The 122,978-nt window shown below is 41.0% G+C and overlaps 1 protein-coding gene and 2 pseudogenes across 1 annotated transcript; 2 read left to right on the top strand and 1 right to left on the bottom strand.

The window, feature by feature from the left end:
* Window positions 1–40,478: 40,478 nt before the first annotated feature.
* Window positions 40,479–40,896, bottom strand: LOC110556202 (large ribosomal subunit protein eL18-like; annotated as a pseudogene).
* Window positions 40,897–49,057: 8,161 nt separating this feature from the next.
* Lgsn (lengsin, lens protein with glutamine synthetase domain) lies at window positions 49,058–73,004 on the top strand. The gene is made up of 5 exons (XM_021649836.2): window positions 49,058–49,282; window positions 60,874–61,006; window positions 61,681–61,842; window positions 67,341–67,507; window positions 71,596–73,004. The coding sequence occupies exons 1-5, from the start codon at window positions 49,253–49,255 to the stop codon at window positions 72,793–72,795; spliced, it is 1,692 nt and encodes a 563-aa protein (XP_021505511.1). The 5' UTR covers window positions 49,058–49,252; the 3' UTR covers window positions 72,796–73,004.
* Window positions 72,915–119,813, top strand: LOC110556201 (serine/arginine-rich splicing factor 3-like; annotated as a pseudogene).
* The last annotated feature ends 3,165 nt before the right edge of the window (window positions 119,814–122,978 follow it).

A 122,978-nucleotide genomic window follows, 5' to 3' on the forward strand; every position in this document is an offset into this window, starting at 1 on the left:
TTGTGGCTCACAACCGCTGTACATCCAGGGAATCCAATGCCTTCTCTGGCCTCCTTAGGCGATGCGTGAATTGATTGATACACATGCGGGCAAAACGCTCATACATATGAAAATAAATTTTTGAACAAACAAAATAGAAGGTCTGAGGAAACAGCAGCTGACCCAGTCTCACTCTGGCACAATTCCAATTTCTTACCAGAGAGAGAGAACACATCGTTCCTAGTTATTTTGGAGTTTAGTGACATACTTAATTACTTCGCAGATGTTCTCTTTAAACATTATTATTAAACATTATATGATGAAATCATGTCATTTGTTCACTGTCCATCCTGCCAGTATTGCTATTATTTGTCATTAAACCCAGGTGACCTATGCAATTTTAATTTGGTTCCCTCTGCCACTGCCTAGTTCTCATTCTGAATAGGTTCCTCCTTTGTTTTCTTCTACCACATCCTCCTCTCCTGATGTGACAACATCTGACAGGTACAGCCTGCTTTAGGCTCCACCTCGTCCAGCGCTGCATATGTCCATTGTATGTGGCTCTATGTTACACATGGACATTTAAGCACAACTATATATTACCAGTAGAGTGTATTCCTCTCAGTATCTCCTCTGATCACTCCTCTTTACCCCAGACAGTTTCACTTCTACTTTCGTGTTAAATATGCTTTCTTGATTTTACATAAGGATATAAAATCTAGAGCAACATTAGAGAAAAAAAACCTATCTGTCTTCTGAAACTTAATTCACTGAATACGATTATCTACAGATGCACCCACCGTCATGCGAGGGTCATAACTTTGTTCTCCTTAAAGGCTGAAAAACTCCATCGTCTATGGGTGCTCTGTTTTCGTTACACATTCCTCCGTGGTTTGTCTCTTAGGTTGATGTCATAGCCTAGTGATTGAGACTAGTGCTGCAGTAAACACTCAGGTGCCTGTGTCTCTGTGAGATGTTGACTTGGCATCCCTCGGGTAGATACCCAGAAATGAGACACTGGGGCATATGACAGAACTATCGTTAGTCTTTTGAGGAACTTGGTTTCTGATTTTCATAGTGGCTAGACTAGTTTACATTCCCACCAGCAGTGCAGAGTGGGTCCCTTCAGCCCACATCCCAATCAACACTAGTTTCCTTGATGACTGCTGTCCCAACCAGCGTGAGATGCAATGCCGGTGTAGTCTTAACTTATATTTATCTGAGATGTCACATAATTTTTATAGTCTTATTTTACACATCAATGGGTCTGGAGATACCATGCGGCAATTAAGAGTATATACTGCCCTTCCCGAGGACCTGGGTTTGGTTCCCAGCACTGTTACTGGGAAGCTTACAACCACCTGGATCTGTAACTTCAGGGGACACAGGGTCCTCTTTGGGCTTCCACTGACACTTCTACCCACATGCACATACTTTCTCTCCTTGTCTTAGGTTATTATTGCTACGATGAAACATCATGACCAAAGAAGCTGGAAGTGTGTGTACGGGCTAATTGGCTTATGTTTACACATTACAGTTCATAATCAAAGGAAGCCAGGGCAGGAACTCAAGCAAGGCAGCGACCTAGAGGCAGGAACTGATGCAAAAGCTATGGGGGAGTGTTGCTGACTGGCTAGCTTGCTCAGCCTGCTTTCTTATAAAATCCAGAACCACCAGCCCAGGGATGGTACTACTCAAAAGGGGCTGGTCCCTTCCCCATAAATAACTAATTCAGAAAATGCTCTACAGGTCTACCTGCAGCCAGATTTTATGAAGATAGTTTCTCAATTGAGGTTTGCTCCTCTCTGATGACTCTAGCTTGTATCAAGTTGACATGAAACTAGCCAGTACACCCCGTGCATACATTAACAAAAATAAAATGGATTTTTACAAAGGTGTGGACTCCATATTTCTCAGTTTTGTTCTTAGTATCTTTTTCTAAGTCCCCATGACCATTGCTGCTCTACAGAGAGCAGACACCATCTCTACTCTACAGATGCTGAATGCTTTCAGTACAAAGACACATGTCAATGTTGTCAGAGATGGTCTGTCTTAGCATTGACACCAGTGATAATGGATCACACTGTCTTTCAGTAATGTTTTTTTCAGGGAAGAGGTGTGTGCAGCCAAGGCTGAGTTAGATACTCTGCTAGCCTTTTTTTTTTTTCCCATCAAATTACATTTTTTTGTACGTAGGAGGGGAAGATGAAATTTGAGATGAGATGAAAGTATGTACTTTTAAAAACAATCTCTCTTTTCTTTTTAATGGTTTGGAAAATGAAAGAGGAGAAGAATGTCTTCTTTCAGATGCTTTATTTATCAGATCAAACGGATGGCATCATCCCAATGCCTGCATTTCCCATATGTTTAATGAGTTCAGATGAAAGAACAACAAATGCACCTGTGACTTTAAAAGTTCACATAACACAGCCTATATGATATCCATGTGAGCATGAAATAAAACGTGTAGAGTAAAATTCATGAGTGACTTGGAACTTTGCGCAGTTGTGGGGCTCTTGAATGCTGGAAACACACCTTTTGCCTTCAGCAACATGAAGTCACTTAAACTCTTCCAGGAAATGGTGGAATATTTAATTTTAACTAGAATTTATTTATGTATTAAAAACTGCTTTATTGAGTATAATAAATATACAAAGAACAGAATTCTTTCATAGGCATAAGTTTATGATTTGTGGGTGTACAAACACTCCTGATAACCCCACTGCAATCACAACATTGCTAAATGTTTCTTGGTTCTATTGAAGAACACTTGGCATCTACATTCCTAAAAGTTTTGAACTACACAATATGATACTATTAAGTTGTGTAGCTCTCTGTGGAATTTTTTGTTACGTAGAATTTCCTCTGAGAAAGAACCGGGACTTTGGAAGGAAGCCTGTTAAAACATAGGATGTTCTAAAGGGAGGTGAATCTTTCCATCCTGTGGAGAAGCTTCATAATTAAGTTCAGGAAGTAAGCAGCTCAAAAGCTTCAGCAAGTCCCTGAAACTGACCAGTTTCACTAGCCCCCTCTCCCCCAAGTGGTAAGGACTGCTGAGGGACACTCTCAGACAAGAGACTCCAAAGAGAAGCTCAGATGAGCCAAGCTGCCTGGAAAAGACAGACGCTACCAGAGCTGCCTGGAAGAGATGGGGACCAGCAGACTTATCTGGATGAGGCTTAGCCCTCCTGAACTGCTTGAAGAGATGCTCTATAATGGGTGGAGCTGCCTGCATGTTGGGCAGTGTGCTCTAAGTTTTCAGCAGCTATCTTTGCTGGGGTAGGCTTTGGGGGATGTGGCTGTATCCTGGAAGTAATCCATCATGCATATTACTATAAGTAACCCCAATAAAACACATTAATTCACTAAATTTGACTTTAATGATGTTCTTACTTTGGTCCCTGGCTGGTTTGCTGTCTAGCAGTAAATAGATGTTTGTACTTATCTTCTTAGGAGTACTGCCACAAAACTCTTTAATGTAATTGAAAATTTATACCCATTTGAACAAAAAGATCCTCAAGGAAAAGGAGGGAGTTATTTGAAAAGAATGTACATAGTAAGCAAAAGGTAAAGCATATTGAAGGATTTCTACGACAAAATACATGAGGCAGGTTATGTTTATAAAAAAAAGAGATGTGTTAGCTCACACATCTGAGCATAATGCTTCCATAGCTTGCCTATGGGTTGGATTGCATGGGCTGGTATGATGACTGTGGAAACCCATATGGGAAGAATAGATCAAGCAACGAGGTGGGAGGCTAGGGAGAGATTCAGGGGTCTGTAGTCCCAGGCTTGCTGAGAACTTTCTGTGTAAGTAGACTAGTCTTGAACTTCTGGCTTCCCTGCCTTGGGTCCCCGCATGCAGGGATTATAGATGTTTATTACCACAATTGAATAAGGCTTAGAATTTTAGGATCAGTTTCCTAAAGGCCTCCAACTGGGCTCTTCCCTCTTAGATATCCCACAGTCTCTCACATCACAACCGTAAGAACCAAATTTGCTCCACTACCATGTTGATATCTTCATGAGCTGAGGCTGACACACCAAGCTTGGCATAGTCATGAAATGTAGAGGCCACAGAGAGAGCACAAGCAGTGTTCAGAAACCCAGTGTCCATACCTTCCAGTAATTACAAGACTTTAAATACAGACACTCTAAGATTAAGATAAACATGGTAATTTTTTTAAAGTATGTACATACACAATAGCAACTATGTATTTTAACTTAAACTTTTAAAAGAATAGTCAAAAGCACATTCTTTCATCTTACTGTTTTGCTCTTTTAAGTCTAAATCATTGCAGATAATTAAATGTAGCATTCACACAGAAATACTTTCGGTGTGACTTTAGCTCTGTGACTTTATTTGGAATGACCTTTATTCATGTGAAGGAGGAAAGTTATAGCACAGCCCATGTGTCTTGGATTCAGTAGGTGGAAACTGGCATTTTCGCTTGATTAGAATGATCTGAGATTTCTGCTGGAGAGGTTGCCTAAGGTCAGAGAACAACTCAGCAGCAGAACTGCCACACAAGAATCTCTGTTTCTAGCCCAGTGATCCACTTAGTTAAAATGAGGTGTGTGTGTGTGTTTCGTAAACCACTGCCATCAGGAAGAAATGAGGCTAAGTAAGATTGGAGCAAACACTAGATATGAGGAAAAAACATAAAATAAATGCCAACTTCTCTTCCTTTTCCAACTTTGTAATATCACCTGCCTTAGTGATATTACAAAATATCACTTACTTTCTCATTGCTGTGATAAGACACCATGGCCAAGGCAACTTACGAAAGGGTTTATTTAGGGTTTGCAGTGTCAGAGGGGAAGTGCATGACAATCATGATGGAAAGTATGGCTGCAGGCAGGCATTAATAGATGAGAGCTTAGGTCTTGATCCATAAGTACAAGGCAAAGAGATAAAATACGAGTGTGTGGGCTTTTGATACCTCAAAATCACATCTCCTCCAACAAGGTCACACCTCTTGGTCCTTTCCAAAGAGTTCCACCAACTGGGGTCCAAGTATTCAAATATATGAGCCTATGGGGGCCGTTTTCAACCCCACATCACTCACCCATTATTTCTTAGGAAGTTTATAGATTTTGATAGGGAATACATTTATTTTTGATTTTCAGTGTCCTGGTAGAGATCTAGAAACTACACACAGGGCTCATTCTTTAAAGGTCTAAGGATGGTTAATATCAGATGAGAGTAAAACTATCACTTGCCTTATAAATCTCTGCCTTAATGTATAAATCATTGGGGTAGACAGTGGCGTTTTAAATTTTATTAATCGGTGGGTTCACTAGTACTTCAGTGCAAAGAATTCACTTAATTTTTCAGGATTTTAAAAATGATTTATAAAGAGTATAAGGTCCTTAAATTTTCTCAGTCTGCTGATTTATACAAGCAAATAGTTTTCAAACCAGTCTCTCCTTCTAACTTGCCTTCATCTACATATGTAAAAGTAAGCCTGAATATCGTTGCTCTTAGAATTTATCTGTCTTTGCATCTTTGGTTTTAGGATATACCAAAACTTACTTTTTTCCTCTTTAATTTTTTGCTTGCCTTACTTGTGATACTTTAAGGATTTTAAATGTTGAAATGATCACTGGATACTTCATTCACATTTGATAACACCCAAGTGTTTTAGCATGATAGTGGGCAATTCTTACAGACTAAGGAGAAATTTCTTTCATGATTATTAAAGCAGTGACCTCGGTGAGGCATACAATCAAAGAGGCTCATGTCTCTGTTTGCAGGAGCAAATCTTGAGATTCATAATGTGGAAGATAATGGCCTTTAAGATGGAGTGATGTCTAAGTCAAGGCTTTACTGTCACGTTTCTGATTTCTGATGCCACATATCTGATTCTGATCCTCATCTGCTATCCTTTTGATTTGAACTAACTGGAAATTAAAAAATGAAAAATAATTGGAGGAGTATGTGTATAAATGTTAGTTTACACCATAACAACTGGTGCCTGGGTAGAGTGGTTTGAATCAAAATGTTCTTTGTAGGTGCAGATATTTGAATTCTTGGTCCCCAGTTGATGGCATTGTTTGTGGAGCATATATTCAGGCATCTCTAGAAGAATAGAAGTGATAGAATGAATATATATGTGATCTATTGGACTGATTTATAGGGTAGTTCAACAATGGCTGTCTCACACAGAAAGTCTGCAAATCTTGTAGCTATGGAATCCCTGAGGCTGGATGTGCCGAGTCTTACTGTAACTTGTTATGGCATGTTTGGGTGATATCCCCAGGAAACCTGTCCTTTTCTGAGAGAAATGGAGGAAGACTGGCTGTGGAGAAAAGGGGAGGTAGGAGGAAGGGACTGGTAGTAGTGGAGGGAGCAGAAACTGAGGTCAGGATGTAATTAACATATGAGAGAATAAGAAAGGCAAATGGGATTGACATCAGAAGAAGGTGAAAATAAAGAACAAGATAGGAGCTTACCACAGAGAGCCTCTGAAAGAATCTACCCACCAGGGTATTAAAGCAGATGCTGAGACTCATAGCCAAACTTTGGGCAGAGTGCAGGGAATCTTATAAAAGGAGGGGGAGATAGAAAGACCTGGAAGGGTCTGGAGCCCCACAAGGAGAACAACAGAACCAAAAAAATCTGGGCCCAGGGGTCTTTTCTGAGACTGATATGCCAACTAAGGACCATGCATGGAGATAACCTGGACCCCCTGCACAAAGGTAGCCCATGGCAGCTCAGTCTCCAAGTGGGTACCCTAGTAAGGGGAACAGAGACTATCTTTGACATGAACTCCATGGCTGGCTCTTTGATCACCTCCCCAGGCCACAGAGGAAGACTATGAAAGACAGTCCTGATAGGCTAAGGTCAGATGGAAAGGGAGGAGGTCCTCCACTATCAGTGGACTGGGGAAGGGGCATGGGAGGAGATAGGGAGGGAGGGACGACAGGATTGGGAAGGGATAAGGATGGGGCTACAGCAGGGATACAAAGTGAATAAGTTGTAATAAATAAAAAGTTATATTAAAAAGAAGGCAGAAAACAATAAACCTGTAATTACATTACAAAAAAATTTAAAATGTACGTATCAATGGGTACAATGGGTTTTGATATATGTATATAATGTATGCTGTTCAAATCAGGTAAAACATATTTTCAGGCGTTGATTATTAATTCATGATAGAACTCTCAAAGTCCATTTCTTTAATAGTTTTTGGAGATTTTCAAATGGCTCCAATGAACATAAGAGTACATTTGTCTTCCACACAAATGTGGAATTTATATAACAAAGCTTATGTTATATAACTAGTAGGAAGATAGCTGGATCATATATGGGAGTTCCATTTTTTAACTTTTTGGTCATTTTTTTCCCCCTGGTGTGAATTAAGATCTCAGAAGACCTTAATCCTTGAAGAAATGAGCCATTAAAAATGGTTGCATCATTGGGATCTCCTGATTTAACATTGAAGTCATAAACCTTTTCCCAATGTGCAACTCTAGAACAGGGTTGTATACCCAGGACAAACTGGACCACTATTCAAGGATGATGTGGTTGCCAACCATACTTACGGCCCTAAGTTTTATCCTCAGCACTGAGAAAATTGCCAACTTTAATTCTTTGAGGCATATCCATAAAGTCTTCCACAGTCTCCCTACCTAATTTAGATTCTCACAAATTGTATACAAGAGACTTCTTTTTCTGACATGTGAAGATCTCACCTCAAAATATTTATTTCATAGCCTATCAATCGTAATATGTATCATTTAATTTTAAATGCTTTTGTCCCTGATTTATGTCCTATCTCTATTCCCAACACTTCCTTGTTTTTAAAATATAAAAAATTTTCTGTTCTTAACCTAGTCTAATTTTAAAAACTATATGGAACAAATATGTACACACATACACGTTAACATTTCATCAAAAATGAACATCCTTGTGTGACCAGCTTTTTTTTTTTTTTCTTAAAAACAAAAAAAGGAAACAAAGAAAAGGAAAGGACTCACAGGTGTGTCCAGGAGCCTATGTTTTTAGTTGACCACAGATGTAGTCAAATGACAACCAAGATTAGCCATGACAGTGAGGTTTAGGAAGAATGGCTTTGAAGAAGGAAAAAATCAGCGGGGGAAGCTTTTGAGTGTTTACCATCGACTTCCATCTACTCCTTTCTCCGTGTGTTTCATGCTTGCTATTAAGGATGTAGGCTCTTCTCCTGTTCCTGCTCCTGCCACCATGCTTGCTGTTCGCTGCTGTGCTGCTTCGCCACGATGGATTCCCCTCTCTGGAAATATTAAGTCCAAGTAAACCTTCTACAAACCTTGGTCTTGATGTTTATCTCAGCAATAGAAACGTCACTAATACACTTGAGAAATTCCAAACCGCTCTCACATACTTATATCAGGGAATCTCTGTGGGTTTTTGGGATAGTCAGCATTAGTCTTTAAAGAACTCAAAGAATTTCATGTCAGTTTTTGGAAGAGGGTCCTGAAGTGATTCTGGAGCCTTCAGACCATTACAGAAATGAGGAGTTTGTCTCCTGAGAATAACTCTAGGCACAGTATACAAGTAATGCTTGCTACCAATTCAATACATGGTCCCATCTGGGCTTCTGTGTGCCCCCAGGCCATGGGCTGGATGGAGATTTCTGGCTTAGAATTTATTCCAGACACCACTGCCTAGGACTTTAAAGGGAATTTGTTCTGCCCCAGGAAAGAGACATGTCGGGAGCCTGTAGCAGCAGCTGCTAAACACATGCAGACATGCAGACATGCAGACATGCAGACATGCAGACATGCAGACATGCAGACATGCAGACATGCAGACATGCAGACATGCAGGCATGCAGGCATGCAGGCATGCAGACATGCAGACATGCAGACATGCAGACATGCAGACATGCAGGGCTCCTGAATCTCCTTAGATTGCTCTGCGCAGCCCACTTTGATCTTCACTGCATACCCAAGTGCCCTGTGCTGGGCTAGTTATCTGCTTCAAACGTCCATCACAAAGCCCTTCTCCTTGTGCGGCTTCTTATTGCCAAATGACCAAGTTTTCAATGGTTCCCTACATTTGATTTACCCTAAAGTGAAGCCTCGGAGGCACCACAGGGGTTAGTATAATTTTATAGAAACGCTCAGTATGAAATCACTACCTTAGCCTTCTGAGATTACAGTTCGGCTAAAGCACTTTTGTTTGCCTTCTATACCTGATACATATTTATGCATAGGCCTTCTGAGTCAGATTTTATTTGCAAATAAAAAGGAGGAGTTACTGCTAAATAAAGGTTGAGAAATGGTCCCAGACACGTCTTGTTTCAGTCTTATTAAATATTCATAAAAGCATCAGATTAAGATTCCACTCCAATTTTTTAGTAATAGAAAGCATGGCTTTTGATTGGGTTACTGTCGACTAAAAAATTGAAACATTTTGACAAGTGGTTATTTTTACCGTGTTCACAGAATGGCTCAATTACAGGGAATTGGAAGAAAAGAATTATAGCCACCAGCACTGTGAGGATGTGTGGAATTTGTGCCAGTCTGGGTGGAAACTCTAGGGCTAATATATATTGATTGGCAGGTACTGCATCATTGCAGGTAATTTATGGCATTTTATCTTCATAACCACATTTTAAGGTAGGTACTGCTTTACTGATGAGGTAATGGTGAAAACCAGAAACACCAGAAATTTAACACACTTCAGTTCATTCAGCATGGAGGTGGCAGTGGAGACACAAAGGTATGTGTCCCATTTCTGGGGCTGTTGGCAATCACTATCTCCATTTTGAAATGAGGAAACAGCTGTAAAAGTATTACAGTTTCTGTGTTAGACCACGCAGATGTTAGCCGTCAAAGCAGGAATTTTATCTGACCTAAATCCTGGTGGCTAAGAACTACCACAATGGTTGGAAATAGTCAAAACTTGATAAAAGTCAGGTTAGTTAGTATTTTTTGGCAATTATGTGAATGAATTCTTAAGAAGGTTGGACACATGTCAAACAGTGTTAAGGAGCCTGAGAAAATTATCAGATAACAACTGAAGGCCAAATGCGTACCTCAAGAAAGATTATAGAATCTTAAGAGACATTTGGTGCCTTTTATCCAATATGTCATGAAATGTTTAATATTTTGGTGATATTATAAAAGATATTTTAAAATGTCAACTCCTCATTATTCATTGCTAGCAGCCATAAATACAGTTAATTGATAATAGCTTATGTGACTTAGAGGTTGGAATGCTAACACTTCAGTGTGGTGCTGTTGGTGGAGCCTCATGAATGGTATTATACCTTCTTAGAGGAGACCTGAAGGGTCTGTCTGCTGAAGACCCCTGTTGTGTCAAGTCACAATGAGAAGATACATGTCACATATGTGGGAGATGTGAATTTTTATAATTTATATTTTTCCAAAGAATTTTTTTTTAATCTAAGTTGTCAAATGTATGTGCCTGATGTTATTTGTAATTGCAATACATGGTCTTACACTATGTATTATAATTGTCAAAAGGTTGGAGACTTTGACACATATTTTTTTTTATCTGTTTGAGGATCAGGAGTCAGCTGAGGGTCTTGGGAGGAACAGAACTGATAATATGATACATACTGAAAAGGCCGTTATCACTGTGCAACATGATAGCAGTTGTGCAGTACAGAAGGGCAGTCCTCACCTTGGGGATGCTCAAGACTTCGTGGCTTCTCAGGCTATGAAGCTGGGAGCCGGAGAAGTCTCAGTGTACCGCGGGCCTGTAGGAATCTCAGAGGACAGGAGGTCTTCCGTTCACATTGCAATGCTGAAGAAGCCGAGTTCTAATATCAGCAAAGTTTAGGAGCAGCAGCCGCAGCAAAGTAGATTCACTCATCAGCAAGCAGTGAAGGTGAACAGGCAAGAAGTAGCATAACTTTTCTCTGAGATCCCTTTATATCCATGCCACTACCTTGAGGTGTTGGGTTCCTTCTGAGGGAACATCTTCTCCCCTCAGAAATATCCCCCAGACCAGCTCAGAGATGCTCAGGTGTGTGTGTCCAGGCCCTGACCGGAAAGGATATTCTAAGTGATACTTGGTTGTGTCAAGATATGTTCCTTGAGTTGTAAACTTGCTTCTTTTAAAGGGTTGCAGTGGAGAGCATGAGTCCCTAACAGGACAACCAGATAACTGTCACATAATCCCATGCACTTTAACATGGACAGTCTATAACCACATCTTCTTCAAGTGTGCTCCTTTCCATTTGAAAAAAGACACAAGGGAGCAAACTAATGAGACTGTAAATCCACGTTCCGCATCCTCAAGGAGTTCTGAATTACTTGCACAGGCATAGGTGTTAGTGAAACCTCTAAGTGTCCATTCTCATGGATGTGTTAAAATTTCACATACATGCTCACTTTGTGACTTTTGCAGTAGGTTCTCATTTTCTATTATTTTCAGAAAACTGGAGCATATGTAGAGAGTCCTAGTTGATGTGAACCCACACTTAGCAGTAATGCCACTTCTGAGAATTGTTCATCACTGGGCGTTAATGCTGATCCTTGCTGGTCACCTCATTCCTTCTAATAGTCCACTATTACTCTCATTAAACTTTTTACAGGTAAATTATTTTTTTTTTTTACAAGTAGACAGACTATGGCAACTGTCTACTTGTGGGAACTCGATGGATAAAATCTTAGATCAGTTTCGTGTTTTAAGTTTTAAGGTCTTGCTATGTAGCTCAGGCTACCCTTGAACTTCCAATTCTGCTGCCTCAGCCCACTGATTCTGGGATCACAGGTATCTTGCATAACTGGAGCTTAAAGCACAGATAAAAGACTTGGGCTTTCATTGCCGAAGGCTGATACTGACATTTATTCCTTCTGAAACTTCCCACCCAGGTTTAGGCAACAGGTAAACCGGCTTTGGCTATTACAAGTTGCATTCCTCCAAAGTAGTCTGCATTTATATGTTCTATTCAAAAAATGGTCTGCCCTACTTAGCAGCTGGAGAACACAAGCAGCCATTCATCACTGAGCATGATCGGCACATTTATTTAGTTACTTATGGCAGGTTGGTATAAACACCCAAATATAGTTACCTATTTATACATCACTATGTATTTTAATGATGTTTTTTTTAAATAGCTATTAATACTGAATGTATGCCTTAATTTACAATGTTACTTTTTGGAGTGTTACAGTTTAATGCATTCTCCATATGGAGGGCCCCAGAACAGGATACATCCCCTGAAGGGTTACCAGGAGTATATCTGCATTTCCATCATAACAGTTGGAAAATTCCATAGAAAAACAGTCATGACTATGTCCAAGTTGGGTCGTTGGCAGAATCTCGTCTTGCACTAGACTAGAAGAGTATCTGTGACCTGCTCACCGACACCCACTCTGTTCACTCTTGGGTGAGCTGAACTACATTCATTCTCTCTGTCCTTCACATATTCTTGGAGTCTTGAACAAGTTTGTAGCGTGTAAGGAAACGCTTTCCCTTAGCAGTGCATGTGGCTGGTAGAGCGGAAGCCCAAGGGCTGTGCTCCTGCCAAACACGCTTTGTCCTTTCCTGGGCTTGAGGCCGGCGCTCTTCTTAGTAAAAACCGAATGTCGCTGTCATTTAATTGTTTGGCTGACTTGAGTCACTGGAACTCTATTTAGCACCTTCTACTTGTCAGATACTCTTTGCAATGCTGGGTAGTAAAAGGTAAATGTGACTAGACTGTCAGGTCCTTTGGGCACATGACAAAGGAGTGGTCTAGCTGGATACCGCGGTAGATCTACTTACCGACTTAATAATTCTCCACGCTGATTTTTCCAGGGCTGTATCAGTTTGCAGTCCATCAACAATGAAGGAGGATTCTCTCTTTCCAAGGTCTTCCCTTCCATTGTAGCCAGATTTGTTTTGTTTGCTTGCTTGCTTGCTTTTGTTTTATTTTGATTTTAGCCATTTTGAAAGGGGTAAAATAAAATCCTAAAGTAGTTTTAATTTGCATTTCCTAACTGCCCAAGAATATTGAACACCCATTTACATATTTCTTATCTATTTTTGTTTCTGACTGTGGAAGATCTAGAGAGATGGGCCCCTGGCCGAGCTTCTAGAAATGACTGAGAAATGCTAAGCTGGCTGCTTCCTAGGCCACCATCCACTTGAAAGCTGCTGCCAAGATTGTCAGCTCCCAGACCAGGTGAATTTAGCTAAGATTCCACCAGGGAAGTGGTGAGGCCTTTAAGCCAGGGGGAGGTGTTGTTACCTCTTCAGCTGCTGATGTAGAAGATCCAGCAGCAGCTGGGAGGTGCGAGGGTGTAGGGTGGTGGTGTTCAAATCCAGAAGTGCAACTGGCTCATTTCCATTTCCCACATCTGAGTAGGAGGCCAACATTGCTGGGCTCCTGGCTATGCTTGAAAAGTTTCCTTCGTAGGCTTCCTTCCTTGCTTGTTTGCTTGCTTGCTTTTATTTTTTTCTTTCTGAGACAGGGCTTCTCTGTGAAGCCGTAGCTGTCCTAGAACTCTCTCTGTAGACCATTGGCCGTGAACTCGGAGTCACAGGCTGAGCCTCCTGACTTTGCCTCTGGATTGCCTGGATTAAAGGTGTGTGCTACCGTCTTCCAGCTCTCAGTAGGCTTTCTTGTTTTCAGTTCGCCACTCCAAAGTGCAGGACAACTGGGAAACTGGAATGACACTGAAACCTGTTACATGGCCCACAGCTGGTTTCAATCTCACCTTATAGAAACTGAGTAGTTTTTTAAAAACATGGGCCATACATCATACATATTTTATCTTTGTGACTGGAAAAGTGGCACTTTATCTTAGGTAGTTTTCAATGTTTTTATACATCTTTTCGTTGCCATTTGTTTAGGTCTCTTCTGCAAAGGCATTTGCTCTACTTTGTTTCTCAAATCCTCTAAAGTATTTCTGTGTTTCCATAAAGTTTACAAAAATATTCAATCCTAGACAGGCATGATGGCACATGCCAGTAATCTCAGCACTTAAGAACCTGAGGCAGGAGAATCATGAGTTTGTAGTCGGGGCTGCCTAGTGAGATACTATCTCAAAATAACAACAGTACAAACTCAACTAAACCAAGCCAAACATGAAAAACCACTTGTATAAAACGAAGAACAAAAACCATAGGTGTAAATGGAAGATTTAATTTATGTGGGGTAAGGAAAAGAGACAAATGTGTTTAGAGAACAGAAAGAGAAAAAAGAAAGATATTTTCATCTTGATGCCAAATGATTTAAAAAAAAAAAAAGCTATATACCTCATCAAGCACCTGGTGACATGATGAACACATTCCCTTTGATAACGTGGAAAAACATGCTCTTAGAAGTGACTCTTATGGAGCCAATCACACAAGAATCTACCTGTTAAGTTGTGGATATAACACGATGATCCTCATGAGCTGTCTTCCTAAGAACAGCTTGATAAAAATAGGTGTGTGCTCTGGGCAGGAATGTTGCTTTCTCCTTGAGATCTGTCTGCAGAATCCTCATCTAGAATGCCCACGCAGTTTGCTTTCCACCCAGTCTGTGTTTTCCAGACATCTGCCCTGCCTGGACATCATGGCATAGAAATTCTGCAGCCTTTTGGAAGGAGATGTGTTGAGACAGACTGATTTAAAGGGCAACAGTGAACCACCAGGAACCAAAAGCTGTTAAAGATCTTGAGCGAGAAAATAATTTTATGGCAGGTTCCCCACACATTAAATAGAGCAACGTTTTCCAAGCCTGACAAAATGATTGTTAAAAAAAAAAAAAAAAAAAAAGAAAGGACAGCTGGGCACGGTGGCACACACCTGTGATCCCAGCACTCGGGGAGTGGGAGGATATCTATGAGTTTGAGGTCAGCCTGGTCTACAAAGTGAGCCCAGGACAGCCAAGGCTACATAGAGAACCAACCAACCAACCAACCAACCAAACAGCGTCATAGGTCATCCTCCAGTGCTTGTGTGTGTGAGTGGAGTACATGTCACCTGATCATTTTATAAACCCCCTTGAGGTACTTCCGAGAACCACTGAGTTACTGACCACTGGATCACAGTGAGGGAAAGGTGACCTGCTGTAATCTTCTTTGACCTGTGCAGCACACAGTGACCCCTCTTGTGTGTTTTCAGACAGCGCATGTAGCTCCAGCTGGCCTGGTACACTTTGTGTATACCAAGCCAGACTTGAACTTGAAGTAAGCCAGCCATTGCAGTCTCCTAAGTTCTAGAGATACTGGTGTGTGCCAACATGTCCAACTTCCAAATGTCTCTTAGCCTTGGCCGCTGAAAAAGATTAACAAGGAAGTTGTATTGGCCTGGCATAAAGAAAGACATAGCCTGGGTTGTGCATCTCTCTTTGTCCTAGGTTTCTCTTAGGTGAGGTCCACAGTCATGGTGACTCTGGATATCATGTCAAGCTTTGGGTGGCAATGCCTTCCACCGAGCTTATGTGGGGAGGAGCTGAAACGGCATACTTTGAAGCACAGGGCCTGTTCATGGTCAGAGCTCAGGACTGATGATGCCCAGTGTTTCTTGGTTCTGTTTATTAAACTCGTCTATGGTTGATTGAATTACCTTCCCTAAAGTTGCTATATTATAACAAGGATACTAATATTTTTAACAGGTAGAGTCTATGCAGCCCATGCTGGCCTCTAGCTCATCATCTTCTCGATCCTCCCACTAAGTGCTGGGATTATAAGCATCACCAAACCTGCCTTTTGACTTTTGCTATTTACTCTCCGAGGCACTCTTGGAGGCACGTTTCAGTTTAATTCTGTGACTTAAGTTTCCTGTTCTCTCCTTATTTTCGTGGTTTGTATTTTAAAAGACTCCCTTTTTGATTAGAGGTAAAGGGAGAACATAAAATGATTATTGCTAAAAATAGATTAAGATAATCTGGCCCTTTAATAGCTCAAAATCCATCATTGGCAACCCGTGACCACTGGGAAAGAGCAGATTCCTTAAATATGGCTTTCAGGGCTATCAGTGACATGCCTAAAACAGGAAGAGTGTATACACTCCACACCCCATCAGCCTGCCTGTACCTTCTAGGTCGTTGGGGTTAGTGCTGTCCTGGGAGGAAGCACACAGCACGGCCTTGCCAGTGCTCCCTTGCCGTCCTATAGCGACAGAGTAAACAAGATGTCCCTGCTTCTGAAATGGGAGAGGAGCTCCGCGCAGTTACTTTAGTGTGCACCCATCACTGAGAAGAGCCTAGAAAGGTCAGACTGGCCTGCACAGCTCAGCTGTCACCCTCCTGTCATCTGCTGCTGCTGACCTCCCTACACCTAGTGCTTCAGAAAGGCTGAACCTCCAGTTCCTCGAACACGGCCACTGATCCTTTGTACATGCTATTTATTTTAGAAGGCTTTTTCCATCTCAAACAACCTTGTCTCCCTTCCTGCCTTCAGGATACACTTTTCACACCTAGCCGATCTTGACTTTCTGTATTATTATTAGATGGCCTTTTCATAAGAGCTTGAATAGATTTCACACTTACCACCCCATGAAGTAACTAATGCCAGGACATCTAACATTATGCCCCTTTGGAATGTACTCAAGGGTAGATAGTTACAGAGTTGGCCACTAATATATTCCTATTACAGACAGTAACAGGCCAGGTCAAGATAAGTTCTCAGAAAATACTCCAGATCCAAGGAACCTGGGGTCAGTGGTTAAGAGCCTTAGCTTCTCTTCCAGAGAACCTGGGTTCGAATCCCAGCATCCACATGGCAGCTCACAACTGTTTGTAACTCCAGTTCCAGGGGATCTGGTATCCTCTTTTGGCTTTCTTGCCACCAGACACTAGCATAGTATTAGACACGCAGGCAAACAGAACACATAAACACACAAAATAAATAAAATTAAAAAAAAAAATCACATGAGCAATTTTCTCAAAGCTAAGTTAGGAGAGTTGGGGAGATGATGACATGGATGAAGGCAGGCAGGTACTGGGGCTTGATGAAGCTTCTCCTTCCCAGCATGTACATGCTACCTGTCAGTCTTTATCCTGCTGCCCGGTTGGTTGCTGGGCCTCTTATGCCCCTCCCACACTATTCTCTCTGCCTGCTGACAAGCCGTAGTTTCTACTAGGTTTGCTAGCATCTATTACCGAAGACTTCTTTTTAGTTTACTGGCTTCTACATTGAGAGTTGCAAGTGTTTATTATAGTATTTTGCCTCTAAGTTAGAGGAAAATCAGTGTAAACTTCATTTCAGATGTGCACTGTAACTGGTATGCATCGGTTTCTTTTTTGAAGTATCATTTGCACTCAAAGTCGTGTTTTGTTTTGTTTTGTTTTTTAATGTGAGAGCAGTGTGTTCTAGATTAGAAAGGAAGAGAGTACTCCACGGAGTGTATTTTTCCTTTGTTCTGCTTCGTGCTGGCTTCAACAATTCAGCAACACTACTATCTCTTGCTGAGTGATGTTTAGATAAAAATAGGGACCATCTGTGAAGGTATGTCACTGCTGACCTGGACTCCGTGTTCCCTGGTGGAAGTCACTCAGTGTAGTCTTGTTCCAGCTGGTGATCTGATTCAAAAGCTCAAGATAGACAAAGTCTAAAACCTCAAATAAGTTAGCAAGTTCCTACTTCTCTCTTCTATGTGAGGCCTCTTCTCTAATGGCTACTTTCTTACACCTGAAATTCTGCTGTGCTCAAATAAAAGGAAGTCGCATAATTGTAAACAGAATTAAAGTCATGCAGTAGATGACAGCTGTCTAGCTGCTGCTGTTCGCTTCAGTGTGGAGGAGGCGGGGTGAGGAATAATGAACCAGGGCACTGTGGTTTCTGGATGTCAGCATCGGCAGCCAGAGGCTTTGCACTTCAAAGTAATCTTCCACCTTCACAGGCTTGACACCAAGTAAATAGAATTATTGATTAGGAAAACTGACAGTGGGGAGTAATTTCGATTTTCCTTAGTTTTCAGATGTATTTTTGGATGTTTGCCTGCATTGCTGTCTGCTGAGAGCCTGAGGAGGTGTCTCTTCAGAAATGCTCTGGGGTCTGCCCCCAACAGTAGGCTCCCCGAGCAGGTTAATAAACAAGAAAGAAAAGAAGAGGAAGGGCCAGGAAGAAGAGATCCTTCTCTCTGTGTTTGAGGAACGTCCTATGCTCAAAGAGGCACATCCCTGCCAGTTCAAGCACAGGCAGAAAGCTGCTGGGTGGCAGGAACATGGAGGACATATCGCTTAAAACAGGATGTGGAAGAAGTGTGAACAATTGTAGAGAGACCACAGTGCCTTGTGTCAGAGTCTGGGGCCTGCAATTTCACCATTGTTTGTATTTTATTTGCACTTAGTGAGTGACAACAGCAAATTTACTTATTTGCAAGGGAAGTGGGGACAATACAATACTCACTTCATTTGGTCCTTTGGATTAAATCACGCACAGAAAATTATTATCATGACCCCTAAACCACAGTATGTATGTGCTCAAAAATGTTGCTGCTAACACTTGCCACATAAGCCCGACTGCTCGATTGAGTTCCAATCCCTATGACGCCGATGTTGTCATTCACACCTGCCATCCACGCACTGCTACCGACACACATGTGGACAGAGGAACATCACACAACAGCCTGTGGGCCAGCTAGAGGTCTTTGTGGTGAAGCTTCAGAAACAAAAAGAGAGACCCTTCCTCAACCAAGGTGGACACCGAGAACCAAATCCCGACAGTTACCATGTGAACGTCAGACTTGCACACACATGGATTTAGAAGAAGATGCTCAGAGTTGATTAATAATGATACTAAAATAATGCACCAGTACAGTGTGCACGGCCGTGACTGCCTTACCCACTCATCTGAACTCTGTAGACAGCGTAAGCTGGGGATATGTACCCCCACGTGAGTGCCTGTATGTTTGTTTCATGTTCAGCATCAGGAGTCTGAAGAACAACCTTTCCATGTATGTCTCAGATTCTTGCAATTTCAGTGTAAACTAGTGCTATATCTGTTAGTGACAATCTTACTGATTTCTGTGTTGTTGGACACTTAAGAACCGACACTTATATAGTTGCTTCCACTTACTCTTTTAATGTAGGTGTGCATTTATTTATGGAGTACATATTGGTAATGAGGATTGCTCACAATGCTCTTTCTTAAGTTGACACTTGGCATAACTACCACAACTGAAAAATCTGGAACTCCATAGATACAAGCATTTGCACCCATTGACCATTTTGTTGCATGAAGACAAAAACCTTAATTATAGTTTCTTTCTTTCTTTCTTTCTTTCTTTCTTTCTTTCTTTCTTTCTTTCTTTCTTTCTTTCTTTCTTTCTTTCTGAGTTTATCTGCTGGATATATTCTCCATTTTATTTGCTGTATAGCAACATGTTCTTGGTAGTATCTATCTATCTATCTATCTATCTATCTATCTATCTATCTATCTATTAATTACACTTTATTCACTGTGTATCCCCCCTATGGTTCCCTCCCTCCTCCTGCCCTAATCCCTCCCTTCCTCCCATTTCTGCACACATGCCCCTCCCCAGGTCCACTGATAGGGGAGGTCTTTTTTTTTTTAAATAATTTTATTTTTTTCTTATCAATTACATTTTATTAACTCTGTATCCCAGCTGTATCCCGCTCGCTCATTCCCTCCCACTCCCACCCTCCCTCCCTTATCTGCTCCCTGCCCCTTTCCAAGTCCACTGGTAGGGGGGGACTTCCTCCTCATTCATCTGATCCTGTTTTATCAGGTATCTTCCGGACTGGCTGCAAAGTCCTCCTCTGTGGCCTAACAGGACTGCTCCTCCCTTGGGGGTGGGGAGGTCAAAGAGCCAGCCATTGAGTTCCTGTTAGAAATAGTCCTTGTTCCCCTTACTATGGGAAACCAATTGGTTACTGAGCTACCACGGGCTACATCTGAGCAGAGGTTCTAGGTTATATCCATACATGGTCCTTGGTTGAATACCAGTCTCAGAAAAGACCCTGTGCCCAGATATATTTGGTCCTTGTGGAGATCCTATCCTTTAGGGGAGGTCTTCTTTTCCTTCATTCTAATCCTAGTCAATTAGGTCTCATCAGGAGTAACTGCATTGTCTTCTTCTGTGGCCTGGTAATGCTGCTTCCCCCTCAGGGGGAGGTAATTAAAGAGCAGGCCAATCAGTTCATGTCAGAGGCAGTCCCTGTTCCTGTTACAATGGAACTCACTTGGAAACTGAACTGCCATGGGCTACATCTGTGCAGGGGTCTTAGGTTATCTCCATGCATAGTCCTTGGTTGGAGTATCAGTCTCAGGAAAGATCCCTGTGCTCAGATTTTTTGGTTTTGTTGCTCTCCTTGTGGAGTTCCTGTTCTCTCCTGATCTTACTGTTTCCCACTTCTTTCCTAAGATTCTCTGCACTGTTCCCAAAGGTTGCCCATAAGTCTCAGCATCTGCATTGATAGTCTGCAGGGCAGAGCCTTTCAGAGGTCCTCTGTGTCAGGCTCCTGACTTGTTCCCTCTTTTATCCTTCTTCTGGTGTCCATCCTCTTTGCCTTTTGGAGTGGGGATTGAGCATTTTAGCAAGAGTCCTCCCTCTTGATTAGTTTCTTTAGGTGTACAGATTTTAGTAGGTTTATCCTATATTATATGTCTATATGAGAGAGTATATACCGTGTGTCTTTCTGCTTCTGGGATAGCTCACTCAGGATGATCTTTTCCAGATCCCACCATTTAACTGCAAATTTCATGATTTCCTTGTTTTTCATTGCTGAGTAATATTCCATTGTGTAGATGTACCACAATTTCTGCATCCATTCCTTCACTGAGGGGCATCTGGGCTGTTTCCAGCTTCTGGCTATTACAAATAAGGCTGCTACAAATATGGTTGGGCAAATATCCTTGTTGTGTACTTGAGCCTCTTTTGGATATATGCCTAGGAGTGGTATAGCTGGATCTTGAGGAAGCGCTATTCCTAGTTGTCTGAGGAAGCGCCAGATTGATTTCCAGAGTGGTTGTACAAGTTTACATTCCCACCAGCAGTGGAGGAGGGTTCCCCTTTCTCCACAACCTCTCCAGCATGTGTTGTCACTTGAGTTTTTGATCTTAGCTATTCTGATGGGTGTGGGATTTGCAAATCAAAACGACCCTAAGATTTCACCTTACACCCATCAGAATGGCTATAGTTTCTTGGTAACATATGTTCATGCTGTCTCTGAAACCACCTATGGCATCAAGAACAATAAAAGGATCTATTATTCAGTCCCAGCTCCCAGTGTAATTCAGGAACACATGAAGAGAATGAGCTCTTATTTAGCAGAGTGCTTACCTCACATGTCCAAAGCCTGATATCCAGCCTCCCAGAAACTGGCTCTAGGAGCACACCCCTGAGATTTGTGTACTCAGGAGAGTGGAGGCAAGAAGATGACAAGTTCAAAGGCATCTTCAGCTATGTAATGAGTTCAAGGCTAGCTGGGGTTATAAGACACTGTCTCAACAAACAAATCAAAACAAAACCCATGTCATTTGAATATTTTAAAATTGGCAGCTTTAAAAATTTTCATTGCTATTCACAATTTCCTTTTCTTAATGATAAGATTAAAAAAATAATAATCTCAATCAGGCGGTGCTGGGACACACCTTTAACCCCATCGCTAGGGAGGCAGAGCAGGCAGATCACACCCTGTCTAGAAAAACAAACATACAAACAGAACATAAACAAAACAAAACCCCCAAAACAAACAAGAATCTCAGATTGTGCACAATATTTCCTTAAGGGAGAGCTTGGTAAGCCACAGAGACATACATGTAATGTCTAAGCTATAGGAAGGAGGACACATGTGTTATGTGACAGACTTTTCCAGGGAAGATGAAACATGCACACATTTACTCACCCCAGAAACTGAGGCAACAAAAGGCCAAAGTAATGACGTCCAAACTGATGAATCGATGATTGGCTTTTTATTGAGGTTACTAACAGAAGCACGGGAGAGGGATTATTCACAAGGATCAGGTGTGACTCAAATGCAGCTCAGCTATATAATCAGAATGTTGCCGTCTCCTGGAAACTGCAAGCCTAGAGCAGTCTGCACAGCTTTGGCCAGTTTAAGCATCCTTTCTGCACAGTTCGGCTGATGAGCCTCCCCACCTAGCAATCTTACTCCCTTTAATATCATTGGTAAAGGCCAACTTCTATTTTTTGGCAGATACGTGACCTTTTGGTTGCCTCCTGAAGCTTCTGCCTCCTTCCTGATACAAATATTTGCATTTGAAGGAAATGTTTCAATTCAGAGCAACACTCCATGCAACAACATGGCACACACATTAATAAGAAAGTGTGTGTATGTGTGTGTGTGTAGGGGGGCCACAAGCCAAGGCATGCAGACAGATTCTAAAAGTTGGGAAAAAAAGGAAAAGGATTTTGTTTTTTTGCAGTGTTCTTGTAGCTCTCATATGTACTTCTAATGTCCAGAGCTCTAAGATAATAGATTTGTGTTATCTAATAAACTAGTACATTTATGCCAGTTTGTTTAAATACTAAATTAGGTACTAAATAGTGGAGTCATCATTTGTTTGAATCCTTTCTCTAAATTTGCATATTTTTAGTAAAATATGGCCATGATTTCAGCATATGTATTTTCTCCAGCACAATATAGAGGCTAGAATGCACCTTAGAATCTCTGACATCATTTTAACATCTTACTGGTCAGGTGGCAAAGGTGTTGCTTGGTGATGCCCACTCCTTTGAGAACTCCAGACACAGAACTGAGTGTCACCTACTTGGAAGAATGTGTCACAGATCTTGATATGATGGCACATACCTGTAATCCTGGCAGTCTTGGCTCAGAAACAGGAGGATGGTCGTGAATTTGGGGCTAGCCTAGTCTCCTTAGTGAGTTCCAGGCAAGTGCTACCTAACAAGGCTCTGTCAAAAAATAATTCACATTGAAGATTTGCTTCATTTTCATAATAGTTAAAATTTTATACTATTGGCTCAGGCTCATCACCTCCCCCTTGTGTGTGTGTGTGTGTTTGTGTGTGCAGAAGCCCAAATAGAGACACCCATCTCTGCTGTCTAAAGACCATATGTCCTGTACACTTGCCTCAGGCAGTGACTCATACTCCCTGTCACTAAAGTCTGAGTCTTGTCCACCTCCCCCAGGTACCACTGTAACTCCAGACTCCACCAAAGTAACACCTGTGGAGACCTGCGAGCCTTTCACAGAATTCTGTGGACCTGCAACAAGAACCCTCAAACTCTGCAGAAGGTTTTCTCCTGTTCTCAGAAGCTGTGCCTAGCCCTTGCTTAGCTAGGAAAATTTCTGATACTCCACTCCCACATCAATACTGGTTTCCCCCAGACTGAACCCATAAACATTATTTGGCTGATGCATAACTTGACATCTTGGTGTTATAGCAAACAAAGACCCAAATGCCCTGTCAACTAAAGCTTGATAGATACACATACAAGAAACAATACTAACAGCCTAACTCCAGATGCTTGGGTCCCACTGCCAAAACCCAAACAACATGAGTGACCGATAGAATAGGTCACCATCATTCTGGCTAGTTTATGTCAACTTGACACAACTCAACACAACTCAGGTAGCTGAGAGGAGGGGACATCAATTGAGAAAATACCTTTATAAGGTCTGGCTATAAAGCATTTCTGTAGTTAGTGACTGGTGGGGGAAAGCCCAGCCCATTGTGGATAGAGCCATCTCTGGGCTACAGGTCTTGGGGTCTATAAGAAAACAGGTTAAGCAAGCCATAAGGAGCAAGCTAGTGAGCATGATCCCTCAACGGCCTCTGCATCAGCTCCTGTCTCCAGGTTCCTGCCATGTTTTAGTTTCTGTCCTGATTTCCTTCAGTAATGAACAGTGATATAAAAGTATAAGTCAAATAAACCTTCCCCCCATCCCCCATAACTTGTTTTTTGGTCAAGGTGTTCTTTCAAAGCAATAGAAACCCTAAATAACACACCACCTAGAGTTACAACTCTCATAGCACTGTTGCCTGGAAATTCAACTTATATAATTTATAAGACAATAATTTCAGAATAGCAGTCACAAATATGTTTAAGGAGCTCAAAGAGGATATGAATGGATTCCAGAATAAACAGCACAGAACACCATCAGTTTAATGAAATAAAGGAGACAATTCCAGGTACAAAAATAGAATTTAATAAAGAGAGAATTTCTGAGGAAAAGCCAATTTGACTTTAACTCTAAGTGAGAAATTCAGTGAATAAAGCAAAAAGCTCAATGGAAAGCCTCACCAGTGGAATGGATCAAGTGGAAGAAAGACTATCAATCAATTCGGATGACAAGGTAGAGAAAACGTGTCACTCAAAGAAAATTTTAAATATAAAAATACCTATGAATGTAATATGCAGGGACTTTGTAACACCATAAAGACAATATTCAGAAGTAATGTAGGCATAGGAGAAATAGAATAAACCCAAATCAAAGGCACAGAAAATAGTTTCAAGAAAACTATAATAGGAAACCTCCCTAATCTAGAGTAGCCTGTGGATACACCAAAGGCATAAAGAGCACCAAACAGACACAACCAAAAGCAATATCTATGTCATGTAATAGTTAAAACGCTATTTCTTTTTGTACAGAACAAAGAAATGATACTGAAAGGTGCAAGAGAGGCAGGCCTATCAGAGTAACGGCTGATTTGTCAATGAAGACTTTCAAAGCCAGTGTGGCTTGAATTAATGTTCTTCACATTCTGAATGATCACAGATGCTGGTCAAGACTGCTATAACCAAAAGCAAGCAAGCAAACAAGCCTACCAGATATAACTGAAGGAAAAGAAAAAAAAAAAAAAACTTTGCATGATGGAAGTATATTAAGGGAATTTGTGACCACTAAACTGACTACAGAGGATACTGGAAGGAATTTTTTGGTAGAGAGATAGAGAGAAAAGAGAGAGAGAAACACCTCAGGCAGGCACAGGAATAGACAATCCTGTAACAGTTAACGAAAAGAAGACCAATAAAGCACCATAAAATAACTGACAAAAATTAATACAGCTCTTTCAATAAGAACTCTGAATATTAAAGATCTCATTTCTTTAGTAAAGAGACACAGAAAACAGATTTGTTTAGAAACAGGATCTTTTTGTCTTTTTGTTGTCTCATCATCAAAGATAGATACTGCTGTAGAGGAATTTTAATTCAGAACATGGCTTTTCTGTCAGGATATTACATCCAAAAACCTCCTAGGACTGTGTGAGCCTGATGGTATACAAACATGCCTTTAATCCAGGAGACAGGGGCAAGCAGACCTAAACTCAGGGCCAGCAAGAATCAGGTAAAGAAAAGCTTAGATTCAGGTGTGGTAACACACACCCTTAATCCAAAACAATGAAGCTAAAGACAGTTTGTAAAAGGAAGCACCCATGTTTGAAAGTGATGCCTAATTCAGTGGCAGGAAAAATGACAAATCAGAGATTTGACAGAATACTCTCAAGAGAAGAGAGAGGAAAATGAAGGTAGAGAGGAAGAGGAGTCAGTTTTATTGAGACAGTAATAGAGAGACAGGTAGCAGAGAGAGAGAACTCAGGTGAAGACCAAATGAACCAGAGAATGAGAAGGAGCCAGGAGACTGGAGCAGATTGCTTGAGTTAGTTTGAGGCCAGGCAGAGCAATCCAGAGACTGCAAGAAAAGCGATGTTGAATGAATCATCTGGGAGAGAAGTTTTAGTCAGAATAGCTGAGTTGAACCAGCCAGCCCAGAGCTCAAAAAGAACAAGAAAGGGTGCGCTTATGCAGCAGTGAGTGTCAGAGGTTGAAAACATTCTAGGCCTGGAATAAGTTGCTTGGAGTCAGGAAGCTTCCAGGAGTAGGACTAGATTAGCAGGAGGCAGTAAGCCTCTGAGACAACAATTGAAACAGGTAAACAAGTTTTTTTTTTTTTCTTTTTCTTCCATATTACATCATTGTAAAAGGATGGAACGAGGATTTCTAAGCAAATAGAAGTAAGTAGCAAGCAGGCATGGCTATTCTAATATCTGACAAAACAGGCTACAAACCAAAACTAGCCAGAAAGGTCACCTTTACATTGATAACCTACTTTAAAGACACACCTCTGTGTAAGGTGTTTCCTCGTGCCGCTGACAGCAAGATAATGGCAGCTCTGCTGCAGGATATAAAAAATGACACACCTCATCATTGTCTCTTTAGTCTTCCCCAGTTGAATGATTCTTAATTTTTAGCATCACAGGCCAGTTGTGTTGTGAAAGAAAATGTAATTTAGGTTGGTTCTGATGTTCCTTCACAATAAAATACAGTCTTGGCAGACATCACTGTCCCCAGTCGTGGCTTGTCAGCCTCTATTATGTGTTGTCTCTAAAAGCTCTTGAGCACTGTCTCAATTGAGTTGTTTGCATAGAAATTCCAAAGCCATCAGAAAACTTTAGTGCCCTGAGCACTGGAGAGAAGGGATTTGGGTAGAAGGGTTCCTCCTTTTATAGAATCAAACATTCCATCAGTCATGTGCCAGGGTGGTGGTGTCACATGCCATTATAGCAATTGGTGGTAAGTCCACGTATAGAGAGAAATCTGATAGAATTTCCCCCTGAAGCAGGGAGTCCTCAGATCTCATCCAAGGAAAACACTGGACCCAGCAGAGTGGTTCCCAGTTTTTTCCACCTGTGCTGAGTGGTTGCATGGCAAGTGTGTGATCTCTGAAGTGGAAGAAGGCAGGAGCATCATGGAAGCCATGGAGTGCTTTAGGCCCATGAACTGCAAAACCTAGAAGATTAACACCGCCAACTGTGGACAATGGTGACACCACTGACTGTCCGCCTTTAATCACGGCACCGCTCCTTCCGCAGTCAGGAAGCGGCCCCATCTCATGTGCTCACAGCCTCCAACCTTGTGCTACCGAAGCAGCTCTTTGGGCTCTGTGTTTTCCTTATCTCCTCGAGTTTATTTGGGTGGCAATCAGGTTTCAAATCATCATTAAAGACTAAGGGGCTGAGGAGATAGCTCAGCAGAGGAAACATGAGGAGTAGAGTTCAGGTCTGCGGAATCATGTAAAAGCCAGCTACTGCAGTTATTTCTTTCTTCCCAGAGCACCTACGGTGAGAAGGATGGCAGAGGCAGGAAATACACCAGAAGTTCACGGGCCAGATAGACTGTGACTCAAATCACAGACCTCCACCTTCCCACTAGGTAGAAGACAAGGACCATTACCTGAGTTTAACTTCTCATCTCCACACGAGTGCTGTGGCCCTTGCATCTATGCTACATGTACATAATATACACACAGCTGTCTAAGAAACTAAATAAGGAAAATAAATGCAAGTCACATTGTTTTTCTGAGGAAGGGACCGGAAAATGAGAACCTCCTCTTTCCACTGTGGCCTCTTCGGAGCCACCTCCCACAATTCTCCTGTTCCTGGTGTCAACTGACTTGGACCACAAGATTAATCTACTCTAGTTACTGTTCTTCCTCCTCAAACATATGTGCATTGTGGGAATAAACTTTGTGTTCACCCGTATGTTATTTTTTTTTCACTATAACCTCTCAACAGAGCATTTTCAAATAATGAAATGGCAGTGGTGAGAAGGATTGGAAGGTGGCAAGGTTGCCAGCCGGATTTCCACAGCCTTTGTCAGTGCAGCGCCTCATGCCAGTGGTAGTGGCTCTTGGGCAGGTGTTTTATGGGATGAGATGTCTCTGGTGCATTGGTGGGGAGAGGAAAACAGTGCTGGGGAAAGGCTAATAATCACCACTCTTCTCCAAATTGCATTTCGTACTTTCTAAAAGAAACACTGTGAAAAGAGTTTCTATGTTATCATCAGCCCGATGTGCCCACGTGAAAGCCATGGCATAGGGCCAGTTGCTCCTGTTTTCAGCTTGAGTTTAGAAAATCCTCTTAGCGGTGTCTTACTACAGTTCTTGCCTCTCTTCCTATTTTTCTCTTGCCCACACTAAGGATTAAAAAAAAGAAAAAAACCAAATCGACTTACTTAAAGTAAGTTAAGATGGACAGAGCATCTTCCAACCTTCTTTAGTTTATTTGGATTTTGGGAGGTGGGGCACAGAGCTGTAGGTCAGTTTGTTCAAAGAAGCTGAGAATGTCACTGAGCGTCCTCAGGGTTGGGTTCTCAGTGGTCATTAAGCTCAGAGATCTGGGAAATGTTAGCAGATAGGGAGCCTGCTTCTGGGTTGCCTAGTAACCTGTGATGTCATCATGTGTCACCCACCAGGTACGTGGCAGAGGAAGTTCAGCTGCTCATGCACAAGCTATAAAAGGACCAACCCACCACTTTGCCTCTCTCTTCCTCTCCTCTCTTGCTCTCTCTGCCTTGCTTTCTTTCTTGCTCTCCTTCAACATTTCTCTCTTTTTCCTTTTCCATTCTATCTTTCCACTTCCATCCAGTAAGTCTCTTTTATATAATATCTGTTGTGTATGTGGCATCATTATAAAGTAAACACTAACAGGAAGAGCTTTCTAATCCTACCACAATCAACTGTACGTGAGACAAAGCTGTCCACCTGATGTCTCAAGGACACAGTGGCCCTGGGAGAGTTTGTTTTTATTAATTCTACCTCTTTTGTACAGAAATAAAATACGTTATATATATATATTTATAAAAATTTATATCAACCTCCATGAGTTACAGGAATGTAATTCTTAAAGTCAACCGCTTAAGAAAAGATGCCTGTATAGGAGGTGTTGACATTGGTGACAGTAAGTATCCATGAAAAGGGTAGACTCAAAGGTCTTACCATGAAAAACGAGAAGAGGTAGAAATTCTGTATTTATTCTGCAAAGGGATAAACAGCAGAGGAAAACAGTGTTGACTCTTGGAAAAAGAGGCCATTACACAGCAAGTCTGCTCTGGGTTTCTTTCTCTCCCTTCATCATCTCAGACCTGAGAAAATGTTTTGTCTGAACCTAGGAAGCTTAGATGCCCCACAGCTATCAAGATTAAACATAACAAAATAAGTCATTCCCTTCTGGCCCGTAAGCCATCACATTAATAAAACCTGGCCTGCTCCGAATGCTATTTCTCATTTGTAGGTAAAATAAAAACCAACTTTAATGACTACTTCAGCAGCTGAAAAAAAAAAAAAAAGAGTTTTTATTTCCATCCTTTTTTTGGCTCCTTTGAGTTCTCAGAAGGTGTGGTCAGAAAATCAGCACCAGATGGCTCTCAAGGAGATGATGCTCAGTTTTAAATGTATGGCCCATTTCTGGAAGACAATCTGAAGGTGGCCCAAGTTTCAACTCACTTCCGGAACAGATACACCAGGGAATGACTCTCCTTTTGGTTTACAGAGCTGCTCTCACGGTTCGCTGGCTTGCCAGTGCTGTTTGATTGTAGCAGGGGGAGACTGACTTCAACTGTCACGGCGGGGACTCACCTTGGCTCCGCACCTGCGTGTGAACATTGCCAGGCTAATTGAGAGATACTCTCTTGGTATGTGTTAGTGGCCATGGTGAGCGGCTTCTACATGTGGCCTTCATGTAGCTTAGTCCTTAAGTGACAGTCACACATCAGTGCTTTCTACTCATGGCAGGACTGTGTTTTTGAATAGAGAGAACAAGGTTGAGAGAATTCTAGAAATGAGAGGAGAGCTATGGTTTGGCTGTCGAGCAGTTTCCTCATTGTGAAGTATCAGGAGGGGGCAAATGTAATTTGACTATGCTTTTACACCCGGGGCCTCTGGGAACTGATTAGCGTTAGATAAAGCATCCAGGGGAGGTTGGCTTCATGACAGTGAAGTTGGAGGGCTCTGAGCTGCACTGCTAAAGCTGATGCTGTACAAGTTAATGTTGCCTTAACTGGAGCTGTTACAGGATGTTCACTGTCAGGACCAATTCGCTTGAACTCTTTATGGGTTCCTCACGTGGGGCCACGGTTCTCTGTTGTCACGTCTACTCTTACTGAAGTATCTTCAGTTTCTAAAACAGTGGTCAAGGAGAAGGAGTGCATGCCTTTACTTCCATCATTTGGGAGGCAGAAGGAGGAGGATCATAAATTCAAGGTCACCCTTGGCCTTATAACAAGTTTGAAGGCTGGTCTGGCCACATGAACCCATGTCGTAAAAAATTAAAAACAAAAAACCCTAGCCTTTGCAAAGGCAAAGATCCTCACATTTCTCTGTCCTTTGCTGTGTTCTTGGCAGGCAAAGTGTACCTGGGGAAAGTGGGGGGTGGGCTGGAGAGACGGCAGAGCTGCTCACAGGAAGTGCTATTCTTGTACAACCACCTGTAACTCTAGCTCCAAGATATCCGAGGCCCCTTTCGGCCTCCTTTTGCACTGTATTACATACACAAATTCACAGGTGGCCTAGCCATAGGAGCATTCGCATACGTATATACGTGTGTGCTTACGTGTGTGCGTGCATACAGAGGTTGCAAAGTGATCGTTTACCTCAGGAACGACAATAGCATTGATTTACAATTAGCATCCTTTCTGCACTTGCTGTGGAGAACTGGGAATCATCTTTTGGTTCAGAGTTAAGGGGAATGATCTGTAGCTGTCATTGTTGATAGACTTCTGTAATCCTAAACGTATTTTAGAGAGTTCAAATTTGGTTATACTATAGTTAGGGCACTAAAAAAATGCTACTTTTTGCTAGGTGGTGGTGGCGGCATATGCCTTTAATCCCAGAAAAGAGGCAGAGGTAGGTGAATCTCTGCGTGTTCAAGGCCCGCCTGGTCTATACATCCAGTTCCAGGACAACCAGAGCTATATTGTGAAGACAAAACAAAATATTCTTCTTTTGCAGAAGATACTAGTTACATGCTCAGCACAATTAGTTGGCCTTATCTCTTCCAGCCCTTCCCATCTCTCTTTAAATGCCCTTTCTTTGTCCACTGAAACAGACGTCTCCTTCTGGTACATCTCTCCCCGTGTCTCTCTACTGGAGACTGAACCGGGCCCTGCTGCCACACCTCACAATGCCTACTTAGACAAGCAGTCCACCGAGCTGCATCCCAAATGCACCCCCCACCGTGTTCTGCTGTCTCTTCCTCTCTCTTTCTAGGGACAGAGTCTTGCCTGATTTTGAACTTACTATCCTCCTGCTTCCCCCTCCCGCTTCCCCCTCCCTCACCTACCCAGTGCTGCGATTATAAGCTTATGTCACTCACTGTATCTGGGCTCTGGGTTTTTTGTTTGTTTGTTTGTTTGTTTCTTTGTGTGGGTTATGGGTTGAATTTGTGTGTCCTCTTGAAACGATTTGTAGAAATCATTATGTCCAGTAGCTCAGGCTGTGAAATTGTAAGCAAAGTACTTCTGGTTGAGGCCAATATTTGGCAATCAGATTGGACCTTGGTCAGTATGAGAATGTGTGGGGCTGGGATATTCCATGCAAGGCTCAGAGGGTCAGGGCCTGGCCAACTTCCTGTTGATACTTCTAGCCCTCAAGACCGTGAAAGAGTAAATTTTGGTTGCTTTAAGTCCTGCATTGTGGCACTTCACTATCTCAGGAGCTACCACCCGATGTACAGTACATTAAGTTTTAGCTTGTTCACTTATTTCTTTTCTGCCTGCCATTATGGACTCTAAGTTTTACAAGGAAAGGGACATGAAATTCTTTGTTCCCTTTTACGGCTCAGTACTCGGAGCAGTTCATGACACTCAGTGAATATTTGTCAAAAGAACATAGAGGTAAACATTTCATTTCTCTATCTTAAAAATAATTTGTTCCCTTTTGAAAGGAAAATAAAAGTCTAGCGATCAGTTAAGTGTGACACAATTTTAGTACTGTAAGAGCATATTTTTACTTTATGTATTTTTTTACTTTATAATCCATTATGGTTCTTTAAATTTCATTTTATAATTGGAACTACTTGGTAGGCAGAGGCTTACACATCTCTGATCACATCCTAAAGGCACTGCTGCCGGGGGCAAAGCCAGGAGGTCTAGAGGCTCAGTACTCATATTGAGGCCAAGTCATTGTTTGTATACAGCAATGCGCGTTTGTATTTGTAGGTGTATGTGGCTTGATGCGTGTATGTGGACTGTATATACAACGTTTGTAGCATGTATATTGTGTGTGGTATGCATATGCATGTATAGTGTATGTTATGTGAATACTGTGTGTGTGGTGTGCGTGCAGTGTGTATGTGGTATGACACCGTGTTCATGTGTATTTATGTATGTGTATATGTGTAGTGTATATGCGTGTGTACATATGTGTGTGTGTGTGTATGTCGTGTGTGTCTACATGTGTGTGCTTGTATGTGAGGTATACATCTTTATATGTAGCAGACATATGCTGTGCGCGTAGTGTCTGTGTCTCGTGTGTGGTGTGTGTAAAATGTGTATATGGTGTACAGGCTGTGTGAATATTTGTGTGTGTATGTGAGGTGCATATGAGTGTGCGTATGTGAGGTGTGTTGGAAAGTGGCTGCACATCTCTGTTCACAGTGGAGTCTGGAGAAGCAGCCTTTTTGCAGGTTGCCTTGTCCTTGCTCTGCGTGTTGCTGACCTCTGCTGTCCAAACGGTGCACAGCAAGAAATGACAGAATCCAGGCCACAGAGACTTTGCCCTTTGTTTCCCTGAGGCCTCTTAGGCATGGAGACTCAACCTGAGAACCATGTAGGATCACAGTTCACAGGGTTACAGAGAACGGAGTGGGCTGCTCTGTGCAGAGGAGAAACGGTCTGTGTCTCCAGACGGATCCTCTGGCAGTGACTGCAGAATATGGTAGATGCTAGATGCTGTGAACCTTACTTTTTAATACCCCCTCACCCCTCCAACCCCCTCTCTTTTTTCTTCCTTCCTTCTTCCTAGCTCCCTCTCTCGCTGCCTCCTTCCTTCCCTCCCTCCCTTCCTCCTCCCTTCTTTTCCTTCCTTCCTTCCTTCCTTCCTTCCTTCCTTCCTTCCTTCCTTCCTTCTTTCCACTTGAGGACTTCGGGTGCTGGGAATCAATAGGTAGTACTCTCTCTTAACCACAGTCTTCTCTCCTACCTCCAATCAGGAATAATTTTTTGTTTACATTATTCACTTTAGTTTACTGTATTTATTATTATTATTATTGCATGTTTTTTACTACATGGTTCATTTATACCAAAGTGTGTTTTGATGACAAAAATAATCCCCAGCACTCCTATATTTGCAAACATATTCACCAGCAAATTAATGACTTCATTTCTTAATGAATGAACTGAACTATATTTTAGATTTTAAAAACTCCTGCACCCTTGAATCTATGAATTCTGAATCCCATCTAATTAGTTTGCCTCACCTGTACAGCACATGTGAGGGAAAAAATTCTGTGTCTTCCTTTAAGAGTTAGATGATTAATCTAACATGACTCATCAGGGACATTTTAAAGATTAATGATTCTTGGGTAGTCCCTCCGATAAGGCACAGTCATGTTATCCTGAAATAGAAAGGATATAATCAAGGAATGTCCTACACGCAAATGTTGCATCTGATAAGTGAATTTTGGAAAGTCCCACACTTGGTGAGTCATTAGCTCAAGCCATGGCGACCGCAATAGAGACTGTACTGATGTGGATGTTGCCTGCCACCTGCTGTTTGCTTGCTGGCATAATTCCCTTATGTAACAAATTCCCCAACGCTGCATTTCTTTTTTCTTAAACCAGAAAGACCACCCTTGCCTCAATCCCATTCTCTTTTACAATTAGTTCCATTTTAATTAACTTACTTTTAAGCACAACACCTACCTGTTCTCTGCAAGCGATCCTTCTTTTATAGATTGAGAAATCCTGACGTAAAGTCCTAATTTTCTTGAGATCTCCCTTAGTATGTTAAAACAAACAAACAAAACCAGCCTCAGGTTTGAACTGGCTACAGTTTATGCAATTTAAATCTCATTAAAAGACATATCACCCTCCAATCGAATTTGAAGCAATCAGGATTGCTGAGTTGCTGCTTCGCTTTATTCTGTTCTGTTACAGGAGCAGAAATGTTTACCTCCATTCTGTTAGATGAGGGGAGGAAGACAGAAGTGAGGTGGGATTTGAGGTCAGAGAGTCTACATCTGGCCGCCTTGCTTGTAGCGTGGCCAGGGATCTCTCTGACCCTCAGGAAGTTCCTTAGCTTGCCACCCTCAGGGTCTAATCCCCTCTGAAGACAAATTACACCATAATCTGGAGTTTAGGATTTGACTACCAGAACTTGTGGTGCGGAACTGAGGCACAAATACCATTTAGGCACTGTCAACATTTTGGATGGCATCAACTGAGTGGTCTATTCCCTTTTATTAGGCTGAAAACCAATTCCTTTTCTTGCTAATTAGTTTTCTGAATTGTTACGTGACGATTCTACAATATGCTCTGAACACAGTTTTCAGTATGGCATCCATTAAATCCAAAAATAAAGTAAAACCCAAGAAACTTTCCGCTTTATTTCTAGTTACTCTGAATACTCCGAGATAATTCCAGGCTGATAGACAGATGGTTATGGCTGGATCAGTGCTACGGTTAAGTAAAATATATAAAATGTTTCCTTGCCTGTGATGCTTTGAAGATGGCAGCAGATTTGGTCTTTCTAACAAGTTTGAAGAGAACTTAGTAAAATGATGGTTTTCCTATTACATATGCAGAAGGTTGGACACAAGGAAATTGAAGTACTTGTGTTTGTGCATAAATGTCCCTCACCTAGCAGAAATAACCTCCAAAGGTCACTCACTTTTACTATCTCTTATAAAATAGCTTAATTAGCCTATGTCTTAGTTACTCCGTCTTTCTACTTTCACTTTCTGAGTACGGACCGGCATTGTTCCAAAGTCTCCACCCAACACCCACCTTCACAAGGCTCCAGTCAGTGTCTGAGGTCCTGAGTGCAGACTTCAAAACCATGTCACACCGGGACATCAACCCTACAGGAGCTGCGGACGCACAGATGGATGCAATCTAAAGTGTGACTGAAGGCCTTCCCTGGATTCTGGCCTCGGCAACTCAAGATTCCAGAGGCCGCTTTCCCTGAGCCCGTGATAGAACCACCTGAGGTGTGGCGTTCCTGTCGTGGTTTGCCCTCTCTGAGGTTTCCTGTTGTACATCTCCAGACACAGTCTGGGATTCGCGCTTATGTCAGGCTCGCCTCTACCTTAATGGACCTGAGTCGGTAAGAGCTTCACAAAATTCATAGGATAACTTCAGTTAGGGTGGGACTGAGTAACCAATGGGATGCATGGGAGTGAGAGGAAAAGCCTGACAGATGAGATCATGCCTGGAACCCGAAGAGGAGGAGGAGGTCGCTGGACCTCTTAACACCCAGTGATGACACTTCCACCAACTTTCCCCCTTCCTTTCTCTCATTCTCCAAGGCATTTGCACTCCCCTCCCCTAATATATAAATAAAAAGAAAGTTGTCTGGACCCTGGAGATGAGGCGGCTTGGTAGAATTTCGCTGACCACGAGTCTCATCTGCAGTTGCAAGCATTGGGCCCCGCTCTCCAGTGTCTGCCTTAAAACCCCAATTCACGTTGCCGTCTGGTGTCCCTAGGAAGACTTCTGAAGCACAGTTCTGATTAAGTTAAATACAGCCCCACTTCACTAACAAACAAGGGATTGAAGGCTTTCTCGGCAGGTAAATATGGTCTTAGAAATCTGTCTGAGCCACTCCTGATCTTTGTCTTCCATAACGCACTGTTGAGTCGTCTCCTAGTTTGCTCAGGGCATGGAGGCCTAAGCTTATTCTCCTGAACTGCCGCCTTTAAATCTTGCCTAATAGTGAAGGACTGAGTCATTTATTATCTTCTATTACGGATAGATGGTTGTGTTTGATGTTTGGGAACTGGAGGAAAAAGCTTTTGCTTCAGTGTTTGGGGGTATCAAGAACTAGAGGCTTAGTTTTCCACCTTATTTTTCATCCCCATAGTTAACATTTTTCTAATACTAGGAATAGCTTCCTGCAAGTCATTCCTGACTAATGGGCTGTGCTGTGTGAGTCACATATGACTCGGCAGGTATTTCAGATTCTTAATGAGTTACCATTTATTGAAGAAGCACTGTGAGTCATGCAGCTTGCACATTTTCACTTAGTGACTAATTGGACAAAAGAACACAAATTTACTTAGTAACTTTCCCAGATTTTCACAGGACTTTAGCATCAGTTATCTCATTTAATTTCAATGAATCATGTGTCATCAACTATGAAAACAAAACAAAATAAAACAAAACATCCCCTTATCTAGAGACCTTCCTAGATTTTATATCCCATTGGAAAAATCCATACAGGGGGAAAAAATGAGCGCATGAATGAAGTAGGACACGAACTGCAAGATGATGGATGATGGAGTAGAAATGAAGGAGAAGCAGAAAATAAATGACATTAGGATTTATTTTATTTAGCGCGTGGGTGGGGTGTGGGTGGGTGCGTGGGATGGGTGTGGGGAGGTGGGCATGCAGGTGTATGCACCAAGGCTCTTTTGTAGAGGTCAGAGGACACCTTTTCAGGAGTTGGTTCTTTTCCCTTCCACCTTGGTTCTGAGGCAGGGTCACTCTTGCTACGGCTTCTAGCCAAGTCTCCTGTTTCTGCTTCCCGTCTTACCGTATGAGTAAAAAGTCTGGGATTACAGACAGGTACCACAGCATCTGGCTATTTCACATCAGTTCCGGGAATCAAGTCAAGGTTGTTGGGGTTGTGTGGCAGTCTCTTCGATTTACTGAGCCGTCTCACCAACTCAAAATTGTGTATCTGATCACCAAATAAAACCACTCAACTTCACTAAGGAACACAGATGACTGGAATGGAGAACAATATCGCTATAATACCACTACAAATTGTAAAGAAGTCAGTTTCCCCCAGCTACCCTACAAATTGATGCAGAATCAAAATAACAACATTATTTTATTGCTGATTTGTTTTAAAGATACTGGCTTCAAAATTCTTGAAATAAAGGAGTTTTGAAAAGGGAATGTGAATGCTGGTTTGTTCTATAAAAGGCCCTTTCTTTTATATTCTGTCTGCACTCTGAATTCTGACATTGATACCAGATGTTAGATTCATCTTTTCTTTTTTTTTTTTTTTCTCACCACACATCAGTGTTGCCTGCTCGGATTCAACCACCTGCCAGAAGTGGCTCCTGGATCTTAGGAAGACGTAGGCTTGTCAGCTTATTAGAAAGGGTGCAGCAAAGGATACAGGTGAGCAGGCAACTGCTTAATAAGGTGAGTTACAGGGAGGGTTTTAGAGCCTTTTCCATGTCCTATTTAGAGCACACACCAATGCAATAACTCTATGTGCTCAGTGTTCCAGAAATATACAGCTCACGGTCTTTTACTGGTCTCTATCAATTACTATTTATTTTACTGAAGATTAATTCAATATATTTTGATCCTGGTTTACCCTTTCCCATCACCTCCAAGATCCTCCCACCTACCCACCCACTCAATTCGGTCCTTCTTTCTCTTTCTCTTCAGAAAACAAACAGGCAAATAAAAAGCAAACCAAAATACCTTAAATAAAGATAGAATAAAAAATTCCCAAAACCCCCACATATAAATACATACAAATAAAACCATAAAGTGCAAAATTGAAATAAAAGCAAAAGAACAGTAAGATTAAAAAATCAGATTAAATACCAACAAAATAAATAATACAATTTAAAAATGGTGTACAGAGCTAAACAAAGAATTCTCAGTAGAGCAGTATTGAATGGCAGAGAAACACTTAAAGAAATGCTCACAGCCCTTAGTCATCAGGGAAATGCAAATCAAAACAACCCTGAGATTTTACCTTACACCATCAGAATGGCTAAGATCAAAAACTCAAGGAACAGCACATGCTGGAGAGGATGTAGAGAAAGGAGAACCTTTCCCCATTACTGGAGGGAATGTAAACTTGTACAACCACTTTGGAAATCAATCTGGTGCTTTCTCAGGAAATTAGGAATTGTGCTACCTCAAGATACAGCTATACCGCTCCTGAGCATATATCCCAAAGATGCTCAACCATTCAACAAGGACCTTTGCTCAACTGTGTTCATACCAGCTCTATTCATAATAGCCAGAATCTAGGAACAACCTAGATGTCCCTCAACAGAGAAATGGATACAGAAATTGTGGTATTTTTACACAATGGAATACTACTCAGCAATTAAAAACAAGGAAATCATGACATTTGCAGGCACTAGAAAAGATCTTCCTGAGTGAGGTAACCCAGAAGCAGAAAGACACATGGTATATACTCACTTATAAGTGAATATTAGCCATATAATATAGGATACTATATTACTTACTAAAATCTATACTTCTAAAGAAGCTCAAGAACAAGGAGGACCCTAGGGAAGAGGCTTAATCCTCATTCAGAAGGGTAATCAAGATGGACATTGAAAGCAGGAGAACTCAGGGAACAGGACAGGAGCCTACCACAGAGGGCCTCTGGGAGACTCTATCCAGCAGGGTATCAAAGCAGATGTTGAGATTCATAGCCAAACTTTGGGCAGAGTGTAGAGAATCTTATGAAAGAAGCGGGAGACAGAAAGACCTGGAGGGGACAGGAGCTCCCCAAAGAGACCAACAGAACCAAAAAATCTGGGCCAGGGGGTGGGAGGTGGGGTTGCAGAGACCGATGTGCCAATTTTATGGCTAAAATTGAAGTTTTGATTTTGGGCTGGGCTACGATATAAAAACTTGACAAAAAAATGACCTTTTAAGTTCTTTCGGCTGCTCTCATTGCCCGTCTTGTGGTCTCCTCTATCTTCAGGTAGGACTTGTTCCTTCTGATGGCTTTCAGTCTCTCTCAGTTGCCTTCTTGCTGCTGATAGTCAGAGGAAACTGATTTCAAATGTCTTCTGCAGTTGGGTTAGGCCACCTCTATAATCTCTATATATTCAAACTATAGTTTTAATTGCATTAGCACATTCTCTCTCATCATGTAGAAGAGAGTTTAAGGGAGTAAGCAGAGGATTGTGTCTTAGCTATGGTTTCTATTGTTGTAACACAACATTATGGCCAAGAGCAACCTGGGGAGGGAAAGGGTTTATTTTACCTTACAATGCTGAGGTCACTCTCTATTACTAAGGGAGTTGGGGCAGGAACTTGGAAGCAAGAACTGAAGCAGAGGCCAGGGAGAAATGCTCCTTACTGGCTTTCACAGCCTGGCTTGCTCAGCTTTCATTCTTGTACAACTTAGGGCCACCTGCCCAGGGGTGACACCACCCCAAGTGAAGTGGGCCTTTCCACAGCAGCTATCAATCAAGAAAATCCCACAGGTTGGCCGACAGGCCACTCTCATGGGGATGTTTCCTTAACCGAAGTTCTGTTTCCCAAAGGACTCAAGTTTGTATCAAGTTATCATGAAACCAGCAGGCACAGATAGGAAGTAGTTTTAGGGTTCTTCTTGCAGCTGTAGCTGTTTGCCCTTTGTGGAATATCCACCCCACCCCAACCCCCTGGAGGCTCACCTATTCCGCTTTGCCACTGGCATAAAGAGTGCTGCCCTCATCCCATCCAGGTCATCTGTCAGAGCTGGGATTTCCGTATGGATTTCCTCAGGGACTGACAGAGAGGCAGAGACAAATCTGATGGACAGGCCTATTTGAAAATGGGAACCGGGAACTGGGTAATTTCTTTTTTGACACGTACATTTATTCAAGGAACATGTTTTGTCTTCTGTGTTTCATAAATAAAATTAAAAGTGATACGTTCTTGAATGCCACGTCATATCTCAAGCTGATGAAAATAACTAGAAAAAAAAATCAATATGTCGCTCCATGAAAGCCTATTCTTTTATAGTGAAATGGGTTAACACGTGGAAGGACTTTATTTAAAAATGATGCAAACCTATGCGATGAGTTAGCTTATAGACTTATTATTTTTTTTTTTTACTCAGTTTTGTTGGCATGGAATCATAGCACTGTTCAGCTTATTTTCTAGCTATGATATGAATGAGCAAGGGATCATTATAAGAAATTTGAAGTTATATTTAAATGTAACATAAATTTCCCATTTTCATGTATGTGTATGTGAGTGTATACCACATGTGTGCAGGGACCGTAGAAGAAAGAGGTTGTCATATTCCCCTGGACCTGGAATTACTGGTGTCTGTGAGCCACCTGATTGTGGGTACTGGGATTTGAACCCAGGTCCTCCTAACAGCTGACCTATCTCTCTACTCCTGCCTCTTTGCTTTGTTGTTTAAGAGAGTGTCTCACATAGTCCAGATTGGTCTCAAACTCACTATACAGGGGGGGATGACCTAAGATTTATGATCTTCCTGCCCCTACCTCGCAAGTGTTAGGCTTATGGCACCACTCCTAGCTTTATGTGGTTCTGGGGCCCAAACCCAGGGCTTGTTATATGATACTCAAATATTCTATCAAGGGGACTACAGGCCCAGACACCGAAGCAAATCTTGTTGGGGTCACTGAAACGGTTCAGCTCATAAAAGAGCCCATTGCCAATCCTGACAGCTTCATCTTTGGTACAGATGTGGTGGAAGGAGAACAGCAACTCACTGATGTGATTCTAGACCCCTGCAACGTGTGTGCCATGGCCAGTGTAACCTCCCCATAACACAGATAAACGAATAAATACACGAAACCCCAACTCGTTGTGTCACTACAAGTGAGATGTGAATCTAAAAGCACTCACCAGTTTGGCGGGGTGGACGGCCCCGTGAGCCTCATCTTCGCTTTGTTTACAGGCACCAGCTACCACACCTGGATGTGAGAGACAGGGATCCCACTCAAGTCCTCACACGCTCATGGCAGGCGCTTTCCTCACTGAGCCAGATGGAGGTCCCTCGGCCTCTGGCAAGCTCGAACTTCCGGCCCTTGGAGCACCGACGTAGGGTTTGATTTGGCTGTGTGGGGTTCCTGGGGCCTTGCCAAAATGCCAGTACACCTCTTGGCCCTTCTGAGGACCACACGGGAGCATGGAGCTCAAAGGTGAGGATCTTACCCCAAGCCTTGAGGAACGCGACTTCAGGCATGGCTGCTCACTCGCAGTGCACACACTTTCAGCTTGGGCACTTCCAGGATCATGCGTGACAGGGACAGAGGTGGCCAGTTAGCTCGGCTCAAGAATAACCTTTTCAGCACACCCTGAATGAAGGCAGAGTTGGTTCATCTGGCCAGAAACCTGTACAGCATGACCAGCAGCCACAGGTAGATGTCCTGGCCCTTGGGCTCCTTGTGCCAAACCGTTGTTTGGTCCTTGTGGTGGAATGTCAACCCCCATGACGGTACCTCCTGCCAGGCCAGGCCCAGAATGCCCTTATTTAATTCTTTTTTTTTATTACTATAAGTTTTTTAAATTCTTTATTAATTACACTTTATTCACTTTGTATCCCCCCCATGGTTCCTTCCCTCCTCCCGTCCCAATCTCTCCCTTCCTCCACCCTCTGCATGCATACCCCTCCCCAAGTCCACTGATAGGGGAGGACTTCTTTTCCTTCCTTTTGGTCCTAGTCAATTAGGTCTCATCAGGAGTGGCTGCATTATCTTCTTCTGTGGCCTGGTAACACTGCTTCCCCCTCAGGGGGAGATGATTAAAGAGCAGGCCAATCAGTTCATGTCAGAGACAATCCCTGTTCCTATTGCAATGAAACCCACATGGATACTGAATTGCCATGGGCTACATCTGTGCAGGGGTCTTAGGTTATCTCCATGCATAGTCCTTGGTTGGAATAGCAGTCTCAGGAAAGACCCCTGTGCTCAGATTTTTTGGTTCTGTTGCTCTCCTTGTGGAGTTCCTGTCCTCTCCAGATCTTATAAGTTTTTGTAAATAAAAAAACGAATGTGACAAAATGCTATGACTGGCCCTAGGATCCCTTCCCCCAACCCTGAGAACAAAACAGATCATTGCCATTGTATTTTGTTGCCCACCATAACTGGATAGCAAGATCTTTTTTTTTTTTTTTTTCAATGCAGTTTATTCAGGAACCTTGAACAATCATCTGACCCTGGGGAAAGCCAGCCCACAGCTTAAATAGCCTCTGGGTAGCCAACCCAGGCGTGCCACATGGGCAATGCAGATAGGTCCACATACATGGAAGCAAGCCAGATCCTCAGCCTTAGCCAAATGTGGAATTGTTCGTGACAGAGAGCACTCACCATCGGGAATTCTTATGTAGACTTTGAATCAAACTGAATAAATTGGAAGACTTTATACTTTTAATATATACATGGAGAGGAAAATTTGAATAACCTAGTTTCAATGATGTCTTTCTAAAAATTATGGTATTTAAAAAAAATCATATTCCAAGTTATCTATGGCTTGTTTCCTCTCTCTTTTGGTTTCAAATACCTATGCTGTGCTGGGATTGTGATTTAGTGTGAGCCATGTTCAAAGGTCTAGGATTCAGTCCTCCAAAAGACAAAAAGAAGGCTTGTTGTTGTAAGACATTTGATTCTATTGTGATCCTCAAAATTGTGAACTGTAAAACCCTGTTTATTGTTTGGCTTGGTTGAGCCCTAACACACCCCTTTAATCTAAGAAAGTTGTTTATTGTAAACAGGTGATTACTGTGTGGTTCAACAAGCCCTAGCACACACCTTTAATCCAAGAGTTCTCTGTACACCAGATCTAATAAAGTTAACCTTAGGTTAAGAGGTGGAGCTAGAAACCAGCTGACAGAGATTAAAGAGCAGGAGGGACTTTAAGTTGAGTGTATTTAAGACAGGGTGGAGAAGAGCTTAGGCTTCAGCTCCTCAGCTCTCTGGCTTTTGGGGCTCAGAACTAGCAAGCCTTTGGCCTTGTTTTTTTTGGCTTTTTCCTGCTGGGCTGTCAGTTGTAGCCTTTTGGGTTTTTACCATCAAGACCTGAGCTGAGAAGGAAGGCTAACCTTCTCTGCCTTTTCGAGCTAGCAGGTTTTTAACTCAGCATCTGGCTCCTGAGTCTTTATTGATAAGAAAGAACTGTTGGGATTTTCATCATTGTTTTTAACAATAGCTTGAAAAGCAGACAGCTGTTTTGAAGGGGTTCGAAAGACCTCTACCTCATCCGGGATGGTTTGGACTGTCAACTTGACAGGACCTAGAACCACTTAAGTAACAAGCCTCTGGGCATACTGTGAAGGAGTACATAGGTTAAGCTAGTCTCTGTGAATACCCTGGAGGGATTATCTAGATTAGGTTAATTGGGACATGTAGACACACATTATCTTTAGGTGGAACACCTTCCCATTGTTGGAGTTCTGGACTGAAATAAAAAATAAAATAAAGCTGATCAGGAACATTTATCTCTTCTTTTTTTTTTCTTATTTTCTTCCTTCTCCTCCTCCTTTTATTGCATTGATTGACTGATCAGTTAATGGTGTGTTTGGTGTGTGTGTGCCAGTGGGTACATGCATTCTGTCGTACACATATGTCAGTTTCTTTTTTCTTCCATATGAAGGTCCTGTCAAATTAAGAGTTATAAAAGAAGGTATTAAAATGTTTTGATGACATTTTCCCCCTAAAATATATCTTGTTTTTTTTTTTAAACAGTTTCTGAGTAATTATATATGGTTGGGAGTTTCTTACATGTCTTATTAAGAATGTCATGTTTCTATATGTATAGCACACTTCATTTACATTGTGCATTTTCGTGATAAATGCAGGAATATGTAAGATATACACATAACCTCTGACAATGCTAAGTTAAAATGACTGTAAACAGAGTCAGGGAAAGATCATGTAGACGCGTTCTCCTTTCACCGTTGTTACGGCTGTATGGTGGACTAAAACACAGTTTTGTAAGTGAGGGAAAGACTGTTCTCTTCTGTGGATTTGCCTTATGAGTCAAGTATCCCCTTTGTCCTGTCTGGATTGTCGTTATCTAATTTCTTCACCTGTCACTGCCAAGTGGGCATGGACTTTGTACATTTACATTGTAACACATACATAAACAGGGAACCAAATCAGAACCACTGAGATCGCATATTCTCCTCCCACACTCCACTACAATGAAAGGCGAGATTGAAGCCGTTACCTAATTCACATCCTTCGCTCTTCCAGTCCTGTTCAATAATTCATCAGAAAGCAGTAACTTCGTCGTAAACAACAAACTGTTTCCCCTTGTTGGCACTTGGTAAACTTCAGTCTCTGCAATCTGTTCTCCTAAAACAAATCCTATATTTTTAATCATTTCAGTCACTCTTCTCTGGATCGATTCTATTAGATTACAAAGTTTTTTTTTTTAAATTAAATTAAATTTATATATTTATTTATTACCATTTATTCACTTTGTATCCTATCCACCCTGTTCCACCTACCTTCCTTCTTCTCCCCCTATTCCCTTTTCCTAGTCCTCTGATAAGGGAGGACCTCCTCCCTTTCTATCTGATACTAGCTTATCAGGTCTCATCAAGGCTGGATTACAAAGTTTTGGCAAGAGAAGCGCCTGAGTTGAACAGTCTTCCCATGTGCTGCCACCTCACAGTGGGGAAAGGCTCCACTCTTCTGTCTTGTGACTCAGTGGCTATAATCATTTGACTGATTCAGCTCCCTGAATGCAAGCGGTGTTGAACAAAGTGAATGAAAAATGCTGAAAACAGATTTATTGACAATCTGTTACTTTTATGCATAGCTCAAATCACTGACTAATGTTTGCTTTCTCCTCTAGGAAACTAATTTTAGGTAACAGGAAGACTTTTAAACCACAGCCACGTCATGGATTTGGCTGCGTACCGGTAATGCATCCAATAAGGCACAGCAGATGGTTGCAGAAGCTGCCTTCGAGCTGGCCAGGAGTGTAGCTTTCAGCTGTGCCTGCAGTGGACTGAAGCTATGCTTGAAGGAATGAGTCAATGAACTGGGAAAGGGCTACTAACTTTCTAACGGCATAAAATATGTGTAGAAAATTTATAAAAAGTAACTGATTTTGTTATTTCAAGAGTGTTTTAAGACCTGCATGCTACTTTATGTTTTCGAAGGGCAAAGGCACAAGGATTAGCAAATGTCTCCACTTTTATATGAACTCACATATTCTTACATGGTACATTTTGTTTTGATAGTGCGTCTGAGTGTAGGTTTTTGCCTGTGAGCCTACTGCCCTCCGAAGCTGGATGAAGATGTTGGAGCGACTCTGAGATGCCTGATCATGGGTGCTAGGAACCGAACTCTAGTCCTTTTGCACAGGCTCTTAGCTGCTAAACCATCTCTCCTGCCTTGATGCTGCATTTGAGAACCTGAATCCCTTCCCATCTCATCCTAATAGCTGATAAGCTCTTGGCTGATGCACAGATACGCACTTGTAGGAGGCATGGTGCATCTTGTGCTCACAGATGAATTCTGGGGAAACCAGGAATGTTAAACACACAGGGTTGTCTCTTCAAAAGGAGAGATGTGTAACCTGTGTTCCACCCAGACGGCTGGGAATGAATGTGATGAGTAGCCTGGTGACCTCTGTGCTATATGCATGACCAGGTCACACCAGCTCTGCAGACTTTTATGTTTGTATCAGCCAATCTACAGTGCCATCATCCCAGAAATGGGAGACGTCACTTGCACTTTACAAGAGCTTCCATGTAATCATGCCTTAAGCTTGCTGTGCACAAGGGATTAATTAATTAGTTATCATTAGGAATTCATTTTTTCTAAACTGTGCTGTACTTAAATATTCCTGAAATAAACTACCCGTGGTTAGACTCTTAAGCTTTGAATCAACATTGGCTACTTAGTCCTGTGGAACCAGACTTCCTTCTTGCCTCACCTGAATCCACACCTCTGGCCATGGTGTTTGCAGAGACACCCACTGAACTGATGATCTCAGTTATCTTTCTAAGAGAATATACTATTATAGTGCATTAAAAATGTTCATCATTTTCCTGAAATGAGACTTTAAAGATTATTATTATTTCTTAAAGATTACTGTAAGGTAATCCTGTTTTAATAACTTTTCTTAGTTTTTCATAATAGGGTCATCCAAATTATACTACAAAAATATTAGATATTTACAATTTTTCAGTTCCTTCTAGGATACTGTGCCTAGTTTTGAAAAAGGTGGTTTGAAAAGAATGTGTGGGGTAAACATGTTAGTGATTACCTCTGAGTCACCAATAATATATCACATTAAGGAACAAAATAAAAGCACTTCCTCCTCGGTGTCACTTAACCAAGAGTGAGTTCAGATTTGAATTCTTATTTCATGGTTCCTGTGTCTTCCATCCTCTGTCTCTCTGTTGAGTCTGAAACTGTGCCTCTCTGAAGGTGGTCTTGTGAATCTGTCCCCACCTCTGTGTCTGTCCCTCTGTCTCTAACAAAGGGTTTTGGACATCACAGAAAACAGCACATGAGGAAGGAATGGGATACTTTACAGAAATCTTCAATAGACTGAGTCACCGGCTCCAACTGACCAAGACAACATCAATGTTTATGAAATATCCAATGTTGTGTTCAACATTTATGAAGGGTATTAATTTTAGAAGGGTATTTCAACCTCTATTTTTGCTGTTTTCAGCAAATAATTATCAGATCTTGCTTGTTTTAGTCTGGTTCAGGGGCATGGGAGAGCACATAATTTAAGATCACAGCTATGCGTTAGGCTAGGTTGTAAAAGCTGATTACATGGGAAGTCCAAGGTAAGCAAGATTGGTTGTTACATTATTCTTTCAAAAACAGGTTAAACAAACAGGCTGAGTACACAGTAGGATAGCCGTCTCTAGTGTTAAATTACCTCAAGGTGCATTATTAACTCTGCCTGGGAGGTCCAGCAAATGTTCCCGTCTCTTAGAAGATATTTTTATCATAATGCATTGCCACAAAATCTTTCATTAAACTGCACATTAGAATAACTGGTAAAACTGAGATGAAAAATTTTGAAAAATGCAATTTATTTTAGCAGTTAAATAGCCAGCTAGTGGGGATAGACATGGAAGGGACCGTTGATTGAAATAATCTGCAGTGCAGCTTGAGGGAGAGGTCTGTGTATAACACAGGGTAGACCATTTCTCGGATGCTGAGAAGTGCAGCCCAGAGCCAGCAAGCATAGCAGAGTCACGCCTGACCAGTGAGGATGCTGCAACTGGCCATGAGAACCCCGGAGCAAAGGCTTCTCTCGCTCGATGCATTGTTGTGGTGTCACAACAAACGCTCTGATGTGAAATGCAAACTCTTGTAAGGAATAAATAGGCAGCTTAATAAAATCTGACTGTTTACAGATTTATTTACTAGGATACACAAACTCTGTGTCTTACATTATTTCTGTTATCTTGAATATTAGAAATAAGATTAGTTCTTGTTTGGAGAATTAAAGAACAGGTGTGGCTCTGGATAGAAGTCGAGGCATTTAGACTTTGGTGTTTCACATAAATAATGACTATATCTAAAAGCATTGCATATGATTTTTTTTTTTACTTCATCGCGATTCTATAAACTAAGTAAGTTATTGAAATCTATGTAGTGGGCTGGGCAGAGGGTCAGTGGGTAAAGTCACTTGTGGCCAGACCTTCTGCTCTGTGTTCAATTCCCAGGACCCATATTGTAAGAAAACAAACTCCGCCTCTGGACTCCCATACATGTGCTAACACATGTGTGTACATGTATAAATACACAGAATGAATACACAAATACAATGTTAAAAAATAAAATTTGCAAAGAGAATTCCTATTAGGATTTAAATGAAGTTAGAAAGAAAGTGCAACTCAATGAGTAAACAAGCATAACTTAGTTCTTTAAGGGTTAAGAAAAAAAAAAGAAAAGCTTTTCCTATATCTATTTTTGAAAATAAGAACACATCTATTACAAATTGCATGTTTGAATTTTAAGTCATGGTTTGATTAAAATTTTATTGCATTTTAGTTGTGCATGTGTTTGTGTGTGTGTAAAATAGTAAGGACCACCTCATAGGCCCTTACTATTTGATTAGAGACACTGGAAAAGGAAAAAGAAAGAAAGACAGTTGATAAAATGAAAAGATACTGAAATTCATAGACTTGAGAAGAAAGACAAAGATACCAGTGGAAAGACAAAAGAAACAAAAGAAGAAGAGTTGATTATACTAGTGTAAAACAATGACTACACAATTGTAGAAAAATTCTTTCAAATAATGAATAATCTCACACCGAGTCTCCGTAAAACATTACTTGTAAATTTGTTTAAAGCAGGACTTACATTTAGGAAAATGGACATAAATCTGAAATTCAGAGCTCAAGAAAGGATAGTAAAGAAACTCGTGACTCCACATTGGGGAGAGGTGATTTGTGAAATATGGTAAAGAAGATGAAAAAAAGACAGCAAGCTCCCATGAGAAACGACATACTGATCTAAAGGAAGGATTTGACTCTTAAACGATCCCTGGGAGATGTGAGCGTGTGAGATGGCTCAGAGAGGAAAGGCACTCGCACCCAGCCTGGTGGACCCCAATTCAATCCCTGAGACCTGCACAATGAAGAAAAAAAATTGATTCCCACAAGCTGCTCTCTGTGTTGTGTTCATCTCTGTAAGTAAACAGATAAACATGAAAAACTACATCCTCACCCGTAACCCACCTTTGATAGCTGTTTCCTCTGACATAAAAAAGCATTTTATAATTTTCCACAGACATTTTCCCATGGAATAATGGCTATTTCAGATTCTGGGAGAAATGGTTCTAAGAGAAGAGGATTGGCAAGGATTGGCTGAGTCTCTGGCACAAAGCATGCTGCAAATTAAACACCCTGGCTGAGGAGGAGAGAGAGGCAAGCCGGATAGTGAGTGGCAGGGGCTTTGTCAAATCCAGAAGACCTGGATAGCAGCGCCCAGCCATGGAGATTCTATACTCAATGGTTCATTTGGTTCATTCGGAAGAAACTCCCCATGTTTGTCCTTAGCAAACTACACCAACCATTGCAGTTTGGGGACAGAGGAAATGGGATTTCTAACCTTTTGAGTGCTGATTCTGGTGGAATTAGGGTTGCTTTTAGGGTCTTGTGGGGCAGGCTGCCTGCAGACTTCATGTTCAGTGAGGACCATGAGGAAGGGCTATCTCAAGAAAGATAGCCTTAGTGTAGTGATAGAACGAAGGGCCAGAACAATCTGGAGGCAGGAAAATTCCCACAATGGAATACACGCGCATGAATTACAAACGAGCACATCTTTGCCATTGGTACAAATCTAGGTCACTTGCAGCGGTGTTTTTCCATTTGTATTTTTCTCTGTGGGCTTTTGATACTGCAGCTGTCTAAAAAATGTTTCACCCTCTGATTATTACAATAGATTTCATTCCAGAATCCAATTGTTATATAACAAAAATTCACTAGGTTGGGGGGGAAAAAGTCAATCAACACAATTTTAAGCTTTGTGTCCCTTTGTTTGCAGGGAGTCAGGCATAAATGAGCATTTGTCACCAGGCTATTCCAGAGCATTTCTCATACACTGTGCCTTGGGCATGACAGAGTCTGATGTTTACCTTTTATTACCTGCTGGATCCCCCTGGAAAGAATCTCTGCGGGGGTCATCATTCGCCACATTTGTTGGAAGTCTACATATAAATGTGCCCTGAAGCCATCGCTGAAGGGAGTGCGATTACCACAGCTGATTTACATAAAAAAGTGTTGAGATGAACGATGAAGGGGACCTTCCACAGGAGGTATGAAGCTAATAACCAAAATGTTATTTACCAAAGTATTGACAGTGAATGATTAGGTGACCGGGGAAATTTTGTGAGCAGCAGTGGGAATGAGGTCTTGGTGATTTAATCTGTATGTCTGCTTTTGAGAAGTCTGTGGAGAAATGCCCTTCTGTTCCTCATGGTCAATTTTTAACAACTAAACAACTCGGACTTTACATCCAGTGAAGTTTGCTTAGATTGAGCAATGTCTTACAATAACTTCATTGGGCACTAGGTTTTAGAAGAATAAGAATGACATAAAATTTCATCTTAGTTTTGGTTACTAATGAGAGAATGGTCTTTGTATTTCTCAAAGCTCATTTGGATACATTCTTCATAAGAATGGCTTTGGGGTTAAATGACTAAAGATGAGAAGCTTGTATGTGAATGTTGTTGAAACATTACATATTGGGCAGTGATAGAACTTGATGGGTCAGGAATGTTGTAAGATAATCAGTTGTGAGCATGCTTCATTGCTTCTTCATGTGCATGTACCCAATTTTTTAATTAAAATTTTTTCATATTTTTTTTTTACAATTTATTTATTATATATCCCGATTGAAGCCCCCTCCCTCAACTCCTCCCAGTCTCACCCTCCATTCCTCTCCCCAACTATCCCTTTTCCCTAGTCCATTGAAAGAAGGGGTTCTCCTCCTCTACTATCTGCCCATAGCTTATCAAATCTCACCAGGACTGCTATGTGGCCTGGCAAGGCTGCATCACCAGGGGCAAGTGATCAAAGAGCAGGCAATCCATCACAGAGGCAGCCCCTGTTCCCCTTACTCGGAAACCTACATGGAGACTGAGCTGCTAATAGGCTACATCTGAATTGGCTACATCTCTCCATGCATGGTCCATGGTTGGTCTAGTCTCTGCAGGACCCCCTGGGCTTAGGTTTTTTTTTTAGTTTTGTTAGTCTCCTTGTGGGGCTCCTGTCCCCTCCATGTCCTTTCATCTCACCCCTCCTTCCTTCCATAAGACTCCCTGCTCTCTGCCCAATTTTTAGCACTGTGTTTCCAACAGAACATTTTGGATTAGTACATCGTGGCCTTGGAAGCAAGCTATGGTTAATTTCAGAAGAATGGAGCTTTTCTGTAAACTTATTTAAGGAAATTTACTTGAGAAGCAGACCTACTGCATGTAAAGTGTTGTGGTCAGCCAAGGCATTGTCCATGAGATAGTGACATACAGAGAAATGACATGATCTGTGTGCTTTTCCATCTGTGGAAGAAGAGATAAAGTTTCTAAGAATTGAGTATGTTCCATACGTGATGAATACGCGTGACGTGCTTTGGGAGGGAGCTGGGAGTGAACCCACTTTCCACACTGAAACACCGCAAATCCATACAAGGCAGAGAGATTCACCCAGCAGGAGCCATTGCCTACCCTGTCACGCCATTGAAAGGAGCAGCTCAGCAGGGGCATATGCAGAGAACATGTTTCTCTGAAAGCGAATTTGCATCTGTAACTGGTGACTAAGGAAAAGAAAGCGCGCATGTGGGAGCAGTTCGAATAACATTAGCTTCTCGCATTCTCACATTTCACTTCCCTTAGACAAGGCTTCACTTCCTGCTGCTGAGTCTGGGAAGGCAGCGTGTTTCCCGCCCTCGCTCTCCCTATTTCAGTCCGAGATTCTAGTCTCAGCTTCTATGAAAAGTATTCTGATCTCCACGCGAAAAGCAGTCTAGATGTTTACTCTTAGGAAGATAGAAAACCAGCAACATGATTTTATAGTTTGTTGTCTGAGACAGGGTTTCTGTGTGTAGCCCTGGCTGTCATAGAACTCTTAGGCCAAGCTGGCCCCAAACTCACACAGATCTACCTGCCTCTGCCTCCCGCATGCCGGCATTAAAGGTGTGTGCCACCACCAACTGGCAGCAATATGATTTTAAGGCACACAGTTTTCAAGAGACATCCTCTATCTTTGTAAAACCTACCCCCCCCTTTTTCTCTCTGCCTGAGGTAAGCTTTTACTAGTTAGCCCAGGCTGGCCTCATATTTTGAGCTATTCTTCTCACCTCAGCGTTTCACTGCTGAAGTTACAGACATGAATCACCATGCTTGACTTTGAGAAAATTTTGGCAACTCAGAATATTGTATTTAATAAACACAACAAAGCGTCACCCTATAGCATAACATTTACATGGCTCACCACTGAAAACTCCCTTCCTGGTCTCTGATACAGGGTTGTAACCCGAGGAAGAAAAGGACATATGAGAAGAGGGCCAGAGATGGAGGCTGATAGTCCTCTTCCAGTTAAGTAAAGATTTTAGAGCAGGGCAGGCTTTTGCTTCCACACCAGACACTCCGGTGATGTGAGCAACAGCGTGAAGCCAAATCAAAGCACGGCAGCTGAACAAAGGCTCCACCAGTTCGGATGGGCAGATGGTGTGTGAAGAAATCCCTTAGGGCGTGTCCTTCCCCAACCCAGACACAGTCTGCCAGCATTGTCAGGGACACGAACGGCTATCAGTCCTAGTTTTGGCCAAGACACACATATTCAGCCAAATATTTATCAGCACTGATCACAAAACAAAACAAAACATTCTCATTTCTTTGTGTGCCCGACATACCTTTGCATAAGTGCATGTGTCTATTTTTAACTGGTAAAGACAATACTTCAGTTATATAGGTAGTATGCGTTTTTTTTTCTTTTTTTTAAACAGGCTGAAATGCCTTCTCTCGTATCATTTCAAAAGTTCCTGATGATTAGTTCTCATGTTCTCATTTGCAATAACTTGTTAGCTGACATCTTCCTGACAGTTCTGTAATAATCTTAGCTTTCTTCCACCTGTATCACAAAGCCTAGCACCATACACACATGCATACATATATTGCACATATATTTAAAATTTTAAACATACTTTTTAAATTCCATATTTTTTGCCTGTATGCATTTCTGTATACTATATGTGTGCCTGGTGCCCAAGGAAACCAGAAGAGATAGTGTGTCAGCTGGGAGTGGACTGGCCGATGGTTGTGGGCCACCAAGTAGGCGCTGAGAATCAAACAGATCCTCCAGAAGAGCAGCCACTCTTTCCCACTGAACTGTCTCTCCAGCTCCCAGTTTTTACTTTTTGAAATGTAGTGTTTGAAAACATGTTTGGTGTCTCTGCTCATCCACCAAAGCTTTACCTTGCTTTCATTTCTTTTTTTGCAGATGTATGTATTTTTGGTTATAAAATCTTAACTTCTCTGGTAAGTTTCACTTCACTGATAAAAACACTAAATAAAACCAGCAGAAGTGCAGGGAATCAGTTGGCTTTCTTATTATTTTCTTTCTTTACCATTTGCCTTCATATTATGAGAAATAACAAAGGTGTCCAGATTTTTAGAACTTTTTTTCCCCCTAACGGAAGTTGTTTAGATGCAGTTTCGTGGCACAAAATTTTCTATTGCAGATTTTGTTTTGTTCTCAGAGATGCCATGGTCTGCTCACCAGCTTGTATGTTTGAAGACTGCTAACTGAGTGGATTTTCAAGTGGTCTGAAAGCAAAATGTATGTGAGCTAATGCATATATTAAATGGCTTGACTTAGCCATTTTTTCAATGCGTACATATATCAGGATTATGTTGTAGATGGTGACAACATACAATTTTACTTATTTTAAATAAAGATTCAGGAGAAGATGAGCAAATAGTCTTTTTTACCTCCTTCTCTTGAAATAAGCGCATGAATCATCCCTGAGTTATGTTGTCACCAGGGATTGCAGGGTCCTTTTATAGGTTTTTAGTCCTACAGACATTTTACTTTTAATAATTTAATTATTTTCATTTAAAAGTAGACTCTATTGGAAGAGGGAGAAAACCAGTAACAGGACAGGTGCCTACCGCAGAGGGCCTCTGAAAGACTCTACCCAATAGGGTATCAAAACAGATGCTGAGACTCATAACCAAACTTTGGGCAGAGTGCAGGGAATCTTATGAGAGAAGGAGTAGAGAGAAAGACCTGGAGGGGACAGGAGTGCTATAAGGAGAGCAACAGAATTAGAAAATCTGGGCCCAGGGGTCTTTTCTGAGACCGATACTCCAACAAAGGGCCATTCATGGAGATAACCTAGAACCTTGCACAGATGTAGCCCATGGCAGATCAGTATCCAAGTGGGTGCCCTAGTAAGGGAACTCAGTGGCTGGCTCTTTGATCACCTCCACCTGATGGGGGAGCAGCCTTACCAGGCCACAGAGGAAAACAATGCAGCCAATCCTGATGAGACCTGATAGGCTAGGGTGAGATGAAAGGGGAGGAGGGCCTCTCCTATCAGTGGACTTGGAGAGGGGCATGGGAGAAAATGGAAAGAGGGTGGAGTTGGGAGGAAATGAGGGAGGGAGCTACCGCTGGGTTACAAAGTGAATAAACTGTAATTAATATAAAATTAAAGATAAAAAGCGGACTCAAAGGAAACTTGGGTACAGTTTTATCGGAGTTTGAGTGAAAACATCAACAGTAACGAAAAGAACAAGACAGTCACACTGGAGATCTGCCAGGAGGGGAGAAGTGAATAAAAGGAAGAAAAGCAGTTATGTTTTCTGAGTCAGAGGTCAAGAAAGGCTTAGTGACGAAGTCTGAGCTGGTGCACAGGGACAGGGGATATCAGTAGATGTGAGAACACCTGGGGGTCAGAGCAAGCAGGCCGAAGATTGGCGCTGGTGTCTGGGAAACGGAGAAAAGAAGAAAGTAAAGTTGTCATTTCAGGCCGGCTGCCTCTAACTAGCTGCCTCACGGAGGGGCTATAGCAAACCGCACACAGGCGTAGTGTTTAGATCATCCGCAACAGTTCACATTTCTCACTGGAGCTAGCGAGTTAATCAGTAAGGGTCCCAGGAAAGAAGGAAATATGTTCATGAGGAATGAGAAAAGTGGTTGGAATAGATGGAGATGAGGTTCATGTAAGAGAGGACCAGATGTAGAAGCTGGAAAAACTGATGAGGTTGGATGGTCCCGGGCCTTAGAGAACAGTAATTTAAAATTTTTTGTAAAAGTGATGGGGAATCACGGATGAACTTTCAGCAAAACAATAGTGTGATTATCTCTGTGGTTTATGAAGAAAGTACAGTAGTAGCAGCCATAGGCAAGGGGCAACGTTGGTTACAGGGTCAGAGAGGAAAGACTGTGGTGACTCAGGTGACAAATGGTGATTATCAGGAACACTTCTTATTTACTATTACTATTATTATTATTATTATTATTATTATTATTATTATTATTACTAGTGGGGATCTCACTGAGTAGAACTGGGTGGTCTGGAACCAATTGTGTAGACCAGGCTGGCTTCCAACTCACAGAGAGCCACCAACCTCTGTCTCCCCAAGCGCCGGCATGAAAGGCACATACCACAAGCCCTGTGGAAACCCTTTTCTTTAAATTGTGAGCTCACTGGAAAGAATCACCATGACACAGTAACTCTTTGGGTTCTGCTCTGGGCTGCTCTCAGGATTCCGTTGGTAGACTGCCAATGGTGACGGGCCCACTCCACAAGGGGAGCATATAGTGTGTTCCCGCCAACGTTTCTTCAGTCAATGGTTTCAACATTTTTCCTCCCCTCCACATTTAGAGCTGACTAGAGGCAGATGGCTTTCTTTTCTCTTTGACATATTCTTATAACTTTGATGGCTGTTGATTCTTTAGTCCAGTATTTGTAGGAGGAGTTAAAACTTGCCGACAGTCATCTTTTTTTTTTTTTTTGACTTGCTTATCTATTCATGAGCCCGTCATCAGTATAACTAGAGTACTTTGTAAATGCATTGATTTTTTTTTTCTCAAACCATGTCTATTACACAGGTGTCTTAAGCAGGGGCTTTTAGAGTACCAACTGTTAAAGAAAATTAAAAGTAGATGAATAAAACCAGTGATATTTAGAACTTAAATTACACTGGTTACTCTATCGGAAGGGCGATTAGGGTTTGAATTTAAATGCTTGACAGAATTTCTTAAGGTTAAGGCTCTCTAATCTGACCAAGACAGCAAGAGGAAATTCATAATGACAGACTTATATTAAGCCATAGGAATAAAGCTCATAAGAGACACTGGGATGAGTAAAGTAAGGACTGTGAAACTAGCTTGTATTACAGAAAGCTCTTTATGGCTATTGGAGACCATGAGATGACTGTTTTATGGACATGAAGAGAAACATTTCAGAAGTAGAAGAGGCTGCTCCTATGTCCAAAGATCAAATCACACTATTGTGGTGAAATTTTGAGATTTGTATGAATTAAGATGAATTAGATTTGTCTATTTGTACCAATTAATCACCACAAAATTGCCTGCCTGTGCTTGCATTCACATCCTCGCAATCTGGTTTTCCTCACACATTCTCTGTCCTTAGCCCAAATGTCTTTTATTTTGGATGATACGGATTGAACTGGCGGCCTTTTGTCATGCTAGAAAATTGTTCTAGTACTGGGATGTGTCTTCAGCCCCTACCTGCTTAATGACAAAACCACTGTAGAGCCCCTAGAAGGGTATGCTGGCCATTTTACTTCCTCCAAGAGTCCTAAAATTGTTTCTAATGTCCCTGCCTCCCAAGAGGGCCTTCCAGCTTATTGTGTTGAGAACCTAGGGCTACTCAGACTCTGAGACTCTGAAGGCCATGTTGAGGCTAGCCCATGGCCCACCGGGTAATGCAGAATGAGGTCCTTTTCTAAGGAAGAGCATTGGAGACACATGGTACCCAGGTAAAGATAATCATGGTCACCACCTATTCAACAGGTAATGCACACAAGTCACTGATTGTCTAACACAACCAGGGAAAGATACATAGTTGAATACTTGATTAATAGGAAAATCCTGCTAAACGGATTGTGTTGAGAACAACTGAGAGGGGTCTCTTCATGGCTTCCTTCCAAGGAAAATAAACCCAAATTGAAAATTTCCCTTAGTTGTTCTCCTGGTCTGCTGGGGGCCTTTGGAACCTCCATACCATTCATTAACTAAGAGTAACTTTGCAGCAACTCTTGTAGGACCTAGTTCTAGCATCCCAGCACCCTAGATTCTAGCAGTTGATGCAGATTATTCTCACTGGTAGTATTCATTAACTGTCAGTTAAACACTTGGTACTCTGCTTCCAATTAATTGGGTCCACATCTTAGTTCTAGCATTTGAGATAAGTGGCTTGGGGCTAATCTCATCTTTCTCTGATAGTTTTCCTCAGCTGTAACGCATTTACTGCAAGGGATTTTTTGAGAACAAATAACTTGATGCATGTAAAGCATTTAAGACTGAACTGGCATATAGTGGGTATATGTTCTTTTTTTCTTGTTATGCCTCCTTAAAATTCTTTTCTCATATATTGCATCCTGACTGCAGCTTCCACCCCCTCCCTCCCCAGCCTTTCCTCCTACCTCCCCTCTATCTCAGATCCACCCTCCCTCCGCCTCTCAGGGACACCAACCAAACATGGCATAACAAGCTACGGTAAGACCAGGCACATACCATCTCATCAAGGCTGGACAAGGCAACCCAGTAGGAGAAAAAGGGTCCCACAATTAGGCAAAAGTTTAAGGGGCAGCCCCTCTGTTCCCACCATTGGGATTTCCACAAGAACACCAAGCTACTCAGCAATAACGTATATGCATGCAGAGGACCTAGGTCAGATCCTTACTCTTACAGTCTCTCTGATCTCTGCGAGTTCCCATGAGTGCTGGTTAGTTGATTCTCTGGGCCATGTTTTAATGGTGGGTCCCTTTGGCTCTTCTTTTTGTAAAAAGATTTTATTTCTATCTAGGTGTGTGTACATGAGCATATGTGTGTGTGTATGGATGCTTATGTTTTTGTGTTTCTATGCCTGTGGAGGCCAGAAGTGAGTGGACTTACATGTGGTTGCGAGCCACCGAAAGTGGGTGTTGAGAATTGAACTCGTGTCCTCTGCAAGAACAGCAAACGCTCCTAATTGATGAGCCAGCTCTCCAGTCCTCTAAGGTGTTCTTGAACTGTTATCTTCTTGGGTGATGACTAGGTATTTCGAGCATCGCTTGTCTTTCATTGTCACACTGAGGACTGTTGCTGTGGAGGAAACAGGGCTACCACCGCCCAGAAGCCCTGGAGAGCTATTCATTCTTCAGCTGTGAAAGAGTTGAGGAACTTCTCTTCTTCCATTCATTATCTTTCATGTTAAATTAGTTCCCAACATTTAAAAATCATGAAAAGGGAAACAGAAATAAATTAGTGCTTTTCATCAAGATGAAGGCAGGAGAGATGGGGAAGGCAGTAGGGATAAATATGAACAAAGTACAAAGATTGTATTTATATACCTATAATATACCTATCTATCTCTATCTACTTACTGATCTATGTATGTATGTATGTGTGTGTATGTATGTATGTATCTATCTATCTATCTACCTATCTATGTATCATCTATCTATCTACCTATCTATCTATCTACCTATCTATGTATCATCTATCTATCTATCTATCTATCTATCTATCTATCTATCTATCTCTTCTATTAAACATCAGGACAAACCTGAATGTTTTCTATGCTAGGAAATAAAATACTAAAAATCCTTGTCTTTGGAATGCTTTGGCAATGTGCAGAACTGACAGTTCTGGGGCAATGCTTTGACAGTCATTGGGCAGATGGAACCACTGTCAGCTCCTCCCTGGAGGGAGCACCTGCCTCGGTTCAGCCCCGGTCCACTAGTTCTGTCTCTTAGCTGTGGTGCTAGATTTTGTTGTCCCTGACTGAGGGTGACTTAAGAATATTTCATTCTTCATATTATGAAATATTTCAACTGCCATGAAAACACTTCAATGCCTCGAGTACATTGCAAGAGTTTCTGGTTCATGTTTTATTTTTATGTCTTTGATTTTTCCCATATCTATAGCAGACTGCATTGGCACTCTTCAGAACTTCTAGTGACATGAACTGAGGTGGGTTTTAACTGTTATAAAAAAGTAGAAATAGAATATATAATGAGTAAATAAAGCAAGTTTTGTGAGTTTAGTAAGTAATATTATATAACAGGAATAGAATTTGATTTAGGTTAAGTGTTTGGCTGTGACAAGGTGGGAAACATCCTAAATAAGGGAGCTGAAGTTTGAATTCTTACTTGCCCATCATAATGACCTTGAACAAGTCAGCTAATCTTTGTGTGCTGTGATAATACATATTTACCTGGTAATAGTGTAAGGATTATGTATTAATAGGATTTCACTAAGACATCATTTATACTGTAGCTGAGTGCAAATCCAAGATTAAGAATAAAAGTGTTCTACTGGAATGGGACAGCCCGGGGGTCAAGTAAATTTGTTTCAGCTGTTATAGCAATGTCTATAGCCTGATCACATAGTATAAAAGAGAAAAACTTAAAAGACAGAATAAAACTTATTATTTTAAAGACAGAATTTCTCTATGTATTGCTAGCTCTCCTGAAACTCACCATGTAGACCATACTGTTCTTAAACTTAGAGATCTGCCTGTGTCTACCCTCTGAGTTCTGGGACTAAAAAGGTGTGCCAGCATACCAGGCTTAAATTTTTTTTGTTTGTTTATGTGCATTGGGTTTTGCCTGCATGTATGTCTGTGTAAAGGTGTTGGATCTCCTGGAACTACAGCGACAAACAGTTATGAGCTGCCGTGTGGAATTGAGCCTGGGTCCTCTGGAAGAGCAGCCAGTGCTCTTACCAACTGAGCCATCTCTCCAGCCCTAGCATGTGTTCTTTATGGAGACCAACTCCTCGCCTTTAAAAAAGAAGCATCGGCGGCTGGAGAGATGGCTTAGCAGTTGAGAACAGTGACTGTTCTTCCACGGGACCCAGGTTCAGTTTCCAGCACCCACACAACAGCTCACAACTGTCTGTAACTGCAAGATCTGACAGCCCTTACACAGACAAACATACAGGCAAAAGACCAATGCACATAAAGTAAATAAACTGAAAAAACAAAACAAAACAAAAACAAAAGAGAAGCAGCTTTCTGGGTCTGACACACACACACCTCAGCCTTCCTGGGGCTCTTACTGGTGGATTTTTCCAGTCAGGACCTCAGTAAATTACTCGTTTTTGTCACAAAACCTTCCAAAGTGGTTGCTTCATACGAGAGCAAAAATTGGCTTGGACTTTGGCTACTGGGGAGAAGAATGGAACCTGGAAAAAAAATCAGAAGTCTTTTATGAGAACTTCATCTTCCATGTATTATTGCGGCCTTGAACTTTCCTCATTTGTAAACTAGAGAATCCTTACCTCAAGAGTTATGTCAGGAAATTTGCATAGCAGTATCCTTAATTTAGCATGTTGTGACTCTCTTGATTACTGAGTTGATATCTTTCTGAACAGCATTTCTGTCAAATGTCCAAGATGTGCCCATGTGAAGACACTCAAAAATAAAACTGTATATTCCTAGTCATGTAATTTTGGAAATAAGCACATGTTCAACATCACTGCTCGAGCTTATCGAAAGCATATTGGGAACTATGTGAATATTTGTGTTTGAAGGAAGTCCTAAACTATTACAAAAAATAACCTGTCATATTGTAAAGTCTATACAACCAACTGTAAGAGTATCCAAAGGGAAAAGACTACAGCTTTCTGATAAGTCATAAAATTATAAAAAAGGATTGTCAATAAAACCCATTAGTTTGCATACTAACCTAAAAATAAATAAAATAAAGACTGTTATTCTCATCCAGTGACAAATAATCACAGTGCAGCATAGTTACGTATCAAGAGAGAAAATCCCCCTTCAGTCTTCAGAGACTGAATTGATTTTATGATAAATTAGTATAATTTCTGCCTGCAACTGCTGTGGGTATGTATTTTTATGACTTTCCCCCAGATACGGCACCTTTCAGAACCTGCTCTTTAATAAGACAACAGCTCAAAACATTTAGAATAGTCTTTGCCTTGGCTTTGTCACTTTTCTCTCACTCCGAACCAAAATTTGAAGTTTACAAACACACACACACACACACACACACACACACACACACACACCCTAAAAACACAAACCCTAGGTTAAAATACTCTTTTCAGTGACCACTTTTGTGTGCCATGTTTGCAGAAGTGGTTGTTTCTACCATACATATATGGAAATGTTACAGTAAAGCTCATTTGTATACTCTAAGGAAAAAGAAAATTAAAAAGCCATGTTTCAAAAAAGGTGCAAGTGAATGAAACACCTTTTTGAATAAAAGCAAATATTGATTCAGGAAGAGTGAGAGTGGGTAAGGCTGAGGGAAAAGAGGAGAATGCAAAATTTCGTGTGCTCATGCTTTGGTTCAAAAATCATTAGAAAATCTAAAATTCATAAAAATAAAACATTTCACAAGAAACAGGTTCTATCACTTATTAAGGTCTAAACAACTTAAAACATTTCAAAGTAAAAATAAAGCAACATTGAATAGTTAGACAAGAGCTTAATTCAACAATTTTCTGTAACACATAACAAAGGAGGTAGAGAAAATTCAGCCTCTTTGGGTCATTGACAGGGATAAGGAAATGGCAGTTTACTTCCTGCAATGGATGTTCTGTGCTCATTTTAAAGCTAACTGTCCAACTGACATGCACCGTTGACACCCAAATCCAGCTACTGGCACAGTATGTTATGTGGGTTTTTGTTTACTAATTATGACAGGACACAACAAAAGATGAAGGTAATGAGACTGAAGGCAACAAGAGGAACAAGCTGAGAAGGACAAGAAAAAAAGTCAACAAACCACATCTTTGCTCAATGGATGGGGAAAAGATCACCATGGCCAATACCAGCGGTAGGTGGCTACTGTGACTTTACGATTGGTGTGGAGAGCGGCAGTTTCTATTTCATGTTCCTTTCCATAAAACGTTTCTCTTCTTCTGGAGAAGCAGAAGGACAATAAGACACCAAGTATTGCTCCATGAAAGATGGGGCAAATGTAAGCTTAGATTAATCATATAGAAATAGCCAGTCAAAATATTTAGAATTCAAAGGAAGGGAACAGGGTACTGGTGTGGGGTGGGGGAGAGGGGTGCAAAGCCAGAGAAAAGCATCCTTCTGCACTGAGAATGGTTGTGAAGATTAAGGATAAGGGCCTGGGAGGCCACAGGAAAGGGCTGGAGAGAATTTTCATCCACATGCTAAAATTCTAACAGATCTGAAATAGTGCTGAACAGGGGTACGTTCAGGCAACTCTCCAAAGAAGAGGCAGAAAGGATTATTAGCCCATGGTAACAACAAAACAAGACAAGACAAAACAAAACAAAACAGACTCTAACAGGTTTTCTTACTGTTTTAATTTTCTATTATAGACAATATACTTTCTTATAGCCTGTGGCTAGGACAGGCCACACCCGCTGTCCCTGTTTTGTGTGTCACTGCCTAGGAGAGAAGTTCTTTCAAGCATTCCTCTCCAAGCTGTGTTAAAGATGGTTGAAAACAATTTTAATATTTCTGTTATTACCACAGAGAGGTCCAGAAACCAAGCAGCAGATCTGAGTAAACCTGGCTCTGCTGAGTCTTGTCCCTCCCACAATGACAAAGATGCCCAGGACCAGATGTCAGTGAGAAAATCCTCATTTCCCACTGCCTCAGCCAGTGTTCCTGATGCCGAATTCAACCCGAATGCTGGTAAGCAATTACCTGGAAGGATTCTGGAGGAAACAGGAAAGAGTTTCTAGCTGCTGTTTCCAAGTCTACCCTTGAGTTAGAGATGGTGTGGTGATGGTGAAGATCCCAGACCAAGAGTCAGGACGGAAGAGGATTTCCCCTGCTGTGTTTATAAAGCTCTTTGCAGCTTCATTACCCTTTAGGATACTGGTTTAGAAAATTGAGTGATTGCCCTGGGAGAGCACACAAGTCTTCTCTAAAAATGATATTCAGTCATTCAAAGTTTCCAGGTTACTGAGTTTAGTTATTCTGATGTAACACCAAGAATAAGTGTGTTGGTTAACAGCCCCTTGGATAGAAACTGGTTTAAAATGCGGTACTTATTGTGTTAGGAAGCCTATAAAGAGAAGGTTAAATAGGGTTTGGAAAAGTGGAAACACTGGGCTATTCCATCTCTGTAAGCAGCAGTGGCTTTCTTGGGAACTGAATATGTTCTCATTGTCTTGAAATGCAGAGGACATTTTTCTAAGGTCTTCTAGATGCTCATGAGCTTTGTAGTTTCCTTTCTTTAATATTTTCTTCTCCCTGAACGGAGCAGTAAAACTTCCTCTATAAAAGCATATTGATTTAATTTATTAGTTCTCTGAGGGGACAGGATAGGAGAGCACCTCCCAGGAATCACACTGGAAGAAAAACAAATGAGCCCCTGAACTGATAATTATCTGCCCGCTATTCATCATGTATAGCTGGGAAAGACTGACCGAAAGGTTTAATTGGAAATAACAAATATGATTTATTTGAAGGGGAGGAATTTAGACTATGATGCAGCAAGATGAATTGATGCTTTGAAAATGAATTTAGGTTAGTTGTCCTATTTGGTAAAAGAACTGAACTTTTAAATGAAAGATTTGATGCTTAAGGATACATATTCTAAAATGTATGATGCAGATTTTTACTTAACAATTAGACAAGGTCAGAGCATATCAGATATATTAATTCATTCATTCACAGATATGCTTACCCACTAACATATTTGTTGAATGTCTGTTACGGACAACATCTCTATAGCTATTGAAGCTATGACAGCAGGCAGACCCAAGTCCCACTCTCATGGGCTCACATGCAAAAGAATGGCAAATAGATAGCACACTGGTGACCCTGAAACATGGCCAGCACATGGCAATCAGGGCACTGAAGAATATGGAAAGAGGGTAATATAGTTAGCTGAACTATATCATTCCAAAATTCTTATAGTTCTAACCCTCAGCGTCTCAGACTTCGTTTGGAGTCAGTATCTGTAAGAGGGTTGAGGTTAAAGGTAGCCAGGGCCTTAATACAATGGAATTGATATACTCATAAGGGGACAATAACACATAAATACTCGAACCAGAAAGAATACTACTAGGAGATATTAGAAAAAGGTCATCGACTATAACTCCCAGACAGAGGCCTCAGAAGAAACATCACTGCTGTTGCCTTTAATCTTGAACATGTGGTTTTCAGCTGAAAGAATACAAATTTCCACTCATCTTCAGTATCAGTTGTGGTGGCCTTAGAGAATGCATGCATGTGCTCACTGCTCAGCTTCAGCTCAACATGGATGGGCTCCCGTGAATCAGGAGTTGGCCTGCTTACAGTGCAAACATGTTTCATGGATGTTCCAGATGACTGCGCTTTATTTACACAGTACCTCACCTTACCAAGTTATCTCCCCTTTTCATTTGATGCCATGTTTAATGCCTATGGTTTCCCCATGTGGTAACTGGAGATATTTTTGAGGGCAGAGTGTTTTATGGCTACTTCTTAGGTATTTAACCAGATTGAAAAGTAGGTGGTGATGAAAATATGTACGTTGAGTGGTTGACTGTAAGTGGTTGAAGATTTCTTCATTGTAAAACAAAATAAAGGGAACTTCTGGAGGGAGGAAAGAGGACTGGACAGACAGCGGAAGAAGTCAGTGAACTGAGCAAATGACAATGACACATGTGAGTAAAGACATCATAATGAAACTTGTTAATTTGTATGCTTAGAAATTAAAACAGAAAGACAAGAAAAAGCACATAAAACAATACATATTTACCATAGAAATTTTAGAAGATACAGATGTGGCAAAGGGCTAGTAAGATTACCTGCCAATTTCTCTTGTAGGAGAAAAGAGTCCACGTGGTAGTGTTTACAGAATTGTTTAGGATACCTGCCATACTAGTTATATCTTTTAAATTGCTTAGGAGTCTTATTTTGTATAAGCAGTTTTATTCCACTTGGGCTGAACATCCAGTGTTTCAGAGTAAGGTGAGAACACAGCAACTGTTAATTTAGCATGTAGCGTTCTAATTGTTATGGCTTAATTGTTTGTGTTAAATGGAAGGTCATATCGTGGTTAGAAAGCCTCAGGACTCCTGGAGCAGCCAGACACGTCAGTGACAGGACGTTATCTCCAATATATGTGCATAGGTGGAGCCAGTAATTTGTTTCCTTCATGCTTCTCATATTTAAAATCTGCTCAGTCTGTGTTTTTATACTGCCAATCTTTATGCTTACTTTAAAGCCTAATAACATCTTGAAAACCGATACCAGTTATCACTTAAAAATTATAGCTGTTTGATGTCTGTGGTGTGTCAGATTGATGGGTGTTCATGATCACGGTACCATTTACTAGAGTTGGAATAACTGGGCTCACTTTTTGCATTTAAGTAGCACTTATGTGGTGGTCATGGACCCACAGCACTGTTAAATACCTTGTTTAATCCTCATAACAGTCGAGTAATAGTTTAACAATGAAGAAGGAGAGACGCGGAGAGAGTGGGAAGATTGCCAGGCATGAAGAAAAGGATATATGTGTCTTGGTTTGTGCTGAGACTGAGTTCTCTCACTCTCCGTGTAAGTTCTGATGGTGGCCATTATAATGTATACCTTGGGCTGGACCATTTGATTTATGGGCTCCATTCATACCCTGGTAACAAGACTGCAAAGTGTAATCCAGAACACTAGATTCTAGTTTCTATATTGACAGTGCTGTGTGTGTGTGTGTGTGTGTGTGTGTGTGTGTGTGTGTGTGAGAGAGAGAGAGAGAGAGAGAGAGAGAGAGAAAGAGACTTGGGCTCCTGCCCTGTGTGTGTCTCTCTCAGGCTAGTGAACTGGCAAGATTAACTTTGGACACAAAGTATTTCCTTGCTCTAAAGTTTTAGAATTCTCAAATCATCTTAAAATTCTGGAAATGAACATTTTATTATATTTCTGACCTTAAAAAAAATTGGCCACATAGTCCTGAGTTTTCATCTCCACTGGCATTATTGATTTCTTTGTTTAAATTTTTTTTTGTTAAATATTTGAAACTTCATTTTATTTCACTTTTTTGTTTTTGTTTTTTTTTAATTATTTTTATTTTTATTAATTAGAGTTTATTCACTTTGTATCTCCCCTGAACCTCCCTCCCTCCTCCCCTTCCAATCTCACCCTCTCTCTTCCCCATACCTGTACCTCTCCCAGTCCACTGATAAGGGAGGTCCTCTCCCCTTCCCTCTGATCCTAGTCTCTCAGGTCTCATCAGGAGTACCTGCATTGTCTTCTTCTGTGGCCTGGTAAGGCTGCTCCCCCCTTAGGGGGAAGGTGATCAAAGAGCAGGCCAATCAGTTCATGTCAGAGACAGTCCCTGTCTCCATTACTATGGAGGCCACTTGAACACTGAACTGCCATGGGCTATCTCCATGCAGGGGTTCCAGGCCATCTCCATGAGTGGTCCTTGGCTGGAGTATCAGTTTCAGAAAAGACCTCTGTGCCCAGACTTTTGGATCTGTTGCTGTCCTTGTGGAGCTCCTGTCCTCTCCAGGTCTTACTATCTCCCACTTCTTTCATAGGATTCCCTGCACTCTGCCCGAAGTTTACAGATTGGGAAAGGATCTTCACTAGCCTTATACCTGACAGAGGGCTAATATCCAGTATATATAAATAAGTGAAGAAGTTAAACAGCAGCAAATCAAGTAATCAAATTTAAAAATGGGGTACAGAGCTAAACAGAGAATTCTCAATAGAGGAATATCGAATGGCAGAGAAACATTTAAAGAAATGTTCAATGTCCTTAGTCATCAGGGAAATGCAAATCAAATGATCCTGAGATTTCACCTTACACCCATCAGAATTTCTAAGATGAATAACTCAAGTGACAACACATGCTGGAGAAGATGTGGAGAAAGGGGAACCCTCCTCCACTGCTGGTGGGAATGTAAACTTATACAACCACTTTGGAAATCAGTCTGGTACTATCTCAGACAATTAGGAATAGTGCTTCCTCAAGATCCAGCCATACCACTCCTAGGCATATATTTAAAAGACGCTCAAGTATACAACAATGTTTGTAGCAGTGTTATTTGTAATAGCCAGAAGCTGGAAACAGCCCAGATATCCCTCAATAGAGGAATGGATACATAAATTGTGGTACATCTACACAATGGAATATTACTCAGCGATAAAAAACAAGGAAATCATGAAATTTGCAGGTAAATGGTGGGAACTGGAAAAGATCATCCTGAGTGAGGTATCGCAGAAGCACAAATACACACAGGGTATATACTCACTCATAAGTGGATATTAGACATATAATATAGGATAAACATATTAAAATCTGTACACCTAAGGAAGCTAATCAGGAAGGAGGACTCTGGCTAAGATGCTCAATCCCCATTCAGAAAGGTAAAGAGGATGGACATTGGAGGAGGGAGAAAACAGGGAACAGGACAGGAGCCTACCACAGAGGGCCTCTGAAAGACTCTACCCTGCAGGGTTATTGAGGCAGATGCTGAGACTCTTTTTTTAAATTAATTGTGAAATTTGACATAGAGGTTCACTTCTAAGACTCCAGTGCTACTGCAAGGATGGAAGGTAACTTTGGGAAAACAAAAGGAAAGAAAAGGAAACAGAAAAGGAGCCAAAAGAACAGAAAAAAATACAATTTTGTCTCCAAGCATATAGGAATGTTCGGTTTGGAAATCACAGGTCAGTCTGAGAAAGCCACAAAGCTTTAATGGTAGACATTTACAGGTGACGTGTGTGTGTCCAAATATTAGGTTGTCCATTGTCTTTCAGGAGCAAAGGTTTTCTTTTCCCCTTTCTTTCTTTTCTTTCTCTTTTCTTTCTTTCTTTCTTTCTTTCTTTCTTTCTTTCTTTCTTTCTTTCTTTCTTTCTTCCTTCCTTCCTTCCTTCCTTCCTTCCTTTCTTTTCTTCTTTCTCTCCTTTTTGCTAATTTTCATGAGCAAGTGTTTTCCGCAAGCACTGTGGTGTCACCATCTTAGGCTGGCAAGTCTTAACTAATGAACAGATCCTTAGGGTGCTTAGACAGTGCTCTTTTCTTGACTGTGAAGGCAGGTGAGAGAGAGGTGAGAGGTAAGAGCTCTGTGTGAAGTTATGTTCTACATGATAGACATATGTTACTCTTGTTGTAACCCTTGTGACTAATTCACTATGTCTGCTCTTCTGCCTTTTGGTCCATCCTGATCTAGTGACTTTAAATTGTTACTCTACAGATCACACCAGGGACAATGCTCAGATTTTGACCCCGCCTCAACTTTCTTCTAGAATGAAACACATTAAACAAGAAATGGCCAAAAATCACCTCCAGTTTGTACGATTTGAAGCAACAGACTTGCATGGTGTCTCCAGATCTAAGAGCATCCCTGCACATTTTTTTCAAGTGAGTTTTACAGTTATGATGAGTGTGGTTTTATGACCATTTGAAAGCAAATGCTCTTTATTACTCATCTGCATTTTCTTGTAATCTACACAGTAATTTGAGCTGAAAAGCACTATTTTTTTTTTTTTTGCTATTTTCCTTTTTCTTCCCCATACGCATTATTGCTCCCCAAGGAGATAAATGCACAATAGCAATTCCTTTACCCAATAGAAATGGGAAACTAATTAAGGCTGGTTATTTCAGTCCTTGTGCCTTGAATAATTGCACTCTACAGAACTATCTTTTCTTTTCATACTGCAATTATAAAGATTATATTTTATTTGACAGGAGAAAATTGCAACCCAAGACCTAAGAGCAAACATGAAAGGTAGAAATGATTAAACAGAGATGATTTTCTAGATAAAAAAGCATATCTTTTCAGCTATAATTCAGATATGAAAATACCCAGTTGTTGTTATATGGCTTAATGAATATTAAATTCTGAAAACAGTGATATCAAGCAATATTGCATTTATGGATATGTTTTAGAATTTTCTAGGGTTGTTTTGTTTACTTCATACCATGTTTATTTTAGTGACTGATATGTTGCGATTATTAAACATCACGTTTTCTGGGAAGGGATTTTAGACAATACTAATCTTTAAGAAAATATGAAATTTAAAGCATCCTGGGAATTATAAATATCAAATTGTCAAGCCTTTTGTTCTGGTGAAATGGGTTATTTTCAAAACAGTTTTTAGAAAAGTTGAACAGTTTAAATATCTTTCTTAGAAAATTTTTTAGGAACCATCAAGATGGTTCAAAAGGTAAAGGTGCTTGTCACTAAGCCTGAAAAACCTGAGTTCAGTCTCTGGACTCCACATGGTGGAAATAGAGAACTAATTTTAACAGGTTGTCCTCTGACCACCGCCCACCACACACAAAAACACACCCACACACACCCTTACACACCTACACACATGATCAATCAATCGATGATTTAAAAGTATTTGGTTTTGTGTGTAAATAGCCTAGCAATGTGGTTTTTTTTTTCTAAATTCACTTAAGAACTCTATCTTTTAGTTAATTCTGATAAGAAAATTGGAAATTACTATGTGCAGGACCAGAAGATAATTCACATAAATCTCTTTTAACCAATGAGAAATCACAATTGGCATTTCAGACACTTGGCTGAGACCTCAACATGAACCTTGTATGTTTTCAGAAAATTCTAATAATTTATTTCACTAGTGGATCTTGAAAACTAAGTACTTAGACCACTACTCCAGTGCTTCAGTGAAACACATTTCCTAAAGAAATAGAGCCCATCCTTTGTCTTACATTTGCTGAAGACTGATTTCATTGAAATAAAAGAAAATATCTTTGTTTAAAACTACTATTGAATGCCCAGATCCTCACAGCTTGGTGAACAATAAAGAAAGGATACATATTACTACTCTAAAAAACAAAACAAAACAAAACAAAACCTACTATTGAAAATATTTGTTTTCTTACATATCAAAAGTACTTTTCCTCCCTGACTTGGCTTGGAGAGAATTGTTTTATTCTGAGAATTTGATGTAAGTCAACACATATCCTTTTCATTGGTGTGTTTATTTTTAGCCTCCCATTTTCAAATTCCTTCCTATGGCCTTAGTTCATTATTCTTTTGTTCAAACTTTATAATCATAGAGAATGTATCATTAAGCAAAACACTTTGAATTCACTTTGGAACTTTTGAAGGTATAAATCACTAGTATTTGTATTACAAAATAAATGTGTTTGGCATCCACTTCTGGAGTCAACCCTGAAGTGTGCCTAATGTAGCTAGTGAGGCTTCATGGGAGAAAACAACGTTTTCCTTTGCAAGTGGCTATCAGTAGCAGCCGTCTCGGTTAGGGGAGGGAGTTCAGATTCACTTCTTCTCAGCACTGGGGTTACAAAAATAATTTTAAATCATTTTTATTTATGGAAATTAAGTACCAAATGAAAATCACTAAGTTATATTATTAATGACTAGAAGAGCTAACATAATGTCTTTGTTTATAAAGAAAAACTGTCTCAAACTATATTAGCAGGCAGCCTCAATGCCGAGACACTAGACCACGATCCATCTCTTAACAGTTCTGTGGTAACTTTTTTTCTGTATCTACTGCCTTCAGCTCAGCTTTAATCCTTCTTTTATCCTTTATCTGAACTAAGTGTTGCTTCTCATTTTAAATGCAGACGTTGATTAAAAAAACAAAAGAGATCATCGGCTGAGACTAAAGAGGTCAAAGAGGAAACCGATGATTAATTTGGCATCTCCACTGTTTAGAAAGTTTCATGTGCGCCTGGCATTGTGCTAAATGCCTTACAGGCTAAATTAGCACTTTCAACCTTTCAACAAACTTACAGTGTCTTGTTCTTTTAAAGGGCTGATTTGATTTAAATTATAAATGGATGATGTGATTTCTCTCCTAGATTTAATAAAAGTATGATATATTAATATAGATCTCATAACAAATTCTTGAGTTGTTTCCAAAGGTAGCTTTCATTTTTCTCCAAGTAACAGGTGTCATAGTTTAAACTTAACCTGCAAAAATTTCTATTAAGTTCAGAGTGATCTGGCTTGAAGTATGAACCAATTTTGGTGCTTCAGTATTCTCTTTATATAAAAACATATATGTATATATAATTTAAGATAATTTATTATCATGACAGTTATTAATATACAGAGTAACTATATAGTCATACAGAAATTTATACCCGTCTCACAGCAAATGGAGAATGGTTAGAATTCTGCTACATGTCCAAAACTGTAAAGAAAGAGATTAAACAAGAGTGCTCTGAAACTTACAGATGAAATAGCCTAACACACAAAGTGTGACTTCACTGTTCTTCCAGTTTGCAAAGGACTTCTGGAGTCCAATGGTGAACATCTCTGAAGTCCTGGCAAATGGGGTCTGAGGCAGCTGTCCCATGTCCCATGTCCTGGCTAGACCACAGTCTCCATCAACAGAGATGTAGGATTCTTTCTGTAGAGTTCTGAGAGTCATCTGCGGGTTACAACAGAATAGAGTGCAATCATGACTTGACTTGTCTCTTTTTTAAAGGGCTGATATCAATTTTTGATATTTACCTAGAAGTGAGAGAACTGGATAGTAGAGTGGATTTATTTATTTCTGCACTATTCACAATAATTAGAAATAGACTCAGCCTAGATTGGTATTGATAGAGGAAAGGATGAAGAAAATGTGCTGTGCAGATATAAACAGTACATTATTTGGACACAAAAAGAATTAAACCGTATAACATGCTGCAGAATGGGTGCAACAGGAGTATATTAAGTATATTAAGACACAGAAACAAACACTGGATATTATCTTTCACACACAGATACTAAAATGTTGCTCTCAATAGGATGGTGAGTCAAGAGGCTAAAGTGGAAGGGAATGGAGGGATGTTGGTTAGTAAGAGGCTGGGAAACTTGAAGGGAAGGGGATGGAGGAAGACTGGTTAATAAGCACGGGAACACAGATAAGAGTTCTAGTCTCTGACACAGTGTAGTGAGTATAGCTCATAATGACATGTTATACATATTAGCAATGGAATCTTTGTGATCAGTAAACATTGTTTATATGTATGGGATGATCCCAATGTGTCCCTTAAATATATAAAGTAAAAATAAAATAAATGAACGATAAAATACAGTACAAGTCAAAGGAAAGCCTTACCTGAGGGTCTTAGAAACTGTACTATAAAATAAAATGCATTATAAAGTATATTTGTTTATAACAATTGAAAATGCTTCCACACAGCTACAAGCCCATGTCTTTTGCTGTGTAGTGCCTTTATTTATCTTAAAGCATTTATTTATGGCTGTGTGAAACACTTATGATGCCTGTTCTTCACACCTAAGAGCATATCAAGGTTTGTATTAAAATATTAATAATTGTAAAAAGGCCCTGAAGAAGAAAACAGTTCTTTCGTGATTTAAGTATCGGATATTTATTCTGAATTATAAAAACTTTACCGGACAGTTAATGTTAACCGACAGATACTAAGCTTCCATTTCTTATTATCAAAATTGATCTTCCCTGTTTTGTCTTCACGTTTTTCTTCTTCAGGAAAAAGTGGTCCACGGTGTTTTCATGCCCCGTGGTTATCTGGAATTGATGCCGAACCCTAAGGACAATGAGTTGAATCACATAAGAGCTACCTGCTTCAATAGTGACATAGTCCTCATGCCGGAGCTGGCGACCTTCAGAGTCTTGCCGTGGGCTGAGAGGACCGCGCGCGTCATTTGTGACACCTTCACGGTGACCGGCGAGCCTCTGCTGACGTCTCCCAGGTACATCGCCAAGAAGCAGCTGCGCCAGCTGCAGGACGCTGGCTACTCCCTGCTGTCTGCCTTCATCTATGACTTCTGCATTTTTGCTGTGCCCGAAGTGATCAACTCAAAGACCATATCTTTTCCTGCCTCGACATTGCTGAGTAACCATGACCAGCCCTTCATGCAGGAGCTGGTTGACGGCCTGTATCACACTGGGGCCAATGTGGAGAGCTTCTCCTCGTCTACCAGGCCTGGGCAGATGGAGATCAGCTTCCTCTCTGAGTTTGGCATTAGCTCAGCTGATAACGCATTCACGCTCAGAACAGGTGTCAAAGAAGTGGCCAGGAAATACAATTACATAGCCAGCCTTGTAATTGAGACCGGCTTCTGCAATTCAGGAATTTTGTCCCATAGTGTCTGGGATGTGGGCGGGAAGACAAACATGTTCTGCAGTGGTTCTGGGGTCGAGCAGCTCACGCTCACGGGGAAGAAGTGGTTAGCAGGCCTCCTGAAGCACTCTGCTGCTCTCAGCTGCCTCATGGCCCCTGCTGTCAGCTGCCGAAAGCGCTACTGCAAGGACAGCAGAGACCTGAAGGACAGCGTGCCCACCACGTGGGGATACAACGACAACAGCTGTGCCTTGAACATCAAGTGTCACGGTGAAAAAGGCACCCAGATAGAAAATAAACTAGGTTCAGCGACCGCGAACCCTTACCTGGTGTTGGCCGCCACCGTGGCTGCAGGCTTGGATGGACTTCAGAGCAGTGACGGTGTTGAGGCTGGTTCAGACGAGAGCGAGGATCTTTATCTGCCAGAACCTTCCGAGATCCCTTTGAAGATGGAAGATGCCTTGGCGGCCTTGGAGCAAGATCAGTGTCTGAAGCAGGCTCTGGGGGAGACTTTCATACGCTATTTTGTTGCCATGAAGAAATACGAATTGGAAAATGAAGAAACAGATGCAGAAGGAAATAAATTCCTGGAGTATTTTATATAAGATGGAATTCTCGACTTTAGAGATGTTATTAGGACAAGAGGCTACAGTGTCAGGAAGAAAAGATTGAGCCTTTGTAATTAACGACACTGGACATCTTCTGCCTCCCCCCTCCCCCCACGATGGATTACCGGGCAGATGAAATGGGACCTGCTGAGAGTCTGATCTCAGACATAAGCAATAAATTTGTGGTGAAGCAGCATATGCAAACTCACTCTGCCTTAGATTCTGTCAACTCCTTTGTGCGGTTAGCCTGGGTCGAGTTTGGGTCCTACCATTAGTCACACATTAAAGAAAGATGTAAGCATTAGAAAGCAGAATTATAAAGACTAGGCTAAAAAGAAGAAATAATATCTTAAGTATAGACATAGGTTTTTCTTACCAGGGAGACAGAGATGTTAGCTCAATCTTATTAGTGAAAACATGTTGAGCTTGGCTTTGCATCGCTATGATGGATTTTAACATGTCAAGTTGCACAAAGTAGGGCATGACAGGCTACAGAAGTTCTCCCTTCACTTTCCACACTTCTTTCTCACCTTTTGAAAGGTGACCTCTGTGGTACCTGGTTCTTTGTCCTGTCATTTCAGACTTAAAAAGCGGTAGAAGCCTTTCTTTAAACAATGCACAGTACACAGAGGTTGGAAGGGGGCTGTGTCGCTCTGCATTGCTCCATTCTTTAAAAGCAGATATCCCGTTCGGAATGCCTCTGCTCTGCAGAGACACAAAATGGCTGCCCGCCCAGCCGAGGCCCTGTCTGCAGCTCCAGGGCACAGTTAAATTACTAATTACATCGCCACAGAGGTTGGTGTTTCTCCAGAGACTGGAAAATGTTCCAGGCCTTTCTTTGACTGTGATAATATTGCAACTTATCACCGAAATTTAGCATCTCTTGGGAACAAGTCCAATATCTACTTACTTGCAAATGAAAACATTGTTCCACTGCTTAGGATCAAATAGGAGATTTTATGTTCAATTAAAACTGGCTGTGGTCTCAATTTAGATGGCAAACTCTTAAGGAGAATGCTAGAATTTAGCTTCACTCCTCTTGTTAAAGTTCTTAGCTCCTAGTAAATGGTGAAAGTCAGTGTGCCCTTCATTAATTGTTAGCTGACTTTCATCTTCCAGCAGAAGACACGTGTATGGAAACAGAATAAAATCCACACATGGAGTAAGGGTTAGAGGGAACTAGCACACGGTGAGAAGAAAGGGAAGCTCAGAGCATGAAATTCTGTTTGCAGTAATAAAAGTTGTGTGTCAGTTGGGAAGATACAATGAAAACCAAAATGGTTTCTGAGCTTCTGCTGTATTGAATGTGCTGCTGTTATTAAGTTCAGCCAGAGACTGAGGTGGAGCAGTTTATGCAAGCCCTAGCTAGGTTCCTTGGAGGACAAAAGCAGGTGTCTTGCCTTCTCCCTTCTGTTTTTACCCTTTATGCTGACTGGTCCCTAGAACATGAAGCTAGCCAGTTTCTTCTAGAAGGTAGAGTGATGAAATATTTGCAACAAAGCACCATGTTTCTTTGTGTGTGTGTGTGTGTGTGTGTGTGTGTGTGTGTGTGTTGGGAATTGGGGGATAAAAGACAGAGATAAAAGACCCAGCAAAAGATAGTTTCTGAAAACTTTACATTTCTGGGGCTGGGGGTGGGGAATCTGTATTAATTAGAGGGATCCATTCATGCAAAAAATTGTACTAATTCTTACTCTAATAGAACTGTGTAGAATCTTTTAACTTCACAGGCCTTAATGAAACTTGTGTAGGGTTTTTCTTGGTTTTACTACTGTGAGTATGAGATGCTATAAAACTGTACTAATCACAATGTTTCCAGTCTTTATTTCGTTGTCTTTATAGCATTATCAGCATAATTTAAAAAGTACAGTATGCAAGGTCCCATTGTGAGGGGATTACATAATTGGGGAAGTTATCATCCTAGGTTTATGGTGGTTAGTCATCAGAAAACATTAAACAACATATTACAAGTCAGTTCCATAGCATGTGTTGGTATGGCAGCCTCCATAGCAACCTACATTAGATGTGTGTAATTGTATACTTTTGTTCCTTAAAGAAAAGTCAAAGGTGAGCACTGGACAAGACAGTGTAGGAGTAAGGAAAACTTGAGTAGTGTAAATGTAAATTTTTAGTTAATTCTTTTTCTATTCTTTTTCCTCTAATCCTGACTTTCCTACTGAGGAGCAAGGCCTGTTCTGCTACTGCCTCTTTGTTCCTGGTCTGCAGGGACCAGAAATCCATTTTTGTGTGATAAGCCAGCTACAATCCTAGGGGAGACCAAGACAGAGAAAATTGGTAGGCCACGGAAGAGCTTGGAATCTGTGTGTCTTACGGAGAATAGAACAATTTTTCCCCCTCCAAATGTAGGCCCTATGCTGGAAAAAAAATTTAGAAAAGTGTTTTATAGCTTGAAAAGGATGCCTTTTGAATCTCCTTACAGAAATTGCTTTCTTATTTTCATTTACCATAATTGTTCTAATCAAAGTTTAGGGGAAATGTGATTACTGAATTTAAAGTTGGTTATTAAATGGGTATACATAAGAATCTAACGAAGTACTTGGTGCATGATCTAGTATATTTCCAGTGTGTGATTTATAGAATTTATGGGAATGTAAAGGAATGAATATTTCTCACTATGGTATTATTTATGGATATGTGGTGGGTCAGGTTTTTCTTGAGTTATGATATTCATGTTTTAAATCAGTTTATTTTCTGACAGTTTAAAAAAAAGAATCTAAATTAAAAACTATGCTTTAAGAGTAAAAACTAAAACATTAGAACATTAGTAGCATAATAAAAAGTTACTATTTAAAGGACATTTTATAAGCTAAAATTTTAGAATCTAAAATCTAGAATCTAAAATTCTGTTTTATATTCTCTGAGTCACAGTGGAGCTTGAAACAGTGATTTTGAAGGTGGCAAAGGATAGAACTTGGTGTCATGCAGTGAATCCTGAGTATGTTGGCAACACAGTGCAGTTAGATGTTCATGGAGGCACCTTCAGCCACGTGCCAACCAGAGAAGCCTTTCCAATGTTTGTGATGCACGGTATTGGTCAGCATCATTAGCAGAGGGGTTTCTGTTCCAGGCGTTAGAACATCTGCCTCTAAGCATCTCCCGTGTTAACTATGATTCCTTCTGTTGCCTAAACAGACTCCACACAGCATTTCCTGATTGGGATGTGAATCCCGAGAATGAAGAGCACACGTCTTCCCACGTTTGTCTTCAGATACCTTGTTCCCTGAGTTAGTTCTAGACGTGGGAGATGCCAGTCAAGCAGGGCATAAGGAGACCCATACAGCGATACTGTCCTAGTACCATGTAATGTACTCATTTGCCCAGAGACAGGAGGGGAGAGCAACAGCACAGCTACGAGAAGCAGCGATTTACAGTTTTATCAGCTGTGAGGTGTGTTTTCCTTTACAACTCTCCTATTTCTAGAAACTCTCGAGGAGATTATATTAAACAGTAGCAGGGGGATTGTCATGGTTTTGGTACAAGAAACTTTTCAAAAGTTTTTTTTTTTTTTTAACCCTGTGTAATGCCTCCCTGTGGATTCTGTCTCTCAGAATAGAAATGAGAATCTCACCTTTTCAGTTTCTCCTGCAGCCAAGGTATAAGGACCGCCAATCAGGTGCAGACGTGGAACCTATGTGAAGCCCATAGTAAGTAAGCTTGAGTGGGCCAGGAATGTCAGGCATCAAAGTGTCAGCAGCCTGGTGGTGACACCAGGTGGGGCTGCTGCCCAGTGATGGCTCCTATAGGTCTCTGGAGCATCAGGCATAACTTCCAAACCTTCATTTCTGGGCCTTTCCAGTTCTGTGAATTAGTGGACATTTTAAAGGATATGTTCTTCTCTATTTAAAGTAATATATATATATATAAAACAAAATACCATATACACTATATAATATATTCCTCTCTATTATATTGATATACACATTCTATATATGATACTTTAAATAGAAAGGAATATACATTAAATATATAATATATATGTGACTGAAACATAGTTTCTAAAAGGAAGTGCAAAAAACAAGGAATGTGTGTTTATTAGAGGCAGGATAATTTAATGCTTATACTAGATTCAGAGTAAACAAAGGTCTATTCATCCCGAGAACATAACGTTCATTATCTACATGCTTTCTCCATTATTGGCCCTGCAGTTTTGTGAGAAATGTATGTGTTTATGTTAGAAGTTAGAGTGTAAGATTCAGAGAAGAGAGAGCTAGAAGACTTGGAACCAAACCCTCATGTCCATTCTGCCTGTTTTGGTCTCTATGCTATTCCTCAGTGCCATGGACTATACGTTCCCAGCAGTAATGACAATTATCCTAAGGGTTTTCTGTCAATTTTCAGGTTCTAAGCACCAAACACAGGCAGATACTTAAGTAACTGGACCTTTCCCTGTGTTAAATGTGGCTCCTGTGGCTTTCATCAATATGCCTGACTACAAATGAAGAGGAACTGCTCAATATGTCCAGTAACCCTCTAGGACAGAAAACCCGTCACAGAGGAACAGCATGCTTCGAAACCACTTCAGACACTTCTCAAAGAGCAGAAGTTCAAACGTCAAATAATTCTGTAAATGTTTGAACATAAAAATTACCTTGCTGAGCGTAACATTTTAGCTTTTTATGGTATCCAACCATGCTTGGGGAGAATGTCCTGCTTCAATGGCTGTAAAGGCCTGAATGATCATGGCTGCATCACACTGTTGTGAGACTCTAATCTTGCATATATACCACAGGCAAACCAAGGAGACCAACACCAGAAGGCCTGCTAACGCTCCCATGCCCGCCCATTCCTTCAGATGATTCATGGCTGCAGCAAACCATGATGATAATCCTGTGGCTAGTCCTGCGTCCACTCTGGTAGAATTTACTGTGACAATGGCCACTCTCAGCTGCTCCTTCGTAGTATCGAATTCTCCAGTCCAATTACCTAAAATATAGCTCGCTTTGGGTGGATGACACCTAAATGAACATCGGTACAAAGTCCCAATTTATTTCTAATATCAGAGATCAGACCTCTACTCTTGCCTGATGCATCTAAAACAAAAAGGGGGAACTGTAGAGAGCTGCGGAATGCTATGCCTTAAAGATGGAGCTGGTTTCCGCCTTCTACCTTCCCGATGGTGAGTGCTCTCTGTCACAAACAATTCCACATTTGGCTAAGGCTGAGGATCTGGCTTGCTTCCATGTATGTGGACCTATCTGCATTGCCCACGTGGCATGCCTGGGTTGGTTACCCAGAGGCTATTTAAGCTGTGGGCTGGCTTTCCCCAGGGTCCGAGGATTGTTCAAGGTTCCTGAATAAACTGCATTGAAAAACAAACAAACAAACAAACAAACAAACAAACAAACAAAACGAAACAGCAAAAAAAAAAAAAAAAAAGAAAAAAAAAGTAAAAAAAAAAAAAAAATTACCTTGCTGAAATTTCTGAAAGTTTTAAGAATTTGAACTGATTCCATTTCAATTATGTTTTCATTGTTAGAGATAATCTTCAGCAAATACTCAGAATTCATTGGAAGCATGAATGATTGGAATCCTGTCTGGCTGTTTAAGTAGTGGTAGATTGAGACCATTGACTTAGGGGCCAACCAAATGACTGAGTGGGTAAAGGTGCTTGCTGCCAAGGTTGACGACGTGAGTTTGACCTTCACAACTCACATGGAGGAAAGAGAGAACGGATTTCACAAACTGTTGGGCTTTCATGTCTGACTTCCATGTGAGCCATGATATGTACACCTCTTATTTATTAAATAAATGAACAAATGAAGAAATAAATAATTGGAATGAATAAAGAGGAATATAGATGGACTATCAGTGATAACATAAATGAAGGGGAAGGTATTTTAAAGGGGATGGCATTGCCACCCAACAAAGAGAATAGGAGAGGTTGCTTTCTTTCCTAGATTAGGATTTTTTTATTGGCCACATTAATTTCATCCAGAAAGAAAGGAAACCAATCAATAACCCCAAGCATTCAATATTGTGCAACTGCTGACATGTGATTCACTTTACATGCATTGGTTATCAATTCATGAGGCTTGGACAAAAAACGTGAATAAATGGCCGCACGTTAATTTTCAAACATAAGCTAGAGGGCAGCAATGTACTGTTATACAGCCATTGAGTGCAGGCGCTCAGCAGTCCTCACAAAGCTTAATATTAAATGCGAAAGCAACCAAATCGTCAATGAAGGGAAATGGAAAAGATGTATTAGGTATTCCGACACCATAAAGAAATTTCCAGTCCCGTGACTTGCATTTGAATATATTTTGCTTAATAGATATTAAATGCATGCAACAAGAGAAGAGACAGTAGCCCCGGAAGGATACAGCACCACTGATACTTCAGGGCATATTCAAGAGATGTTAATAAGAAGCCATAGAAACGTTAGTTGAATTATGTGATGTCTTATGTTAATATAGCTTCCTTAAATTCTGTATGGATTTGCACTCAGTCTGGAACAGATAGGTCTGAAAAGAACTAAGAATTTTTATTCCACCAGTCTAAAAACATTTATCATTTAATACTTCATATTTAATGATCTGTGGAGAAGATGATGGGAAACCATGGCTGCAACTTTTCCTTAGCTGGAGTTTCATTTAAATGAACTATATTCTGAACCTATAAAAGCGTCAACAAAATAAATTATACAAAATACCAAATTAAACTGATTATTAAAACGTGCTAGTTTTTCTTTCTCTGATCATTAGAGAAGTGCCTATCAACTAAATTTTTGTGAAAGAAACAGAATTACGTCTGAAGTGAAAGGGAATACAGATGTCAAGTTATACGGAAGTTGGACACTGAGTAGCGTTTGTATTCAGTGTATTGACAATTGTTTCAGAGAGACATTTATATTCAATGTGCAGACCATTGTCTCAGAGAGACATTTGTATGCAAGTTATTGAGGGGATGGGGGCAAAGGAGAAAACATGTTTGTCTCATGAAAACGTTCCACACAGCTGAGAGAAGAAGGTACATGTCTAAATGTCTACAGACAGAGCACAGAGCTTATACGTTAGGAGGCAGAGAAAACAGTGCAGAGGTGTCATCGATCCAATGACATTAAGATATTGTCAAGGTCACAGATTTCCTTGGCTTCACCCATATTTCCCCCTGGAGCACAGGGTTCAGCCAGATCCCACGACTTGAAGAAGGGAAAGCATGGCTGTACCAGTCAGGCAGTTCTATTTCTTCGGTTTCCACTCAGGTTGCTGCGAGCTTCCCTCAGCCTCAGCTCATCCCTCAGTTCTACAGAGCACTGAAACCCTCGGGGCTCCTCAGACGCCCTTCTCAATGGTATGACCTTCTGCTCATGCCCTCGCCCACCTACAGTTTAATACATTGATGTCTTTCTAATGTCTGTCTCACATATCCATCCATATTTGGAGGAAAGCAAAACAGAGACCAAAAGCTGTGGGTATTAACCTCATGCAACCTATCCTTTCTTTTCTCTTTAAAAATTACTTTTGTGTTATGTAATCTGACTCTTTCTACTCTGTCTATTTAATATTCATAGTTTCTCGTCATGAACCCCAAATATTCTTATTCCTTTCCTAGGAATACAGCCCTCCAGCTAATTCTCCTGTTAACCTCTGGCCACAGCTTCTTCTCTATATTTCATCAGCAGAATTGGACATTTTGGAGATGATTGGTTTCTGCCTTTTTATTGAAATTGTTTTCTCTTGGTTTGCAAGATGCTGGGGGGTACAGGTTTTCTTTTCTCTCTGTCTGCTTCTCACCTCCCTTTGCCTCCCTTCTCTTTCCTGAAATTCATTGTTGTTCTTGCTTAGGATCCTTCCTCTTTTAGTCCTCTTATTAAAAAAAAGTGTTCTTGTATCTGTGAATATCATTAGATTTCAGTGTTGAAGACTCTTGGTTAGGCATGATAGAAATCAAATTAGATTGGACTAAATGTGTGAATTTTTTCCCTCAAACTGTTGAAAGACCCTAGACCTGAGATATGGGAGCATGAGATGTGGATCTCAGTGGGGTCTCAAGCACAGTAGGAGAGCCTGCACATTTTCTCCCCGTCTTTCTCTTTATGTCATTGTTATGCCGTCTTTTTTTTTTGTATACCTTGGTTCTCTTTGCTTTCTCTGTATGATAGAAAATTTGTTTTAAAACAGTAGCCCCAATACGTATGAATCCTTTATAGTCACAAGCCATGTATATGAAGTTGAACTTGCCTACTCTAAATTTCTTGGTTTGGCTTGAGTAAGGTTCACACACCTTTTCCATGTGGCTATCCTCTCTACTAAAATATGAATAGTCCAGGCTGATGAGGTGAAATGAGGAGTTGGTTGGTGCATTGGGTAAGTCCTATGTCCTAAGTTTCTAATGCCAGGCAGATGATTGCTAAGTTAATTTCTCAAGATTGTGCCTCCACTTGAATATTTTATTTACGTCATGAGCTTAACACACCCATTGTGTAACTCATGGCTTCTATTATTCTTTTGTACTAAAACATTTACATATTAGTCTTCTACTCTTTGCTTTAACGAGCCTCCCCTTAGAATCCCCTGTGCCTGGTCTTTGGTCATCTGTTGCCATCAATTACTTTTAAGCTCGGGCAGGCTAGTGACACGTGTGTTCACTTCTCTCTACATACTTAAGATGTCTACCCATCCCTTTCCAGTCCCGCCTTTTCAGACTCAGAGCTGCCTCAGAGCTTTGAGGCTCTATGGGCCTGTCAGTTTTAACCATGTCCTCTGATTCAGTGTGAAGCTTAAGCGATCCCCCGGGCAATGGTGCCTCACTGCACACATTATGACCTACAGCAGGTCTGCTCTGCCCGTGGCATATAATCACGAACAAGTGATCTTTTAATCCGAGCCATGATTTCCCCATCTATAAAGTGAATATGTCCTTTTTAACCTCATCCGTCAGATCTGCTACAATAATTATTTTCTTTATTCCTCAGGTTAAAAATGCTCCATATAAAATCGGACTGTGTTGCCTGGAAGGTTCATAAATATGTTGTGCTGTGCTCCTTTGGGCCTTTCCTTTAGAAATTTGAGATTAGATGATAGTTATGATTTAATCTAATATTTCAAGTGAGAATTTTGACCTGGATTGGACTAATGGAAGCTTGAAGTTCAGCAGAGACTAAGGACTTTGGCTGAAATCTACGGAGAGTATGTGGATTGCATCAACTCCTTGATCCTATTCATATATGCAACAATCAAAGCTTTCCCAGGCAAGTTTACCTGACACGGTAGGTCCTTGCGGAGATGAAACTAAAAGCCCTCCCCACGTAAGGACACTCACTGTTCATGCTCGTGCCTTGTGCCACGGAAGTCTTGCATTGTTCGGAGTGACTCCGTAGTTTATTTCTGTCCCCTTTCTGTTGGGGAGAAAGTTGGTATTCTGCAGGTTCTGTATTTCCGGAGCTGCTTTCCAGCCTCAAAGGCATGAGGGAAAGGAAAGGAATACCGATCAAGCAAGGCAGAGCAGGGGATCACAGGAGCTGTGAGGATGACAAGGAGCACGCTGCTCCACACGCACGGTTCCTTGCAGTTGCCACACGATCACCCCTGTGCCCTTTAGAAAGGCAAAGCCTCAGGCCCAGATGCAAGATGCATGCAGTTTCACAAGTGTGTGGGCAGTTCCTCTGCGAGTTTAAGCTTGAGAAGCACTAACAAGTCTTGCCCAGAAGTTCACAGGGACTTCCACAAGGCTTGAGTTTTGGGGAAAGAAAAATTTCAAAGCCTCTGCTCCTTGCCAGAGGCCTTTCCCACGTGTCCAAGTTTCTATTACCCTGGGGCTTATTTTTGTTATTTCTGAACTGCTGCAGAAGCCAAACAGCTGTTCTAACATCCAGGATCTCGTCTTAATGTAGGAGGATGGTATCTTACATGCTTTAAAAGAGCACGCTATCTGCAGTGCCATTAGGTCTGCCTTGTTGACATCGATCACCTCTGCAGTCACAGCAGCTAAAAGCTTCTCGACATGTGAATAGTTTCACTTCATCACCAACTCCTTTTTGGAAATACACTATGAAAACGAACCCCTGACTGGATGGCTTCTGTCTTATTTGGTTTGAAATACTTTTAAGAATAGAATTTTCGGGGGCTGAAAGACGGCTCAAAGGGTGAGGCATTTGTTACCCAGAGTTAAATTTTTGAGATCACAAGATCAAAAGAGAGACCTGATTTCTGCGCGTTGGTTCTCTGACTCCTGCACTGTATACACACACACACACACAGACACACATACACACACACACACACACACACACACACTCAAAATAGAATACACATAAAACTCATACACAAAACACAGTGTGGAGCAAGACAGTTTGTTCATTAAGCCTTTGGGGGAAACTCAGTTGAGGGGTTTGGAATTAGTATGGCCTTTGGAATGAGCTACATTGTTGGAGTCCCAGGAGAGCAGTTTACTGTCTCTGAGACCCTGAGAAGTGTTTTAAACTGTTTGTGTTTAGTTTCTGCATTAGTAGACTTATGATCGTACTAAAGCCAGAAAAGTTAAGATAAACTACTACATGAAAAGCCACTTGAATATTACCTGACATTTGTAGAGAATCTATTACATACTTGCAAGTGAGTTACAGAATTACTTATTTTGTGACAAGGTAGTGAATGCGGAGTCTCTTTGACTTGTCTTTATGGATGAATACTTTCTTAGTTTTTGGTTATGGTTTATAAAAGGACTTTGCCTGGGAATGGTCATGGTGGGGAGAATATACAGAAAGCAAGAGCGAAGACCAGTTGAAGGCCTTCAACCCTATGTCATTTAGACTTCAACTTTTTTTCCTTCTTCTCATTATAACTCTCACTACTTTAGCAGGATGAGGAGGCAGTTTTGGTAGTGCATGCAATTTAAATTTTTATATCTATCTATTGATTACATGGATTATTTATTTGTATGTGCTTATGTGCACACATGCAAGTGTATGTATCATGGCATATGTGCAGGTATGGAGGGCGGAGAATACCTTACAATTCTATCTACCAAGTAGGTTCTAGGAATCAAGCGCAGGCTGTCAGTCTCCGCAATCTTTCAGCCCAGTACATGTGATTTAAGAATTAGTGTATTACGTATAGTCTACCTCAGAAGCATCTCTTCTCTGATTGGGAGAAAATACATTAATGAGATTTAAGCATTCCCTCAAGAGTCATTTATAAATATGCTCTGCAAATATAAGACAAGATGCCAGCAACCATAGGTGGAACTGTTTAGAATAATCTTGCACAGCATAGATTTTCATTTGCCTATAAAGTTAAAAGAAATCTTGCTACCATACTAAATCAATGCATTCCCTAAACAATAGAGAACACTGAAATCTGTTCTCTCCTTTTTTAATACTGCATACATTTTAATGATAAGTTGGAATAGAAATATGCAGGGTTAAAAGAAAGACACACTTGAATAATTTATACAGAGAACAAATTGTAGCATATAGCAAAATTATGTTTGACACCGACATTTTCTAAAAAGTTTATTTTATTAGATTTCTAGGAAAGTAGGTTTCTAAATCATAACAGACTTGTGATAACCTTTTAAATAAAAATATCTCCCAAAGAAGTATATCTATAATTAAATTTAGAATGAAAACACAAAGTTAACAATGCTGTTTAGAACCGGAAACCTCACACATTTTTATAACATTAAGGCTTTGTCCAAACAACTTCAGATTTGGAAAATCCTGACAAAGCTGGTATATATTTTCTACTGAATGTGACAGAAACGCCTCTAGAATAATAATTTATTTTGTGCTAGCGCGTGTAGCCCTTTAGATCAAATAATGATGGGTAGGCTTTTAGAAGTAGAAGGCAAAACGTGGGCAAATTAAAGAATTCAAAGGGTTCTCAAGGTGTTCATGAAATGCAGCCTGTCTTAAAATGTATGCGCACTAACGGTGAGTCACAGCATCATTTCCTCCTTGGATTTGACACGTTACTTACACTAACAACACCACCCTTTTAGTTGTTGAGGGAAAAAAAAAATCTTCAACACATCCCAGAAGCTGGCGCACGGTCTTTTGAGAATCTTTTCTTGCGATTTCTTCGCACCAGCTCGCCGTTGTCCGTGGGCCTGGAAGGCTGCGTGGTGAGCTAAGGCTGCGGAAGGACTTCTCTTGAAGAAATGACCAGGAATTAATACCGATTTAAGTTTGGGTACCTAATAATACCCACCGGGAAGCATTTCGCCGGAGCTTCCCATCAGGTGACTCAGATTGCTTCACGGTCTTGCTTGGCGAGTAAGCGTCTCACGGCGAGGCTCTCTGTATAATGCAGTAAATCAATGGTGTTTACAGCCGAATCACGCGGCAAGCTTCTCTGCGCTTTACTCCAGATCAATGAAGACTCACTACGGGACTCACCTTTCAGCTTCTGTGAACGGTGTGGGGAATCGGGAGTCTTTATTCACTTTTAAACTGTGTAGTTGCCATGAAGTTAGACAATGTGCCTGTAAGCGTGTCATTTCTGGTAAGGCTGAGTCCTGTTACCAATTCCGAGAGTAACTGAAGTAGTTGCTGGAATGTTAAATATTAGAATCCGAGGAAGGAAAGGAGTAAACATTACTGGAAAGTAAGACATTTTATGAATCACAAACTCATAAGAAAATGAGGGCTAATAGAAATGTTGCTGAAATGAGGAGGCAAGATGGTGGGAAATGGAATCAGCGAGAATAAGGATGTGGTAGGAAGGAAGAAATGGAATGATGGTTACTCAGTGAATATTAGGACAAATAATCTTCCTTGTTGGAGCTAGTTGCTTAGTTTCATCATCTTTAATTAAAACAGTACGTGGAATGGCTTTAGAAAGAGATAATTTTGGAATATTTTACCAACCTTGAAACTCTTAGATACATGCTGCCTTCTCATGTTATATTACTGACATCGCGTCTCTGCAGGGCAGGCTTAGGCTGACTGTAGTCCCTTGTAGGGACAGGAAGTTATAAGGAAGAAATTTGATTTTAAAGCAATTTACTTATGAGATAGTGAAATGCTTAGGCCCTTCAGACTAGAGTTGAAGGGTCAACTTTACCATGCTTTCCTTTGAAAGGTATACAAAAGATCCTAGTAGTAGCATGTCTCACTCAGGGCTGAGGGACTGGCAGGCCTAAAACTCTCTCAGAATCTGCTAATTCCTATTTCTTTCCTGTTTAAAAAAATGGTATATACATGTGCACACATACACACACTCACGTTATACAACAGCAGTTTCTTCCTACCTGATATTTAAATAGAATTTTTGTCCTGTCACTGGAACTTGTAAAATATTTTTTACCCTTGAATCTGCTCTTTTATTTGCATTTTGCTGTTTTACAGTCCCATTGGTTTTCTGCCTAGAGGAATTTTGAATTAAATTGCCTTTTAGGTTCTAAATTTGTTTTAAAACTCAGTTTTGAATTGGCTCATAAAACTATGAGCTTGTCCGGCTTCAGTTTGAGCCCGTCCTCCGATTTAAATTGACTTAGACATAAGCTGGAGATAATTTTCAATTTTTCTCTGCTTTCCAATAACCAGACTGTTGCTCACATGTTTTATGTTCTTATGACAGAAACAGAGGACGGCATCTCAACCCTTGAGGAGATTTGAGAGCACCCTGGCCCAGGTTCAAACACATTCAGAGGAGAAAATTCAGGAATGAGGGTAGGCTTTAGACAAAAAGTATATTTAAACCCGCTCCAGGAAAAAAAAAATGCCAGTAGGTGCCGATGACACAGGACCCTTCATTCTGTTATCACCTCATTAGCGCAGATTGCCTGACCCCGATCTTCTCTGCTCTCAGTGCTAGCTGCTGGCTGCCCATTTTCTCTCAGGAACCTGAATCATCCCCACTCTACTGACAATGCCCTTTGGCAACTGGGGTAACAGCACAGTTTGATGTAAACACGCCACATCCAATTCTGGTACTTTTACTTCTAATCTTCAATAACCTTGGAGCTTTTATCTATGGTATGTCTAGTCTCACACAAAAAACAAAAAACAGGCAGTTATTTGGAGCCCAAGGCTCCTAATAATTCTGCTTTGCTTTCTCTTCATCCATTTTGTTCTGAAACATATAAAAGAATACAAAAAATATATATATATATATATGGAAGTTGGAGTCTTGCCCATGCTGGGTGCCTTAAAACTCTGTAAGAATGTCTTACAGTGGCTTCTTGCATAGGTGCAATGGCAGAGTAGGTCACTGATTCAGGAGGGAGCCAAACAGTAAGCAAGGCTTTTAATGAAGATTATTTAAACTCTGTGCCCTGGACTTGGGGTTTGTATGTAGATGTGTGTAAGTATGTTAGAAACAGACAATCACAGAGATAGAGAGATGGCTCAGCAGTTAAGAGTGTTAAGTTTTTGGGAAGAACTCACAGTACTCGAATTGTAGCTGTAGTTCTGGGGGAGGGGATGTCTGGCACTGCTGGCCTTCAAGGGTACTCCAGCTTTTTTTTTTTTTTTTTTTTTAATACATTTTATTTGTTTTGTATCCCAGCTGTAACCCCTTCCCTGGTTCCCTGCCAATCTCACCCTCCCTCCCTCTTCTCCTCTTAAGCCCCTCTCCAAGTCCACTGATAGGGAAGGTCCTCCTCTCCTTCCTTCTGATCCTAGTCTATCAGGTCTCATCAGGAATGGCTGCATTGTCTTCTTCTGTGGCCTGGTAAGGCTGCTCCCCTCTCAGGGGGTGGTGATCAAAGAGCAAAGATTAGTTCAAGTCAGAGACAGTCCCTGTTCCCATTACTATGGAACCCAATTGGATACTGAGCTGCCATGTGCTACATCTGAGCAGGGGTTCTAGGTTATATCCATGAATGGTCCTTGGTTAGAGTATCAGTCTCAGCAAAGACCCCTGGGCCCGGATATTTTGGTATTGTTGCTCTCCTTGTGGAGCTCCTGTCCTCTTCTGGGCTTACTAACTCCTTTCATAAGATTCGCTGCACTCTGTCCAAAGTTTGGCTATGACTCTCAACATCTGCTTTTATACACTGCTGGGTAAAGTCTTTCAGAGGCCCTCTGCAGTAGGCAACTGTCCTGTTTGCTGTTTACTCCTTCCAATGTCCATCCTGTTTGTCTTTTTGGGTACTCCAGCTTGTAAAAGTCCCACAGGCTTTAGTCTCTTTAAAATATCCAATGTCTCTTTAAAAGTTCACATCTCTTCAAAATTCCAAAGACTTTTAAGAGTGGGCTCCTGTAAAATAAAATAAGAATGATATACTTATTACAAAAGGAAAGAGCTAGGCACAGTTTCAATCAGGACAAAGCAAACCAGAGTTCAACAGCGGGACTCGCGATCTCCAAAGGGCTTGGAGAAGCTTCCTCTCTCAGGCTCTGCTGTGCACGACATATGCAGCGCATCAGCTGGCTCCATCGTGCAGCTGCTTCTGTGCCTGGTAGTCATTCTGCAGTACTGGCATCTCCAAAATTCTGAGGTCTCCACCGCAACCTGGCTGCATCTTCACCAACATAGTCTTCTGAGTTCTCTTCAGGGACTCTGGCCCTTCCGCAGGGTGCAAGCTTCAATTTCCCCACGTTATTCCGTTATTCCTTCAATTCTGAGGCTACTACTGCCCCTGAGGCTGCAGTTTCACCAATGGCCTTGCCTGGCTTCTAACTCAGCTGTTCTCCATGACTTCAATACCAGGACCGCCTGGGAAACCCTTACATATTACCAAGTTTGGCTGTCAGCAAATGGACAGACAGCCTTAACCCCATCTGGACCACGGGCTTCTTTGGGCCAAACGAAAAGCTTATTTCTGCTTACAACATCCAGGCCACACTCCATCACTGAGAGAAGCCATAACAAGAGCTCAAGGGAAAAACATGGAGGTAGGAGCTGAAGCAGAGGCCATGGAGGAGTGCTGTTTCCCAGCTTGCTCCTCATGGCTTGCTCAGCCTGATCTCTTATATACTATACTATCATCTGCCCTGGAATGGTGCCACTCACACTGAGTGGGGTCCTCCCACATCAATCATTAATCCATCGGTCTTACATTCTTGTCTACAGGCCAGTCTTCATGGAGGTATTTTCTCAGTTATAGAAAAAAAAGAAAAAGAGTTTCTCCCTCTTCCTCTGCTGGAGAGATGGCACAGTAAGTGAAAAGCTAATAAAGACACAAAATTCCTTCTTTCCGGTTGACCAAAAATGACCATCACAATTGTGTTTTATCTTCATGTATGTCTGTGCACCACATGTGTGCTTGGTGCTCACTGAAGTCAGAAGAAAATCCCCCAGAACTAGTGTTACAGGCAGTTATAAGATGCCACGTGGGTTCTGAGAAGCAAACCCCAGTCCCCTGGAAGAGCAGTGAGGGCTCTCAACTGTTGGGCTGTCTCTTCAGTCTCCCCCAAAGAAAACCAAAACATTTTAAAGAAGGAATAGAAACTCACTTAATTAAAAAATGATTTAATGTTTAAACTCTTTAAATATCGATTGGGATAAGTGAAATAAATTAAGGCATGCTTGTCTTCTATATTTGTTTTATGTGGTTAAATATTTTGATTAGGTAGAAGACAGGCCGCTTAGACATTCAAGCCAGAGATGGTAATCATGTAGTTACATTCACAGGACACCGCTATAATTGTCGTTCAGAGACAACAAAAGACAGAGAGGTGAACCAGGAGCTGAAAATTAAATGGCCGGATGGACTGTTGCTATCACCAAGGCAGTGGTTCTCAACACTGGATACACACGTGGTTACCTAGGGAGCTTTTCGAAAGTCCTGAGGCTCACGCAGGTCTCATCCAGACAGCCTGAAGTGATTGATTTGGGCCAGAGTCTGAGCAGGACCAGGGTTTTGGGAGTATTGAAAGGTGATCAGGAGGGCAACTGAGTGGTACTTGTCCTTGGTCTGTAAGGACTATTCTGCTTTGATATGTCCAGTGGTTTCTAAATTTGCTGTTATGTAGAATGACCTCACAGGCTGCATCTTAGACCTCTTAGACCTCAGCAGCCACATCTTAGACCTCTGCTCAGCTTGACTTAACAGAGCTTTTCCTTCAAATTCTGCAATTATGAAAACACCTCTGTCGTGACTTTTCTGCAGCCCCCTATGGGGAACAAGAATTATGTTATCTGTTTTGACAAGTGTTACATTAATTTCTACTGACTTGTGTTCGTAGGGCTCCACAGGAATTTCAACTAATAATATTGTCCATAGCTGAGGAGAGAAAGAGTGTGCAGGGAAGAGGAGAAGCTTATGCTAGGAAACTCCCTTTCAGATAGGAAAAGAGGAGGAGATTTGGAGACGGAGGAGAGCAAGTTTGTGAAAAAGTAATAAAACCTACCTTTTGGTACACACGACATTCAACCAGGTAACCCCCACATGCTTCAGGATGAGGTTCTCTGGCCCCTGCATCTGCCAGATACAATTGTTTAAGGCTGGGAGAGCTGTTTTCCGCTCTGATGCTTTGAATGCCAGGCCACCTGTTTTGCTAGGTTTTTTGTTCACTTTAGTGACAAATAAGTGTCTTTCATGTTCTTCATGTGGACAATGCTAAGAAGCTAATATTGTTTTTATATTGTAAAGAAAAAAATTTCATGCGTGATAATACTTGTAGAGAATATGGCAAAGAAAAAAATGATAATCATAAGAATATCAAGCCTGGAACAATCATAAGGCTTAATTGCCATCTAGTAAGAAAAAAAAATCAGGCTTGTTTCTTGTTTTAGTCTCATTATATTACTTTTAAAATCTCAGTGTGATTTTATTAGTATCTTACAGCTAATCATCTAAAAACCTTTGCAATTATCACCAGTGTTAAAAAACCATCATCTATAGGATTGTTATTTCCAATTCCAGAAATGCAAACATAACCACAAATGTAAATTTTATATATGTTAGGTTGCCTTTGCATCTTACCTCCTTCCAAATTCTAGAAAAACAAAAATAAAACTTGAGTCAATTTTAAATAGAATGTTTTGACATGCTACATCACTTTTAAAACTCTGGAATATCTTATCTGAATAAAATCTGTAATTACGGATGACAAAAAATAAATAGAATAAAATCACACGATCTGCTGATAAAGAGCTATCTCCTACTATTCTCAGCCTACTTTCGAGAAAGAGAAAAGGACAGCAAAGGAGGTATGTTGCTACAGCAGAATGTCTTCCTTGTTTAGTGTATCAGACTCTGAGGACCTGCTTGGGAGTCACAATCCACTGTCCTTTTAGAAACCTTAAACTATTAGTAACCTATTTTAAAATATTGGTGATTGCCATGGGTCTAGCAGAGCATCTAAGAAGAATTAACGTAGAAGGCCACCGAGGCCCCAGCATCTGTAAGGATGTGAGAACCACAGGTGTTCTATACAAACAAACGAGTAACACTGGGAAAACAGAACAGAAGTAAGATTCTCACTAGACCTCTGTCAGGAAGAGAGGTTGTGACATTGTATCATTTCTTCATTATGGAGAGTACCTAATTTTAAGTAATGTCTCTTTTGTGGGACCTGGGGGTTGCTCAGCTTTGATTTGTGGTTCATTCTCCCGTGACTGGGGCCAGGGCAGGACCTAGGGCAGCTGTGTTTTAGCTGTTGTTGGGTGGCAGGCATTTTTCTCAATATCTAAGAGGCAGTTATTGTGTGAGGACTTGTGAAACTAAGGAAAGGCCAGATTCTTTTAGGCTGATGGTTCAGGCTTTCTCCAGGTGGACTCTCCAGACAACTGTCAGTCAAACTAATGCATAATCCAACAGGTGAGGTCTCTCACACCTGGGAGAGGTTGCTAAGGTAACCTCTGTCTGTCAGTTGTATCATGTTTCTCCACCTTGGATCTCTAATATCAAAGCATAAAATAATCTCATGTATTTGAGTGGTGACATCTTACATACATAGTTTGTCTTGGTTATTTTTGATTAATAACATGGATAGAAATATGTTCTGAAGCATAGTTCAAATATTGTCACACACACACCCCTTCCCCAAACATCAGCCTGCTTGAACAATACTTTCGTTCCTCAGTTTGTCTCTAGTCTGCATTCCTGTTAAATGTACCATAACCTAGTAGAATTGGGAGACTTATGCATCCCGTTTTATGATGATTCCTGATCATTCCTGCATCTTTTGTTTCATCTTTCTCCAGTACTGATACTTCATCCACAATGTTACTAGCTCTAAGGAGGGCTACACAGTTTTATTCTTTTATTCCTTTCCAACCACACTTTCTAGAGATTATACATACATACATACATACACACATAATACATACATACCATAGGTGTATGCACACACACATGTATGTACAATTTTATTTGCACATTTTGAGTTCATCTACCTTGTACATTAAGTAGGATGCTCTGTGAAGAACACAAACTGAACCAAGATCCTGACTCCTAGTCAGACTTAAAGCATTAGCATTTTCTTTCTTTTTTATAAAAAATTTACATTAATTAATTTATTATTTAGACAGTATTCTGCCTGCACGTGTGCCTGCACACCAGCAGAGGACACCAGCTCTCATCGCAAATGGTTGTGAGCCACCATGTGGTTACTGGGAATTGAACTCTGGACTTCGGAAGAACAGCTAGAGCTCTCAACCTCTGAGCCACCTCTCCAGCCTGCATTAACATTTTCTTACATCTAATGTAAGTAGCATTACATGTCAGTGACACAACGTGTTCTCTAGCATTGTCTCAGTCCAGCCTTTCCTTCCACTTCTGTCATTGACATGATCCAGTATGAGGAAACTAGGAATGGGTACTGATGGAGAATCTCATGGTTCTTTTGAGAAAAATAACCTGGTGCTTTAATTTAATGATCTTTTGCTCTACTGCCTTCTCTAAATGTATTAGCACCTGCCAATATTCTAGCATAAATTCTAGTCTGGAGAATATCCAGATTTTCGGCCTGAAGTATTTGCTTAAATTCTTACTTATTTTCTTCAATACACATACATATAGAAAAAAAAAAAAGGGAATCTACTTAATAGAAGCCTAGCAGAACTAATAGGTTAAGGATAGTAGAAACATTTGTTACTATGTAACTATCTCCTAATTATGGGATATAAAATATTTTCAAGACAAAATAGTGTGGGGTTCCATAGAAGGCTGAACTTCTATGTGATACAGTGCTGCTGAGAATGTAAATTACTACAATCATTATGAAAACTAGTATGATGGTTCCTCACAAAACTAGAATTAGAACTACCACAGAATTCAACAATGCTGCTCCTAAGGATATAATCAAACGACATGCAATCAGATGTCAGGAAAACGTCTGCACTCCTGTTTTTATTGCAGAATTATTTACAATGGCCACAGAATGAACAGTATCTATCAAGTAATGATTGGAGAAAAAAATGTGGTACATATACACAAAAGAAAACTAAATAAAATACTTTTTTCTGGGTCTGTAGAGATAGAATGGTGGATTAGAACACTGGCTGCTCTTTCAGAGGCATCTGGGTTTAATTCCTAGCCCTCCAATGGGAGCTCACAACCACCTGTAAACTCCAGTTGCACAGGATCTGACAGCCTCACCAGGCATGTACATGGTTCATAGACATACACACACCCATACACACAAAATAACATTGAGAAATAAAATAAAATTCTGTCACGCAGGAACATGGATGCAGCCGGAAGACTATGTTATTAAGTAAGCCAAATGAAAGACAAATTCCATATATTCCTACTAAAATGTGGAAACGAAAGTTGACCTCAAAATAGTAGAGAAAAGAATAGTGGTTACCAGAGCCTACGAAGGTTCTGAAGATGAGTCAGATGGAGAAAGGATGGGCAATGGACAGCGAAGTACAGATGGATAGAAGAAATGACGCTACATGTTCCACAATGAAATAGGCTAAATATGGCCAATGTGAACAATTGCTTGCACATTTCAAAATAGCTAATAGAGAAGACTTTGAATGCATTCAACACAAAGAAATTATTTATGTCTGAGATGTCACTTACTTTGATCTGATTATTAAATGCAGTATAGAAGTTCTGACATGCCGTGCTGCATTTTGTACGCAATTACCATGTGTTAATTAAAACATACATAAACAGGAGCTTGAGAGATGGTTCAGATAGTAAGAACACTTTCTGCTCTTGCAGAGGATCTGGGTTTGGTTCCCAGCAGCCATATTGGGCAACATCTAACCGCCTGTAGGTTTGGTTCTACGGGAAGCAACAGCTTCTTCTGTCTTCTGCGTGCACGCGCTCACATACATACACTCAGGCACACACTTATACACATAAACTAAAAATTAGATACAACCTTAAAATACAAATACAGAAAAAGACAGAAAGCAGATTACTGACTATTTTGTGATCTCAGAAACAAGATGTAAGCCAGCACATGCTTTTTACTGTGACATCTTACTGCCAGAAATCATAGAAGGGGCCTCAGACAGGTTGATAAGGGCAAAGCATAGAGACCTGTGTGTTTACATGGATGGGCAGATTGACCCTACTACAATTCTTGCATGTTCTCATTCAAAAATGTATTGAGGAAAGCTAAGTTCCTTGTGGATCACTTCCGTATTTTACTCACCTTTGTGATTTTTATAACTTGATACCTTTTACAGCATAACCACTCAAGAAATAATTATTGAGTGAAAGAAAATGAAATTGCATTATATGTTGAAAATATTTGAGGAGGGGCCAAGATGGCGGCGCCGGGAGAACACTGTGTCTGAGAAGCGGGACATCACACTCCGTGCAGCGACCAGGAGACTGAACTCTGGGCCCTGAAACTGCAGCAATCGTGTTTCCCAGGTGAGGGGAGGCTCCCACGGCATGGGAATCGGTGGGATCCACTCTCAGCTGCCCAGCTAGAACCTGGAAGAGAACCCGGGTAACACGGGCTTTGGGTCTCTGGGCTGGTGCCGTAAGCCTGCATGTCCCGATCACTTTCCCAGGCTGATCCGTGGGCACAACGGCGCCAGAGACCGGGAGTCCCAGTCGCAAAAAAACCCCACGGGAAGCAAAGTTGCGAGACTGATCACGGGTCACCCAGTCTTTCCCTGGAAGGTCTCGCTGACCGTGGGTACCCGCCGCCATCACAACTGAGCTCCCGCCACCCTCGGAGAGCAGCTGCACGCCCAGCTCAAAATCCCTGCTCCCTCTTGGGAGGAGGCAGGAGGCGTCCAGCAGAATCTGCCACAGACCACATTGTCTGTACCCCAACCCGAGATCGGGGCTGAGGAAACCCAATCCTTTCAGGCTCTCCCCCAAATGCTGCCATAACCCTGCCGAGGCGGAGCTGAATGTTAGAGGGGCGCACAGTGGCTTCACAGTGCCGGAACTCCAGTGCTGCCGGCGGCTCCTAGCAAACAAACTTCAGCGCAGGATCTGGGACTGTGGTCATTCTACACATTCTGAGATTCTCCTGCGTCCAGAGCAATAAGGTCTAGCAGCAAGTTCTATCATCGGCGCCCCCCTCCCCGACCCCTGGCAGAGAAACCCTGGCTCAGGATCGGACTGAGAAGCCCCAACCCCTTCTGGCACTCCCCTGAGAGCACTTCCATAAGCTGGCCCTAGCGGAGGGGAAGGTCAGAGGGGAAGGTCAGAGAGGCAGCCTGCCAAGGACACAGCACCCTCTCTCCAGCTCACCCAGTGGCCCCTAGCAGAGAAACCCAAGCTCTGGATCTGAGGACACTCAACCCTACCTGGTACTCTCTCGGGCTCAGCAAACATAGGTTCTACCGCCAGGCTGCTTCTGGCAGAGAGATCTGGGCCTGGGGTCTCGGATTGAGAACACTCAACCCAACTCTTTCCCGTGCTACCCCGGGACCAGTCAACATAACCCCTCCTGGCAGAGGGAAAGGACATAGAGGCAGCACACAGGAAAGGTGGACACTGAGTCCTGCAGCCACAGTGTCACAGAGCTGACTGTTAGCCTACCAGTGCATTTCCTGCAACAGGACCAAATCAGAGAGTAGAGAGCAAGGGGAACCCCTGTGTATTCCAACTGGTCCTGTAAGAGAGTGAGTGAGCCTTCTAGGGAGAGTTTGCCCCAGACCCAGGGCCTCTCCACAGAAGCAACCAGACAAGATCCCTGCTACCCACACCCCTAGTGTGGGCATCATAGGGATTCTTGGGATAGCAACCCCATCGCTGAAGCCTCTGCCTTGTAGGTCCACCAGTGTAATCCAGGCAAACAATCCCTGGATCTCAGACAGAACTGCGTAATAGTGGCTTGCAGGCCACTGCAATAGTCAGAGAATCTGCGCATGCACACTGTGCCCGCTAAAAGCGCACTTGAATAGCGCCAGCGTCACATTCCTTACTTAGGCAAAACTGAAACCACAGTGCACACTTCCAAACCAGTGAACCTCTCTCATCTTCCTGAAAAAACAGTCCGGAAAACAGAAAGAGACAATCATAGCCCGAACTACAATCTCGAGGAACAAACAGTGAGGATTATAAATAACCAGATGTCTAGAGGCAGACATAAGAACACTCCCAACAAAAATCAGGACATAATGACCTCACCAGCAACCCCACAAAACAATGGACACTTCAATTCACTAGATATACAAGAAAACAACCTCAAAACTATGTTTCTCCAGCTATTAGAGGCCCATAAAGATGAAATGAACAAAGCCCTCAGAGAAATAGCCAAAGAAATCAAGACTAACCAAGAGGAAACAAATCGTGCTCTCAGAGAAATGACCACGAAAATTGAGGCAAAGAAAGAAGAAATGCACAAAGCTCTCAAAGAAATGTCCACACAAATGAAGGCAAATAAAGAAGAAATAAACAAAGCTCTCATAGAAATACAGGCAATTATACCCAAAGAAGTAGAGGCACAATTAATGATACATAGAGAGGAAACGGACAAAAAAATAGAAGCTGTCATTGAAAAGCAGGACTCCACATTCAAACAGATGAAGGAAATGGTGCAAGACATGAAAACAGAATTAGAATCAATAAAGAAAACACAAATAGAGAAAAACCAGGAGCTGGAGAACATAGAGAAAAGATCAGGAACCAAAAAGGTAAGCATCACCAACAGAATACAAGAGATGGAAGAAAGAATCTCAGGAGACGAAGATACACTTGCGGAAATTGACACGTCTCTCAAAGAAAAAATAAAATCAGAAAAGTTCCAAACACAAAACATCCAAGAAATCAAGGACACCATGAAAAGACAAAACCTAAGAATAATAGGAGTAGAAGAAAAAGAAGACATCAGGCCCAAAGGTCCGGAAAATATTTTCAAGACAATTATAGAAGAAAACTTTCCCAACTTAAAGAAGGAGATGGCCATAAACATACAAGAGGCTTACAGAACACCAAGTAGACTAGACCAGAAAAGAAATTCTTCACGTCACATCATAGTCAAAACACTGAACCTACGGAACAAAGAAAAAATTCTAAAAGCAGCAAGGGAAAAAGGCCAAGTAACATATGAAGGTAGACCTATCAGAATCACGCCAGATTTTTCAACATAAACTATGAAAGCCAGAAGGGCCTGGACAGAAATCATACAGTCCTTAAGGGACCACAGATTCCAACTCAGACTACTATACCCAGCAAAACTTTCAATCAACATAGACGGAGAATTCAAAATATTCCAAGACAAAACCAAATTTAAACAATATCTACATAGTAACCCAGCTCTACAGAAGTTACTAGAAGGGAAACTCCAAACCAAAGAAAACAACTACATCTAAGGAAACAGAGGAGATAGATAACTACACAACAACAACAACAACAAAAACAAAAGAATACAAGCAATGAAACTCAGTGACATCACCAACCCCACACCCCACATCTAAAGTAAGTAACAATTGTTGGTCACTAGTTTCTATCAACATCAACGGACTCAACTCCCCAATAAAAAGACACAGACTAACAGAATGGTTGTGGAAACAGGATCCAACATTCTGTTGCATCCAAGAAACACACCTATGCAACAAAGATAAACACTACCTCAGAGTAAAGGGCTGGAAAAATGTTTTTCAAGCAAATGGTTCCAGAAAACAAGCTGGAGTAGCCATCCTAATATCTAATAAAATAGACTTTCAACCCAAGTTAATCAAAAAAGATAAGGATGACCACTATATTCTCATCAAAGGAAAAATCCACCAAGAGGACATCACAATTTTGAATATCTATGCCCCAAATACAAGAGCACATTTATAAATGAAACAATATTAAAGCTTAAATCACACATTGATCCTAATACCCTAATAGTGGGAGACTTCAACACTCCACTCTCACCAAGGGACAGATCAACTAGACAGAAAAAAATAGGGAAATAAAAAACACTTACAGAGACCCTAAATCAAATGGACCTAATAGACGTCTACAGATCTTTTCATCCAAACTCAAAAGAGTATACCTTCTTTTCAGCACCACATGGAACCTTCTCCAAAATAGACCATATAGTTGGTCATAAAGCAAGCCTCAACAGATATAAAAATATTGAAATAATCCCTTGTATTCTATCTGACCACCATGGACTAAAGCTGGACCTCAACAACAACAGAAATAACAAAAAGCCAACACGCACATGGAAACTGAACAACTTGTTACTCAATGACAGCTGGGTTAAGGAAGAAATAAAGAAATTAAAGACTTCCTAGAATTCAATGAAAATGAAGGCACAACATATCCAAATTTATGGGACACATTGAAAGCAGTGCTCAGGGGAAAAGTATAGCACTAAGTGCCTGCAAGAAGAAATTTGTAACATCACATACAAACAACTTAATGACCCAACTGAAAACCCTAGAAAAAAGGAGCAGATACACCCAAGAGGAGCAGATGACTGGAAATAATCAAACTAAGGGCTGAAATCAATCAATTAAAAACAAATAAAAGTATTCAAAAAATCAATGAAACAAAAAGCTGGTTCTTTGAGAAAATCAACAAGATAGACAAACCCTTAGCCAAACTAACTAAAAAGCAGAGAGAATCTATCCAAATCAACAAAATCAGAGATGAAAAGGGTGACATAACTACAGACACTGAGGAAATTCAAACAATCATTAGGTCATACTACAAAAGCCTATATGCCACAAAATTTGAAAACCTAAATGAAATGGACAATTTTCTTGACAGATTGCATCTTCCAACATTAAGTCAAGATCAGGTTGAAAGACTGATTATCCCTATATCCCCAAGGAAATTGAAGCAGTTGTTCACAGTCTCCCCTCCAAAAAAAGCCCTGGGCCAGATGGTTTCAGTGCAGAATTCTACCAGACCTTCAAAGAAGTGCTAACACCAATTCTCCTCAAACTATTCCACAAAATAGAAACAGAAGGTACATTACCAAACTCATTCTATGAAGCGACAGTCACCCTGATACCTAAACCACATAAAGACCCAACAAAAAAAGAAAACTTCAGACCTATCTCTCTTATGAACATTGATGCAAAAATACTCAATAAAATACTTGCAAACCGAATCCAAGAACACATCAAAGATATCATCCACCACGACCAAGTAGGCTTCATCCCAGGCATGCAAGGGTAGTTCAACACATGAAAATCCATCAATGTAATCCACCACATAAACAAACTGAAGGAGAAAAACCACATGATTATCTCCTTAGATGCTGAAAAAGCATTTGACAAAGTCCAACATCTATTCATGTTTAAAGTCTTGGAGAGATCAGGGATACAAGGCACATATCTAAACCTAGTAAAGGCAATATACAGCAAGCCTATAGCCAACATCAAACTCAATGGAGAGAAACTTAAATCAATCCTACTGAAATCAGGGACAAGACAAGGCTGCCCACTCTCTCCATGCCTCTTCAACATAGTACTTGAAGTCCTAGCCAGAGAAATAAGACAGTTGAAGGAGATCAAGGGGATACAAATCGGAAAGGAAGAGGTCAAAGTGTCACTATTCGCAGATGATATGATAGTATATGAGCGACCCAAAAATTTAACCAGAGAACTCCTCCAGCTGATAAACACCTTCAGCAAAGTGGCAGGATACAAAATCAACTCAAAAAAATTAGAAGCCCTCCTGTATACCAAAGAAAAAACGGCCAAGAAAGAAATTAGGGAAACAACACCCTTCACAATAGCCACTAATAACATAAAGTTCCTTGGGGTGACACTAACCAAGCAAGTGAAAGACCTGTTTGAGAAAAACTTCAAGTCTCTGAAGAAAGAAATTGAAGAAGATCTCAGAAGATGGAAAGATCTCCCGTGCTCATGGATTGGTAGGATTAACATTGTGAAAATGGCCATACTGCCAAAAGCAATCTACAGATTCAATGCAATTCCCATCAAAATACCAACTCAATTCTTTACAGACCTTGAAAAAAAGATTCTCAGCTTCATATGGAGAAACAAAAAAACCCAGAATCTCCAAAACAATCCTGTACAACAACAGATCATCTGGAGGTATCTCCATCCCTGATCTCAAGTTGTACTACAGAGCAATAGTAGTAAAAACTGCATGGTATTGGCATAAAAACATAAAGGAGGATCAATGGAACTGCATAGAAGACCCAGAAATAAACCCACATATCTATGAATACTTGATTTTTGACAAAGAAGCCAAAACCATTCAATGGAAAAAAGTCAGCATCTTCAACAAATGGTGCTGGTCCACTCGATGTCCACATGCAGAAAAATGAAAATAGATCTATATTTATCACCCTGCACAAAACTGAAGTCCAAGTGGATCAAAGACCTCAGCATAACCAGATACTCTAAGTCTGTTAGAAGAAAAAGTGGGAACAGCCTAGAACTCATTGGCACAGGAGACAACTTCCTGAACAGAACACCAACAGCACAGGCTCTAAGAGCAACAATCAATAAATGGGACCTCATGAAACTGAAAAGCTTCTGTAAAGTGAAGGACACTGTCATCAAAACAAAATGACTGCCTACAGATTGGGAAAGAATCTTCACTAACCCTTTATCTGATAGAGGACTAATATCCAGTATATACAAAGAATTAAAGAAGCTGAAAAGCAGCAAACCAAGTAATCCAATTAAAAAATGGGAAACAGAGCTAAACAGAGAATTCTCTGTAGAGGAATATCGAATGGTAGAGAAACACTTAAAGAAATGCTCAACCTCATTAGCCATCAGGGAAATGCAAATCAAAATGACCCTGAGATATCACCTTACACCCATCAGAATGGCCAAGATGAAAAACTCAAGTGACAACACATGCTGGAGAGGTTGTGGAGAAAGGGAACCCTCCTCCCCTGCTGGTGGGAATGTAAACTGGTACAACCACTCTGGAAATCTATCTGGCGCTTTCTAAGACAATTAGGAATAGCGCTTCCTCAAGACCCAGCTATACCACTGCTAGGTATATACCCAAAGTTTGCTCAAGTACACAAAAGGAATACTTGCTCAACCAGTTTATAAGGCTTTATTTGTAATAGCCAGAACCTGGAAACAACCCAGATGTCCATCAACGGAGGAATGGGTACAGAGATTGTGGTATTTTTACACAATGGAATATTACTCAGCAATCAAAAAGGAGGAAATCATGAAATTTGCAGACAAATGGTGGGATCTAGAAAAGATCATTCTGAGTGAAATATCCCAGAAGGAGAAAGTATATACTCACGGTATATACTCACTTATATAGACCTATAAGATATGACAAACATAATGAAATCTATACACCTAAAAAAGATAATCAAGAGAGTGGACATGGGGTAAGATGATCAATCCTTGTTTAGAAAGACAGATGGGATGTGCATTGAACGTATGACAGGAGTCTACTGAGCGCATCTGAAAGACTCTAACTAGCAGTGTTGTCAAAGCAAAGACTCATGACCAAACCTCTGACAGAGTACAGGGAATCATAAGAAAGAAGGGGAGTTAGTCTGATGCGGAAAAGATAGGAGCTCCACAAGGACCAAATATATCTGGGCACAGGGTCTTTTCTGAGACTGACATTCAACCAAGGACCATGTATGGATATAACCTGGAACCTCCACTCAGATGTAGCCTGTGGTAGCTCAGTAACCAATTGGTTTCCCAAAGTGAGGGGAACAAGGACTAGTTCTAACAGGAACTCAATGACTGGCTCTTTGGCCTCTCCATCCCCCAAGGGAGGAGCAGTCCTGTTAGGCCACAGAGGAGGGCTTTGCAGCCAGTCCTGAAGATACCTGATAAAACAGGATCAGATGAATTTGGAGGAGGTCCCCCCCATCAGTGGACTTGGAAAGGGTCATGGTGGAGATGAAGGAGGGAGGGAGGGACTGGGAGGGAATGAGGGAGCAGGACATGACTGGGATACAGAGTTAATAAAATGTAACTGATAAGAAAAAAATAAAATTAAAAAAAAAGAAAATATTTGAGATTTTGAGCACATTTACTTAGTGCTTGATGTGAGTGAGTCATTTAATTTCTAAGGTTCTGAGCTTAGCCAATCTATACAAATCCGCTTAAAAAAACCACCTAATTTAAATTTTTATTACAAAGATTAAGATATACTTAGGAGACCCCTTTCTCAGTTTGTCGTCATTCTGTCCACAATTGAACTTGTAATCTTGAGTACATCAGTTAACAGAATAGTCAAACCCTGGAGCCATCATATTGTTCACATAGAGTTTGGGAGAAACAACAACCAAAAAGAAATCAGTTGCTCCATCTTCTCTCATTCAATCAACTGTACAAGAAATTCAAAGCTGCAAACATCAAAGAAGAGTAGGAGGGGGTGGGGGAAGGGGAGATGCAGGCCATTGTACAGTTTCATAAAGGACAGTTTAACTGTTCAACAGTTTAACTCTTGTGTGAGAGAAATTTAAGCCAAGGTTTTGAGAAGGGAGTTAGCCTGAAGTCACAAGGAAGAAACAGGTTGCAAGACAGGTCAAATTTGTTGACAGAATCCAAGAAGGGTGTTCTAGGGAGATGACAGTCAGGAAGAGGAGAAGAGGGAGTTAGAAAGACAAGGGGGTTGTGGTTAGTAGCAGGATACTCAGGGTCTTATGTAGACTTCATGTTTGCCTTTTCTACTGGGCCCAATTAACACCACTGCAACCATGAGAAAAGATGTCATGTTCTGACCTCGGTTTCGTTGGCATTTAGTTTGTAATGCAGCGGCCACCCATACTTATCAGATAAAGCTTACAAGTTAAAGTAATATTTTTATAACTATGCATTATTAATCAGAATAAAATCTTAGTTCCACCTACGAAAAGCAACCAGCACAGGAAATTTCATCAGCTGTTTGCCGCCTAAATTGGCTAACACTTAACATAATATCATGCTTTTGTTTTTCAAAGAGTCAGGCTCATGTAGTAAGCAGATGCTAGACTGCATAAGACTCCAAATACGGTTTTCTATCTTCATAAATGCTGTGGAATTTATTTTTCTTAATAATGATGCATTTTGTTTTTCTCTAGGAAGAGAGCATATTCTACCATTGTCTGTAGGTACGATAAAGAAGGACTTTTAGTTCATAGTTCCTGGACTGGATTCACTCTGGTGACTTTATAATTTGAGCTTTCACTGTGCAGTATTTTCCTTCAGGTCAAACTTCCAGTACAGGCTTCTTCCTGCCTGTACTGGGACAGTACCAGAGAAAAAAGATGAGATTAAGTAGAATATTCACACAGTTCTTTATCTGACTTGTTACTCTAACCCATATACTCCCAGAATTCCCTTCTTTTTTATATTTTTATTTTTTATATTAATTACAGTTTATTTACTTTTTATCCCAGCTGTAGCCCCCTCATTCATTCCCTCCCAGTCCCATCCCCCCTCCCTCATCTCTTCCTTGCCCCTCTCTAAGTCCATTGATAGGGGAGGTTCTCCTCCCCTTCCATCTGATCTTAGCTTATCAGGTATCCTCAGAACTGGCTGCAATGTCCTCCTCTGTGGCCTAGCAAGGCTTCTCCTCCCTCGGGGGTGGGGAGGTCAAAGAGCCAGCCATTGAGTTCATGTCAGAGACAGTCCCTGTTCCCCTTACTAGAGAACCCACTTGGATACTGAACTGCCATGGGCACCACTTGAATACTGAACTGCCATGGGCACCATCTGAGCAGGGGTTCTAGGTTATATCCATGCATGGTCCTTGGTTGGGGAATCAGTCTCAGAAAAGACCCCTGTGCCCAGATATATTTGTTCCTTGTGGAACTCCTGTCCTCTCCAGATCTTACTAACTCCCCCTTTTATCATATGATTCCCTGCACTCTGCTGAAGGTTTGGTTAGGAGTCTCCGCATCTGCTTTGATACACTGCGAGGTAGAGTCTTCCAGAGGCCCTCTATGATAGGCTCCTGTCCTTTTACTTGTTTTCTCCTACTTCCAATGTTCATGCCATCATGCTGGAGAGGTTATGGAGAAAGGGGAACCCTCCTCCATTGCTGGTAAATGTAAACTTGTACAACCACTTTGGAAATCAATCTGTTGCTTTCTTAGACAATTAGGAATAGTGCTTCCTCAAGATCCATCTATACCACTCCTAGGCATGTATCCAAAAAATGCTCAAGTACACAAGGATATTTGCTCAACCATGTTAGTAGCAGCTTTATTTGTTATAGTCAGAATCTGGAAACAACCCAGATATCCCTCAATAGAGGAATGGATACAGAAATTGTGGTACATCTACACAATGGAATACCACCCAGCAATTAAAAACAAGGAAATCATGAAATTTGCAGGCAAATGGTGGGAACTATGAAAGATCATCCTGAGTGAGGTATCCCAGAAGCAGAAAGATGCACACGGTATATACTCACTTATAAGTGGATACTAGACCTATAAGATAGGATAAACATACTAAGATCTGTACATCTAAAGACGCTGAATAAGAAGGGGGACCCGGGGTAAGATGATCAATCCTCACAGAATTCCCGTCTTAATCAGAGAAACAATTTGAGTTGTTATTTTCTTATTATGGAAGGGACCTGGGGCATAGTCTCAACAGCTGTACTAGTTAAAATTAACTAAATGAATAAATTACTGACACAGGCTGACATTAACACTGTCTTCTGAGAACTCAGATGGGAAAAGTCTGGTGAATGGGTTCTGAGTCAGGGATAAGACCAAGGAGTTCTTCTCGGGTGTCTTGGAGGGCAGAAACAGGATAACAATTTTTAGGATAACAAATGTATCAGTGTGCCACAAGAAAGGGCTTGTAATGTTTTACCAACAAAGACATGCCCTCTATGATTTTACACTACACAGTATATATGATAACTAATAAATATATGAAATTTTTACGTCAATTTAAACATAAAACTAAAAATTAAAAAAAAAATTTCCTACATGTCTGTTAGATGCTCCTAAGAAAATGGTGTGAATGTCATTCCCTTTTAAGCCCTTTTATGTATCATGCTGACATACTTGGGTCCATCAAATAATGCTGTCTAAAATTTATTTCATGACTTTAAAAAAATATTGGTGACTTATTTACTTCAGTGAAATAAGTTAATGTTTTATTTAGGAATTATTTTACTTAGTTGTCAACGTGACTGCTGTGGTATTTTTTATTGGTGCAAAGTGCGGGGTTACACTGTGGCATTTCCACCAGCGTATCTAACAGACTCTGACCACATTCAACCCTTCTACCTCTCCTCTCCCACTTTTCCATCCCTGGTCCTTCACCTTTAGTTTTCTGTCTTCTTCCCCACCCCTAGCTTCTCAGTGAGAGAAAAATATGGCATTTTTCTTTATTATTCGCCTGTCCTAAACACCTTGAGTTTCCACTGTTTCCTGGAAATGTCATTTGTTTTTCTTTGTGACTTAGGAGAACTCCATTGTGTCTGCATAACACAGTTCTCTACCCTTTCATCTGTAGATGGGCAATGGGACTAATTGAATAACTTGGATATTGTGAACAGTGCAGCGATGAACGTGGGCACTTCAGTGTCTCTGTAGCAGGCTCACTTTGAATTTTGGTGCCACCATGAAAATCAAATGGCAGCTTCTCAAGATGTGTAAAAATGAACCCCTAAATTTAGTTATAGTTTAATTACTTTCTAAGACATAAAATACTAGCAACTGGTTTGGTAATACTTTAGTGGATAGGCAGACGTGCAGTCCCTCCTGGGCCAGGTCTAGTCTCTATGGATGTTGTTACCTTACATGACAAAATGGACTTTTCAAATGGATGTTGAACAACAAATGGATGTTGTTACCTTACATTAGAAAAGAGACTTTTCAAGTGGGGTAAAATTAAAGATCCTGGGAGGGGGGTGATTAATCTCAGATTTTCCGGGGAATTGTATGTCCTTTATAAAGGGCGAGAATGTGGTCAAAGTTAGTGGAGGTCATATGACAAGAGCAAAGCTGCAGGGAGCAAGCTGTACATTCTCTGGAGAGCTTCATGAAGGACCTTGTGGGAACCTGGAGACACCTGGATTTTAGCAGAGGACAATGGATCCCAGTCAGCCAAGAAATCTATTTCATCTTCTTCTTTATCCTCTTCCCCATCCTCTTCTCTCTCCCCTCTCTCTTTTTCTTCTGTGAGCTCACTTTGTAGCTCAGGCTGGCCTCAAACTGGCTGCCACCATGCCCAGCTCTTCTTCTTCTGTGATGCCAAATTTATAGCAATTTATGAAAGCTTTAAGAGGTATCAAATATGCAAATCCATGTAATTAAACTAGTCTACAATGTAAAAGTTGGTAACAAACAGATATCTTATCAATATAGTTAATGCTGCAAAAATCAAGAAAGAAATATGGTCGGCTTTGAGCCTGTGTATTTAATGTTTGTGTGGACCTCAGGAAGCCCTCCTAAGGTCTCTCTGAATTCATGACTACACACATAGCCAACAGTGGAACAATTGTGTAATTATCCTGGAAGTTAATGTGTTTTTGTGAAGTCTCAGATGGTTTCTGGTGAAAATCACCCCATGCTTCCTTCACTGGATTGTTCTGCTCCATGTTTAACCCATCAGAATGAATGCAATTCCAACTGTTGACATATCATGAAGTTCAGCTTACTTTGTTGATGAAACCCAGAAACCATATGCTACACATGACTCTGGTTTGAAGAAATGGCAGTGGAAGGTACTACATAGAGGCACTATAAAATCTTCTAAAAAGTGGAAGTGAGCAGGGCTGGGAATTGGGGAAGGATTCTCAGATAGAACCCACATTAAAGTATTTCACATAGAAAGGGAAATAGAATAGATCTTGAGGGTGGACAGAAGTAAGGATCTGGATGGAGGTGGGGTGGGGATAGGAACAAGAGAGATAGGTTGGAGGGAAGATAAAGAGAGAGAATTGTTGATGTGGTTTTCCTCCTGGCCTCAAGATTCCAGAATAATGTTTCATCAGACTCAAAATATTTACACAAACACCTAGGCCATATAGCTAGGCTCTTCTCTGACTATCTCATAACTTAAAATAACCCATTTATTCTGTACTTAGTTCTGCCATGTGGCTGGATACCTGTGCTTAGGTACCTTGCATTTGTCTTCCTCACATATTCCTGGGCAACTCTCAAGAACCTGGCACTATCCCAGAATCATTTTTGCCTGCTGGATGTCTCACCTTCTATTCCACATATCCTATATATATTTTTGGCCATAGGGTTTTTTTTTTTTTTTTTTTAATTGACAGGTGATGCATTCTCTCAGCAGGGAGTACTGGGAGAGACATATGGAATTGGAAGGAGGCATCTCTAGGACAAGCTAAAAACCTAGTGCAATGGAAACTCCAAGGAATCTCTGAATGTGTCCCTTGCCAGGCAGAAATGGGAAATAGGGAGCCTGAACCCGCCATCTCCTGTAACCAGGCAAGATTTCCAGTGGAGGGATTAGGACACAAAACCTTGAACCTACAATTCCTTTTGCCTATGATATGTGTTGGGGTAAGTGAAGTGGTGGTACAGAAATTGTGGGAGTGGCTAACAAGTGACTTGCCCAGCTTGAGACCTGTGCCACGAGAGGGAGCCCACCCCTGACCCTCCTGGAGTGCCAGGGGCTGGGTAGCCCCAAGAGCTAGAATATAACCGGATATGAATGGCAAAAAAGCCATGAAATGATTCATACTAATATTCTGCAATACTCATAGATTGGTGCCTAGCCTAGTTCTGATAGAAACAGGTACAGAGATCAACAGCCAAACATACATGGAGCTTGTGGAATCCTGCTGAGAAGGGGGAAAAAGGATTGTAGGACCAGAGGGGTCAAGGACACCACAAGAAAACATAGAGTCAACTACCTGGGCCCATAAAGCCTCACAGATACTGACCTGACTATCAGTAAGCCTGCATGGGACTGACCTAGGCCCTCTGCACATAAGTTACAGTTCTATAGCTTGACCGTCTTGTGAGACTCCTAACAGTGGCAGCAGGGGCTGTCTCTGACTCTGTTGCCCACTTTTGAGACCATTTACTACTTCTGGGTTGCCTTGTCCAGTCTTACTGAATAGGAGAAGAGGTGACTAGTCTTACTGCAATTTGTTATGCCATGGCTGGTAGATATCCATGGAAGGCCTTCCCTTTCCTGAATAAAAACAAAGAAGGAGTGAATGGGGGAAGGGAAGAGGAAGGTGGGGGTATTTGGAGGAGAGAAGGGAGGAGGAACTGTGGTTAGGATGCTAAAATAAATAAATAAGTAAATAAATAAGATATTTTGCATAGAATAAAAATTTGAAGCTGATACGTTTGAATTTTCAAAACTTCTCAAAGGAACAATTTAGTGTAGAGTGTTGTAAAGTACTATGAAAATACAGACATGATTTTATCCCTCCAAAAATTTATGTTGGAACTGAACCCATGTTATGATTGCTTTAAGAAATGGGATTTGTAAGAAGTGATTAAGTCCTGAGGATTTTGCCCTCATGTGCGAGAGTAATGCTTGTAAAGCAAGGGTGGCAGAGAACTCTCTGACTCATTCATCATTTTTTTATTATGTGATGACACAGCATTCGTCCTTCAGAGGACACAGCAAAATGGTTCCACATTATAAGCAGAAAACAGACCTCACCAAATACCAAACCGGTTGGCACCAGGCTCCTGATCTTGTGCATTGTGGGATTGTACAGTCTCGCGTGTCTCCACATAGTAGCAAGAATGATGTACATATTCGCTACTAATAACGTTTGTTGTTTCTGGGATTATTTTAGTGATTTTTTAAAACTTTGGAAACTATATTTTTCCATTAAGAAAATGTGATTAGTATTACAGAAAAAGGGGAACTCTTTTCCCGTGGTTATTTGTTTAAAATAGATTAATATTTAGAGATTGAAATAATTACATTTATAAATAATTTATTAATAAAATAGTGTTTTATAGTTTAAAAATTCTTAAATTTGATTAGTTAGAAATAGGTCATATTAATCAGGGTTGCTAAATTAACATTTAAAAATGAGTGACAATCATAAAAAATTCATTTTCATTCCATCTTAATTTCAGCTTGAATTCTCTTCAGCATTTCTATTTCTTTTTTTTTTTTGGCACTTAGATGGAATTTAATTTCTGTTCTCATCATTTCAAGTAACTGAAGAAGTGACAAAACATTTAATATTTCAATGAATTGAATGTGCAAAATAGGGGCAAATAACCAAAAGACCCTTCGCACTATCTCTTGGTTGTATTAAGAGATCAGAATCTAGCCAGGCGTTGGTAGCTAGCCAAAAAACTCTTCCCATTATCTCTCTCTCTCTCTTTTTTTTTTTTTTTTTTTTTTTTTTAGCCATTAATCAAATTTATTTAGTAAAAACATGTCTACTTTGATTGTGTGAATGTCTTATCCCCTGACTGTAGCAGAGCCACTTTCATGTGTGACAGTATTTGGGTAGAGACTTTCTAAAACAGAAAGAACTTGGAGTTACGAGAGAGATTCTTTCTCCATTCCTCCTGCTATGCCCCATCCCTTAATCCTTCCCTTTTCCCTTTCTCTCCCTCTTTCCTTAATCCTTTTTTTTTTTTTCAATGCAGTTTATTCAGGAACCTTGAACAATCATCTGACCCTGGGGCAAGCCACCCCACAGCTTAAATAGCCTCTGGGTAGCCAACCCAGGCGTGCCACGTGGGCAATGCAGATAGGTCCACATACATGGAAGCAAGCCAGATCCTCAGCCTTAGCCAATTATGGAGTTGTTTGTTACAGAGAGCACTCACCATCGGGAAGGTGGAAGGCGGAAACCAGATGCATCTTTAAGGCACAGCATTCCGCAGCTCTCTACAGTTCCCCCTTTTTGTTTTAGATGCATCAGGCAAGAGTAGAGGTCTGATCTCTGATATTAGAAATAAATTGGGACTTTGTTCCGATGTTCATTTAGGTGTCATCCACCCAAAGAGCATCAGACCCGTCTGATACCTTTTTCTCAGAGGCGGGACCTGGGGTATCAACCCGCATGCAATCAGACATGCTCTTCTCTGGGTCCAAAGCGGCTGACCCTGAGTGCAGTGCTTAGCCTCGCATCCTGAGCAGCATTTCTATTTCTTAATTGAAGTTAGTTTTCAAATCTTGGATTGTCCTCATCATTCCATTCAACCTTTTTATTTTGTTTTATTTTCTTGGGCATCAGTCATTTGCTCTCTTTGAGTTTACTCTCTTTAACTTCACTGAGCTGTTTGTATCTTTTTAAAACTTGAATTCTTTAATGAGGTTTAATTAATTAATTAATCAATCAATAATGTTATATGTTTTGGAATGCATTAGATAATTCTCATTAGACAACATTTCTATCACACTGATGGTTTTGGAGTGTGTGTGGGGGGATAGTGTCTTGGCACTTCATATTGTTTTTGTATGAAGACCTCCTTTTTTGGCTGTGAGTCTGATGTGCATATAGCAGGTTGGGCTGGTACGTAGGATGTGCCACACAGTCCCACCCTGATCATGGAGGGTGAGGCTCAGCGGTAAGGCTCTGGTTGTGGGATATAGACTAAATCTTACAGTTAGAGAGTACACAGTCAGGGTAAGGTCGGGCAGACTCTAGGCTGGGCTGGAGTACACAACACAAAAGTAAGCTCTCTCTCTCTCTGTGTGTGTGTGTGTGCGTCTGTGTGTGTGTGCAGAAAGAGAGAGAACCAAGACTAGTCATCAGAAATATTAATAAGAGTGCATTACTCATGCTCCCTTTGATGATGTATTTACATTTATATATGTGTATAATTCTGGGTCAAAAGTCAGGTATTTTAATTTTTAAGACTCAGTCTACTTATAAAAATACATCACATATAATAGCTGCTGTTTGTCAGGTAATCTGTGTATATTATTTTAGATTTGTGCACATCTCATTAAATTAAGCTGCTTTATGTACTGCCAATAAATGTCAAGCATGACTAAAATAATATAGGGCAGAGGAAGTAATATCAGTTTCAAACTGCACAGCTGTTTTATTTGGAGAAGAAAAAGCCTCTTCAATTTTAAAAATATAATGTTCCAAACCAGGGATTCACAGTAGATACAATATTACTGTACATTCTCAGGAAAACAGACATGGCTCCTTCTGAACAACGTGTTCTGAAATCACTGCGCAACAGAGGGTAATTATAACACATTTCCAGATCATTTTCCCAGAGGCAGTGGGATGTGAGTCTGGGCTAAGAGTTCACGGCTAGCTTTTCTGTTTGCTGTGTAGCCATTTGTTTAATGGTTCTAGTGATTACTTTTATGTAGAAAAGTGAGTAAATAGCTCTGAAACGTCAGGAGAATTAAACGCAGAAAACACTGTGCACCTCCAGGCACCTTCCAGGTTTCTGAGTCCTGAAACAAAGGGTTGAATAGAGGCCCACAGTTACCGTACAGGCAGGGGCACTTTGTTGGAGAAAGATGCAGTTTTAAGGCAGGGAATAGGCCAGAGCAAAGACTTTTTAGCATCTCAGTGGCTCCATTGTACAAAGTGTGGGGACTTTTGTGGCCCACAGTGTTGGAGTTTTGGCCCATTGCACAGCCCATGCTTTCTCAGGCATCCTCTGACACATGCAGCTCCAAGTAGAGCTTCATGCATTGTGTATCTCATTAATACCTTAAAATCCACTGAGGGTTGTACATTTTAGCATTATAATGAGCCTTGGGTCACCTCCAGGCACTCAAGGGTATCCCTGTGCTTGAGTGAGCTCTTAGCGAGATATGCTTATCCTTGGCTGGGGTTAACCAGACTTCCTTTCTGCCAACCAGTTTTCTAGTATGCCAATTTTGTGCATGGCTGGCTTGACTTCATTCTCTCCCTCTTCTCCTGCCTCAAAACCAAACAACAAAACCAACCAACCAACCAAAAAAACCCCAAACAAACAAAAAACAAAAAAAACAAAAACAAACAAACAAAAAACAAAACAAAACAAAAACCCCAGGCATTGACAGTTTCTTGATGTCAACATAATTTTAAACATTACTAATTCCCTGAAATATTCCAAGGTGGGCCTAAGAGAGGGCTCAATGTATGCTAATTTCTCCTGGTGACTTCCAAAACGAGACTCTGGTGTGAGGAGATAGCATGGTGCAGTGGTTGGTCTGAGCACAGGCTCAGGAGTCTAATAACACAGGATTTAAACCTAGCCCTGAGAGTGTGAGCACCGGGTCAACAACTTGTGTCCCCTGATGAAGAGAGAAATGGGAGAACACCTCCTTACCCGAAGACAGACGCGTCATTTCTGTTGCCATTTCACAATGTTACACTTGAATTACATAATCAACTGCAGAATTTTGGAAACCTGAGCATGAACATTGTGATCTAATAATAAGGAGAGGAGAGTTTTGAGGTGGCAATCTCTGGCCTCTGACAAGTCACACAAGTGACAGGCCTCAGGCCAGGCGCACAGTTAGTGCCTCCAGGGTTAGGTCCATCGTTTCTTCTCTGCTCTTCTCAGAGATCACATAAAATATAAAATCCTTGTGTCTTTGATTCCCACTGTCACTCTATTCTTGTAATAGCTTCACATTGATTCGTATGGGGCACCTCGTTATTTTTGCCTTCTCTTTCAATAATTCCTACTATGCCTGCAGCAGTCATATGCTGCAAATATTCTGTATGGTTCCGATTCTATCGTAAACATGTACTTTTCAACTACCACAAATTTGCTTGAAGAGACTAATTCTTCATGGCTCCTTCGAGTGAAAACTACTCATTACCCACATCTTGTGTTGGAGAGGATTTGAAGGTGCTTGGCATATTTATCTGTTGCTAATCAGCCCTGTTGAAAATACAGGCAGGAGACCTCATGCCATCTGTGTGTCACTGCGAGTCTTCACTGTCGTCTTTCAGTCCAGCACACTCATATTCACTGAGGAACTCAGCACCCAGGTGACCTTCCTATTGCTAAGTCATTTTTCTTTTCTTTGCATGTTGTGACTGCAAACAAATGTTATCTTTCTTTTTACACATGAAAGTTTTGTGGTAAATGACTTCAACAGACTGTAAACACATTGCCATAAATGGAACATATATATCATACTCTGGCCCCTGTCAAGGCTTAGGAGATATCATGGAGGGGGGGGATGGGATGACTGTAATAAGAAGAGATGGGGTGGGAGTTGTGCGGACCACTGATCTCCAGGCATGACATGGCAGTTGCACCCTTGAACTCACAGTAGTTATGATTGCATTTGCAGTCATGTCTATACAAGACTGGACACAAAAGCATCCTGTTGTGGATAGGAGACAGTGCAAGAGGCCCTACCCTTCCCTCAGGTCATTTATGCAGTTGGTGGATGAGCGAAAGCATTTCATTAGTGGTGTAGCCGCAAGTATGGTGCCATCCCTCTCCCTCCCATAGCAACCCTTTATTCAGGCCCCTGTAAGCAACTTTAATAAAACTCATGATATTAAAAAAAAAAAAAAAAAAAAAAAAAACGAAAACATGAAGGTAGAATGGGGGCTAGAAGCAGATAAGGCAGAGTGGGAGGGGGCAGAGGAAGATAATAAGGTTGTGGTTATGATTGAAATACATTAAATACATGCATGGAAGTGTCATAATGAAACCCGTTATTATATATAACTAATATATGCTAACAAAACATTTTAAAAAGATTTCAGCAGCTCTCAATCTCTGGTCATGACAACTCACCATGGAATTTTGAATGAAGTTCCTAGAAGGCTGTCTTACTTCTATCCTTGAAATAGTCTCGTAATCCATTTTTGCTCACTTGTTGCCCTTCCAGAATGCTACGTGTGCTATGTTACTCTTTGGGCACAGTTCCCTTCTGCTGGGGATCACTGTCCATGCATGTGAGAAACTGCCTGGTGCTCTATCCGAGGTTAGGCCACATGTCGGAGACAGCTTTTTCAGATCTTCATCACACCATAGCAAGCTAAAACTCAAAACATTAAACAATACTTTCTATTTATCATTGCAAATTTCACACATCTATATATTTTGTTCGTATCAATTCATCATTATATTTCTCCAACTCTGCCTAGTGTCTCCCTATGTACATGTGGATGTGGGGCCATCTGCTCAGGCAAGGGCAAACTATTAGCAGTCACACCTCAAAGGAGAGTGACTCTTCTCCCTTTAGCAACCATGAGTTGTTGATAATTCTGCCAAAGGTAGGGCCTTGGGGTCCTTTCCCAATTCATGCTGATAGCTGCAACAGCCCTGTGATGTCTAGCTGTCAGTGTTTCACTGCTCTCCTCCTCATCCCATCTGTGGTAGCTTGACTCACAGGGAATGGCATTATGGGTGGTGCGGCCTTGTTGGAGTAGCTGCGGTCTTGTTGAAGAAAGTGCTTCACTGGGAGTGGGGGTGGGGGGTGGGGGTGGGGGAGGGGCTTTGGGATCTCAGAAGCTCAAGCCAGCTCACTTTTGCTGCTGCTGATCTAAATGTAGAACTCTCAGCTCCTTCTCCAGCACCATGTCTGCCTGCATACTTACTGCCATGATGGTAATGGACTAAACCTCAGAAACTATAAACCAGGCCCAATTAAATGATTTTCTTTATAAGAGTTGCCATTGTCATGGTGTCTCTTCACAGCAATAAAACCTTAGCTAAAACACTGTCTCTTTTCTTTTTCTTTCTTTCTTTCTTTCTTTCTTTCTTTCTTTCTTTCTTTCTTTCTTTCTTTCTTTTTTCCCTCACTTGCATGATGTTCCCTGGGCCTCAGGTGGCTTAATATAGATAATTAATCCACAGCTGAACACTTTTGGCTACTTATACTTGGCATTTCAATTGACCTTGAGTCAATTAAAATTAAATTAAATTAAAATAGAATTAAAATTCTGCACACTGCAAAAAGAAACACCTCTGACCAAAATTGAGAGCAACACAAACCTATGGTTGTAAACATATTTTGGAGGTCATTTGACAGCATGACCATTCGACATAACAACTCTGGCAGGTTACACCTACACCTATGGTCCCCGATGACTAAGGATGTTAAACATTTCTTTAAGGGCTTCTCAGTCCTTTGAGTTTCCTCTTTTGAGAATTCTGTTTAAATCCATACCTCATTTTAAAAACTGGATTATTTGTTTTCTTGTTGTCCCAGGTTTTTCTTTTCTTTTCTTTTCTTTTCTTTTCTTTTTTTTTTTGAGTTCTTTATGTATTTTGGATATCAGCCATCTATCAGATCTGTAGTTGGTAAAAATATTTTCCCACTCTGTAGCGTGCTGCTTTGTGCAAATGATAGTGTCTTTTCCTGTAAATCTCTTCAGTTTCATGACATTCCAATTAATCGCTGTTTTTAGTGTCTGTGCTATTAGTATTTGTTCAGAAAGTCTTTTCTTTTCTATATATTTATTGTTTTGATTAGTATGTGTGGAGGGATATTTAGGGTCCTGTCTATTTGGTGTTATGTTTGTTTCTTATACCTTGAAACATTTTATTATTTTGAGAATTTTTTTTCTATAATTTTGTCAAAAATATTTTTCTGTGCTATTGACCTCTTTTTTTTCTTCTTCCTCTATTTTTGTTTTTCATAGCTCATAGATTTGGTCTTTCTATAGTTTTCCAGATTTTCTGGAAGTATTGTGCCTGAACTTTTTTATATTTAACATTTTGTTTTACTGAGGTATCCATTTCTTCTATCGTCTTCAATGACTGAGATTCTTTCATTTCTCATATTCAGGTGGTGAGGCTTGCCTCTGAGTTTTCTGTTTGAGTTCCTAAATGCTTCATTCCCAGTTTTCTCTCAGTTTGTTTTTTCTTTATTGACTCTATTTCCACTTGTAAGTACTGAACTGTTTTCTTCACTTCATTCCATTGTTTGTCTTTTCATAGATTTCTTTAATGGACTTATTTATTTCCTCTTTAAGGATATCAAACATATCCATGAAGCCTATTTTGAAGTCTTTTTCTTATGTGTCAGCTATATTGTATTTCCCAGGGTCTACTCTTGTAGGGTTTCTTGGCTTTAGTGGAGACATATTGTCCTGGTTGTTATTAATATTTTTTTTTTAAAGCTGGCATCTAGGTTTGAGATAATTCTAGGTGCTTATATCTAGTCTTCACTTTGTCTGATGGGGACATAGCTCCTTGGATTCTGTTGATCTCTCTGGTTCTTAGGAGAGTGTGGTAGCTGTGGGTTGTCAGGTAGAGATTGGATTTAGAGAAGAGGCAGGAAAGTGAAGGTCTGAAAATTGTCTACCTGCTTTCCCTTCAAAATGTACAGTTTGAGGAGAAAAAGCGCATGGTAAACTCAATGTTGGAGTTGTGCCTTGCATGGAAAGAGATAAGGGAAATGAAATAAAGGGATCTGTGAGATCCCACACAGCCAATTCTGCAATTTGTGAGAAAAAAAGGCATAGTGACATATTTGTGCCTAAACAACAACAACAACAACAAATCAAACTTTATATAAATGTACTTCCAGGAGGGCGCAAGGTTTCTTCCTAAGCAGGCAACAGAACTTTAACACATTGACCATGTGGTTCTGGCTTTAGGGTCATGGAGGGTACAAAAGTAAAAGGATTGTAGAGTCTTTCTCTACTGTGAAGAAAAGTTGCTCAGGCTCAGAAATGTGACAAGGCAGTCCATCATGGAGGCTCAGAAAATCCACCATACGAGGCTGTGAAAGTTATTCCTGGATCGTGTTGGAGACCACAAGATGCTGGATGTTCACGAGCTATGAGGGATCTGCCAAGGAAAGCTGCAGATCTGGAGTGGAACCAGCTCAAGAGAGAGAGGTGTGTTATAGTTAGAAAAACTGGAATAGCTGAACCATCTAAGCCCTTTGACGTTGGACATAGAGCTACAGCACTTGGAGTTTCCCCTGATGGGGTTCAGTCTTGCTTTGCTTCAGTATTTCCCCCTATGCCCCCACTTCCTTCCGTTTGAAATGGTAATGTATACTGTGTGTTGTTGTGTATAGAAATTGCTTTTTGATTTTACAGGGGTTACAATTAAGAGATTGATTTGAGCCTCAAGAGACTTGACCTTTGAAATGGCCCTAGACTGAAAGACTAGGGGAACTACATGCATTTTCCATTATGATATGGCCACAAATGCCTACAGGGGCCATGGCATGGAACGTGGTGGTTTGAGTGAAAATGGCCTCCATCCAAGAATATATTTTAATGCTTGGTCCTTAGTTGGCTGAACTGTTTGGGACAATTAGGTAGATATGGCCTTGTTGGAGGAGGTGTGTCACTGGTGGATTTTGAGGTTTCAGAAGCTCATGCCATCTCCAGTTAGGTCTTAACTTCATGTCTGTGGACCAGACGTAAGCTCGCAGCTACTTTTCCAGTGGCATGCCTGCCTGTCTGCTCTCACAGTCCGTACTGTGATGGAGTTGGACTCTAACCTCTGGAACCATGAGACCCCGACTAAATGTTCTCTTTAATAAGTTGTTTTGGTCTTAGTGTCTCATAATGGAAATAGAAAAGTAACTACAACAACTTCTGAACATTTTTCTGTACTCACAGATGTGCTGTGAAATTTTTACATGACTATATGACTTTTTTTTTTTGTTGTTGTTGTTACCCTGAGGAAAGTGAAGTGACATGGAAAGCAAAGAATAGTTTGGATGCTGAATAGATTTGCAAGTACCTCTGGAATGAGGGGAAAGTTTTAAGAGATTAAGAACATAAATCATATCTCTTGGATGGAAGCGATCTAACTATTACCAACAGATATCTGAGTCCAGTGGACACCCATTATAAGTTCCAGGCTTTCTGTCCTGGAAAAACCAACCAACCAACCAACCAACCAACCAAACAAACAAACAATAGCTAAAGGAGATATAGTTTAGTAAGATATAATACCACCAGAGACAGTACATGCCTGATATTGTAAATCTGGTAAAAAGTCTACAACTGGTTTGGCTTACATGTGAAATTCCCCTGAGAGGCTCAAGTCTTTGAACACTTGGTCCCCTCTACTGGTGCTGTTTAGGGGAGGTTGTGGGCCTTTAGGAGGGAGCATCACTGGAAACAAACAGTCACTGAAGACCAATCTGGAGACTACCAGAAGTAATGAAAGAGAGGGAACAGGATGGGGGCCTACTATAGAGGGTACTCTGAAAGGCTCCAGCCAACAGGGGATCAAAGCAGATGCTGAGACTCACAGCCAAACTTTGAGAAGAGTGCAGGGAGTGTTATGGAAGAAGATGAGAGGGTAGAAGGACATGGAGGGGACGGTAGCTCCACAAGGAAACCAACAAAGCTAAAATTATATGACCTCAGGCGGCCCTGCAGAGACAGATGCAACCAAGGACCATGAATGGGGAGGAGCTAAACCCCATGCTTAGACATAGCCAATAGGCAGCTCAGTCTCCATGTGGGTTCCAGAGTATGGGGAGCTGGGTCTGCCTCTGTCATGAACTTGGTTGCTTGCCCTTTGATCACTTCACTGTGACGATGCAGTCTTGCCAGGCCATAGAGGAAGAGGATCCAGGCAGTCCTGATGAGAGCTGATAAGCTAGGGGCAGATGGCAGGGGAGAAATCCCTCTTTCAGTGAAATAGAAAAAGGGAATGGGGGGGAGGGATGAAGGGTGGGACGGGGAGGAGTTGAGGGAGGGGGCTACAATTGGGATATACAAAGAATAAATTGTAAAAAAATTAAAAAACATCCTGAGACTATATATGTATATACTGGCCTTGCTTCCTCTTCACTCTCTGATCCTGACTGCAGCTAGAATGTGACCCACCGGCTCCTGTTCTTGCCAGCATGCCTTTTCGGCTATAATAGAACATGTGGTGATTCTACTGAGAAGTGCTTGGTGTTGTTCATTTGAACAGCTGGTTCCCAAACAAGGTGGCCTTGTTTGGTGAAATGAGGAGGTATAAGTACTTCAGTAGGTATGGGCTATAAGAGAAAAAGGCACTAGCTACTTTCAGGTTTCTCTCTGTGTGCTTGTATTTGAAGATGTGAACTCTCAGCTTCTTGCTCCTATAGCCCTGGCTGTTGCTTACTTCACCACTGTGAACTTTTTCTGTTGCTTTTCTTTGATAAAGTCTCATGAAGTTATCCTGGCTGGCCTGGGACTCTCTTTGAAGACCAGGCTGGACTTGAATTTGGGAAGATAAGTCTATCTCTGTCTCCTTCGTGCATGCTAGGATTAAAGGTGTGTTTCACTATGTCTGAACCTCTGTTCTGGACCCTTATTTCTCTGAAACCATAATCAAAAATAAACTCATCTCTAAGTTGCCTTGATCATGGTGTTTTATCATATCTATTGAAAGATAATCAATACAGAATGATATCCTTACTTTGTAAACAAGAATATAGGCCCCTCCCCTCAAATTGTATCTTGTCAGTGTATTCTGTTACCTGTTCCCTTTCCAGCAACATCTTGAAACAGGATCTTGAAACACATCGTGATTCCTGCCCATTGGACTGAAAGGTTTGTGTAGGTAATCTTGGAAGCAATAGGAACAAGACTGAATTAGAATAGGCTTTTGGCTATTATGGACCACTCTGAAGTGTGAGGGTTGCTCTAAGCCCTCCTCCTGGCTTTACTTTCCTTGAATTTGAGGATCAGATCGGATCCCTGAGATGCTGTTGATGCTGTCCACGAGCTAGATGGAAGAACACTATGTGGCTTCCATGTAAGAGTGCAATTGTCAAATGGTGAAAAAAGAGGTCGAAACTGTGGCCCACCACCCTCCCTGAGGTCATCTCCTTTGAGATGATTCCCACTGGTGGAGTCCTCCACCTGGGCACAAATGTCCAAGGAGACGCTTCTTTTGAAGCAGGAGCAGGTTGCTTTGTAGCGATAGAAGAAGAGAAAGGTCTCTGTCTGGTGAGGGAAATCACAGGCCATCTTAATCCGTCTTCAGGTCTTGTAACCGATCTAGGTCACATGAAAGTATGTAGAAGACCAGTTTGCAGAAAAAGAGGCGTTCAGGAAATAACTTCATTTGAGAGGAGTATGTACAGGAAATAAAAGTTTTGTTTGCGACTTCATAAGCTTGGTGCATTTTAAAGATGTTTTAGCTGTTCAAATTTGTTTTGTCTCCTGGAACAGTGACACACAGAAAGACGTAATTCTCTGTGGTTTCTAGTGGATCATTTGAGGCATGTAACATCAAGGATTGTTACTTTACAATGTTCCCTTAAGCAAGGTTGAATTTGCTTTGAACTTTAGTTTTTCATAGACTGGAATATACCTAGATCCTCCCCAGTTAAAGCGTGGTGTGCTAACGGTCGAGAAAGAACTGGCAGAAACTGAAAGAAGCTGTAGTAGTTTCTCTAGCAGCTGGGATTCGGTGTGGAGCTGTGAGTGAAACAAGCTGTCCTTTAAAGCCACCATAAATGCAAGCCAACAGGTAGAGGGTGGGAACTGAACTCTCAACACTTTCCAAAAGGGTTGCATGGCTGGTTATAACATTCTTTATTTGGAAATAAAAGACCAAGATACCAGTATCCTATCATTTTAAGAGTACATTGTAGAGCTGAACTTTTGAGTTACCATGCAGAGTTTTGTTTTGTTTTGTCATGCTGTCATTCATAATATGTTTGTGAAAATCCTTGGGATTAAAGTTTTGTTACAAACAAACAAAACAAAACACAACCAAAGCAAAAACAAAAATAAAAACAAAACCCCATATAAGCAGGCTTATAAAAAGCAAGCGATTGAAATACAAAAATCTTTGCCAGCTATCTAAATGGAGAAGGTTTAATACCTAGAAGAGATAATTCAAGACATCAAATATATATATAAAAAAATTAAACAAGCTGATTGAAAATTATCCATTGACCTGAACAGAGTGTTCTCAAAACAAAACAAACAAAACAGAAAAGAAATACAAATGACCAATAAACACTTTCAACATCGTTAGCCAACAGGGTAATACAAATTAAAGCTACTTTTATATTTATTCTCATATGAGTCAGAATTGCTATAATTAAAAAAATAAATGCCTGAAAATGGTGGTGTGGATGTGGGAAAAGGGGAAACATTATGCACTGTCAGTGGGAGTGCAAACACGCGTGGTCATTTGCAGAGCAGGCTTGAAATTTCTCACCAACTAGAAATAGAACCTCCATATGGTCCAACCATACCACTCCTGGGCATCTACGCAGAGAACTCCCTATCCTACCATAAAAGACGCTTGCAACATTCATATTCACCGTTGCTCCATTCACAATAGCTAGGGAATGGAGTCATTCTGGGTGCCCATTAGCTGATGAGTGGATAATGAAAACGGAACACACACACATGCTTTGTGATTTTACTCAGGCTGCAAAGGAAAAATGTAATTTTCAGGTAAATGTATGATGATGGCACATGCTCTTGGTCATGTATGGATCTTAGCTTAAAACCTGAGTTATGTCGGTTTAATCTGCAGTGCCTGTCGGAGCCAGGAAATTAGAAAGGGATCACAGGGAGAGGACAACTGTCTGAAGGGCATACAGGTCACAGAACATAGGTAAAATAAAGCAGAGATGGGAATACTGGATTAGAAAGGCTTAAGCAGGAAAGATCCAGTTGGAGATTCAGTGGAAGAGCTAATCAAAATGAAGGGTATATCTGGGAAGCAGAGAAAACCTTGAGTTAATGTGTCCTGGTGACATAGGCATGACCATGTCCAAAAAGCTAGCCTTAGGCTCAGAGGGAAGCGGCAACCCCACTCCTTTTCCCCTACTCTATGAGGCTCCTAAGGATGGCAAAGCCTTCCTGTGGGTGTGTCTGGATGTTGATACTGTGTACAAAATACTACAGCCTGAAAACTGCTTCTGATTAGCTAAACCTGTTACCCTGACCAATACTACCATAAACCCTGCCTCCTTGTTTATCTGAATGGTATAATTGTCATTCTGTTCTACTGATATGATACAGGTGGTGAGCTTCGGAGGCAGAGGAGATTGTGTCTTTTCCACCAGAGAGCCCTGTCTGCTTGCCCCAGCAGTTTTGTGTGTTTGTGTGTGCATGTGTTTGTCTTTTCTTCATCCCTTCATCTCCCATCAGGTTTGTCTATGAAGCCTTTCAAGAACAACAGAGGTGTATAAGAAAGTCACCTGGAAACCTACTACTTGAAACTCAATTTAATAAATTGGTTGGATAACAGCACAGAAGCCCTGTACATCGTGGGCCTTTCCTGGAGGTTTAGTGAAGACACGGAGAGCTACATAGTTTACGGCTGTTGGTCTTTTGCTGGGGCAGCCTCTCAGCTAGCTCCTAACTTAACCTAACTTCTACAGCTCTTCCCCCTCCACGTGGTTAGCACTGCCTACCATCCGGCTCCATTTCACCTCCCTTCTGCTTATAGCCAGGACTGCCTGCTTCTCAGTCTGCCAGGAAGTTCCGCCCCTACTTTCTACCCCAGCACCGGGTACTTCCTGCCTGTAGGTGCTAGTTTTTCTTTACTTTTCTTTTTTTAAGATTAATTTATTTATTATTTATATAGTATTCTGTCTGCATGTGTGCCTTCAGGCCAGAAGAGGGCATCATATCTCATTATAGATGGTTGTGAACCACCATGTGGTTGCTGGGAACTGAACTTAGGACTTTTGGAAGAACAGAAGAACAGCCAGTGCTCTTAACCTCTGAGACATCTCTCCAACCCTGGTGCTGGTTTTTCAAATGTTAATTTATTTGGGGGTTCCTTAAAGCTTCCAACCCTGCAACCCCAGGTAGTCGAAAAAGAAGGTTGGAAGGGAAAGAGAATGTAGAACGTTTTACTTCTTTCCCCTGCAAAGGATTCTTTTTTTGGGCAACACCAAATCAGTCAGTACCAATTTAGTCATTACCAGTAGCCAGTAAACCAGGTAACCAGTAAACCAGCAAACCAGCAAGTGCAGCAAGCAGTCTTCTGTTCTCCTTCTCCAAACCACTGTGCCTTCTCCCTCTGGCCTGTCATATTTATACCACTCAAAGTCCTCAGAATTCAAGTAACTCCAGCTGGCAAAAACCACGCCCTTGCACTAGGCAGTTATCAGCTGTGGACAAACTAAGAGCCCACACTTGGGATTATAACAAAAGCATGTTTACATAACATAACCGAGTTTTTAAGGAACCCAAAACCTCCATTACACTGC

This window comes from Meriones unguiculatus, chromosome 16, assembly GCF_030254825.1.
Source record: "Meriones unguiculatus strain TT.TT164.6M chromosome 16, Bangor_MerUng_6.1, whole genome shotgun sequence".
In the NCBI taxonomy this organism is placed as follows: domain Eukaryota; kingdom Metazoa; phylum Chordata; class Mammalia; order Rodentia; family Muridae; genus Meriones; species Meriones unguiculatus.

Coding starts and splice junctions, on each gene's coding strand:
- Lgsn (XM_021649836.2), top strand. CDS start 49,253: ATGAACGATGAAGGGGACCTTCCACAGGAG. Junction 49,283..60,873: donor AAGGGGACCTTCCACAGGAG/GTATGAAGCTAA, acceptor TAATTATGACAG/GACACAACAAAAGATGAAGG. Junction 61,007..61,680: donor CACCATGGCCAATACCAGCG/GTAGGTGGCTAC, acceptor TTATTACCACAG/AGAGGTCCAGAAACCAAGCA.